The 144179-nt window shown below is 42.7% G+C and overlaps 4 protein-coding genes across 15 annotated transcripts in view; 1 reads left to right on the top strand and 3 right to left on the bottom strand.

Annotated features, from left to right (window-relative positions):
* Window positions 1–9715, bottom strand: part of SMAD9 (SMAD family member 9) — a 64634-nt gene extending 54919 nt beyond the window's left edge. The window contains exon 1 of the mRNA XM_037800623.1: window positions 9540–9715. The gene's annotated coding sequence lies outside the window, so the exon portion shown is untranslated. The remainder of the gene's footprint in view (window positions 1–9539) is intronic.
* Window positions 9716–28085: 18370 nt separating this feature from the next.
* Window positions 28086–74021, bottom strand: ALG5 (ALG5 dolichyl-phosphate beta-glucosyltransferase). Of its 3 annotated transcripts, XM_037800268.1 has the most exons (10): window positions 73897–74021; window positions 70435–70606; window positions 70006–70052; window positions 68756–68824; window positions 62086–62178; window positions 58976–59089; window positions 48851–48910; window positions 44274–44425; window positions 29951–30036; window positions 28086–28346 (listed from the first exon to the last, which is right to left on the bottom strand). In XM_037800268.1, exons 1-10 carry the CDS (start codon window positions 73960–73962, stop codon window positions 28231–28233), a joined length of 975 nt encoding a protein of 324 aa, XP_037656196.1. In that variant the 5' UTR covers window positions 73963–74021; the 3' UTR covers window positions 28086–28230. The 3 variants fall into 3 exon arrangements, with proteins under 3 accessions (XP_037656196.1, XP_037656197.1, XP_037656198.1); XM_037800269.1 differs by lacking the exon at window positions 62086–62178; XM_037800270.1 differs by lacking the exon at window positions 73897–74021 and having other exon boundaries at window positions 70437–70557.
* Window positions 74022–74551: 530 nt separating this feature from the next.
* On the top strand, window positions 74552–81874 carry EXOSC8 (exosome component 8). 3 transcript variants are annotated; one of them, XM_037799796.1, is made up of 11 exons: window positions 74552–74592; window positions 75486–75522; window positions 75688–75751; window positions 76383–76456; window positions 77579–77624; window positions 78555–78672; window positions 78758–78803; window positions 79605–79701; window positions 80572–80692; window positions 81174–81280; window positions 81663–81874. In XM_037799796.1, exons 1-11 carry the CDS (start codon window positions 74558–74560, stop codon window positions 81776–81778), a joined length of 861 nt encoding a protein of 286 aa, XP_037655724.1. In that variant the 5' UTR covers window positions 74552–74557; the 3' UTR covers window positions 81779–81874. The 3 variants fall into 3 exon arrangements, with proteins under 3 accessions (XP_037655724.1, XP_037655725.1, XP_037655726.1); XM_037799797.1 differs by having other exon boundaries at window positions 74553–74592; window positions 78567–78672; XM_037799798.1 differs by having other exon boundaries at window positions 74573–75016.
* Window positions 81785–119155, bottom strand: SUPT20H (SPT20 homolog, SAGA complex component). 8 transcript variants are annotated; one of them, XM_037799791.1, is made up of 26 exons: window positions 118944–119155; window positions 118231–118327; window positions 111660–111695; window positions 110940–110998; window positions 110584–110650; window positions 108725–108854; window positions 107622–107725; window positions 104655–104771; window positions 104481–104534; window positions 102541–102680; window positions 101267–101423; window positions 101114–101170; window positions 99726–99797; window positions 98763–98920; window positions 97916–97942; window positions 97333–97365; window positions 96532–96649; window positions 95906–96008; window positions 95597–95755; window positions 93565–93634; window positions 92941–93095; window positions 90884–90939; window positions 89132–89254; window positions 84631–84721; window positions 83052–83155; window positions 81785–82275 (listed from the first exon to the last, which is right to left on the bottom strand). In XM_037799791.1, the coding sequence occupies exons 2-26, from the start codon at window positions 118231–118233 to the stop codon at window positions 82138–82140; spliced, it is 2331 nt and encodes a 776-aa protein (XP_037655719.1). In that variant the 5' UTR covers window positions 118234–118327; window positions 118944–119155; the 3' UTR covers window positions 81785–82137. The 8 variants fall into 8 exon arrangements, with proteins under 8 accessions (XP_037655719.1, XP_037655714.1, XP_037655716.1 ...); XM_037799786.1 differs by having other exon boundaries at window positions 93565–93871; window positions 118944–119154; XM_037799788.1 differs by having other exon boundaries at window positions 93565–93871; window positions 108725–108851; window positions 118944–119154.
* Window positions 119156–144179: the final 25024 nt, after the last annotated feature.

The raw sequence follows: 144179 nt of genomic DNA, 5'->3' as shown, positions 1-144179 counted from the left end.
CACTCGTAGATTCAACATTTTGGCTGGAGTGTCCATGTTGACCCGACATCCTCTCTTAAGCCTCAGAGGAAATTTAAAATTACTATTTTAAAATGAAGAATCGAGATATATTTTTTGTTGTGGTTGGCTTCCACTTCTTTTGGAGACAACTATTATTCCATTGCCTGCTTGGTGTTTTCTTTATGATAATATGCAAGGAAAGGAAAGTGGGGTAGTCATTGTGGCGGCAAAAAGGAACTCTAAAAGGCAAGCCTAATAATCTGGGTCACTTTTAAGGTAGATTTAGAGTGTTTTATATTTTTTCCAGGACGTGTTCTGGATATTAAGTGCATAATGGAACATTTTCATGGGAAGCCACTGGGGACAGCGTCACAAGAGAATGCCCACACTGTCTATACATATATGGAGAAAGAGATATAAATATGGTGCATATACACACTCACACGCACATCTACCTCTATTCTCACAGTCAGCCTGTGCTTGGAAACCACACGCTGCCCTGCACTGTGCTGTTTTATTCTGCAAGGTTGGAAATGCCCAAAATTCAGCTAGCGCCTCCGCAAACAAGAGGCGACGAGAGGTTACGGACACAACACAGGATTTGGAGGAAGAAGACCCAGGTCGGGGTTGGGGGGTGAGCCCCCTGCCAACTGTGCGTGAGCGCCGGGTCCGCCTCCGAGAAATGAACAGCCGCGGCCTTCCGCAGGGGGACCGAGGGGACGTGCGCAAGAGCGGGCGGCAAACGGTAAACCAAGGCGGTGCTGTCGGCTTTGTTAACAGGTAGCCGAACCTGTGAACAAGTAAACAGACTCGTGTCCATTCCTTCTGCATGCCTCCGTGCTTCATCACAGAATTACAAAAGTGCCTCAAAAAAAAGAAAAAGAGAAGGAAAGGAAGAGGGGGAGAGAGGGAGGGGAGAGAGGTGTTAGTAAGTCTGTAGGAAAAGAGCCAAGCTCGCCCCTTCCGTGCAGTCACCTCCACGCCGTTTGTCCAGGCGCTGTTTGTCCGCCGTCCAGGCTCACAGCAAACCCGGAGAGGAAGACGAGGCGCTAGCCGGAGGCCGAGGACAGCGAAGGGAGGGCAAGGCTGGCAGCTGGACCCCGGGATGGAGGCCAAACACAAGTAAAGCCAAACACCCCTGAAGGAAGGGCCCAGGACGCACACCCCGGCAGGGCGGAGGCCGCGCACCAGCCGCGCACCGGGCCCCGCACCAGCCCCGCACCGGGCCCCGCAGGCTCCCCCGAGGCTCAGGCCCAGGCCCGGGCGCCCTGCTGGGCCTGGGGGCTCCGGAGATGCGGGGCCCGGTGCGGGGCGCAGGGCGAGGGCGCAGCGGGGACCTCCGCTACCTGCCGAGGCCGCCCCAGCAGCCCTGCGCCCCTGCTCCCCTGAGGAGGCGCCTCTCGGGGAAGAGCCCCGACGGCTTAAAACACAACTTTTCTCTGAAAAGGGCAGCGTGACTGCTCCGCCTTCACCCCCCAGGACCCCGGCGCAGCGCCGCTGCCGCGGAACAGCCGCTTTCCCCTCGGCCACCAGCGGCCACCAGGGTCATCCGAGGCAGGAAATCCTGGGGACCCCGCCTGCCCTCCCCGTCCTCAGCCCCCTCGCCAGGCCCCCGAGGCCTGCGCCGGCCGCCCCGCGCCCAAGGCATCCCGCGCCCCGCGCGCACGGTTCCTAATCGAGTCCCCTCCCTGGGGCGGCCCCGGCACAGGCCGCCGAGACGGGGACTTCAGGTCGCGCCCTGAGCCGGGGGGCCGAAGCCGCCCTACCTGGGGTCTCTCTCTGCCCCCCGAAGGCAGAGGACGGGCCACCGGTGGGGCAGGGCACACCCAGGGCCCCAGGGACGGCGGCGGCCCCGGGCGCTGCAGCTCGGGAGGAAGCGGGCCTGGCTCGGGGCTGGCGGAGCCCACGGACCCTCGGAGCCCGAGCCGGGACCAGCAGCCGGCCCCACCTCCCCACCTCCCCACCTTCCCCAAGGCTGGGATTAGAAGGGGGTTATTCGTGCTTTAAAATGCTTTCCCCTAATTTCTACTACATGTATTTATAAGTTTTATATGGAAAAAATCCCAGTAAATATCACAATATCACGGCGGGGGGGGGGGATGTGATTTGATCTTGCAACAGACTTCAAACCAGGCTCCTCACAGCGCACACCCCCCCCCCCCAGGGCCAACTCCTGCCCCGCCCCCCTCCCCAGCACCTCCTGTCACCTGTAGAACAGCGCACTTGTCGCACCTGTCGCTGCCCAGCCTCCGAGTGTCTGAAAGCCACAGCCCCACCCGTCCTGGCCCATGGAGGGCCGTCGGCAGAAGCAGGAGGAGAGAAGGCAACATCCTGCTTTACCCGGAGCATGAGCTCCCGCTGCTGGCCGTGTGGGAAGTCCAGCTTCCAACCCAGAGCCCGGTGCTTTGCGGATGGGGTACGAGTGATCCTTTTGGAGGCAGAACTCTAGACACGTCCCTTCCTGCTGCACTTAGCATCTGCCCGCCTGAGATGAGGCACCCAGAGCACCCGTCTGTGCCTGAGGACCTGCAGAGTGTTACGTGCCTGTGAATATCATTCTAAATGGCTTTTTCCTAACCGTACACGAGTAATTTTTTAAGTTTTACAGATGTTTGTGCTGTGGGAGGTTGAGTTTCCCGGCCGATGGCTGCCTGAGGGATGGGGTCTATAAATTGATGGAGAAAATCCTCTGTTGTGTTAGGGACTACAGTTTGTGTAACTCGGATTTTCCTTGCCAAAGACGCCGGTGAAGAGTGGGGACACGACGTCAGCCTCCGTCTCAGGGGCTCCGTGGGCACAGGCACCAGCTGTCTTCACTCTCCCACATGCCTCTGTGAGCCTCTGATGCTCCTGTTCGAAACATTCCACAGTTCTCTTCAGCCCACAGTTAACATTTAATAGTTGTCCTCTGCCTACAGGTTAAAATCCAAATTCCTTCTACTTCTTTCTGCCTAACCCTACAAAACTCCTCCCAACCTGACAGAATAAAGAGGAGGGTTGAAGGACAAAACTAAATTCATCGAGAATCAAACGTGGGCCAGAGCATATGCTGGGTGCTGTGGGGGGAGTTGAGAGCAGATGCGGATCCTGCCCTCCAGGGGGCCAGACAGAAGTGGAGCCGTACCAGACAGGGAGTGCTGAACCCCAAGAGTGCGGGAGCCCCCCAGCCAGCAGAAAGGGTCGGGGAGGCTAGCCGGAGGAGGGGCCAGGCAAACACACTCGTGGACAGCAGGGACAACTGGAAGAATCAGAGGAGCAAGGTTTCAGAAGCATCCTCTTCCCCAGACAGACACGGTCGCCAGGCCTCAGGCTGGGGACCTCCCGGCACCCTGAGGTTCCCACAAGGACACACAAGGATCTCTATTCTAGTTTTGCCTCTCTCTCTATGCCGGAACCCCATTTAGGACCGTATTTTAATTATCCTTGTCCAAAGTGACTCAGAGTTCTAAAAGTGGAATTCCAACTGGGAAAAATACTGAGAAATAAACCTAAAGAGACTCCTTTTTCTTGGTAAGGAAACTTACCACCAGGGAAGCATTCTGAGCACTGCTTTCCTGACCTCTCGCTAACGAGGCTGTGCAGTCCCGGAGACCAGGGACCCCGATGTGAAGCCCTGGCCTGGGTGGGCTCCAGAGGTAGTAGAAGCTGTAGGAAAAGAAGGCCCTTTAGATTTACAAGTCCCACCTTCCAAAAAATTGCTACATCCACCAAGCTCTAACATTTAAAACCTCGAACCATAATCAACACAGTATTTTGGAAAAAAATAGAATAAAAAATGTGGATTTAGATGATCTTGCAGTAAATGAAGATACAATGACAACAGGAAGCCAGTGTCCCTTCTCTGAAGTAACTCGGAGGCACCAGCCTGTCACTGTTTGCAAACCCAGACAACACCTAGTGATCACTTTGTGTAAAATTTGTGTAAAAACATAATGAACCCATAAGCCATAAGAGAAGCATTTATGTGAGCAGAGGGTTGTCTGTGACAAACATTTGCTCCAAATTCTGTTCCTAAAAATGAAATTCTCCCACCATGGGGAAACAGAGAGAATGAGTCCAGGGCATCAGCAGGAGGAAACCAGGAGACCTAAATCGTTTGGGTTTCACCTTTGCCATCTTCACCCCCACTGCTGCCCTTTCGGCTTCAGTCATCACGAGCATCGGTGGTGCCCGCGAGCGCTGAGCTCCGTGTGGTGGCCGTGCCTGCGCTCATTTCTGCGGCGTCTTTTGGAAGCCGGAGCTGATTTTCCCACAGAAACGCTGTCCCGAGAATTGATGTCCTCCCCGGCCAGTCCCCGGGGCCGTCCTCAGGCAGGTGGCTGCCACACCGCCAGCGCTGGCCCCGGTGCATGCTGTCTGCCTCTGCACCTGCCAACCTGCTTTCCACAGCCCCCCGGCCCACCACATCCGCTGTCCCGGTCCCCACCGCTGTCCCATGCCCAGGCGTCCTCTCCGCCTTCCCAGCCCGACTCTGACTCTCTCACAGGTGATTCTCAGCAAACAAAAAAAGACTAGATGAATAAATGGGTTTATAATTTGGGGTGAATAATAGAAGTCAAATAAAATATTCTACCATGAGATGGAAAACTGATGGGATTGGTGAACCCCTTTCTGGGCCACCATCAGTTTCTGAAATTTGACGCTACTAAATGAGTTAACTTTGGTCTGAGAATTCAGAAAGCCGTCCCTGGCACGTCAGCAAAACTACCATCCATCCCATGCCTTAAAAACTACCTGCAGATCCGCTCTACCTCCTCCTCAGCCCCCACACCTTGGTGCCCGGCTCAAGGACACCGTCTACAGTTGCAGGTAATCATTTAAGGTCTCCTACCCTAACGAACCAAAATACACACACACATCAACTTTTTTACATTATATTAGCTCTATCATCACTGAGTCATTTGGCACACGTGTGTGTGCACAGATGCACACACTAAGAGTAAATGTGTATCTGGCAGGCTTCCAGGCAGGTTCACACAGTAAAAGTGGAAACCACTCGGCGTGGGGATGGGATCCCACGGACGGCGCCGGTGGGGAGGGGATGAGCTCCTGGGCCGGGGGCTTCCACATGCGACGGCCACACCCGGCTGCCCTGAGTGGTCGCAGCCAGAGCCCCAAGTCGCCGTACACCTGGGGCCGGCAGCGCACCTGGGCCCGGCAGCGCACCTGGGGCAGGCAGTACACCTGGGGCCGGCAGCACCTGGGCCCGGCAGCGCACCTGGGCCCGGCAGCGCATGCGCACTGCCCAGAGTTCCTCTCCGCTGGTAGAAAACTGGCAGCTGGACCTACAGCATGAACGCCCCCCGCCCCCCCCACCGGGGGTTTGTAAACCAAAGGCCGCTTTTCACAAAAAAGCACTAAAGCCAGTTCATGACAGAGAACTACATGCTTCCTGTTACCAAGCCCCTCAAAATTAAACGTGACAAAAGAGAAGAGGAAATGATTAGGTGTTAAATGTTACATTTCCCCAAAGGGCAGCTCACGTAGGAAAACAATACCACCAGGGATGACGAAGTTTGATCACGGATGGTGGTGACGGTAGCACAACGTCGCAAAATTCGTTAATGCCACGGAGTTGTAGACTTAAAAACAGTTAAGATGGCAAATTTCATGTTATATATACACTAGCACAATAAAATTTAAAAAAGCAAAACTAAAACAATACCCACCAGTGACGTCAGCTAATCAGAATACCAAAAAACATGAGAATAAGAGTTTTGAAACATTTTGGTATTTATTATTTTCCTCCAAATGAAATCAAAATAGTCATCATAGGAAAAATATCACAACTATGTAGGTCTCCTTTACATTTATTTTATGGGTTAACTTCTTTACTTTGAGTTACATATGGGTTGGGAGTGGGGAGGAAGCAACAAGCTTTTCAGTGCTCATGACTTCTAAAATACTACATTCATTTATCATCGGTTTCTATTTAAGCCTTTCACTTTGTCTTGAATTTACACTTCATATCAGACTCTTCTTGATTCCTGGAAAGTTGTTTTTGAGTTGATTAGAGCTTTCCCATTAAAATTGCATAATTAAATAATGAAATCATACAGGCATGACTTCTATACTCCAATTACATTTTTACATTATATTCATTCTACTATAATACTGAATCATTTAACGGAATGCAGTGTGCTCAGATGGGTTTGGCACCCTTGGGTACAGCAACAAGCAGGGAAGGGAGTTTCAGCTCTAACAAGGCTGGAAACAAGACCCGTGCTGGCTCCCACCGACCATCTCATCTCAGCGGCAGTCTGTTGTTTTCTTTGGGGAGCATAGTTTGAAACAGACACACCAAAAACAGTATCAATTTTTATGTGACTACTGGGGGCAGGGTGGGGTGAGCATTATCATGTTAGCAATATTCTGTGGAATCACATTAGAGCTTCATTGTGGTAGCGATATCGCATTAAAATCTGTTTTTTTTTTTGTTGTTTTTTTTTTTTGCTAAATGGCTTCCATTGTGTATTTAGTGAATCTGAGATGGAAAATTGCTGATGCCGTAAGAGAATCACATCAGCTTTCCGAGGCTGTAATGCCCAGCCGCGGGGCTAGGGAGAAGGCAGCTCAGCCGCATGGGGGTTTTAGGGCTTTCTCCCTCCCCAGCCACTTGACTATTCCCCAGCTCAACAGCGGCCTCCTGACAGATGGACCTTTAAGACTTAGGGCCTGGGAGAACCTGTGTGCAGATGTTATTTCAGAAGGGCCCTGGGTTCAGTGAAAACGTGTCATTGAATTAATACTCACTGATGGGTGCTGGGCCGGCCACTGGGGCTGGGATTCAAAGGCCCTGCCTCCCTGGGTCTAGAGTCCAAGGGGAAGAAAGACGATGAGTGGACGAGTCGCTGTACACAAGATGTGATGGGATTAGGAAGCACAAAGGGCCCTGGGACCCCAGAGGGCGACCCTCCGGGGACCAGAAATGTCCGTGAAGGCAGCTCCTGAGCAGGACCCCGAAAGGGGGAGAAGATGCTGACCAGCCCGCAGGCTGCAGGGAGGTGGGGGCCCGGGCAGGCGTCAGGCCTCCGCATGAACAAAGGCAGAGAGGAGAGACAGGCCGCACACGGCCCCGCGGCTGATGTGTGACAGGTGGGGAAGACGCGCCTGGAAGTGGCCGGGGTCGCCCTGCGCTCAGAGGCCCGGGGCTGGGACGCCCAGGGTGCAGCCCACCGTGCACATCGGCCTCCGGGCTTTCAGGGACACGACGGCCTCCAGCGCTCACACACCTCGTGAAATGTTAATGGCTTTAGCTGGCACACATTTCTAGACATGATTTACAGGAATGTTTATTTTTAAAGGTTTACTTATCGTAGGGGGATATTTGTTTATTTTTTATATCTGTACTTATGGATATTCACTAGGTCAGCAGGAAAATATCTCTAAAGCACTCAGACTGTTGCAAAAGCTATTTATGAATGTACTGTTGGGCTTTTTTTTTTTTTTTTGCTTTAGAATAACTTTTCAACTCACTAGCAACAGTAACCAAGGAAATATAATCTATCAGCCTAGAATTACAACAATTTGAGGCAACTCATACTTTCAGTGCAGTGCTATATTTACTGTTTTATTTGGACCCTTCTCTGTTTCTGAATTCCTCTCTAAATATCTGAAACAATAAACAGAAAGCCTACACTAAGTTCCATTAAAGCTTTTCAATGTAAAGTAGTATGTTTCGCTAATTTAAAAAGAAAACAAACTTCTTTATTTGCTGTAACCTTTACCTTCTCTTAAATCAGATTACATCATGTGTGTAAGTATTATTTCCAATATGTTAAGGCAGAATATGATGAAATTGCTGTATTATTTATTAGAGGGGATGTCAGACATAAACTAGTTAGTTACCTTAGTGCTATAGTAACCACTTGCTAAACACCATCTCTCCCACCTGACAAGGGAAATTGCAATCTCATTAATCAGAATTAAACTGTCCCCCAAACTGCCACTGAATATGTTAAACTTTATTAAATAGTTTATTTGCAGAGTTTTGTCTCCTTCGGCTGACCACATGATAACGTGAAACGAATTTACCAGTTATTACTTATAGATATCCCTAATAACGTTTCATTAAAAAACAAATGACCGAAAACCCCACCTTTCTCATGCCATGCCTTGAAATGCACTAGATACATTTGGGAATGTTTTCTGGATATTCATTAGTTGGAGAAACATCAAGTAAAAGAAAAAGATTTTCAAAGGCTGACTTTAAAAGACTGGTGACAAAGATTGAGAATTATAAAGCACTTAGGGTTTTAACCTAAAATTTGTTTATTCCTTTGATTCTTAGTAAACACGGCACAGTAAAAATGGGTTTGCTTGGATCAAGAATATGTTGGCTTCTCTCAAACACAGCTTCAAGCCACAGAGGCCAAGCCTAAGGCCACTATGACAAAGAGCCAGTCCAGCATAAAAACAGGAGTTGGTTGTGTCAGAACAGATTTGGGGACAGAGGCAGCCTATAAAGACCTGCCTCATGGTCAGTGAGAGCGTGGATCACCATGAAGTTAATTTTCTGATATTTTATTTGAAACTTCAGTCTCTGATATTGAAAATGCTCCTTATTTATAAACAATCACATTGTTTTCTTATCTGCAGCATCCTTCTTGGATAACCACAAACTTGAAAATGGTCCAAAATCTTGCTCTCCTTTCCTACAAGCACAGGGGATCTCCTTTGTGGAGCTGGTCTATTTGGCGTTGAGAATGTGTTTGGGTTTTATTTTTACTTTCCTTTTTCAATATAGACCGCTGTTTTTAAAATGCAAACCTCCAGAGCCCTTCCCTCACTGAGATGGGACCCCTCATCTGCGGGGCTGGGGCGCAAGGCCTCCTGCACTGACGCCTTCCCCATCACTCCTGGTGGCGCCCGTCCCGGGCCCCCGAGAACCCCCGCAGGTCATGAGCGGGACGTGGAAGCCAACCCCTTACCGGCCCCCCGCGGCGTCCTGCGGGCTTGTCTCCACCTGCCATCTGCTCGCAACGTTATGCCCAGACTCGATCTCCTGCGTTTGTGGGTCATTTCTCAGGGGCGCCCGTTCCCGCCCAGGGAGAAGTGCTTCCCCACCGCCGTTTCCAGCTTCCCCTGGGGAGGGTGGGCGGAGGGCGCGCCTGGGACACCCGCGGACACTGAGCCTGCGGCCCGAGCTGGCGTCGCCCGACCTCCCGCGCCGGCCGGGGGCACCGGGGACCGCACTGGGGGCTGGCGGCCCCAAAGCCGCTTCCCAGGGCCCGGCGCGGCCACGGCGCTGCAGGGCGCCCGGGAGCGCCCCCCGCCTGATTTCTCCCCGCGCCCCTACCCGGCCCCGGCCAGGGGTCCCTCGGCCTCGAGTCCGGTCTCCGCGCGGGGTCCCGGGCAGCTGCCGACGGCGGGGCGCGCCCGGTCCCCTCCCGCCCGCGTTCCCGGCTCGGGGCGCACGTCCTGGGACAGGTCCCCGGAGCCCCCGGGAGCTCGCCCCGACCGAGCCCCGCGCCCCCACCACGGACGGGCTCCGCCGAGAGACCCGGGGGACGGCGCCGCGCCCCGGGGGCGTCTCCTACCTGTCCCCGCGGGGGCCCCGGCTCCGCGCACTCACCCACCGCCCGGCTGGGGACCGGCGGCCGCGGGCGCAGCGCGGACCGAGACAGCGGCGGCCCCGCCGGCGTCAGTCAGACTGGAGCCGCCGCGCCGCCCCGGAGAGCGCCCGCCTGGAGCGCAGCCAGCGCGCCCCGGCCGGGGAGGGAGGGGAGAGGCGCGCCCCGGCCGGGGAGGGGAGCGCGGCCCGAAGCGGGGGGCGCGGCCCGGGCGGGGTTCAGCGCGGCCGCCCCCCTCCCCCGGCTCCCGCGCCCCTCCCACCCCGGCCGAGACCCCGGGCGCGCTCCTGCCGGCGGCGACACTGTTCCGGGGGCCCCCGGGGAGGGCTCCCCGCCATCCCTGCGACCCTCGTCCCCACCCGGAGCCTGCGGCGGGAGGCGGGCTCTTAGCACCCCGGAGCCGCTTTTTTGGACGCGTTTCTGGCCCGGCTTGGGGTTCCTGCTCTGCCTCTCGGAGAGGAGTTTCCTGGCGGGTAGACAAGGCCCCGGCACCTGGTCCCGCCCGCGCGGGCCGAGGCAGCACCACCCGGGCCCGGTCGCAGTGAGGCGGCTGGTGGGCGCCCGCGTGGAGGGAGCCCCGCGGCCCGGCCTCCTGGGGTCCTCCAGATCCCACTCAGTGTGCCCCGGAGCCGCGCACCGACGAAGGCCCGTTCCCCGGTCCGGAAGGCCACGGTTCCTCGTGGAAAGGGCATTTGCTGCCGCGCGGACTCAGAGCACAGCCACGCAGGGCCGGGCGGCTCGCGCCTTCTGCAGAGCACCGGCCTGGAGAGGCTGCACCCCTGGAGCGCGCAGGGCCTTGCACTGAACTCCTTTGTCTAGCTCTCGAGGCCCTGGATATGCTGCTGCACTTTTCTCCTTGGCAGATGCCATGTTTGTGACCCCATATGCTGCTGCAGCTGAGCAACTACCTTGTTTAAAACAGCGAATGCGGTAGGACCCCAAATGCCGGCTTTAAACTAAACTTTCGGCCAGCTCCCTACACCAGGCCCCTACACCCAGCCCCAGGCCTGGCGGCGGGTCTGAGCTTGCCCAGGCGTGGGGCACAGGGGACATCTGAGGATTGTGCTCCACAGGCCGTTATTGCAAGGAAACTGAGAGTTCCTCAGAACTGATACTGGCAGAGCACAACTGTGGTTTCGTGGGGTGGCTTGGAGCTGTGTGCACCCCAGAAAAACAAGTTCTTAAATTTAATCCACTCCTGTGCGTGTGGACACACTGTGAGTGGGAACTTTTGAAGAGGTGACTTCAGTTAAGGTGGGGCCCAGCCCAATCAGGATGGGTCTTAATCCTATTACTGGAGTCCTTTCCAAGCAGAGTGAAATTCAGGCACACTGAGAGAGAGAGAGAGGGAGAGAGAGAGAGAGAGAGAGAGAGAGAGAGAGAGAGAGAGAAGGAGGGAGGGAGGGAGGGAGAGAGAAAGCCACCGGAAGCAAGAGGCTGGTCACTGAGGGAACCTGGAGGAGAAGGGGGAGGCCGGGAGAGGCAGCCATGGGGGTTGCTGTGTGGCAGAGGAGCCCGGGACCTGGGGTCACCGGCGGCCGGCCCAGAGCGCCCGTCTTGGGGAGAAAGCATCACCTCGATGACGCCTTGATTTTGACCGTGAGCGAATAAATTCCTGTTGTTTGACCTGCCCCATTGCATGGTGTTTGCTTGAGCAGCTCAGGAAACGGAAACACCTGGTTTGTTTTTGTTTTTGTTTTTTTTAATTTTTGATGGTATTAAGAAAGTAAATGGCCCCATCACTGTGTCACCCTTCCTTTCCTTTCATGTGACAAGGCAGAGGCCACGAGGTGGAGCAGGACTGGTGAGCTCTGCAGCGCTGGCTCCTGCTTCCGGCGCCAAGGCCCGGGGCCGCGGGTCCTGCCGGCTCCTGGCAGCGCGAGGATGGGCAGACGCCTTGCGGGTCTCGAGCGGCTTTGTCTGCACATTCTCACTTACACACCTGGAAATTTTTGCTCTCTGACTTTTTTCCCATCTAAAAGTTAGCCCGTTCCTAATGCACTTCCTGTCATTTCCCCCTCAAACCTGGTATAGAAAGTTCATACAAGAGTGCTAAGATCCGGTGCGTTCCAGGAAGGAGAAACTGTGCACCTGGGAAGGGGGCTTTGGGTTGATGCCCCTTCTTCAGAAACTGACTGTCCTGGTGACAGGAGATCCAGGCTCTGCTTTGTCTTCCCCTTGCTTTTTAGTGCTTGTTAGAACTTCCAGCAAAAACAAAACAAACAAAAACTACATGATGGGAATCGCCTGAGAGGCGAGACTCAGTCATGGCTTCCCGTTGGGTGGACCGTCCAGTGAAGTTTGGTTCTGGAACCTGGTGGAGCAGGAGCTCCTTGAGTCCGCAAAGCGGCCCCTTCCCCACCAGCGGCTCCGGGCCCAACGCCCAGCAAACCAGGATGGCGACAGTCTGCGGCGACCCACGGACGGGGCTCCCGTCCTAGGTTTGGTCCAGCGTTGAGGTGCCCGCTCCACCCCGGCGCTGGGCGTTTCAGCCCCCCCCCTTCCTGAGCTGCATCTGTAACCGCCTCCGTGGGCTGCCTGCAAGGGCCGTCCTTCATTCCATCAGAGCTGTTGAGCCAGTTACCTGGACTATCGGGAGGCCCACCTGGCCGGGAGGGGCCTCACGCCCTGTGGTCAGGACACAGCTCTGCGGGCGTCACTGTGGGTGGGGCCCGGGAGGAGCCGGGGTGGGGGGGCGGAAATCCAGCTCGGGTTGAGCGGTGGTGTGAGCACCTGTCACCCACTGGCCAAGCCACCGGAGTAGGAAGGGCACCCGCGGTGGGGCGGCTGCGTGGGGGTGGCCTCGGGGCCAGGTGCGGGCGGAGCTGGGCCCGCTGAGCCCCCCCAGGGCTGCGATGCTGCACCGGGACACCCCGCTGGGCAGACCTCCCTGAGGTTGTGAGTAGGGAAACCTCAGCTTCCCAAGAATAAGGAAAATGTCGTTGGCTGGTGGCCCGTCACCGGGTGGAGGCGAGGGAGATGCAGAATCGGGGCACCTGCGGCCCACTCTGCCAGGGCCCGGGCTGGGGCTGCACACACGTGGAGGGGCGAGGGGTCGTCTGAAGAGGGCGGGGGGCGCCGCCGGGGAAGCCCACCTCTGGACGGGAGATGGGGCGCGGCCGGTGCCTGGGGTTCTGGGAAAGGGGCCCCCTGAAGGGAAAGTCAACAGGACTTGGCAGAAGACAGACAGGGGGACGCCAGGAGCAGCGGGGATGGGGGATAACGTCGCCTTAGGAGCAGCGGCACTGTGGGGCCGGGAGCCGCTCGGGAACCCACGGGGTGGCCTCACCCTCTTCCCCTGTAACTGTTCCCCCAAATCTCTATTATTTCCACCCCCCTCCCAGCATCACTAAATGAAATCACGTAAACCATTCGCTCCCTCTGTCGCCCCGGGAAGGCCCGCTTGGTCCCCGGGTGTCCCCGCAGCTCACGCGGCACCTGCTCAGCTGACTTACGCTGAACGAGTGGAACGTTTACTGCAGTGGAGACTATCGGTCCGGGGACCCGAGGGGAGATGTGGATTTGGGGTTTACCGGTGGAGATGACAGCAGAAGCCACAAGAGTAACAGATCCCTGATCAAGAGATTCTGGTGGAAACAGGGAAGAGAAGGGGCTGCGGGAGCCGGAGGAGACCACGGAGCCCAGAGCGACACCTCCCAGTTCCGAGGCTGAGCCTTCCTCTCCCCCCACCCCGTGCCCCCCGCCCCGGGGACTGCAGACAGAGGCACCTGCGCAGGGCAGGGGGTGTGAAGGGGTGACGGCTGCCAGGTGAGGGGGGTAAGGAAGGGCAGGGACTGGGGGGCATGTGCCCTTTCACTTATTTTATTTTATTACTATTTTGATCTTTTTTTATTAGAACAGATGTAGGTTTACAGAAATATTGTGTGGGAAGTACAGATTTCCACGGGTCCTTTCTAAAAGGAGCTGCTGCTCGCAGTTCAGCCCACTGTTGCCACGTGGACGGCCAAGAAATCACATCTAACATACATTTCCTATAAGAAATACAAAGAAAATTCTGTTTTCATTGGGAGTATTTTTTATCAAATGATCATAAAAATTAAAAAGTGAACATGATGTGGTGGCAGCTAAAAATCAGCCGTTATGCACCTATTATGTAGCTATCAGAAAAAATGAATGTGCAAGTATTAGAGCGGGTCAAAATATTTTATGGGACTTGATTAAATTGCAAGTTTTAAGTTTTGGAATCTCAATTCACTTTTTCTCTTTTCATAACTGGCCAGGGGGAAGAGAAAAGTAATCACAGTTGAAAACATTAGGGGCCAAAATTGTGCCCTACCTACTTCTGAGGTAGAATGAGAATCTGTCCCTTTTTGATTAGGACGGGGATTGGCACATTCCACCAACACTTCTTTTATTTTCAGAAGGACAAATTGGGCGCTAGTTGCACATTAGCTTTCTCCAGCGGTGGCCCCAGCTCCCAGGCTGTGTCAACAGATCAGCTGCAACATCACAGGGCCTGTTCAAATGCTCAGGGCTCAGCTGTACCATAAACTGACGAGCCTTTTATGTCTTGAATAAGAGAATCCTGGACATGAAAAACATCACGAGACAAAACCAGGAGTTGCTGCATTGGTCGCTGGTGGTAGTGGTGGCAATGGCAGACATGGAAAAAGAAGAGAAAGACAAGCTCCCACTTTACCTTTTTTAAATTAAACTTTTAATTTTGAGATGATTGTAGATTCACATGCAGTCGTGAGAAATAATACAGGGACCCCATGTACCTGTCCAGCTCCCCCGTGCAGCAGCATCTTGCAACCCCGTGGTCAGCATCGTAGCCGGGATGCTGACGTTCATAGGCCGAGACGCGGGGCATTTCCAGCACCACCTGTGTCGGCCTTTGAGAGCCGGGCCCAGCCCCACCTGCCCCGGCCCCTCCTAACTGCCAACACTAATCTCTTCCTCCACATCCCAAGACCATGACGGACATGCAGTCGTGTTGTCTGTGGCCTTCGGGGACTGGCTTTCCTCACTCGCCTCATTCTCCAAGTTGGTGCGTGAACCGTGGTCTGCTCCTCCCGTTGCTGGGGGTGCTCCATTCCCCGGAACGCCCGTGGAAGGGGTCTGGGTCATTACGTGTAAAGCTGCTGGGAACATCTGTGCACACTCTTCCATGTGAGCACGTGTCTTCATGTCCCTGAGACAAATGCCCAGCTGAGCTGCATGTTTTCTAAGAAGCTGCCAAAATGTGTTCCAGGGCGGCTGCACCATTTTACATTCCCACCAGCAATGGATGAGACTCCGTGTCCTCGCCAGCATTTGGGGATGTCACTGTCCTTTGTTTTAAACATTCTTGTGGGTGGATATCTTACCGTGGTTTAATTTGCATTTACCCAGTGGCTCATGATGTTGGACTTTGTAGGTGCTTATTTGCCATCAGTACATCTTCTTCAGTGAAATGTCTCTTCATGTCTTCTTTCCATTTCCAGACTTCTTTTTTAACTGTTGAGTTTTAAGACATCTTTGTATACTCTAGCTACTGGTCATTTGTCAGATACGTGGTCTGCGAGTATTTTCTCCCACTCTGTATCGTGTCTTTCCTCCTTTCAATAGGATCTTTTGCAGAGCAAAAGATTTTAATTTTGATGAAGTCCAGCTACCAGTTTTTCCCATTGCTGTGTTGTGCTTTTGTTGGAAAGTCTAAGAACTCTTTGCCTAGCCCAGAAGCCAAAGATTTCCCTCTCCTTTGGGGGACATCTCGCTACCTGGTCTTCTCTGACCCACCCAGGGTGGAAACAAGGCCCCGGACTCAGCCTTTGCTAATTAGGGTAGAGTCACAGATTTTTCTGTAGTGTTTGGCTGGACTGGACCAGTTATTGTCCAACAGTTTTCTGTCTTGCCAGCCTGCCCCTTTCCTGCCCCTTTGGCTTGAGACAGGAGCTTCTGCTGGGACTTCCTGGGCTGTCAGCTTCTCTAGCTCCAAGTCTGGGATATATGAGGCACAAAGGAAACCCAAGGAGCTCAGTCCCATCTTGTGCTTTGGGTCCTGAAGTCCATGGTAGGTCTGCTCTGTCTACACCTTGGAGTCTGCTGATGTTTTATGCATAATGCTCAGAGTTTTCAGTTCTCCTTAGCAGGAAGAAAATGGTAAGCCACGTCTACTCCATCTTCTCAGAAGTGGAAATCTTTACTTTGTTTTCTTGTGGTAGAATTATCCTGATTCAGGTAGCCCTTCCTCCAGAATTCCTGAGAAAATATTTCTTAAGATCTCAAGGAATACAGTGCAAAATGTAACTGAGTGGGATTGCTGTTCTAAGTTTATTTCAGAAGCATGGCAAGGACTGAAGGGAGCAGAGGATATAAACAGCCTTCCCAAGTGAAGGTGACTCCGCTTCCATTGAAGTGTAACTCTGCGTGGAGACCCATAGTAGTACAAGAATCCAGGGAAAATGTTCTCAACTTGGGACTGCAAAGAGTTATCCTTTCTCAGAATATATTTGGCTCCTCACCCTCATATTAATTGAATTTCTATTTAAATGTTTCACGCTTCCTTTTCTAGGTAGACTGCTTGAGGGTGGAGCCCTTTTCAGTGGAGCAGTGCTCGGGACCTGCCACATTTGTGTAGTGAACCCTCCAGCAGTGCTCGGAACCTGGGCGTTCAATGAGTACTTGACAGCCAGGATGGAACGAATGAAGGATTTATACAATAGATTTCCTTCCAAAGAGTTGGCAAGGCGTAGATTGTTACAGCAAAGGCTTTTTCTCTCTCGACGTAATTATTTTAGAGGGCTTAAATTTAAATTCACAGTGCTGGAGGGCTGGGGCATCACTGTGGTCAGTAAGGCCCCTGCGGCCTCGGTTTCCTGCCCTTGCTGTGACGGGAATGAGCCGTGTGACCTCACCTCTATGTCACACACACACTCACACCCGCTCACTGTGGACAGACATGAGTGTGTAGACAGCCCTTCACTTTCTGAGGTATCTGATGACAGCTCTCAGGTATATGGGATAGAGGAAGTCTGGGGTAGCTCGTTCTGATCTGTAGGAACACAAAAATCCATCCATTTGATTCTCAGGCTGAAAGGACACAGGAACACAATGGATGACATCCGTGAGGAGCTCCTGTGGCAGCCCGTCGGCCTCCTGGACCAACCCAGCCTCCGGGCAGCCGTCCAGCACCCTCTCACCGTGCTCCTTGCAGAGGCTCGCCCTGGACACCTTTCTCTGACAGTGAGCCCACAAGCCCCCTGCGGCCACCCTGGTCTCCTGGCCCTGAGTCCCTCCCTTCTCCTCTGCAGAACACCATACTTGCTGCCGTTTGTGGCCAGAGCCCTTGTCTTACCCCTGGGAACCCTGGTGGGAGAAGTTGGGGCCATCTGCAGAGGCAGCAGTGAGGTTTTGACCCCCTGCGGACAAGCATGGGCTCCCCCTGGGATTCCTGGAGGCTATGGGTAGGGATTTTCCAGGCGTTCCCACTTGGAACTAGGAAAATAATTTCTCCACAGAAATAGTGCTGTAAAGTGAGGTGTAGCTCAGGAGATCGTAGGCATAAGGTGCACGTTTCTCAGTCGGCTCTAAGGACTTCCCCGGCCATCCCAATGTCATTTTCATGGGAAAATACCTTCTGGGTTCCAAACAGCTGATTTAAAAATGGGATCGGATGAACCCCATTTGTAAGTTGAAGACTGGCTGAATGGTTCTGGGTACATTCTAGGTGGTTCTACAGGGGCGACTTGCAGGCATCGTGCCCCTAAACAGGGTGTTTTGCACACTCAGAGCACCACCAATTGACCTGGGCGAGTGTCAAGCACCTGCAGACCCCATCCAGCCCCTCACGTGGAGAGAGTACAGCACCCGGAAGGCAGAGCCAGGCAGGACGGGCATCAGGTGGCCTCACCGTCTCTGACCATCTGAAGACTGGCTGGAATCACTTCAGAATCAGAGTGAACAGTTCAGGAATCTCTTCTTAGAGTCCTCTATTGTATTAACATATAAAACCACCACTCATTTGTGGATTTGGTTTCTTTGAGATTGCATAAAAAATAAAGCAAACCACTTTAAGATTGCTTCTTAAGGGGATTTAACTGCCAATCAAATGGAAAACCTCATTCTATAATTTTTTTGACTGCTGAATTGAAATGGCAGCATTATCTATTTGAGTAATTTTTATTGAAAAATCACAGTTGAGGATGCTGTGGAGACTCACAAAGAAAATAAAAGGCAAGGTTTCAGCTCTTAAGGAAATTGTAATTGAATAAAGAAAATGAGATAAACACATGGAATTTAGAAGTGAAGAATTAATTATGAATGGTGGAAGTACATAACTATATGGAGACAGAGAATATAGGTTATCAAGACATGTGATAATCTAGATGTGATCTCAGCAGTGAGTTAGAGCCCCACAAGCTCCCAGGCACAGGTACCCAAGTCCCCCGAGACTCAGGGAGGAACTCAGGCTGCTGAGGAGGGCCGTGTACAAAAGGGCCCTGTGGGGAGGGGAGGCTGTGGGAGAACAGTTGGCAAGAGGTGCACATGCAATCTAGTTTCTGTTGACTGGACACCTAAGTGCACAATGGATTTTTCTAGAATGACCAACCTTTCTGGATTGACTTCAGCTGGGCCCCCAGGATGAGATATCAACAGGGAAGAAACTATAGGCAGAAAAGCCTCCCCCAAAAGGGGTGGGGGTAAACTGAACTACTGTAGAAAGGATGGGTCCCAGAATTGAAAAGTGTAAGGAAAAGGGGCACTGAGTAAGGGAAAGAATTTAAACAAATCACAGGAGCTGGGGAGAAAAGTCTGTACAAAACAAGAGAACAGATCAAGATTCCCAGAGAAGGAACAGAGAAAAGGAAGCTATCTCCTGGAGATGAAACAATTGCACAAAAAGTGTAATCTTAAAAATTGTACTGCATATCCAGGGCAAGAATCAGATGAAGAACTGAGAAAATCTGAAGAGTTAAACATGGGCTATTCTAAAGGTCTAGAATAAGTTGGACCAAGTGTCAAAGAAGAGCTTTAACACAAAGTCAATCAATAATAAAACTCTAGACAAGAGGGAGAAACACACCTTCAGAGTTAACCCATCAAGAGAATCAGATGCCTAGATGTTAGAAAAAAATCATAAGTCATACTAAGAAACAGAAAGCTCGGTCCCTTGGCTCAGTCAAGGGAACAAATTAAAACTTCAGAGGAGACTCAGAAGTTGGAACAACTAACCAAAGATGTTCAGAAACATCTCCTAAATCAATTCAAGGAGATGAAGGAAAATACGCATAGAGATAAAGGATATTAAGAAGACAATGTATGAGCATAAAGAAGAATTTGAAAGTATAAAAAGAAACATAAAAGAAATTATGGGGATGAAAGGCAAAATAATGGACTTAAAAATACACTAGAGGCATTCAACAGCAGATTTGAACAGGCAGAATAAAGAATCAGCAAGCTAAAAGGCAAACTAAAGGCAGAAGAACAGATAGAGAAAAAAAAAATTAAGCAGTCTCAGGAATTTGTGTGACAGCATGAAGCGCACAAATATACATGTCATGGATGTTTCAGAAGGAAAAGAGAAAGGAAAAGAGGCAGAACTAATATTTGAGGAAATAGTGGCCCCAAATTTCCCAACTTTTATGAAAGACACAAATATACGTGTTGAAGAAGCCAACCTACTCCAAACAGAATAAGTCTTAATAGACCTCCTATGAGACACATACTAATCAGAATGTCAAATACCAAAGATAAAGAGAATTCTGAAAGCAGCTAGAGAAAAGCAATTTATCATATACAAGGGATCCTCGATAAGACTAAATACTGATTTCTCATCAGAAACCATGGAGGTGAGAAGGCAGTGGTATGATGTATTTAAGAAACTGAAAGAGAAAAACTGCCAGCCAAAAATTCTTTTTCTGGCAAAAGTGTCCTTCAAAATTGGAGAGCTTAAAATATTCACAAACAGAAACTGAGTTTGTCAACAAAAGACCTGCCTTATAAAGGGAGTTCTGAGGTTGAAAGGAAAAGACAGGAGAGAACGGCTTGGAGTAGTGAGAAGAAGTGAAGATCTTCAGTAAAGGTAACTAAAAGGATAAATGCAAGAGCCCAGTAGTACTGTATCCTCAATATATAATTGTGCCAGTTTGAAACTGTTATGTACCCAAGGAAAGGTCATGTTCTTTTTTTTTTTTTTTTTTTTAAATTCAATTTTATTGAGATTGTTCAAATACCATACAATCATCCAAAGTGTACAATCAGTTGTTCATGGTACCATTACATAGTTGTGCATTCATCACAATTATTTTTTTCAATTTTTAGAACATTTTCATTACTCTAGAAAACAAATAAAAATAAAAAAGAAAACTCAAATTTTCCCATACCCCTACCCCCCCCCACCATTATTGACTGGTAATATTGGTAAAGTACATTTGTTACTTTTGATGAAAGAATGTTAAGATACTACTAACTGTAGTATGTAGTTTGCAATAGGTATATTTTTTCCCTATATACCCCTCTATTATTAATTTTATAGTTTCATACATTTGTTCTAGTTCATGAAAGAGATTTCTAATATTTGTACAGTTAATCATGGACATTGCCCACTACAAGATTCACTGTTTTATACATTTCCATATTTTAACCTCCAACTTCCCTTCTGGTGACATATGTGACTGTAAGCTTCCCCATTCCACCACATTCACACACCATTCAGCACTGTTAGTTATTCTTACAATAACATGCTACTGTCACCTCTTTCCATCTCCAAACACTGAAGTTCAACCTAGTCAAACATTCTGCTCATAATAAGCAACCACTCCCCATTCTTTAGCCTCCTTCATATACTGGGAACTTATATTTTATACAATATTTGCCCTTTTGTGTCTGACATTTCACTTCTTTCACTCAATATAATGCCCTCAAGGTTTCTTCATCAACCTGTTTTTTTTTTTGTTGTTTGTTTGTTTTGTTTTTTTTTGTTTTTTCATTTTTATTGAGATTGTTCAGATACCATACAATTATCCAAAGTTCCAAAGTGTACAATCACTTGCCCCTGGGTACCCTCATACAGCTGTGCATCCATCACACTTAATTTTTGTTCAATTTTTAGAAACTTTTCATTACTCCAGACAAGAAATAAAGTGAAAGATGAAAAAAGAAAAAAAGAAAAGGAAACTCTAAACCTCCCCTATCCCTAACCAACCCCCCTCAATTGTTGACTCCTAGTATTGATATAGTATGTTTGTTACTGTTTATGAAAAAATGTTGAAATACTACTAACTGTAGTATATAGTTTGTAATAGGTATATAGTTCTTCCCTATATGCCCCTCTATTATTAACTTCTAATTGTATTGTCATACATTTGTTCTGGTTCATGAAGTGATTTCTAGTATTTGTACAGTTGATCATGGACATTGCCCACCATAGTATTCAGTTTTATATATTTCCATCTTTTGACCTCCAACTTTCCTTCTGGTGACATATATGACTCTGAGCTTCCCCTTTCCACCTCATTCACACACCATTCGGCGCTGTTAGTTATTCTCACATCTTGCTACCAACACACCTGTTCATTTCCAAACATTTAAGTTCATCCTAATTGAACATTCTGCTCATACTAAGCAAAAGCATCTACATTTCTTCCACAAGGCAGGAGGAAGAGTCAAAGAAGGTAGAGAGGCAAAAGAAAGAGGAAACAAAAAAATGACAGCTAGGAAGCAGCAAAAGGAAAAATAACCTTAAATCAAAGTAGAATAAAGAATCAGACAATACCACTAATGTCAAGTGTCTAACATGCCTCCCCTATCCCCCCCTCTTATCTGCATTCACCTTGGTATATCACCTTTGTTACATTAAAGGAAGCATAATACAATGATTCTATTAGTTACAGTCTCTAGTTTATGCTGATTGCATCCCTCCCCCAATGCCTCCCCATTTTTAACACCTTGCAAGGTTGACATTTGCTTGCTCTCCCTCGTAAAAGAACATATTTGTACATTTTATCACAATTGTTGAATACTCTAGATTTCACCAAGTTACACAGTCCCAGTCGTTATCTTTCCTCCTTTCTTGTGGTGTCTCACATGCTCCCCATCTTCCTCTCTCAACCATATTCATAGTTACCTTTGTTCAGTGTACTTACATTGTTGTGCTACCATCTCCCAAAATTGTGTTCCAAACCACACACTCCTGTCTTCTATCACCCTGTAGTGCTCCCTTTAGTATTTCCTGTAGGGCAGGTGTCTTGTTCACAAAGTCTCTCATTGTCTGTCTGTCAGAAAATATTTTGAGCTCTCCCTCATATTTGAAGGACAGCTTTGCTGGATACAGGATTCTTGGTTGGTGGTTTTTCTCTTTCAGTATCTTAAATATATCACACCACTTCCTTCTTGCCTCCATGGTTTCTGCTGAGAGATCCGCACATAGTCTTGTTAAGCTTCCTTTGTATGTAATGGATTGCTTTTCTCTCGCTGCTTTCAGGATTCTCTCTTTGTCTTTGACATTTGATAATCTGATTATTAAGTGTCTTGGCGTAGGCCTCTTCATATCTCTTCTGTTTGGAGTACGCTGCGCTTCTTGGATCTGTAATTTTATGTCTTTCATAAGAGATGGGAAATTTTCATTAATTATTTCCTCTTTTATTGCTTCTGCCCCCTTTCCCTTCTCTTCTCCTTCTGGGACACCAATGATACGTACATTATTGTACTTTGTTTCATCCTTGAGTTCCCGGAGACGTTGCTCATATTTTTTCATTCTTTTCTCCATCTGCTCCTTTGCGTGTAGGCTTTCAGGTGTTTTGTTCTCCAGTTTCTGAGTGTTTTCTTCTGCCTCTTGAGATCTGCTGTTGTATGTTTCCATTGTGTCTTTCATCTCTTGTGTTGTGCCTTTCATTTCCATAGATTCTGCTAGTAGGTTTTTTGAACTTTTGATTTCTGCCGTATACATGTCCAGTGCTTCCTTTACAGCCTCTATCTCTTTTGCAATATCTTCTCTGAACTTTTTGAATTGATTTAGCATTAGTTGTTTAAATTCCTGTATCTCAGTTGAAGTGTACGTTTGTTCCTTTGACTGGGCCATAACTTTGTTTTTCTTAGTGTAGGTTGTAATTTTCTGTTGTCTAGGCATGGTTTCCTTGGTTATCCAAATCAGGTTTTCCCAGACCAGAACAGGCTCAGGTCCCAGAGGGAAGAAATATTCAGTATCTGGTTTCCCTGCGGGTGTGTCTTAGAAAATTGCTCCACCCTTTGATGCCTCGGGTCACTGTGCTTTTGTGCCCAGCAGGTGAGGCCTGTTAGCCTATAATTCTTGACTGGTGTGAGGAGGTGTGGCCGTGTTCCCCCAGGCTCTGGGGTGTGGTTCTGAATGGAAAGGGCCCCACCCCTTTCCTCCTAGAGAAGACAGACCCCTTAGGTGGAGGTCATTAGCATTTCAATGGTCTCACTCTCTGCTTGTGCTGTCTCCACCCTTCCCAGAGTCACAGCCCTGGAAACTGAAAATGACTGGGGCTTTCTCCACTGAGCCAAAAAAAGAAACAGATAGTCCCCTTCAGACCCAGTCCAAGGTGACCCTCCGGCTCTCCCAGGTCAGTCGTCACCCAAAGCCTCTGTCTGTTTTTTGGGGCTGCGTACCTGTAGTGAGCAGTTCACACTCGCTACTTAAAACCCCAGTTGGAGCTCAGCTGAGCTGTATTCGCTTGCTGGGAGAGAGCTTCTCTCTGGCACCACAGGGCTCTGCAGCTCAGGCTATGGGGGAGGGGGTCTCCCGACCTGGTTCCGCAGGTTTTACTTACAGATTTTATGCTGTGTTCTCGGGCATTCCTCCCAATTCAGGTTGGTGTATGATGAATGGATGGTCTCGTTTGTCCCCCCGCAGTTATTCTGCATTATTTACTAGTTGTTTCTGGTTTTCTGTAGTTGTTCCAGGGGGACTGCTTAGCTTCCACTCCTCTCTATGCCGCCATCTTGCCCGAGACTCCGGTCATGTTCTTTTAATCAAGTCTTGTGGATGCAGACTTATTGTAGGTGGGAACTCTGATTATATTATTTCCATGGAGATGTGAATCCACCCAATCAGGGTGGGTCTTGATTAGATCACTAGAGTCCTTTAAGAGAACTAATGGAAACAAGGAGCATGAAGCTGAGAGAGGCATTTTGGAGAGAAGCTAAGATATGTAATCCAGGGTTTGCCCCTGGGAGAAGCTAAGAGCCAACACAGACCCAGATGCTTGGACATGCTTGAAGATGCAGAAAGACATTTGGAGGTGCTAAGCTAAAATATGAGCCCAGAGTTTTCCCTGGAGAAGCTAAGAGAAGACCCCCAGATGCTTAGAGAGAAACGCCCTAGCAGAATAAGCAAAGATGCACAGGAGCTGAGAGAGAGAAGCTGAGAGAGACAGAAGTCCAGGGACATTTTGGGAAAAGCCATTAGGAAACCAGAACCCAAGAACAAAGGACCAGCAGACACCAGCCATGTGCCTTCCCAGCAGATAGTGTTCCAGGCACCACCGGCCTTTCTTCAATGAAGGTATCCTCTTGTTCATGCCTTAGTTTGGACACTTTTATGGCCTTAGAACTATAAATCTGTAACCTAATAACTCCCCTTTATAAAAGCCAATCCATTTCTGGCAGTTTGCATAATGGCAGCTTTAGCAAACCAGAACAACTCTACTCTTTAATTCCTGTAAGAGTAAGAAAACAATTGATCTAGGAAAAGGCATATTTCCTGTTAATAGGACATGCAAAATATAGTTAGTAATGTGGGGCAAAAACAAAGAGGTGGAACAGAGGGATGAGGGAGCAGAGAAGATATACGCTCTTGAAGGGAAGTTGGTGTCTTTCAGATTGGTAGCTTATAAATGTAGGTTGTGTAATACAAACTCCAGGATAACCACAAAGAAAGTATTTAAAAATATACGGAAACAGATATGAGAAAGGGATCAATTAGATACATTGCAAAAGATCACCTATACAGAAAAGGAGGTTGAAATAAAGGAAAAGACAGACACAAAAGAAGATATGACATATAAAAACCAAAGGACAAGATGACTGAAGTAAATCTTGCCTTTACAGTAATAACACTGAATGTTAATGGATTAAACTCCAAAATAAAAAACACAGGTTAGCAGAATAGATTTGAAAAAGCTTTATCCAACTATATGTTGTTTACAAGACTCTTCTTAGACCCAAAGAAACAAAGAGGTGCAAATATAAAAAAAAAAGAGCTGGGGTAGCTATACTAATATTGAACAAAATAGACTTTTAGTCAAAAGCTGTTATAAGAGACAAAGGATACCATATGTAAATAATCAGGGTGGGTCCTGATAGTCCACTGTAAGTGACTATAAGTGAGCTCACAGAAACAAGAAACTCAGAGAAGCTGAGAGAAACATTTTGGAGAGAAGCTAAGAAGAAATTTTAAAGAATAACAATTATAAATATTTATGCACCTAACCATGGTGCCACAAAATACATGACACAAATCCTGGCAAAACAGAAGGGAGAAATAAACACTTTTACCACAATAGTTGGAAGCATCAATAAACCACTCTCATCAATAGTAAGAAGTTCAGTAAGGAAACAGAGAACTTGGATAAGATGATAAATTAACTAGACCTAACAGACATATACAGAACAGTGCACCCCCAAACAGCAGGATATACATTCTTCTCAAGTGCACAGGGATCATTCTCCAGGATAGACCATATGCTGGGTCACAAAACAAGTCACAATACATTTTAAAAGACTGAAATTATACAAAGCATCTTCTCTGTCCACAGTGGAATAAATCTGGAAATCAATAACAGGTGGAGAACTGGAAAATCCCCAAATACACGGAAGTTAAACAACACTCTCTTAAAAAATCAGTGGATCAAAGAAGAAAGTGCAAGGGAAATCAGTAAGTATCTTGAGACAAATGAAAATGAGAACGCAACATATTAAAACACATAGGATGCAGTGAAAGTAGTGCTGAGAGGGAAATTTATAGCCCAATGCCTTCATTAAAAAAGAAAGAGCTACAATCAAAGACCTAAACACATACTTGGAGGAACTATAAAGGGAACAGCAAAATAATCCCAAAGCAATCAGAAGGAAAGAAATAGCAAAGATAGAGCAGAAATAAATGAAATTGAGAATTAAAAAAAAACAACAGAGAACATTAACAAAACCAAAAGTTGGTTCTTTGAAAAGATCAATAAAATTGACAAACTCTCAGCTAGACTGACAAAGACTAAAAGAGAGAAGATGCAAATAAATAAAATCAGAAACAAGAGGGGGGTCATTACCATGGAAGCCAAAGAAATAAAAAAGAGCATAAGAGGACACTATGAACAACTGTATGCCAACAAATGAGACAACTGAGATGAAATGGGTAAATTCCTAGAAACACACGAACAACCTGCACTAACTCAAGAAGAGGTACAAGACCTCAACAGACCAAATGCAAGTAAAGAGATTGAGAGCACAGTCATCAAAAACCTCCCAACAGAACAGCTTAGGACCAGATAGCTTAATGGGAGAATTCTACCAATCACTCCAAGAAGAATTAATACCAATCCTGCTCAAACTCTTCCAAAAAATTGGCCAGTAGGACAAACCACCTAACTCATGCTATGAGGCCAACATCATTATTCTGGTTTGCTAATGCTGTCATTATGCAAAATACCAGAAATGGATTGGCTTAGATAAAGGGGATTTATTTGGTTACAAATTTACAGTCTGAAGGCCATGAAAATGTCCAAATTAAGGCATTAACACAAGTATACCTTCACCGAAGGAAGGCCAATGGCATCCAGAAAATCTGTTAGCTGGGAAGTCACATGGCTGGCGTCTGCTGATCCCGGGTTGTGTTTCACTCCTCTCTCAGCTCCTGTGCTTTCTTCAAAATGTTGCTCTTGGGACATTTTGTCCTCTCTTAGCTTCTCTGGAGCAAACACTGGGCTAGCATCTCCAAAGTACCAGCAAAAGTCTGCTTTCAGCGGCTATCTCCAAAATGTCTCTCTTAGCTGCTCTCCAAAATGTCACTCTCAGCTGCTCTGAGGTCCTTCTATTTGTGAGCTCTTTTATAGGACTCCAGTGATAAATCAAGACCCACCCTAATCAAAAAAATTAATCACTCTGTCCCCACAAGATGCATAAAAAATGTATTTTTCTGCGGGACATAATATATATACAAAGCAGTACAATCACCCTAATACCAAAGCCACTTAAAGATACCACAAGAACAGAGAATTACAGACCAATTTGTCTTACTAATATAGCTGCAAAAATCCTCAACAAAATACTTGCAGATTGAATGCAGCAGCACATTAAAAGAATTATACACCATGATCAAGTGGGTTTTATCCCAGATATGCAAGGGTGGTTCTACACAAGAAAATCAATCAATCTAATACACTACATTAAAAAATTGAAGGGGAAACACCACATGATCATCTCAATTGATGCAGAAAGGCATTTAACAGAATCCAGCATCCTTTCTTGGTAAAAACTCTTCAAAAAATAGGAGTAGAAACTTCCTCAACATGATAAAGGGTATATATGAAAACCCACAGCTAACCTAGTACTCAATGATGAGAGACTGAAAGCTTTCCTTCTAAGATCAGGAACAAGACAGGGATACCCACTGTCACCACTGTTATTCAACATTGTACTAGAAGTTCTAGCCAGAGCAGTTATGTGAGAAAAAGAAAAGGCATCCAAACTGGAATGAAAGAAGCAAAACTTTCACTATTTGCAGATGACATGATCCTATATACAGAAAGTCCTCAAACACTGGCAATAAAGTTAGTAGAGTTAATACAGAAGTTCAGCAAAGCAGTGGGATACAAGACCAACATGCAAAAATCAGTAGTGTTTCTATACACTAGTAATGAACAATCTGAGGAGGAAATCAGAAAAAAATTCCATGTACATTACCAACTGTGCCAGTTTCGATAAATTATGTCCCCCACAAAGCCATGATCTTTTAATCCAATCTTGTGGGATATTTGGATTAGGTTGTTTCCATGGAGATGTGATTCACCCAACTGTAGGTGATAATTTGATTACATTATTTCCATGGCGGTGTGGCCCCCCCATTCATCATGAGTCCTGATCAGTTTACTGGAGTCCACACAGGCCCACACTGTCGCTGTTGCTGACACTTAGAGAAGCTTGGAAAATGCCATTTTGAAATGCAACCTGGGAGCAAGCACATGCCAGCCATGTGCCTTTCCAGCTGACTACAGGTGGTTATGTAAGTGAATATCCTTTTTCTTAGGAAATGTACATGGAGGTAGTAAGTATCCAAGGAACATGATACAACTTACTCTTAAATGTTTAGAAAATAGATAAATCAATAGTTAAGCAGACAGACAGATAAGATGAATGGATTGACAGATGGATAGATAGAATGATATGGTAAATGTGGCAAAATGTTAAAAGTTGGTGGATCCAGGCATGTGGGTGGGGATATGATGGCGTTTTCTGTGTGGGTTTTGTATTATTTTGCAACTGTCCTGTATGTTTGAAATTATTTCTAACTAAAGGGTTAAAAAACAACAGAACTATTTTTGTCCAAAAAAGGTATACAATTTTTTTACTTATGGCAGTTTATTCTTTAAAATTGTCAAAAGGCAGACATTGGCAATAGGTTTATTTCAGCTTTATTTAAAATTTTGATTTCAAATGAAATGTGACGATGATGCGTAAGAATACAAAAGCTGCACATGGCCTATTTCCTCTTCCTGGTTTGTTCAAGCCTCCAGGCACCCATCAAGTATCGAAGTCGGATAAAGAGGAGGTCCCTGCCCATTTGCAGCCAGCTCCAAAATGGAACTAATTTAGAACCTGCAATTTAGAAATAATAAAAAATATATTAAATTAAATTAACTCGGGGAAAATATGACACTTTAAAGTTATATTTTAGAAGTCGGTCTACATGACCTTTGTGAACCTCTTTAGTCATTTGAATTTTATTTAAATCATGGATACAGGAATTAAAATTTTTCAAGGCTGAAAAGCAGAGACCAAAACCAAGCATCCTGTACTGAACTGACACTCGCAGGATCTAAACTGTGAACATCTCGAATGGCCCGAATCTAAGGGACGCCTACCACAAAAGCTTCTCCCCGAGCGCAGCTCACTGCAGGCCGGAGAAACCAGACTCCAAATAACTCGGCGCCCAGACCTAAGAGATTCCATCCAGGCCCCTGCGCCAGGCCACACGGGTACCGGACTAACTCTGACCCGCACACCAGAGCGGATCCTTACAAACTCTGCCTGCCCCACACGTCCTGTCAGGAGGAAGGCGTACGCCGCCATTGCCACTTCAGTTATACCTCATTCTACGGAAAAGACCTTTCTCACGGCTCTGAACGTACCATGCAGCTTTCTTCTGAAAACACTGCCACCACCGTGCTTGGGAGACGTCAGCCTTATTCTCTACTATTAATTAGGGGACACCCATTATCTTCATCACAAATGAGGACACTGATGTCCTACCGTTCGCACTGCGACACGACTGTCTTGGTTGTGGACAGGAGCGGGTGACATAAATGTGGACAGCTGCCTCCTTTCCCCCAAGGTCTGCCCGGGGCACAGGTCCACGAGGGGTCAGCGCTCCACGAGTAGCCCCCTCCCCTTCCTCCCAGTCCACTCTGACTCAGGCAGCCACTGTGGACATCAGTTCAGTTTCTGCAATCAATTTGGACTCAGCAAGGCTCAAGAGGTTCAAATTATTCTAGCTTACATGGCTTGTATATTCTCCAAACTGGCTTCTGAGGTTTTGGAGCAACAGGGGCTCTGAGAGGGAGGGGAGATGTCGCTTGAGAGCCCAGCTGGTGGTGATGAGCAAAGGAGAAAACTAGACTGTATTTTAAATTCTATCCAACCAGATCTGTCTAAGGCCTTGTGAACAGGAATCATTAAGAATTACAAGATTTTTAATTATCATTGCTCTTAGAGATGTATAAAATTTTGGGTGTATGTACAGATGCATATAACAGTTAAAAACTGGTCTTGAATGGACTGTGGACATTTAGAGTAGAAGCAACTTTAGCTCCTTGGTGAGCTTTGCACAGTGGTTTGTAGGCACTCAACTAATATCCACTGAGTGGTGAAACAACACAATGCTAATAAATGGGGAGAAAAGCATCAGAATTGATATAGAAGACCACCAACCTCTCTCCTCACTTGGAAGTCTCTTGGCCAGGACCACAGGCCAACAGAAGACCCCAGAAAAAGAACGACAAAATTCAGAGGGCAGCAGGCCAGAGTGGAAGGAGAGCAGCAGGCAGTGCTCTCCAGGGAACCCGCCTCGGCAGAAGACAGCTGGACGCCAGCGGGCAGGAGGGGCGGGAGAGAGACTGCAGCCAGCTGACCCCACTGGACACCTGCACGGTCCGGCCTCTCGGCTGATTTAAGATCAGCTGTGACATGAACAATATACTCACCTTCAATTTCAGTCCAGTTGACAGCAATTTCTGCTATTGGAATTTTTAAGAACTGTGCTATGTAAAGCAGTTCTACATCAAATGCCCTGAAATAGAAAATATATTGATATTTATTTTTTAAAAGACAGTAGAATGTCATTAAACCTCTACCTTGGCATGATTTAAAGAAGCTCACATGGCAGATATGAAGCTTACACTGTAAAACTGAAGGTCAGAGGTACCTAAGTTCAAATGATTAAAAGCTGACAGTTCATAAGCGTCAAGAAAAATACAATAATTTATCTCTATCCCAAGCCAGAAACTCTCAGAAGGGAAAACAGCCTCTTGGGCTCCAGGAGAAAATTTAACCTTGAAAACTTGCAAGACTGATGGTTTTCAATCCTAGCCTTAGCTTGCTCAAGGTACAGAAAATGAGCATTTTCAACAGATTCAGAGAGCTGACAAAACAGAACTCTGAAAAGCCTTAGGAGAGGATGCTCATGGTCACTTGAGAGTTGCTTGATTACTTTCTTCTGCCTCCAAAAGACCAAGGTTTCTTTTGTGAAAACAGCCTCCCTCTGCTGGGGCTACGTGTGGAGGTTAGGAGCTGGATGTACCCCAGAAAAACGTGTTCTTAAACTGAATCCATTCCTGGGGTGTGGACCCTCTGTAATTACAGTAGGCCCCTTTGATGGTTCCACCAGCTAAGGTGTGACCCAGCTCAATCAGGATGGGTCTTACCCTATCACTGGAGTACTTTATTAGTGGAATGAAATCAGAGAGAGAGAGGAAGCAATGGGGAGCAAGAAACTGCAGGTCAAAGGAACCCAAAAGAGAAGGGAGGCCGCCATGTGCACTGCATGTGACAGAGAAATCAAGCACCAAGGACCACCGGCAGCCAGCCCCAGAGGGCCAGTTTTCGGAAAGAAAACACTGCCTCGATGATGCCTTGATTTGGACTGCTCCTAGCCTCCAAAACATGAGCCAGTAAATTCCTGTTTATGCCAACCCATTGCATGGCATTTGCTTTAGCAATGAAGAAACGAAAATACTCAGGCTTGTCCTGTCCCTTCCCGTGCTGTTCTGGGCAGTGCAGCACCCAGCAGCTACTTAAAGCTAACCCTGGAGGCTGCTGGCGACGCTGGGCTCCTCTGCACCCGGCAAGGCACACAGCGGTATCTGCTGGTCCCTCCCTTTTCTTCTGGGTTCGTTGATTTCAGGTTCTTGTTTCCGTGGCCCTCTCTCTCTGTCAGAATTTCATTCCACTAATAAAGACTCCAGTAAGAGGACTAAGACCCATCCTGAGGTGGGCCACACCTTAACTGAAGTAGCCTCATCATGGGTCCTAGTTACAATGGGTTCACTCCCACAGGAGTGGATTAAATTTAAGAACATGTTTTTTTTGGTGTAGATACAATTTGAAACCACGACTCTATTACAGAGAAGCAGTATAAGGATTCTTTTCCAACTAAGATGGGCTCACCTGGTTTTGAAAATGGGGGTGGGCAAAGCCACCATGTTTTCTTTTGTTACTGAATTTCTGGTTCAGCTGTTACCTCACTAAGAGGCACATTCATTAAGAACAAAGAGTATGTTAAACACGGCAACATGGCAGGTACACATGTACTCTACTGCTCCCTCCCGAATTCCCGCTAGAGCCCCAGAAGGGCTCACTGAAAATCCGTGTAAGAAATGGACCCAGTGATTCTCTCCCACCCGATGAGCTCCTCTCAGAAGATGAGGTCGCACCTGAGAGGCTCTGGACGGAGGAGCTCCAGACGTGGTTAAGGGGGAGGGCACCCTGCTGAGCACACAGGGTGAAGTGAAGGTCTCACTGACCAGGGAGCCCCCCCTCCTTTCCCCTTGGGGTCCCCCCAGGCGGCTTTGTGACTGTGGGCTGCCAGGCTCACTCCTTGCGGGCAGGGGATGGCAGAACCCCACTCTAGTGACAATGACCAGCCTAAGGGAAAGAGACGGCAGCTGGGAGTTTCCCAAGAAAATGGCCCAGACAGAATAACCTGTGATGAGGTCTGTTAGGCCCCCAGAGGCTCTGCCCATGCACAAAGCTTCCAAAGACATCTGAGGAAAAAGCTTTAATGCAAAACCAAACAAAAAGAAAAACAAAAATTGGAGGAAACAGGAACAGTGCAGGAAAGGAGAAAATACCAAAGTTTAAATGAGACATTGAAAGAGCCAGTGGGAGACACCGCAGTCATGAAACCGTAATAGGCGATATTTTAAAAACAGAATACTGGAAAATAAAAAAAGACTTCTTGGAAATTAAAATTTTGATGGCTGAAATAAAAATTCAAAAGGGTTTGAAGACAAAATGGAAGAAATCTCCTCAAAAGAACCAAACCAGAAGAGTGAAGATAAAATTATTATCAGTAAGGAGGTCCCACAGCTGTTTAAGAAAGAGAGAGAACAGAGGAAATAGAGAGGAGCTGGTCACAAAGATGATCCAAGACCATTTCTCAGAACTGAAGGACAGGTTTCCAGAGCTAGAGGCCTACCGTGTACTCCACAAATGGGAAAAGCCTTTCAAGGCAGGATCGTGATGTTTCAAAACACCGAGGAGAAAAAATCTTCCAGAGGGTGGTGGAAACAACGAGCCTCAAGATTCTGATTCCTGACCTTGAAAACACATTGTGTTGAATGAAATAAGGCTGACACAAAGGGACAAAAACTTATGATTTCACTGATATGAAATAATTAGAATAAGCAAATGTGTAGAGTCAGAAACTAGAATACAGGTTATCAGGAGCTGGGGTGGGGAGTGGGGAGTTAATGCTTAAATTCAGAGTTTCTCTTTGGAGTGACAGAAAAGTTTTGGTAATGGATGGTGGTGATGGTAGCAAAACATTGTGATTGTAACTAACCCGTCTGAATTACATATTTGAATGGTTAAAAGGGGAAATTTTAGGGGACTTCGGGAAGATGGCAGAGTAGACTTCTCCTCCGTGAAAGGGACTAGAGGAGGGGAGAAGGCATCCAGAGCAGCTGGAGAGGGAGCCCTACAACACACAGTAGAGACGTGCACCATGGGGACTGGAGGCTGAGCCGGATGCCAGGCACAGGATGCAGCAGCCATCCCCATGCACCCATTTCAGTAGTTGCCTGGGGAGATAACCCTTCACTGCCACGTGGCTGGGAGCGCCCGTGAGGGAACCTGGGATTCAGTGGACTTCTGGTAACCACACTTACTCTTCCTCCATGAAGCCCGCTCTGTGCACAGGCGAGAGGAGGGGAGAGGCAAGGGCACCACACGGAAATGCCAGGAGCCCCCCTGCAACCCCAGAGGCTCATGGGGGCGTGGCGGACAGGGACTGTGGTGCATCTGAGCTAGGGGTTGAGACACACGGCCCCGCAGCTCGAGAGTGGTCCACTTGGAGGCCCAGGAATCACCAGACCCACAGTGCCCTTAAATGGATTCCCTGCCAAACTGCACAGGGCCACACTGCACCCGCTGGGCTGGCAGCCCCCAGTGCACATGGAGAACTGGTGAGCTGATTGGATTTCCACCGGGTTTGGGCCCTACACAGCACAGAGACGAAGTTGGGGGAGAGCTGGCTTGAGGGTAAGAGGAGGCTCAAGAGTGTCATCTGCTGGTAGGTCAGGGAAGTCCACTCCACCAAGCTGTAGCTCTGCCAAATTATAGGTAAGTGCTCAAATAGTCCTGTGTATCTAAAAATAACATTATCAAGATAAGCAAATGCCCTGAAGCTAACAGAAAATCATGAAGCATGTGAAGACCCAAGTAGATACAGACAACCAAAATGACCAAATTAAAAAGCCAGAAGAGACACAGAATCTGGAGCAATTAATCAAAGGAGTTTATATAAATCTCCAAAACAATTTCAATGGGTTGGCCAAAGACATCAAGAATACTTCAGAAGAACATAGAGAAGAATTTGAAAAAGTAAATAAAAAAAAATAGCAGATCTTATGGAAATAAAAGGCACTGTAGATCAAATAAAAAATGCACTAGAGACACACAACAGCAGATTTGAAGAGGCAGAAGAAAGAATAAATGAATCAGTGGATATGTCTCTAATTGAATGTGAACACCCAAAACAACAAATGGTGAAAAAAATAAAAAAAAATTTGAAATGGATCTCAGGGAAATGAAGGACAAAATGAAGTGCACCAATATAAGAATCACTGGTGTCCCAGAAGGAAAAGAGACGAGTAAAGGGCTAGGAAGAGTATTTGAGGACACAGTTGGGGAAAACTTCCCAACCCTTATAAATAACATAAATATGCAAATCAAAGAAGTCCAACAAACACCAAATAGAATAAATCCAAATACACACTCTGAGACATACACTGATCACTGTCAAATGCTGAAGAGAAGGAGAAAGTCCTGAAACCAGCAAGAGAGAAGCCATTCACCACATACAAGGGAAATCACATAAGGCTGAGTACTGACTACTTATGGGACACCATGGAGGTGAGAAGGCAAAGGCATGACATGTTTAAGATTCTGAAAGAGAAAAACTGCCAGCCAAGAATTCTTTATCCAGCAAAGCTCTCCGTCAAAGTTGAGGGAGAGCTCAAAATTTTCACAAACAAATGCTGACAGAACTTGTTAATAAGAAACCTGCCCTGCAAGAAATACTAAAGGGAGCTGTATCAGCTGAGAAAAAAAGTAAGGGCAACTTACAGGAAAATAAGAGCAGGTGGGTGGGTAATAGATCTGAGAATTGAAAACCAAAGGATAAGATGGCTGGTTCAAGAACTCGCTTCACAGGAATAACTTAGAACGTGAATGAATTAAACTCTCCAATTACAAGATACAGACTGGTAGAATGGATTCAAAAGTATAACCCATTGACATGCTGTTTATAAGAGACTCATCTTGGACCCTGTGATACAAAGAGACTGAAAGTGAAAGGGCGGAAAAAAATTTTCTACACAAGCTGCAACCAAAAGAAAGCAGGGGTAGCTATGCTAATATCAGACAAAATAGACTTTAAATGCAAAGGTGTCATAAGAGACAAAGAAGGACACTATATATTCATAAAAGGGACAATTCACCAAGAAGAAATAACAATCATAAATGCTTATGCACCCAATCAATGAGCTCTAAAGTATGTGAGACAAAACATTGGCTAAACTGAAGCAACAGACATTTCTACAACAATAGTGGGAAACTTCAATACACCACTCTCTTCCATGGATAGAACACCTAGACAAAGGACCAATAAGGAAATTGAGCACCTAAACAATGTGATAAATGAATTAGACTTAACAGACATATATAGATCATTACATCACAAAGTACCAGGATACACATTCTTCTCTAGTGCCCATAGAACGTTCCGCAGGATAGATCACATGCTGGGGCACAGATGTGTCTCAATAAATTTAAAAAGACTGAAATTATTGAAAGAACATTCTCTGACCATAATGGAATGCAATTAGAAATGAATAACCACCAAAGTACCAGATCTTTCACAGATCTATGGAGGTTAAACAATACACTCCTGAAAAACCAGTGGGGCAGAAGAAATTGCAAGAGAAACAGGTAAATATTTAGAGAATGAAACGAGAACACAACATATGAAAACCTATGGGATGCAGCGAAGGCAGTGCTGAGAGGGAAATTTATAGCTCTAAATGCATACATCAGAAAGGAAGATAAGAGCTAAAACCAAACACCTAACTAAACAACTGAAGAGGCTAGAGAATGATCAGCAAACTACCACTAAAGCAAGCAGACGAAAAGAAATAAAGATTAAAGCAGAAATAAATGAGCTGGAGAACAAAAAAAAATAATAGACTAAATAAAACCAAAAGTGGGTTCTGACAAACTGTTAGCTAGACTGACAAAGTCAAAAAGAGAGAAGACCCAAATAAACAAAATCAGAAATGAGAGCGGGGTCATTACTATGGATCCCACAGAAATTAAAAAAATCATACGAGGATACTATGAACAACTGTATGCCAACAAACTAGACAAACTAGAGGAAATGGACGATTTCCTGGAAACATCAACAACCTAGAGAAGAAACAGATCCAAGAAGAAATAGAAGACCTCAACAAACCAATCACAAGCAAAGAGAGCCAGCCAATCAGTCATCAAAAATCTACCTACAAATAAAAGCCCAGGGCCAGATGGTTTCATAGGGGAATTTTACCAAACTTTCCAAAAACAATTGACACCATTCCTGCTCAACCTCATTCAAAAAAAATGAAGAACATGGAAAACTACTTAACTCATTTTATGAAGCTAATATCACTCTAATACTAAAACCAGATAAAGACACTACAAGAAAGGAAAACTACAGGCCAATCTCCCTAATGAATATAGATGCAAAAATTCTCAACAAAATACTTGCAAACTGAATCCAAAGACACATTAAAAGAATCATACACCACGACCAAGTGGGGTTCATTCTTGGCATGCAAGAGTGGTTCAACATATGAAAATCAATCAATGTAATAGAACATATTAACAAATCAAAAGGGAAAAATCAAATGATCATCTTGATAGTCCCTGAAAAAGCATTTGACGAAATTCAGCATCCTTTTTTTGATAAAAACACTTCAAAAGGTAGGAATTGAAGGAAACTTCCTCAATATAACAAGCATACATGAGAAACCCACAACCAGCATAGTACTCAATGGTGAGAGACTGAAAGCCTTCCCTCTAAGATCAGGAACAAGACAAGGATGCCCGCTGTCACCACTGTTATTCAACATTGTGCTACAAGTTCTAGCCAGAGCAATCTGGCAAGACAAAGAAGTAAGTATCCAAACTGAAAGGAAGAAGTACAACTGACATCATTTGCAGATGATATGATCTTATACTTGGAAAATCCTGATAAATCGATGACAAAGCTACGTGAGCTAAGAAACAAATTCAGCAGTGGCAGGATAGAAGATGAATGTGCATATGTCAGTAATGTTCCTATACACTAGTAATGACCTAAGTGAAGAGGCAATCAAGAAAAAAGTTCCATTAACAACAGCAACTGAAAAAATCAAGTACCTAGGAAAAAACTTAACCAAGGATGTAAAGACCTCTACATAGGAAATTACAATACGTTACTAAAAGAATTAAAGGGGCCCTAATTAGGTGAAAAGATATTCTGTGTTCATGCACAGGAAGGCTAAACATTGTTAAGATATCAATTCTACCCAAACTGATCCAAAGATTCAATGCAATTCCAATCAAAATTCCAACAATCAACTCTGCAGACTTGGAAAAGCTAGTTATCAAATTTATTTGGAAGGGAAAGTGGCCTCAAATTGCCAAAAAACATTCTAAAAAAGAAGAATGAAGTGAGAGGACTTACATTTCCTGACTTTAAAGTCTACTATAAAGCCACAGTGTTCAAAACAACATGGTATTGGCACAAAGATAGACATATTGATCAACAAACTTGAATTGAGAGTTTGGAAATGGACCCCCAGATCTATGGTAAAATGATTTTTGACAAGGCCCCCAAATCCACTGAACTGGGACAGAACAGTCTCTTCAACAAATGGGACTGGGAGAACTGGATATCCATATGCAAAAGAATGAAAGAGGACCCCTACCTCACACCCCATACAAAAATTAACTCAAAGTGGATCAAAGACCTCAATATAAGAGCCAGTACCATAAAACTCTTAGAAGATAATACAGGTAAACGCCTTCAAGTCCTAGTAATAGGAGGTAGCTTCTTCGACCTTACACCTAAAGCACAAGCAACAAAAGAAAAAATAAATGGAGAATTCCTCAAAATCAAAAGCTTCTGTGCTTCAAAAGACTGTTAAAAAAGTGAAGAGACAGCCAACTCAATGGGAGAAAATATTTGGAAACTGTATATTTGATGAGACTGGTATCATGCATATATAAGGAAATCCTACAACTCAATGATAATAATACAAACAGTCCAATTATAAAAGGGGCAAAAGACATGGAAGGACATTTTTCCAAAGAGGAAAAAGAGGAAACACATGAAAAAAAAGTTCATCTTCATTAGCTATTAGGGAAATACAAATCAAAATCACAACGAGATACCATCTCACACCTATAAGAATGGCTGCCATTAAACAGGAAACAACAAGTGCTGGAGAGGATGTGGAGAAATTAGAACTCTTACTCATCGCGAGTGGGAATGTATAATGATACAGCCGCTGTGGAAAACAGTTTGGCGGTTCCTCAGAAAACTAGGTATCGAGTTACCCTATGATCCAACAATTCTACTACTTGGTATATACCCTGAAGATCTGAAAGCAGTGACACGAACAGATATTTGCACACCGAAAGCAGTGGCATGAACAGACATTTGCACACCTATGTTCATAGCATTGTTCATAACTGCCAAGAGACAGAAACAATCCAAGTGTCCTTCAACAGACGAGTGGATAAACAAAATGCGGTATATACATACAATGGAATACTATGCAGCAGTGAGAAGGAACACGGTCCTGAAACATATGGCATGAAACTTGAAGATATAATGCTGAGTGAAATAAGACAGACCCAAAAGGAGCGATATTGTATGTTACCACTACTATAAATTCCCTGAACAATGTAAAATCAGTGTCTTATAATATAGAGTATGGGGGACCTAGAGATGGATGGAAGCTGGTGAAGGGGGAACGATAACCTAATGTGTTTAGATGTGTTAATGAGGGTGAGTTTAAAGTACGGCGATAGATAGGGATGATGTTTGTTTGTTGACGGGATTATAAGTATCAGAGCTGCACTGAAAGTGGACATAAATGAAAGGGGTTGTTTAAAGGTATGAATCCCACAGATTAGCAGTACAAATATAAATAAGAGCTTGCATGATGTACTTGTAAGGTACGACACCAGTATAAAGAGTTAAGAACAGAGTGGTATATGGGAAAAACCACCTATTGCATACTGGGGACTATAATTAATAGGTATACCTTACTAGCACTACACAAATACTAGGGACAAATAATTTAGGGCTGAAGAGAGCTTCTGGGTGTTTTGGGTCTTGAGAATTGTTTAGAATGGAGAGTGATGATGATTGTACAATTGGGTGAAGATAGTGTGAGATACTGATTGTTTATCTCGGACAGAATATATGCTATGTGAAATTAGGAACCTCCTACTTAATAAGTCAAGCCCTCAATCTTGAGCCTTGCTGTAAAGGGGAGGCTAAGCCTACCTATAATTATGCCTGGGAGTCACCTCCAGAGAACCTCTTTTGTTGCTCAAATGTGGACTTTCTCTCTCTAAGCCCAACTCTGCAAATAAATTCATCACCCACCCCCTGAAGTGGGACAGGACTCCCAGGCAAATGAGTCTCCTTGGCAATGTGGGAACTGGATCCCAGGAATGAGCCTGGCCCTAGCATCAAGGGATTGAGAATGTCTTTCTGACCAAAAGGGAGAAAAGAAAGGTAATAAGGTTTCAGTGGCTAAGAGGTTTCAAATAGAGTCAAGAGGCTGTCCTGGAGGTTACTCCTATGCAAGCTTCACCTAGATATGCCAAATGGCCACAGTAGGACAAGCCCCAAATCAACAGTAGTCCTGAAAACCCTAAAGAATACCCTTGTACATATCTGAGACTCTATAATAAAGTTTCATGCACTAAGTTTGTATTTCAGAAACTTAAATCCTCCAGAGTGTTCCTAAGCCAGATAAGTCCCCAAACCCAGAGGCAACAGCCTCTTCAAGAACATCAACCAGATGCGCTCCCCCTTATCCATAACGTTGATACCCCTTTTCAACATGAACGAGTTAGGGTGATCACTGCCTAGACATCCCTGAATATCAGGAAGGTGATTAAACTAGAGGAAGGGGTAGCAACAGACAAGATAGAATTTAAGAAAGGATTATGAATACTGAACCTTTAGGTAATTTTTTTTCCTTAATTGCTAGGGTATTAGAATAGCTAGAAGAAAAGAACTGAAATGGTGGAACTGTAACCCATAACATTCTTTGCAATTGCTCTGTAGCTACCTGTTAAATCGTACTTTGAAAGTTATCACATTTCTGCATATATGTTATATTTCACAATAAGGAAAGAACTGAAGTGGTGGAACTGTGATCTGTAATATTCTTTGATATTCACTCTATAACTACTCGTTAAATTATACATTGAAAGTTATCACCTTTCTGTATATATGTTATATTTCACCATAAGGAAATAACTGAAACTGTAAAACTGTAACATTCTTTGAGACTGGCTATCTACTTGTTAAATTGCACTTTGAAAGTTATCTCTTTTATATCTATATGTTATATTCCACAATAAAAAAAGAAAAAAAAATAGGGGAAATTTTAGGTTGTACATATATTACTAGATTAAAAATTATATATTAAAAAAAGCCATCAGACTGTACAACACAAACAGGGAATCCTATTATGGAACATGGACTAGTTAATAGTACAATTATAATAATATTCTTTCATCAATTGTAACAAATGTTCCACAGTAATGCAAGGTGTTAATAACATGGGAGTACAGGAGACGTCTGCATTTTCTACATGATTTTTCTGTAAACCTACAACTTCTCTCTCTCTAAAAAAAAAATTCTGATTCCTCAGAGAAGCATCAAATGCCAAAGACAATACAGCAAAGTTTTCAAAATCCTGAGGAAAAATGACCCTAAGCTATAAACTTTGGTCTTCCAGTAATGATTAAACAAGTGTGAGGGTACAAGAGAGGGTTTTTGACATGCAAGGTCTCAACAAGTTTCTCTCTTTTTATATTTTAGGACGTTAATGGAGGATTTGCTCTTTTAAACAAGGTGTGTAACCAAGCAAAAGGAGACTGAGAAGAGGAGCTGTGCAGGCCAGAGGACGACCAGAAGGACAGGCAGCTGGGAGGGCTCCGGGAAAGAGACGGATAAACCTCACGCGTCTCAACACGGGGTGAGAGCACACACCCTGCTGCCAGGGCGCCGGAGCACGACTGCCCGACGGGGCGGGGGACACAGCGCTAACCAAACCCCGGGAGAGGCAGCCGCGCACAAGAGAGGTTCAGCGCTGACCGCTGACTGAAGCAAAAGGGGGAGAAGTGCAGGGTATGAGGGAATTCAAGAGAATTAAACATCCATTGTTTAATTACTTCCACCACTTTGGACGTTAATATCTAAAACTGAAAAACTGAGAAATAGCTACATGGATACATTATTTCAAATATGAAGGCAAACACCACAAAGAAACAGCAAAGCAGAGGTGAAGGTGGCTGGAGCAGGAGCTGGGATGGGGAGAGTTGGGGCAAGAGCTACTGCTTTTGTTATAAGCCTGATGAAATTACCTGACTTTAAATTATAAACATGAATAACACTAATTAAAAATAAGAAGTGTTTATTGGAAGAAAGTACATTTCAAAGAATCCATTTTTAAAATGTCTCTGAACTGGGTCAAATTTTACCTTGATAGAAAATGTAAAGAATGGGGGTAAGGCACAGCTCTGGGAATAGACATTTACCATTACCCATACCTGATGCCCTAATTTTAATATCCAAAGAGATCCCAATAGTCTTTTAATTTCAGCTATACTCCTTGCTGTTTTCTAATACCTAGAAACTCTATTTGATTTGAATTTCTTCAAAGTTAGGAGAAAAGTTTCAATGAACCTTTAGAACATCTTAAAAAAAATAGTTTAAAGTGACACTCGTCTGGAAATAAGGAATAGATGCACAAGCTGCTTTCTGCAACTTCTGTCACATAAGGAAAAAAACACACGGTTCTTCGGTCTTTCTGGATGTGAAGTGCAGGTCCGAAGGCATGTAAGTGAAAACCATCCGGGGACCATTCCTTGTTACCATGGCAACCATACACTGCTCTGCCTGGTGACATGCAGGGATGGGTGTTTCTCCTTTACAGGCACAAAATAGATATAAATGGACCCTGAAGTGAGATGTGAGAGGCTGAAAAGCCCAAAATAAGTAATTTTCAGAAAAGCTTGCACACCAACACAAGTTTTTAAAAAGAAAAAAAATCCAGTAATATTCTTTAACTTAAAAAAAAAACAAACCAAACCCTAAAAGTGTGCTGACCGTTATGGTGGCTGCAAGTGAGAGAAATGAATTACAGAGGATCCGAGCTGAGATGTGCTCTAGGTTTGAAGACGTTCCAAAGACAGGAATGTAAATAGCTCACTAATATTTTCATACTGGTTTGATGTTGAAATGATAATATACTGGACATACTATGTTAAAGTATGTTAGTAAAATGAATTTCATCTGTTTCTTTTTTGATGAGGCAGCTAGAAAATTTAAAATTACATATATGGCTCATCTTTGTAGCTCTTACTATATTTATATTGGACATTGCTGCTGTAGAACAGTCCTGACGGGGAAACTCCATGATTTTTTGTTTATCAATTCTAATCTTTTATATTTCAAGGAGAAAAAAGACCCTCAACAATGAAAAATGGTGTTCTCCATTTCTAAATCCTTCCTTCCAAACTACTAAGAACCTAGTTCTGTGACCCTATTTCTGGAACAATACCCAGTTGAAAAATTTAAAATCCAGAGGGAGGGCTTTGTTTGTAGGGTGGCCTTCTTAAATTAGGGTCTCTCATTTTGGATTCCATTAGTTATCAGTTTACTTTATTCTTTGACATAACAGAAACATGTATCTGAACTTCAAGACAAACTTTCTGCTACTTAAAAATTTTCAATTTAGGAAAAAAAGATTAAAAAATTACCCCAATGATAATTTTACTTTTGAAACAATAGTTTCTTTAAAGTAATGGGGGTGGGGTGGGGTAATAGGACATGTTTCCAGGGAGCCAACTGAACAAAAGTCGTAGAGACTACAAAAGTAGACCCATCTCAGACACAGAAGTGCTGGGATAGAAAACGCTACTGACTTGGAAGTTATTGAAGATGTTAACCTTCCAAGAGGTTCCCAACTGCTGAGGACCACAGAGGCCAGCACACAGTGAGTCAAAAGGAAAACGTTCAGTGGTGAGGATGGAACTGGGGATCACTAACATCTCCAATACTAGGATCAATGCCCTACTGCATATATACCTATTTAAAAGATATGTCCATGTACTGTTTTCATTGGCCCTCACTGTACCTGAGGCAAAGTTCCATTTCCAAAGCAATTTATTTTTATTGTTAACATGTTAATCCATGTTAATCCAGTTGATACTGTTAGTAACACCTGCACTGAACTGAGTTGATAAAGCACTTTACTTACTTCATCTGAAGCCTACACAGTACAAAATAACTGATTTGTTGCTATAATGATAGGTGTGCATCACCTGAGGCCCCGCTGACTGACAGTTCCTGGCACACAGCAGGGCAGGTGGCCCGGCCCTAAGACGAGGGAAGAGGAGGAGTTGAGAGGCTGGAGGCTGGGGGCAAGGGGAGTGAGGGGCCGCGTGTGCAGGCACAGCTCCCAGGGCCAGACTGCACGCACCGCCGGGCCCAGGGCAGGGGCCTGCGAGCGCCGTGAAGCTCTGATGGAGTTTAAGCACCAGAGGGAAATATGACTGGACACTCCCGAGTTTTGGAAAGACTCCTCAGGCTGCAGCATGGCCGGCTATGCTCGATGGCGGTAGTGGGGATGGAGAGGCCTTGTTGCAGGCTGCACCTGTGCAGGGGCTCTGGGGGCCTCAGTGCCGGCTCCCAGGCTTCTGGCTTCCGTGTGCTGAGAGCTCCGAGGCGGGGCCTGGAGTGGAGGGTGCCCAGGGAACAGTGCATTTCAAGGAGGCCGAGCTCAGCGGTGCTGAGTCTGCTGATGGGTTAGGCTGGAGCGTTCACCAGATGCTAGCTGAAGGGCTGGGGTAAAGTCTGTGTTGAGGTGGGGTGGGGTGTGAGCAGGAGGTGAGGAAATGGAGATGGAGCACAGACCAGGCCTTCCAGAAAGGAAACAGACAGGGGCTGGAGCTGACCGAGTGCAAGGGGTTCAAGGGAAAGTTTCTTTTAATGACGAGACAAGCAGACTTGTTTTAAAGTCTGACGGAAAGATGCGGCTGAGAGAACAGTGATGGGCAGGAACAGGTCCTGAGGAGGAGGGTCCCGCAGAAGGCAAGGACCGGGAGAGGAGAGCGCAGGGAAGGACAAGAGACTGGAACCCCATTCTGCGTCACTATCTTTCTTAGCTTGTTCTTTCTTTCTTCAAAGGGAGAAAAAAGGAAGCTTAAGGAAACGAGATGTTCTTAGGCCTCTCAATTTATACTGCCTGCAGTTAAGATGAATATACACAACTTGATGCCGTATGTTGCGTTTGGGCATTTGCAAAATAAGACCCAACGCAGTGACAGTATAAAGGCACAGGTTGAGTTTCCACGCACACATGCCGGCTGTTCAAACCTGGCATTCCTTACGAGAATACAGGGATGACTCCACCCCCGGGAGTAACCGCTGTGTGACAAGACACACCAGACGCAGTCCAATTAGGAACCTACCATCGTTCGATGTGCAGTGATGAAAACGTCCGTGAAGCAGCTTCTCGAGTCAGTAATTTGAACCCACACTGTGTGTCCCTGATTCCTCTGACACAAAGGAACCACACCAGGAAGTGGAACCCATACATGAGGAGGGTACGGAAGTAAGAACGCTGAAAACAAAGACAAAATGAAAGTGACTCTGCCATTTACCCATACAGGAGACAAGGAGCACAAATGGCTGTGCACAGCTGCATCTTCACGTGAAGCATCTGAGCAGACCTTGCACCTGAAGGCCGCAGTCCTCTCAGCCCCACTGGCAGAGGGCACTGAAGACACACTGGGAATGTCCCCTGCCCGCCTGCAGGGCAGAGGCGCCCGACTCACAGGCACTGACCTCCTGAGGTGCTCGTGACAGGACAGGGGACACAGGCTGCGCGCTGCCAGGGGCCAGGAGAGTGTCTCATTTATCCCATTTTTTATGCCTCCCTGTCCCACAAACATTGCAGTTTCAACAAAAGTGACAGTGATCAGAATATAATGGAACCACAAAATCTTAAGATTTGAACCTGAAATTCAATACTACCTAACGGGGGTATTGATAGAAGAGGTGCAGCAGAATGTCACAGACTTGCAGGCTAGAAACGTCACCCTCCAAGGGGTGTGCAACAAAGAACCAGGCTCTCCAGTGAGGCATATCAGATATCTGATTAAATATATCTCAGTGATGGAGTTCTTAAATATTTTGGACATTAGACTGAATCAATCTTCCATTTAATCTCACCTGAGTCATTGTTATTAGTGATTAAATTTATTGGTAGTAGTAACACAGTAAGTAATGATATTCCATTATTCCCTAAACATCGAAAACTCTTAAAACATAAAAACAGTAGGTTATTAATATCATACATTCAAGACTTTCATATTGAGATTATGGAACCTATTATGAGTCTATCCAGAACACCCCATCCCGTACTGCATAATGAAGGGCCCTTCTTCCTTTTGGTTCTTGATTTTTATAATTATAGCCTTTGGTATCTTTCTTTATTCACATGGCTTTTTCTATCACCTCTGGATGGAACCACCCCACACAACACGGCAGGAAAAGCAGGACCGAGCAGGCCTGTGCTTGTACACCTGAACCGCGAATTAGCAGGGTGACCCTGGGCAAGCCAAGGTTAACTGTCCCTGTCTCAGGGTCCACCTATAAAATAGGAATAACAATGTCTACCTCACATGGTTACTATGGAGATTCAAGGAGCCTTTAGCAACCCTAAAGTAGGAAGTCAGTAAGTGTTTCTGGATAAAGGAAGAAAGCTTGAAAGCTCACTTTACCCCTTGACCACAATTATTATTCCACTTGCGTATTAAATAGGGCAGGCAGGGAAGGAAGAATAAAATACTTGTCAGGTATGGAAAACAAACTTGTTTCTAAATGCTCTAACACTTCTCATTTATCACCTAGGATCATTAGTTGTATTTTCATGTAAATATGTCTTACCTCTCTAAGCAGATAGGGCAGAAACCTCAGCTTAAAATACTTTGAGACTCTCACAACAGCTTGCTCAGTGCCTTCCATATAAAATACTTCCAATAAATACTGGTTGACTGATTAAACCTCCAAAAGAGCATTTATGCTTAGGAAACAAACAAACAGAAATTGAAAGATAGAAAAATAAAAATTAAAAGGTAGAAAAATAATATCTATAAACTATTCTCCCTGAATACTTTTTAGTGTGAGTTTGGTGGGTTACCAAATTAAAGTATTTGTAACTGTTTGCTTGGATGTTAACAGAAGATTTCTGTTTGTTTATTTTAGGATAATGGCTATTTAAAAAAAAAAAAACAAATAATTTATTTTAGGATAATGGCTATTTTTTTTAAAAAACAAAGTTGACCTGAAGACTTAACTTATTTGATTTCAACATATTTGAAAGCAAAACAAGGTAAACCACAAATCAGAGGAACTATTTAGAAGATATCCAAAACTATATTATAGGACAGTTATTTAAATTAAGCTAATAATGTCATAAGGAGCATCACAGGAATTTTTGAAACTGTTAAAAACATGAAGGAAAAAGACATTCACTGCTTCAATAGTAACAATAATCTAATGCTTATGAAATATGAAAAAGCAAAATTAAAGCTGAGTGGTGATTCCATTATCTTACTTAAAATAATAAGTTCAAAGACAGTAGCAAGACTTGAGCAGACCAAAGACTCCTCAAAGAAAACTGCAGACCCCAATTGAACGCTAAAGGATTCTCTTTCTTAATTCTTTTTAAGTGACAAGTTCGAGAACACCCAGACAAAGTAACATTCCTGGAATCCAGAACGCATGGAACACGAGCACATTTGGGAACGCCCATGGCCCCCGTCGGGGCGGAATCACATTTTGTCTTGCAAGAGGGCAGCGAGGCAGACGGAGCGTCAGCTGGGGTTGGGGGTAGATGCATTTAGGAAAGAGGACTTGGGCATCGTCCCAATCAGCTACTGCAGCAGCTGCATACGGCCCCGATCACCCAGTTCCTCTGTAATTTCCTCACCATCCACAGATAGATCCCCATGCCCAGCTTATGTCCCTGCAGCAGAGCAGGCTCCGAGGGAGGGGAAGGTGCCGACTGTGCCCCTTCGAGGACTGACCAGGCGTGAACAATAACGGGGCAGCAGCTACACGTGGCACCAGGGCAGGGATGTGCTGACCTGTAGGCAGTGAGTCAGTTCACTCCTTTTACAGAGCGGAGGCCAGTTCTGGGGGACTTGGAGCACAAAACCAATCTCTAGGTTTTAGAGATGGAGGGAGGGAGAGGTGGATGACAAGATAAATCACAAATACACAGGCCTGATGCCTAGGTAAAAGATCTAGACCATGGCATGGCCTCATTTAAATACCAATTCTGGGAAAAATTCAGTTTTCAACTAAGGGAGGTTCTAAGTGAAAAGAATTTTTTGCACTATTAAAAAAACAAACAAAAAAAAACATGGTTCCCTTCTACTGTCACCTATAGTACAGGACCCAGCTACTCACGTCAAGTGGACTTCAACAGCTTCCTACCTGGCTGCTTGCTTCCCAGTTCTTCAATCTATCTGCTTTCTTCATCACATAGATTACCCTTTCCCCCATTAATATATTTTTTAAAAAGGAACACATTTACTCATAAAAACATCATATTAACATTGGTCTCTTTTCATTAAGTGTTTTTGTTTTCAGTTATTTTTACACAGATAATTATACCATATTCACAATATTATTCTCTTCTTTTTTTTAATACAACCTGATATCTTAGATGCTTCCCCATGTTATTATAAGGTCTTCATTATCATCAGTATTACTGGCCGCATAGTATTTCATCTAGGGGATATACCTGTATTTCTTATTGTTGGGCACTTAGCATATTATAATGATAAATAACGTTGTGCTCAACATCCCTTTTTTACCCCCTGTGCCTTGGCAGAGTGACGAGATTGGACCAGCTAGTCTCGAAGGTCTCCTTCAATTTTAAATTTCTAGGAGCGTGATATTTTCTATAGATAAGAGATCAACGTTTTTCAAGTAACACTGAGAGTCCATAGCATATATAAGCCACTGGGATAGATGCTGAGGATGTTAAAATAATTTTTTTCTACAAGGAGGAGTTGTCTAGGTTTCACACATGAACACAATACTTAAGAAGTTTTGTGACTGCTATCAGAATACTTTGGGGAAAAAAATTACAATTTCTTCGTTTGCTACTTCAGAATCCTTGTAGGAAGGTCCAGCATTTTATTCTACAGGTTCTCAAGCTTTAGAGCACACAAGGGTGGCCTGGGAAATTGTTAAAATGCCCATTCTTGGTCCCACCCCTGGGCCTGATTCAGTGTGTCTGGGATGGGCTGGGGAATACGCATTTAAAAAAAGACTCCCCAGATAATTTTGACCACATCTTGAAAAATACTGTTTTATTCTTTCAGCTCTCTGACCACTCTAGTAGACAAACCGTTGAGAATCTAATGGGGAATTACTAGTCTTGCTACACTAGACCTACATTTTAAAGTGAAAAAGTGGTTTTAAAAATTGCAGAGAATAATTCCTTAATAAGATGTTTCCCCTCCAAGTTACTCCAGCTTTTCCAGCATAGTCTATAAATTACAAAATGAGGAATCTAACATCTTCAGAGATGTTTTATACCCTAAAATAGGCAGTCAAAAACTACTTTCAAATTTTAAGATATAGTGCTTTTCCAAAAGGAACAAAGTTTAAAAAAAAAAAAAAGTGAATTTAAGCGAAACTCAAAATATATCACTTAAGTGTGCCAAAACGAAAAAAACTAAAGGTAAGATGACTGGTTTAAAAAGGAATCATTTATAGAAGTATGCCTTATAGCGTCTTAAAATAAAATTAAAAAAAGAAATCCACATTCTGTTTGTACCCTCTTAAAAAAAATTCTTAAATGTGCCAATTCTTCATCAACTTCTGAAATAAAAAAATACTATTTTCTTTTCTTTTGAAAGGAAACTCATTTTTAACAGACTAAACATGGAAATCTATTTCTTGTCAATGTACTGTAAAAGTGAAAAAGGAAAAACTGATGGTCCATGACAGTTAATAAAAGTCTCACCTGGGCAACTGATTCTTTTTCCAAGTGAGCTCGAGATCCACATGCGATAGCCATTTGATCCTGAGGAAAAAAGCAATAAAATCATTTTTTGATAATTAAATATCATTAATAAAAATATTGATTTTCAAAGTGAACGTTTCATTTTTGGAGGCTGATAGAGAAACATTAAACGCTTTCAAAAGTTTTATTGAGGAATTTGGAATGTGTGCAGCCTCAGGAAACCTGATCAGATACTATTTAGGGCTAAACAGAAGGGGCATGTAACAGCTCAGAATTCATATCTTTAAATATTTTTCTGACTAAAAAAAGACAATATACCAATATAATTAGACCAGAACAAAATTAATGACATTACAAAGAAAAGGTTATCTGTAGATGATATGATAATTGTTCTAGTTTGCTAATGCTGCTGGAACACAAAACACCAGAAATGGATTGGCTTTTATAAAAGGGGGTTTATATGGTTACACAGTGTGCCAGTTTGAATATATTGTGTCCCCCAAATGCCATTATCTTTGACGTAATCTTGTGTAGGCAGATGTTATCAGTGTTGATTAGACTGTAATTCTTTGAGTGTTTTTGTGGAGACATGCCCCACCCAGCTATAGGTGATGACTCTGATGAGATAATTTCCATGGAGGCGTGGCCCCGCCCATTCAGGGTGGGCCTTGATCAGCGGAGCCATATAAATGAGCTGACGGGCAGAGGAAACTCAGTGCAGCTGTGAAAAACATTTTGAGGAGGAGCTACAGCCAAGAGGGACACTTTGAAGAAAGCACAGGAGCTGCAGATAACATTTTGAAAGCAGACTCTTGCTCCGGAGAAGCTAAGAGAGGACAAATACCCCAAGTGCAACTAAGAGTGATGTTTTTGAGGAACTGCAGCCTAGAGAGGAATGTCCTGGGAGAAAGCCATTTTGAAACCAGAACTTTGGAGTAGACACCAGCCATGTGCCTTCCCAGCTAACAGAGATTTTCCGGACACCATTGGCTATCCTCCAGTGAAGGTACCCGATTGCTGATGTGTTACCTTGGACACCTTATGGCTTTAAGACTGTAACTGTGTAACCATATAAACCCCTTTTATAAAAGCCAATCCATCTCTGGTGTTTTGCATTCCGGCAGCATTAGCAAACTAGAACACACAGTTACAGTCTCTGTAAGCTGCAGCTCCTCTCTCAGTTCCACTGCTTTCTTTAAAGTGTCCCTCTTGGCTGTAGCTCCTCTTCAAAACATCACTCTCAGTTGCTCTTCAAAATGTCACTGACAGCTGCACTGAGTTCCTTCTGTCTCTCAGCTCATTTATATGGCTCCAGTGATTTAATTTAGACCCACCCTGAATGGGTGGTGTAACACCTCCATGGAAATTATCCAATCAGTCTTCACCCACAGCTGGGTGGGGCACATCTCCATAGAAACACTCAAAGAATTACAATCTAATCAACACTGATACATCTGCCCACACAAGATTACATCAAAGAAAACAGTGTTTTGGGGGACATAGTACATTCAAGCCGGCACAATAATATACCTGGAAAATCCATGAAAATCAACCGAAAAGCTATACAAACAATAAGAGAATTAAAAAAAAAAAAAATGAGTGGGCAAAACATTAATACACATAAAACTTTAGCCTTCAAATGTATAAACAATAATCAGAAGATAAAATGGAAGAAAAGATGCATTTATAACACCAATTAAAAAGAAAAATCCAGAAATAAACCTTACAAGAAATGTGGCAAGACATAAATAAAACATTTAGATGCTACTGAGAGAAAAAAAGGAATACAACACACAGAGGTTATTCGGATGGATGAGAAGATGCAAGGATGGCACAAAAAAGCCAATGCTCCCTAATTAATCTGTAAATTTAAGGCCATAGTAATAAAAAAAACAAAAGAATTTTTAATTGAACTGGACAAGCTGATTTTAGAGCTAATATGGAAAAATAAAGGACCAAGAAGAGCCAGGAGAATTCTAAGACTGAGGAAGGACTAACCCCAAAGGATATAAAACTCCATTTGAAAGCTACAATAATGACAAATCCACAGACAACAGTTGAGAAGATCGGAAACACATTCCAAAACAAATGGGTACTCAGACCAGCACAGAGAGGACATTTTATGCCCACAGGAAAAGGCGAACAGTTGGAAAAAGGTGTGGGACAGCCTGACAGCCACTTGGAAAACAAAATAAATTAGACTTGAGCCTCATCTTGAGTACTGGGATATATCCACAATACATCAAAGATTTAAACATAAAATATTAGGAAACATTTTTAAAATGATCTCAAAGTAAGAAGGGTTCAAGTATACAAAATCCAGAAGAAAAGAGGTCAATTTGACCATAAAATTAAAAATATAGATATTGTGTGCCAAAATAACAGCAACAAAAACTCAACTATTTTCAAAGTTAAAAGACAAACTGGGGGGAGGGGGATATTTCCAATTCATATTATAGACAAAAGCTGAATTTCCAAAACGCATTAAGTGGCCCTGAAATCATAAAGAAAAATACAAAGAACCCAGCTGAAAAAGAGACAATGGATATGAGCAGAGAGGCTACAGAGAGGAAACGACAACAGCTCTGAGACAAACGAAAAGAGCCTGGATCTTCCCCATACCAAGAGAAACACAAATCAAACCCTATCATCTCACGCTCTGAGGATGGCAATTTTAAAGTTACCAAAATCACAAATACACTTGTAATCTGATCCATCAACTCCACAAGTTTTCATTTAAAATCTCATTTTTCCCAGCCTAAGTCCCTAAGAGCTTTTAAGAGTTTCACGCACCTGAGGCGTTGGGACGTCAGAACCGGAGCCCTGAGCCTTACCTCGGGACCAGAGGGAAGTGACCTAAAGAACTCCCACGTCGGCTGTTCTCCAGGAATGAAGGATATTCTTGTTTTAAAAACTGCTCATGTTAGAAACCGTTACGTAGAAATAGTCTGATTCTTTTTTTAAAAAACGCTCCTTCTGGCCACTGTGCTGTCTATCAAATGGATGACAAACTAGAGGCCAAGGCATCTGTGCTCCAGCTTCGATTTTACGAAAAGGTGCTCACCTCTCCACCCCGGCTCTCGAAGGCTCCATCCTGACTGCACACTCGGTTTGGCGCGCTGCATCCCAGGGAGGGCGGACTTCCCGGACGCTGGCTTTAAGGCGAGAACAAGGCACCCAGCAGCCAGCCCTCACATCAAATGCCCACCAGGCTCCTTGGGAGAATGGCAGAGAAAGCAAGCACGTCTACTGTGGACAGCACAGGAGCAAAATGAGGGAACGTGAGGAGTGTTGGAATGTGGGGGGCCGGGCAGCGGGTGCCCTGCTCGGGGTCTGCACTGTGCTGGAATATGGGGTCTGGCAGTGGCCTCCCTGCTCTCGGTCTGCAATGTGCCAGAGCCCTTTGGCTGGTATCAGGGACAAGGGTCTGGACCCCGTCACACCTGGCTGCCACACCTGAGCTTCACGAACATGGAGGCCGCTGCAAACTGGAGCCCACTCCAGCAGGCTGACCTTCGCCACACGGACTGGGAGGGCGGTGAGTCCTGGGGGACGACTGGGGCAGACAGCCCCGCTGGGGCTGCCAATGGCGGTCTCCACAGACTGTCCTTGGCTGTGCCCCGAGGTCACCTGGACGGGGTCTTCTGGCCCGTGTTACGCTGCTGCCCCAGTCTCGGTCCTCACTGCCTGCGGGTGGCCGAGTGGGTGCACCGGCTCCTCCGGGTGGACGTGGTGGCATCGCCAGCAGAGCTTGTCCACACACATGGACATCGAGGGGTACAGGGCAGCTCCTTCCCACTCAGGACTCGGACAAAGCCATCCTGCTCTTCTCCAGAAGGCACACGGCTCGGATTCCCTCTCGGCGTTGCTGTCCCTGCTCCTTACACACCCAAGGACCCTCTCACCTTGCTGCACTCTGAAAAGCTGTCCTGAGTCTTCCCTTCCACCAGCGCTACTGGAGCCCCGAGGGCAGTCCTGTCCCCCAGCTCACTTTCACATCATCACTGCCCAGCAGTCAGCTCTGCACAGGGCCACAGCGGGGGTCATGGAACACACACCTCTGGAGAGGCCCCGGGGGTGTTCCAGTTTGCTAAAGCTGCCGAAACGCAACATACCAGAAATGGGCTGGCTTTTACAAGGCCATGAAAATGTCCAAATTAAGGCACCAACAAGAGAATACCTTCTCTGAAGAGAGGCTGCTGGCATCTGGGACTCCTCTGTCACTGGGAAGGCACATGGCTGGCGTCTGCTCGTCCTTCTCTCCTGGGTTTCGTTGCTTTCAACGTCTGGCTTCAGTGGCTCCTTCGACTTCTGTGGGTCTTTCTGTCTCTCTGCTCTCATAAAGGGCTCCAGTAAAAGGATCAAGACCCACCTTGACCGGGGGGTTCACTTCTCAATTGAACCCAGAGGCCCCACCCACAACAGGTCTGACCCCACAGGGACGGATTAAAAGAACAGGGCCTTTTCTGGGGTTCATGCCAGCTCCAAACCAGCACAGGGTGTATGTTCTCTGCCTGGTTTCTGAGACCAGGTGCCACCTTCTGGAAACACAAATGCACCACTGCTGTCTCCTGGCCCAAGCACAGGTCCTGCACGAGGTGAAGCAGAGGCACTTCCGGAGCCCTTGCCTGAGTTCCCTGGGCCCAGGAAGTGCCGAGTGGGGGGATTCAGAGGCCACGTCCACCCTGTGCCACAGGCAATGGGCACAACTTCAACTTACCCAGACTGCTCACGAATGGGCAACGGGGGGCTGCAAGAACACCGAAGCCCCTCTGGCAGCTTGCCTGAGTGCATAGGGCCCAGGCTTCCATGTACTGTGGTGGAGGCCCCTGGCCCAAGCTGGGTGTTGTGGCCCCTGCTATGTCCCCAGTCAGGTGGCTTCTCGAAGATGTGCCCCTGAAAGCCACAGGTGCAGGCCAGCCCTGGTGGATGCTAGGCTTCCGGGAGCAGGGGCGGGCTGCGACTGGCCTCAGCCAGCATGCTGGCCTGAAGCTCCACATCACTGGCCTGCCACCCTTTTGCTCCAGAAATTCTAGGTCTTGAAGAATGTGATCGTTTGAGTTCTGGAGCTTGGATTTCTCACTGCTGGAGGAGGCAGGAGGGGGCAGCTGCTCCAAGCTCACTTCTTCAGGTAGCCGGTCCATGCCGTCCTCACAGCTGCCATTCAGTGGGATCACTGTGGCTGCGAGGAACAGTGTTGGCTCCTAGAGGAACCGCGAGCCTTGACACCCCACTGTGAGCCCACCTCCGGGTCCTGGGACCACCACCCTCACTGAGGTGCTGACGCAAACTCCTCCAGCCCCAGGTCTCATTCTGAATATATCTGAGCTCCTCATGGTTTTTTAAAGTGACTAAGTTACTATGACAGCTGGATTTCAGTGGTAATTGAATACACACACACACACACACACACACACACACACACACACACATTATTCTCTAGAAACAGGTGCTTGTCCAGAATCTCTTTCCTAGTACTTTTCACTTAAGTATTCTCTCATGATTCACTGGCAAGAAGGAACAGACTAGAAGAATTAGGCAGATCCAACTTACATCAATGTAAACGGTAATACTGACAACAGTTCTGATGGAGAAAACAAGGGCCAAGACTTGGTCACAGCTAGAGCACTGGTTACAAGTGCTGAAAGCTAAACACTCAACGTGCCTTTTCTTACTTCACTCTCCACCTGCCACAGAAGACGAAACTGAGGTCAACTGGTTACCCTGCCCCAGGTCAGTGGGATTCAAACCCAGGCTTTAGCCATATACTCCCTTTTGGGCACCATTTATGACTGCAATTTTTAAGGTACCATGTGGCTGTCCCCTTAGAAATTACACAGTCACATTCATCAGCTTCACAAATATCTTTGATCATCTATTTGCCTGGCACTGTCCTCAGCAGTGGGGAAGCGGTGACGAGGCCCCTCTTCCAGTGATGCTCACTCCACAGCGGGACACAGAGCAATGAGTATTTCACAGGATACTTATCCAGATTCTGTCTCATCACTAGACATGAACTGTTCCCAATGAGCCAATTTCCCACAAAATAGCTCTTTAAGAACCAAACTTTTAATCCTTCTAGACATAGGTCATTTTAAAACCTTATATATTTTCCTACCTTTAAAATAAAGAGTATTTTCTCTTCACAACCTTGGGGATATTAAGTTTCTGAGTGTTTCTGTGGTTAACCTAAGTTATGGTTAAGATCACGGTTGTCATGGTCCAGGAAAGGGGTTGGTAAACTATGGCCATATCCCACTGCTGCCGGTTTCTGAGCAGCCTGTCAACAAGGAAGCTTAGCGGCTGTGGAGGAGGAAGAGGGAGGAGAGGAGAATCCTGCGGCAGAGACCTCACACAGCTCGCAAACCCCCCAGTCCTCCCCACCCGTCCCTTGTCCCCTGCTAGAACACCACTGCCGAGCTGGACGTGCTGGCCCCGAGCGCTCGCTCAAGGGCACGCCTGTTTTGCACTGCCTTCAGCTGTCTGGGGAACGCGTGGCAGCAGCTCTGTGATCTGCGGGGACCGGTTCTGAGAGTTTTGTTATGTGCACTCTACCTCTTACTTTATTTTTAACATTTTCAAGACAGCCTTGCCTTTTGTTCTTGTATCCTCTCTTCTTTGATTTTCATGAAGATTGTAACAAAATGCATGAGTAACTGCCTGGTCTAAAAAAAACAAATGATTTTGGAAGTGAAGGGCTCTGGTTTAGAGGCCCGGTCTATTACCCACATATTGAGAGGGTGAAACATAAATGGATCTTTCCCCACGAGGTCCACAAAAAAGGACAGCAGTAACTGTCATGTTCTTCTGTTTACGGAAACAACCAAACCATGAAATGGTGTACCAAAACCTTAACTGGCCAAGGATGACTATACTGAAGGCAGAGGAACATTTTTTGATGATTCAGGGTTGTTAGTAAGAAATTGCTACAGACTGGCCTGAGCATGTCTGGTTAATACCAGCTTCCTACAATTTTTTAAAATGTAATTCTACCAACTCTCATACCTGTTGCCTCAATCATTTGTGGCTTTAAAAATCTGAAAGCTAAGCTTGCTGTTAATATGTCTGAAATGAGAATATTTAAGATCCAAGACAGAGCTTGAGGACCTGCCCCAGGAAGGGCTCTGCACACACGGCGCCCAGAGCTCCCCGAGCCGGCCACACAGCGGGGTTAGCTCGCTGCCGGGGAGTAACCCCAGCCTCTGCCCCACGTGTCCCTTCCCTCGGCTGATTTCAGTCTGCCCCCCTTCGCTGGCATAAGCCATAACCGTGAGAACAGCTTTCAGTGAGCTCTGGGAGTCCCTCTAGTAGTGAGATCTTGGGGAGTCCCAAACTTGCAACCGGCATCAGAAGTGAGGAGGTCTGGTACACAGTTCGTTTCTGAGTGTGAATTTCCAAACTAAGAGCCGTGTGACTTTACAAATTCTGTCAGTCATGAGCAGACAGGAGTCCCACTTCAAAAATATTTTTCACTGGTTTGACCCCCAGGCTATGAATTTTGGAACTTTACCTGCCTATCACTTGTTTATCTGCTTCCTTTCCACTTCCTCCAAAGCATCATATGATTTACACTGATAACCCTAACCCTAACTATAAAACCAAGGCCGTAGATTAGCAGCTTAATCATATGCTACAATTCTCTAAAGCACTTAATATTTATCGTAGCAATACAGTGAGTAGGGTTGTAAGTACAGAGGGAATTGGAGTCACAAGTTCAGATTTTTCTGTTTATTGAATGCCCCATGCACTAACTTTAGTTCAAGCATTTACATCTTCCCATGTAAATGCCTATGGTAAAGAGGCATAAAGTCAGCTGCTAACAATGTCGCCTTCCACCCTCTCTCCCACTCCTGGCTCCTGAAGCTAGAGGGATAAAGCAGGAGAAACACTGATCAAATCTCGGTAGGTCCTAAGGAGAGAACGAGGAGATCAAACTCAATTAACTGCACCAACTGGATTTTTCTTTTTACTCAGTATATCACAATTTACTAAGAGGTGGAAGGGGAAAGACACTTCCTAGTAGGGGAGAACATGTAACACAGCCAATAATTTTCTATCTTCAGGTGGAAGGGGGCACTGGCCACAGAACTTTCTGCAAGGATTGAAATGCCCGCTCTGTGCCACACAACCAAGTACCCTGTACCCACACAAAACTTTAAAGTACTTGAAATGTGGCTAGTGAGCCCCAGGAGGCAAAATTTAAATTTTATTTAATTTTAATTAATTTAAATAGCCACGTGTGGCTCGTTCTAGACAGCACAGGAATAAGGGATATTTTCACAGCTAAGTCTTTTAAGAATTGTATTAGTTAATTAACTTAGTATTTTTTAAAAAGTCACTGCTAGAAAGAAAAGGGAATGGGCAGTGTTGGGGGGAAGAAACAGACTTCACAAACCATGAAATTAAATATACAAGATATTTTATAGAATACTTATGGGAAAATATTTTTAAAACACTAGAAATTTATAGGTTATCAGGTTAAGTACTTAGTAGTGTATACGTACACACACATAATTTGGGAATAACTACTATTTATTTTTATTAAAATAATGTCTTCATTGTAACAAAAAACAAACAATAGAAGAAAGCAAAGCACATATGCAAAACCTAAACTCAAACAGCCAGAAAATTTAATAATCACCAAGAATTCACCCCCGTCATCCTACTTACCCGCTAAGGTGTGCCCCTCCTCTGTGCATACAGAGAGAAGACTGGAAAGAAGTAATTTCATAAACATGGAACTACATAAGCACAACTCTGTGATTACACTGAGAGCCACTGATTGTACATATTGGATAGCTTGTATGGTATGTGAATAAAACTACCTTAAAAAAATAAAAATAAAGGAATTATATATTTCGTTTTAAATAAGTTTCCATCCAATTGTATTTGAATTTGACAAAAGAACAAAAATAAGAGAAACTTCTTGTGCTTCTTTACAAGAGATGTCAATCAGTTCCTTAAAAAAATTCCTTATTTCTGTAATTTCCCTTCTATTGCTTCAGCACCTCTCCTTTGAACCCTTTCGTTACTGAATTCTTATTTCATTAAGTATTAACTCCTTAGCCAAAAGACATGCAATTTTTCCTTTTCCTTGGATTACATCATCTTTCAGACAGGGTTTAGGTCACTATGTATGAATCTTTTTTTTTTTTTCCAATAATCTTGGTGTAGCTGCCATTTATTTCTTTTCGTTTTGTCATGCTCAGTTAGTGTGGGCAGCTCTCCGAGGTGCAGGTGAACTCTCCGAGACCCACTTCCTTCCCCTCTGAATGAGACTTCCACGACCTGAGCAGGGTGGGCCCTGTGAGGCCGTGTGGCTTTGCTGGGCTCCCTGGACTCCTGGTGCTGCCGGACGTTGCCGAGTGCCCTGCACAGGAGGCTCTCCTCAGGCAGGGGCCACGTGCCCAGGGAACTGTGCCCCAGCTTAGCCTGGGGCCCTCTCCCCACTTCTGCTGAATTCCTCGGGTGACGGAAGGCAGCCGGGTGGTGTATTCTCCAAGGCTGCCCAAGGTGCTTCTCAGGTGATTCTTTCCAAAGCGGGAAGTAATTGGTAAAAAAGCTCAGATTTGGTAAATTCACATTCTTTCTCTCAATGGCTTTTGAAAGGTAGAAATGGCACCAAGATTTTCTTTCTTTCCTCAAACTCTACTTTTTGAATTTATGGTATAAAGCTGCATATTATCTTTTTTTGTGTGGTTGCTGCTCGTGATTTTTATTTTATTTTTTTGCAAGGGGACTGGGTTTTTGTTTAAACTATTTTTTATTTGTTTCATCAAAGTAATATTCTGTGACCCAGTTACATTTCACCATCTTTACCTGGAAGTCTCTACTCATACTTTTAAATAAAAGCCTTAACTAAAGATGTATAATAAATATTAGACTTTTGGCAGACAATAAACAATTAGAAATCAAGAGAGAGAGAACCAGAATTTAAAGTAAATAACTCTCACAGTGAATCTCAGAAGATCAGTTGAATGTTCAGAACAAAATGATTAGCTCTCATACCCACAAAACCCCCAACTTTTAACATACAGGTAAATTCTCTTTTAATTTCACTTTAGATTCACTTTAAATTCTCTGTGTTCTTGAATTTTGACGCTTTAAGTATACTCTTATACTTACAGGCCAAGGCTGTAGGTCATTCAGTCCTTTTTCTAATTTCTCAATATCTGGAAACTTTGTGGCTCCATCAGCGTCTGCCATAAGGATTTTTTCTCCTCGAGAACTGAATACACCCTGTATTAAAAAATTTCAAGTAAAAGAAATCTGCTGAAATTTAAGGTTAAATTCAATGACAGTTTTGTTTGTTTTGCTTAAATTAAAAACATCTCAGAATGAAATCTTAGGTGGGCAATGGCAGGAGGCCAAAGTTCACTGAATACAAATGACACTGATAAGATCTTTCTAAATGAATCTGCTGCCTGTTTCATTTAAAACTGTGTGAAGTCATACTACTAATACCTTGAAAAATACCAAGATAATGAAATAGATTTGGAAAAACTAAAGATATTCCGTATCTTCAAGAATAAAAAAAGGAAAATATCTAATATATACATTACACATATATCATATACGTGTCATGGTGCTTAAAAGGGACCAGGGCTACTTAGAAAAGTGAATAAAGAACGTGTGTGGACAGATGAACAAACCTAATATATACACCATTGTTGTGAAATGTGTCACAAAAAGTACCTCTTTGGTGTTTTTATGATGGGACCTAAAATATTCTAAATTAATTGTTGAGTAAAAATTTGGAATGCCACTAAAACTTAGGAAGTATGGAAACATCAAAGTATTATTTTATGTCATCTGAGAGCTTGACACTTAGCAAAATTATACCACTCAATTGTGAAACCAGTCTTCTACAGAAAATTATGGCTCTAGGGTTGTATATTTTACACAGAAATAAACTGCACATCAACTCTTAATTTTTAGGGCATATTTGAAAGAATTCATTGTTTCTTAAGAGGAAATATATTTACTGTTTGATACAGTAAAATGCAGCTTTGATAACATTTAACACAGTGTGAATATAAGTAAGAATACAAATGAAGACAGAAACTTGGTCATTTATTCTATAGAATAATAAACCCACTAATTAGTATGTGGTGTCTTTAATGATACCCCTTATCTTTTTATGATACCCATTAGATTATTTAACACCTGGACAACATTTAGGGAGTTTTAGAAAAGAGAAAACATTATGAAGACCAAAATCTGTAGACATTAGTTTGAAACAGTAAAAAACCAAACAGGAAACGTGTAACCATCTTGATGGTACGTGGTAAGGGGACCAGAGGTCATTACTTTGCCTTCATGGAAAACTGCCTTTGGCCCTCAAACTGCCCCCATCTAAAAAAAGAAAAGCTTCCCCAGAGCCTGCTCCTCTCCCACACTCCCACCTCTGCTGCCAGGTGTCTATGGAAAAGGCGGCCACCCCGCGGGCAGCTGCCACACTTCCCCACGCTGTGGCTCCAGGCTCTAGACCCTCTTCTGAGAGATGTGGGAGATTCAAGGGCCCACCCCGTAGAGTCCTAGAGTGGGGCTGGGGACACCCAGAAGCCCAGCACCGGGAGTAAGGCGAGGGCTTTGGGACTTGGAGTCTGGAACCAATCCTGTGGGCAATCAATCCACCCACCACATCTACATGGTGGCGCCCAATACAAACTCTGAAAACAGGTGCGGGCGAGTGACACTGCGGGCTGTCACACTGATGCTGAGATGTGAGCGACACACCCCAAATAATTAAATGAAGGGATGGCTCGAAGGCCCACCACTATCTCGCACCAATTCTGTTTTCTTATTTCTTGTCTCCCACCCCTGACCGAGCCAGCAGGATGCACTGCTGCTGCTCCGTATCCCTTCAATTCCTCTCTTCCCAGCTTGCTGACTGGCGCGTCCTTCTCTCAAATCATTGTCCCCATGATATCAGAGAAGTCAGGAACATGGATTCTAGACTTACCCTCATTTACCCAAATCTTCACTCCACTTTTCAATATCTGTGTGACCTTGAATAAGGTACTTTAGCTACCCACGCGTCACCTTCCTCATCTGTATAATCAGAATAACAGCACTTCACTGATGAGGGACTGGGAGAGTTGTGGGTGTGATGATTCTGTTGCAGTGGTTAATTTACAGTCCTGCTCAGAACTAGCAATCTGCCCACAGAAGCCAGCGTCGGCCATCGCTGGAAGCCTGGCTTAACTGCCTCTCCTCTGGGATGCCTCTGCTGCTTTCCTAATATGGCTGAGACTGCTACTTGCCTGCCCAATAGCTATTCTCTTTTCCTTAATAACAGAACCCTACGTTGGCTGGGAATGAAAATGTAAGAAAAAGCATTTCTCAGCCTTCCTTGGAAATAGGGGTGGCCATGAGACACTGTTCTGGCCAACAAGCTGCAAATAAAGGTTACTGAGTGGACCTTCTGGGGCAAACTAGAAGGCAGGTGGCCCCCTTTCTCTCTGCCCTTCTCCTCCCCATACGGCATGGAGATGTGTTGGCCGGCACTCCAGGAATCACATGGTGTGTATGAGGAAGAGGGAGTGACAACCGAGGAACCTGGGTTTCTGGTGACACTGTGGAATTGCAGAATACGTCTTCCTCCTTTCAGACCTCCCCTTCTGGGGAGGACGGGGAGTAGAACAAGTAAACCTCTAAGTCATAAGGCACCATTATTCAGGTTTTCTTTCACGTGCAACATATCTTAAGTTCTACCTTATATGCCTCAACTGAAAGGAACTTCTCTTTCTTGGAGTTTCTACAGCACTTTACCTGTGCTGCTGAGTACAATTACTTTCTTCTTTATTTATGAGCGTGCTTAGCCTTTCTACCAGATGGCAACTTTTATAAGGGCAGGCCCATGCCAGGCGCACCTCAGACATCCCCCTGCCCGGCACAGTGCCTTCACACGGGAAGAACCCAACACACAACGGCATTTGTAAACTGCAAGAAAATCACGCCGTCTTATTAAGATACATTTATGTAGATGGTAACATCTTAAGCATTTGATTAAGACCAACATATTCTTCTAAATCATCCAATATGTACAGATACGGCATTATACTCTCAGATTTGATAACATGTCTATATTTACAGTTATTATTAAAATTATGTTACCACTAACTTGAAATGCTGGGACTCAACTAGCCAGCTGCAGAATGTATACAGCCTGGAAAAGAGATCATTTAAAATGTCTTTCTATTTTAGATGAAAATGTCGAAAATATGTATTACCATCCTAATAGCTCCGCCTTTTCCACGATTCTTCACCAGCGTTATTACTCGTACTTTGTCACTTCCATATTTCTGGGAATATTTAAAAGCTACCTGTCAAATTACATAAAAGTCAGAATAAAATTAACTTGGATTTCAATAGTTACACAAACTGGGTTTTTTCTTTTGGTATAAAAAATGCTATCCCGGTTTCCCTCTTCGTGTGACTGTCATCACCTGTGCTTCGGGGGAGTTGGAGGACCCCTGGTGCCAAGAGATAGTGCTGCCCCATGAAGCACAGGAGCTCCAAGAGGCAGGACTAGCTCTCTCCCGGGCCCATGTACCTAAGCCACCGAGCAGCTGGACAAAGCAAAGTGCATGAAGCACATGTGCCAACCGACTGAGCTGCGCTTCTGTCTGGGCCCTGAGGCTGCCTGATGACTCGCTAACTTGTTCTGGTCACCAACCCATCTTAACTCCCCGAGAGGCTGTTCATGTACTGGCCATTTCCCCAAATCTCCTCACTCCAGTTCCACCTGTCAGCAGATAACCATGCCTTAACTCATCCTTCTCTTCTGAATCCTCAATCTCTTCCTCTCTGCTGACATCTCCACCTCAAACTTGCTCAGCCTCCAGCATCCTAAACACTTTCCTCTGACCTCACTGTTATCTTAAGCAACCGCCATTACTCTCATTTATAATCAAAGTCGTGAAGCATTAATCTATATTTGCTACCTACATTCCTTCAGTATGCATTTGTTTTTCAACCCACTATAGGATGGCTGGTGCCCTTTGTTTTCCCACAGTCCCTTCTTGATTCACCTCTCTCCATCGGTGTCATTTCTCTCTACGGCAATCGTGAAGTTATTCTCATCTGGTGTTTGCCTGCTATGTGGTTTGGAGCTATATTGTACCCCAGAAAACATGATCTTGAACTTATTCCATTTTAAGTAGGACCTTTTGATGAGGCTACTTCAGTTAAGCTGTGGCTCACTTCAGTTAGGATGGGTCTTAATCCTCCCTTGGAGTCCTTAATAAGAGAATGAAATTCAGACAGAGAGAAAGCCAAGGGAAGTAAGAAGCTGAAGGTCAACAGAACCCAGAAGACAAGGGAGAGACCAGCAGGTGCCACCATGTGCCATGTGACAGAGGAGCCCAGCACCGGGGATCACCAGCAGGCAGCCCCAGAGCACCACAGTCTTTGGAAAGAAATCATGGCCTTGATGACATTTTGATTTGGACTTTCTCTTCACCTTAAAACTGTCAACTAACAAATTCCTACTGTTTAAGCTGTTATGTGGTATTTGCTTGAGCAGCCAAGGAAACTAAAACACCCTCCTCTAACCATTCCTCCACAGTTCCCATCACTGACTCACATTCCTCAGTTTCCCCTTAAGTGCTGATATTTCCCATGAGGACCCTTTGTTCTACAACCTGCTTGTGTGGCCCTTGGCCACCTTCTCTTCTCAATAAAGATGCCACTGTGGGAGCCAATGCACGGCTTTAGTTACTGCCTGTGTTACATATTTATGAATCTCACATGTCTACCTGTAGCTTCGACTTCTCTCCTGGGCCTCCTAGATGTCTATCAGATGCAAAAATCCACAATTTCACTCATCTCCTACGCCCATCCCTGCGTATCCCACATTCCTCACTGCACTGACTGGCACCGCCACCTCCCACACTGCTCCAGCTAAACGCCTGAGAATCACCTCCCATTGTCATCACCCTTCACAAGTCCCTGGCTGCTAAAACGTTGTCAAATCCATCTCTAAACCATCTCTCCCCTCCATGCCCCGGTCACTACATCTTACTGCCCTGGTCCAGGGCCTCAGCCCCTGTAGTTTCTACAGCCCTGGCCTGGCTCCCAATCCCTTCTCTAAAATTATGAACAACCTTTCTAACAGGCAAATCCAATCACGTGACCCTTGTATTTAAATTCATTCAGTGATGGCCCAGTGCTTGTAACAAGTATGAATTCCTTACTGTGCACAGAAGATTCTTTATGACTTGGTCCTCACCTATCTTTTTGTACCTCAGCTCCTGATGTGGCCTCGTTAGTACCCGGTATATCAGCAGTTTTTGAGATTTTCATCACACATCTAGGCCTGTCCTCAGAACACTGTCTTCCAACATCCTCACCTGTCAGCCCAACTTAAGACTCGGCTCAAGCACCATTTCCTTTTTCTAGTTTCCTTGCCCATTCTCACCTTTCCACAGGAAACAGGAAAGTATAATTGTAGTAATATGTGCTCCAATGGCACCTCCCATTGAACCATTAGCTCACCCATGACATGAGACAGGAGGCTGCCCCACTGGCCTGAAAGCTACCGAAATGCAAAGACTACTATCTCTGGTGCCTGGCACATAGTCTAGGACTGACAAGTTTGCCAGTTTGAATGTATTATGTCTCCCAAAGGCCATTATCTTTGATGTAATCTTGTGTGGGCAGACGTTATCAGTGTTGATTAGACTGTAATTCTTTGAGAGTTTCTTTGGAATGTGCCCCACCCAGCTGTGGGTGATGACTCTGATTGGATAATTTCCATGGAGGTGTTGCTCCGCCCATTCCTGGTGGGTCTAAGTTGATCAGTGGAGCCATATAAATGAGCTGACGGGCAGAGGGAACTCAGTGCAGCTGAGAGTGAACTTTTGAGAGGAGCTACAGCCAAGAGGGACACTTTGAAGAATGCACAGGAACTGAGAGAGGAGCTACAGATGATGGGACAGTTTGAAGATAGCCATTGAAAGCAGACTTTTGCTCCGGAGAAGCCATGGGAAAAACACCCTAAGAGCAACTAAGAGTGACATTTTTGAGGAACTGCAGCCTAGAGAGGAACGTCCTGGGAGAAAGCCATTTTGAACCCAGAACTTTGGAGCAGATGCCAGCCATGTGCCTTCCCAGCTAACAGAGGTTTTCCAGACACCATTGGCCATCCTCCAGTGAAGGTACCCGATTGCTGATGTGTTACCTTGGACACTTTATGGCCTTAAGACTATAACTGTGTAACCAAATAAACCCCCTTTATAAAACCCAATCCATTTCTGGTGTTTTGCATTCCGGCAGCATTAGCAGACTAGAACAGATTTTGGTACCAGAGATGTGGGGTGCTTTTGCTGCTGAGTTTGCAAATACCAAATATGTTGGACCGGCTTTTTAAATAGATAAGGGGAAGATTCTGGAAGAATTCTGAGGCGCTTGATAGAAAAGGCCTAAACTGCTTTGAAGAGACTGTTTGTGGAAATATGGACTCTAAAGATACTTCTGATGCGGCCTTGAACAGAAATGATGAATATGTTGTTGCAAACTGGAAGAAAGGTGATCCTTGTTTTAAAGTGGCAGAGAATTTGGCAAAATTGAGTCCTGGTGTCAGATGGAAGGAAGAATTTGAAAGCGACAACCTGGAATACTTAGCTGAGGAGATCTCTAGACTACGTGTGGAGGATGTACCCTGGCTTCTCATTGCAGCTTATAGTAAAATGCGAGTGGAGAGAGATAAACTTAGAACTGAACTCTTGGGTTCAAAGAAACCAGAAGCTGATGGCTTGGAAAATTACAGGCTTCCAGGGGGTGGAATCCCAGAAGCTACAGCCCAACATGAGGATGTAATCAAACATGGAACCCAGCCGCCATTTCAGTACAAGCCAAGATTGGAAAAGGAGTTAAGCAGAAAGGATTTGTGGAAAGTCCTACTGTCCGATGGCTTTGACCCGTGTGCTTCATGCGAAGCCAACAGAATTTTTGCAAGATCTTTACAGACAGAGCCGTTGCCGGTCTGGACTGGAGGGGCAGACAAGGAACTAACTGAAGGAAAAATTTCTTCAAAGACAGAGCCATGGAGGTTGAGGTCTGGAGTCAAGACGTCTAGGGCTGGGAGAGTGGAGGAGCCCACACACATGGAAAGGGTGAGTTTGCCCTGGAGGTCAAGGGTGGGTCTTCCAGCTTGATGCTCAGGAAATGTTCTGCAACGCCAAGTCCCAAGAGGGTGGAGCACATTCCCAGGGAATTGGGGAGAGCCTGGCTGCCACCACACTGTTCTGAAGGGGTTGAGCATGTGCCCTGGAGATGGAAGGGAATCCGGGAGCTGCCCCGATGTTTGAGGAGGGTGGGGCCAAGAAGGTGGTCTCCCAAATGTGTGGATATGTTGGAGCACTCACCCAAGCATTTGGAGAAGAAACGGCTGCCACAAAGGCCCTTAGGAAGGGTTAGACTCCCGCTCTCTCAAGCCCCAAGGATGCAACGTCATTCTGTTAATGACTCTCAGACTTTGAAATCTAATGGAGTTTGTCCTGCAGGTTTTAGGAACTGTTTTGGTCCTGTTAACCCTGTATTCCTTACTGTTTCTCCTTATGGCAATGGGAATGTTTATCCTATGAATGTCCCTCCTTCGTATACTGGAAGCACATAACTTGTTCTAAGTTCACAGATCCACAGCTAAAGGAAAATTATGCCTTAGGACTGACCACGCCTATAATTGATTTTGATGGAATTTTGTACTTAACTATTGTTACTGAAATGATTTAAGTTTCTGTGATATTGTGGGATGAATGTATTTTGTATTTGGAAAGGTAATGTCATTTTGGGGTCCAGGGGGTGGCATGTGCCAGTTTGAATGTATTACGTCCCCCAAACGCCATTATCTTTGATGTAATCTTGTGTGGGCAGACCTATCAGTGTTAATTAGTTTGTAATTCTGAGTGTTTCCATGGAGATGTGCCCCACCCAACTGTGGATGATGACTCTGATTGGATAATTTCCATGGAGGTGTTGGCCCACCCATTCAGGGTGGGTCTAAATTAAATCACTGGAGCCATATAAATGAGCTGACAGACAGAAGGAACTCAGTACAGCTGTCAGTGACATTCTGAAGAGGAGCTAGAGCCAAGAGGGACACTTTGAAGAAAGCACAGGAGCTGCAGAGGAGAGACAGTTTGAAAACGGCTATTGAAAGCAGACTCTTGCTCCGGAGAAGCTGAGAGAGGACAAATACCCCAAGTGCAACTGAGAGTGACATTTTTGAGGAACTGCAGCCTAGAGAGGAATGTCCTGGGAGAAAGCCATAAAGAAACCAGGACTTTGGAGCAGACGCCAGCCACGTGCCTTCTCAGCTAACAGAGGTTTTCCGGACGCCATTGGCCATCCTCCAGTGAAGGTACCCGATTGCTGATGTGTTACCTTGGATGCTTTATGGCCTTAACACTGTAACTGTGTACCAAATAAACCCCCTTTTATAAAAGCCAGTCCATCTCTGGTGTTTTGCATTCCAGCAGCATTAGCAGACTAGAACACTCTTACACTGTACTTTGTATACAGATTTTGCCTTCTTTGTAAATTCCTCAGGAACAAGAACTGGGTCTAAAATTTTTCCTATACCCCTCAGATTGTGAGACACATGAGGCAGTCAAACACACAACTTCAGGGAAACTAGTTAGCCTTTTTTTTTTAAATAAAAATTGATGCTAAATATGATCTCAAGTTTTCTCTTCCTTTCAACCTTGGGAGCAGCAGGTCAACCGCCCAGCTCGCTATCACTAATCCCGCTAAGTAGAACAGAGAGCTGCCCGTTGCTCAGGGCTAAAGCATCCTCAAGGAAAACTGCTCCTTGGGAAAAGTTCCTTTTCCTCAGCCGGGCTGAGGCTGCTCTGCAGCTTTTTTTCTATGCCAATCCTTTCACAAATCAATAAACACCTGAAATATTTTGTGAAGCTCTTACCCTTCCTGAAACAAATCCGATGACGGTTTCTGGCCTTTCTGCCTTTGTTTATGTCATTTTTTCCAAATGAACATGTTTCTAGTCCTAACCACCCTTAAAGATTCAGTTTGAGTCTCTTCTCTCTCAAATTCTCTATAGCATCTCGTCTTTGCCCTGCTTGCTACCCGTGTTATAGCACCTGCAGGCACATGCCCCAACTCTACTGGAGGCTGGGCCTACAAAGGGACTGGACCACATGTCTGTACAGCCCACCCAAAAGGAGCACCTTGTGCACAGCTGGTATTTAATTAAAAAAGACACTGACCAGTAACTGACTAAACGAACATTTCCCTGCATTTATTTTAAGGTCCATTATGTTACTATTTAGCAAGAATACTAACACCACCACAAACAGCACTGAAGGTCAGAGAAGAAAAGGTGAAGCGCTCCTAATAATAGACACATTTAGGTGTTCAGAGAATAACTGACCAGGGGCCCTGGCCAGATGCAATAAAGAAACTATTATGAGGCCGAGTGTGCCTGGGCCAGCAGGGCCTCGCAGTCCTGGGTCCAAGAAAGCAGGAGTGAGCGGGGGAGACCCCACCCTGGGGGCACATCTGGATGGAGTCCAATGTCTAGTGCAGACATGGAGGCACTTCCCACCTGCATGGCTACTTCAGGAACTGCAGGGCAAGGAGGAGCATAGGAAAGGACCTGCACTTAGGGAAAAAGGGACCGTGAGCCAGGAGACCAGGCTCACCCGCTGCCTTCTCTGCTCCCTATTTGGTGACCTCCAAAGCTTCCTTGGCCTTAGGGAGCAGGGGAGGCAGTCACCCCTCGACTTGCCATAAGTGAAATAGCTCTGCTTTTTCTACTACCTACATTATAACTACACAGAGCACCAGGCACAGCATTAGGTGTCTCTGCTGACTGGAAATAAAATTTCACATTTGCTGTATCTCCTATCTACTGGCAATTCCAAAAGCAAGTTCAATTACCTTTGAAGTCTGGTCCTTGCTGCCATCATCAACTACTATCATCTCGTAAGTGAACAAAGGATCCTGTTTCTAAAAGAAGCAGAAATAAGAAGTCACAATTTGGTGTAACTGCCATTGGGAATTCTAATAAAATATGAGGGATTTAAAAACAATTATTTTAGTGTTGATGCACATAAATATGAATATAAACATAACTGTGCACCCACATGAAATAAAAAGGCAAATAACAGAAAGGAGGGGAGGTGCCAGGCAGGAGCTGAAGCGCAAACACCGACTAAATCTCTTCTTGTGCCTCCCTGCTCCTCCCCTTCTGCAAGGTCCTGGCACAGCCAGGCACAGCCAGGAGGCCACAAAGGGCAGGGGAAGGAGCTCAGGAGGTGTGACGTTGGAGGAGCTGATTCCACCCTCGCTGCACTACTGCTCAGCCTTATGAATTTGGGCAGGTGAAATTGTTGGGCTTGTTTTCTGATTTTTTAAAAAAAGAGAAATAAAACCTAGTCCACTTGTTTTCAAGACTAGCATGTTTTTTACAACCACTGAAGATGTAGACCCCAGGAAGTGACCACAATTTTGAAAGTGAAGTTTATGCCATTCAAATATGCTGGTAAATGTAAATATTCACTGAATTCTGTCATCATAAATTAAATACATGTCAGTGTAAACAGAAGAAAAAACAGAAACACAATTAAAAAATGTTCTTAAAATCTACGAAACCTAGTCCAGGTGGCCGGTGTTTAGAGTTCACGTGAGAAGAGAGGTGGGCTACCTCACCCACGGGCTCAGTCCCTTCTTCTCAATCTAATTTCTAAGTAGGTAACACAGCCCCCTCTCTTTCAGTGAATCTTCTATCTTCTATTTACACAAAAATCCCGAAGCCAAAGTATATCAAAACAAGGAATTTTCTTAAAAAAAAAGAACCAGTCATAAGCTCATTCAATTCTTAAATCCTCCAAGGAAATTCTAAAGCAACATCTGCAGGCATTCACTATCACTAGTGAATTGAATCATCCGACCAGAGAGGATGGAAGTGGTGGGAGGGCACGGAGGAGAAACTTCAGCTTCCTGGTTTGCCCTGAGGGCACCCCCCGCCCCCAGAGGTGGCGAGCCCCGTGTGTCACACACGCTCGGCACCCCCCTGCGCAGTGGTCAGCTGGCGCTGCCTCGCACCAGGGATCCAGGCTGGGACCCATGCCGGCCTGCCTGCTCTGGTTTTAAGTGGAGACATCTTATCGAAAAAGAAAATGAAATACCTGTCTCTTCTCTAGGTAGCCCAGAGCTTCATCCATCATCACAGGCACTAAAGAGAACACAAAATTGCTTTTCAAAATGATTTATCAAGCCCCAGCACACTTGGTTCACGTATGGGAAAAATCCAAATAATCTAACAAGTCCCTCCAGGACTTTCCCCAACAGTCATTCCCATCTGGAATGTCTTCCTGTCTTCTTCTGCATCCTGCTTATTACTTCTCTGGAACACACATTGCCCCCCTGCTCAGGATGCGGCTCTCTGCGCTAGAGCTCAGACTCACCTTCCTCTCTCCTGATCCACAACAACTACAGCCTGTGCCACATCACAGTGCCCACATCTATCAACTCTGGTAAGGACGGTGACGTCAAACACTTCAAATTTCCTTTTCCTTCCCCAAATACCCCTTACCAAACATTCAACTCATGCTTACACCGTTTTTCTTCATTGTACGAAGGCACAACAACAGAGAGTTGTTTGGTAGGTGAGTCCCAGATGCTGGGTAAAGTTTCCTTCTGGCCTCTGGCATTTAAGAAGAACTTCTCTTCTTCATGTAGATGAAGGTGTGGCATTTTTGTAGCAGTTATAAATGCAATAAAGGAAACCTAAATGTGAACATGTAAAAAATAAATTATGTTATGCTGAATTTTTTTACATGTGACATGTTAGAATACACTGTTTACAGGGTTTTTTTTTTGGGGGGGTGTAGAATATTTGTTTTTTGCTTTTAGTCCATTAAAAAGGGTCTGGAGCTCACTCCAAAATTAGAAGACAGTCAGTCGTATGAACCGACGACTGTCCTTTTCTCCCGGCTAGTTGCTGCGGCACTAATGCCGCAGGAGGCTCTGTCTCGTCCCACCTGCCATTCCCCAGGCCTCTCAGGCCTCTGTCATCCCAGAGCACACAGGAGACAGTCCCTGCGGGAAGTCCAGCCCCGTCTGCAGTGCACACATGGTGAAGTCAATCCCTACGCAGAGCCTGCCTGTGACAGTTCGTGGAGCGTGTTGGGTGGGGCTGTGTCCTCTCATCCAGGAGCGGACACACCCAACATATGCAGGCATCTCTCAGCCCCAAAGTAAGCACTTGTGATGCTTCAGAACACAGTCCTGGTACCTAGTCCGAGTTTGAATTCAGAATACAGTGCTTTCTGGAGTAAAGCTTTAAACGTGCCTGCTCCTTGCACTCCTAACACGACAGCTCCCTTCCACATGCACTTGGCAGTGAGCTTTGGGAAACAACCACTCTTAGTAATAGTAATAATTGCTTCTATTGGTACGTTTCTGCTTTCAACACAATCAATCTACAAATTTTTGGAATGCTACGTATTTGATGGCCGTTTATAATATTCCACTGGGTAGACTGACACTGAATCTACTTCTGATTAGTGTGAGGGTGAGGCAGCACCCACATCAGGGTGAAGAGTCCTGCTCTGCACGCCTGATCTGAGTGTGGTTTTGAGATGCACCTTCCTACCAGGTGCTCCTAAGGAGGGGGGCCTGGGGCCTGGGCAGGAAATGCAGTTTGGCAGAAGAGCCTGCCAGGCCAGAAAACAAGGAAGCTGCCGGCGGTTACGAGGGCCATGCCAGAAGTACACGGGAGCCAACTTGAAGGGGCGCTCACTGGGCTGGGATGGGAGGATTTGAATGTCAAAAAGAATAACCATAATGGATCAAAACCAGGAAAAATTATTTAAAACCATGAGTTCATGGTGATACTAAAAATAAAAATTGGTCACCTTTGTAAGACGCCAGGGAACCATATCATTATCTTGAAAATCTACCTTTTATGTATGAACTATATTTCAGATTAATTGAATAGTTGAGAAAGAAAATGTTTTGATTATAGAATTCCAGATAATAAACGAAGAAGGAATGATACAATTAAGAGAGTCTACTCTGCAACTCCTAATGAAATAATGGATTTAGGTAACAATCATCAATGACTGCTAAAACCATTAGGTCGATGACAAACTTTGTAACTGGTAGATTAGGCTGACAATCTTAACATCGATCAACCTTAACACCAGAGACAATCAGACATACCCTGCCTCCTGATGTGCTACAAGAGGAAGTATTCAGTATCACTCACACACTTTCTGGGTTAAAAAATCAAACATGCATTTGACCAAGTCTCTAGATCCTAGCTACCAATTTACAGGAAATACAGGGAACAGGAGAGGATGCTAAATGGCATCAAAAAGATGCAATGAGTAAAATTAAGATTGTGACAAATTCTACAGCGCCAATGACTACATTTATCAATAAAAATAAGAAAAGAAAAATCAAAAAGGAGAAACCTTTATCTTGAGACTGAAGACATGTCAATCAAGCAGAAGAGTGGACATCCTTTAAACGATGATTGTAACAAGCTGACTACACTAAGATACCTACAAGACAAGTGATGACATGTGAACTGACTGGTATTTGAAATTACAGAATGATGATTAATTTGTTTTTACTTGGGGTAACACTGTGCAGTTTCTTTTAGAAAAAACTACTGAGGGTTTACAGATAAAACCTTACCATGTCTAGGGTTTGTTTCAAAATAATTCAGAAGGGAGAAAGGGCAGGAAGAAAGCTTGGAAGGTGTGTGTGTGTGTAAAATTAGCTTTTAGTTGTCTTTATTTTTTTTTTTTTTAAAGATTTCCTGCTTGGAAGGTGTGTGTGTGTGTGTGTGTGTGTGTGTGTGTACAACTAGCTTTTAGTTGTCTTTATTTATTTATTTTTTTTTAAAGATTTCCTGCTAAGTTCCATTAGCTGTGTGACATTTTGACATATGACCTCAACTTTCCAACCTTGGTTTCTAACCAGTAAAATAAAGCTAACCATAACATTTATATCACAGTGTTGCTTTAAGATTAAATTAGGTAATCCCTATAAAACACTGAGTAGAATACCCAACATACTGTAAGTACTTAATAAACAGTGGCTCTTATTATCAGCCCAGGCAAAAAAGGGACCAAATATTCTCAGTACAATCTCATAATGTACACATTTAAATCTGTGAAAGAGATTCAATGTAAGACAGCTTCAACCCAGGACTGTGTCAAATTCTGTCCCACCAAAAATGTAACTTGCTCAAAAAGGTGCAAAACAAAACGGAAAACAAAAACCACCCATAAAATCTCCACTACTAAGGGAATGAGAGGACTCCTCTCTCACCCAAAGCGCTGTAGCATTGCTTTTTTCTCTTGGTTTTCACCCGGTGAGCCTTAAGTTCACAAACCCTCTAGGCAGAGAGCAGAAGGATCTCGCGAACAGTGCTGCAGAGGCTGCTCACCCCAATGTCAAGAAAGACACGACTCTTTCCGTTTGCCAACCGGATGGCAGACTCATCCCAAATTACACGGGAGAAGTTCACTGGCAACGTTTCTACCACTTATGGGTCAGCAAGGGTTTACAATACTCGTGTTTCCTGAGTTACGTCAAAGGAGATCGGAGCATGGATTCCACTGAGGGCCTCATTTCAAGGCAGCAAAGTTAGGGAGCAGAGACTTGGGTAGACGCGACACGGCCGGGGCCTGTGCATCTTGCTGACCAGATGTCCCGTGCACCTGGCAGGCCAGGCGTCCGGGGGCGCCTGGGGCCACCGACCCGCGCCAGCCCATGACAGGCGGCTTCCGCACTGCCCCGTCATCACTCGCAGCACTTGCGCTCCCGGGAACGCAGCCCTCCTGGCCAGGGCCTGAGCGCAGCGGCTGCACGCCCAGAGGGGCCCTGAGGAGGTCGCAGCTGACAGCGCGGGTGACCGGGGGTCGGGGGCTTTGGGGAGGTCACCAGAGGCTGGACGAGGGATTCCGACGCCCAGGGAGACGGAGCCCCAAGGCAGTAAAGACCCGAGGGCCCGGGAGAAGCCTGGAGAATGGGGAGGGATGCCGCGAGTGCCCGCGCCTCACCAGCATTAGCACAGCGGCTGCCAGCGCCGCGCCGACCACGGCCAGCTGCAGCAAGAGCGGCGCCATTTTCCAGGCCCCAGGGCCGCGCACGCGCGGAAGCGACGCCGCGGACCCCGCCCCCGCCGGAAGAGGAACGGCCGCGCATCCTGCCCCCGCCGGAAGAAATCGCGCGCCCCGCCCCCTCCCAGGCCCCCGCTAGAGAACAGGCCGCGCTCCCCCGCCTGCCATAGCGCCCCCGCGCGGCGAGGAGGGCCAAGCGCAAGTCTCTTTAGGGGTACTGAGGCTCTGAGGGCGTCGCTCAGCTGGCGAGAGGCGGGCTCTGCACCAGCAAGGGTAGCAGCGTTATAAAAACACGGGAGGCCCACTTAGACTCAAGCTTCAGAGCAACAGCGAATACGCTTTAAAAATATGTTTCCGTGCAGTATCTGACGCACGAGCCTACTGAACGGCCACTCGTTGCTCTGAAAAGCACTCAGCCGGGCTCCAGTTTCCACAGCAGCCGGAGCAGCTCCGCGGGATGTGGTGGGGAGACGGGGCGGGGCCCGGGGCAGCTCTTGGCAGTGGGCGGGGCCAGCGCCAGAATTTGCGCGCGTGCGGGAAGATGGCGGCCTCAGCACCTGCGCATGCGCGCGTGCGTAAGTGGTGGCGACGGCACCCGCACATGCGCGTGGGCGGGAAGATGGCGGCCGGGTTCAAGTGAGTGTCAGCGGCCGCGGGCAGGAGTTCTGTTTCCTGCCAGGCGCGGCGGCGTGCTCGGGCGGCCACCTCCCTGGCCCCCCGGCTGGGGTTCGCTGCCCTGGAGGCTGGCTCCGCCGCGGGCGCCGGGTGTCGGGTGTCAGGCGCGCCGTCCCTCTGCCGCTCCCCGAAAGGAGCCCGCGGTGCAGGAAGGCTTTTCACAGAAACCGCGTGTGCCCCTCCGGTGCGGCCTGGGGACCTCCCGGAGTGGTGGTTTAAGTAGATGAGTACGTGCGATTCCAGAGGAAACCAGTATGCTGAGCTGCAGTCACTCTGTGTGAACTCGGAAATCGTGGTCTAGCGATATATGCGTTTTCTAGTAACCACCTTAAACAACAGGATCTAGTCGACTTAAGGGACTCCTGGAACTTCAAGTAATGGCGAAGTAATTGAAGTTTGGGTGTAAACGCGCCCGTGTCTCATTTCTGAGGGCGAGCTGCTGGTGTTGGCTCTGGTCGGCTGCTGGCGGTGAGGACCGAGGCGGTGCGGCCAAGGGAGAGGGTAAAAAGGCGGGGCTGCCGGGTTACAGGAGGGAGCAGTGAGGACGTGCTCGGCAGGTGAGAGTGACGGGGGTGGGCTGCAGGAGAGAGCCATAAGAGGTGCTCCGCAGGTGAGAGAGACAGGGTTGTTTTAACACCTGGATTAACCCACTTTTAAAGATGCCAAAGGGCTTTCATTTCCAATCCTATAATTGCCTAAGTGGTTTGGCTTCATATAGCAGAATTCATGAAAGAAACTTAAAATATTGGCGATTAGGCTAGATCAGCAGACCTGTAAGACTTTTTGCCAGTTTCTGGATTTATATTAAGAGTCATTCAGTTGCCTCAGATATGTTTTTACTTTGTGTGTTTCAGAACAGTGGAACCTCTGGAATATTACAGGAGATTTTTGGTGCGTAATATTATTATAAACGTTTTATGACTTTGGATAGCAATATCATGTGCTTCTTTTAAAGACAAATTTCAAGTAATTCAAATGAATTCATTTGAACTAATGTGTTTTAATGAATTTTACCTGGTTGTGTGTAAATGTACATACAAATAAACATTTATTTAGAAAGAGAACTGCCGTCCTGATGGAAGAGAACTTGGTGAATTTAGAACCACCACTGTCAACATAGGTGAGTATATTTTGAGTTCTAAAATAGGACGTTTAAGTTGCTTTAATCAATTTTTAAAATAGTGTTTTTCTTGGACTTTGTATACCATTAAAGAATTTTTATTTTAAACTTTTCTTTTTTAATCTATCATCTTGATTGTTCATTTTAAATTTTAGAGTAACTGTGTGTTTTCAGACTTTTCTTCAAATCCACAAAGACCTGATTTTCTTATGTGTCTAACATTTAAGTTCTCTTAATGTAAATATGAAATTTTCCAGTTTCAACTCTAGGATATTACTTCTAGCCTATGAGCCACTTAGAAAGTATTTCAGTACAGTTTTATTGTGTCTAAGGAAATCTGAATGATTCATCCTGAGATTTTATCTGTTCAACAATCCTGTGACTTGAATGAAAGTGATTCATTCAAATTCAAGGACAGGAATATTATTAAAATAGTAATTTTAAGCAGTTTTACCATTTTTACATCAATGATTCCTGAGCCACAGAAAAATTTTCATAAGCAACTGAGATTACAGATGTGTATAAAGCTTAAAGTATGTGCAGAAAATTACAATGAACATTTTAATAGATAATTCTGTCATTTTTTTATTTAATGGATATTTTCATTTTGGCTAAATCCTTATCTTTTCAGGTTCAATTAGTACTGCAGATGGTTCTGCTTTAGTGAAGCTGGGAAATACTACAGTAATATGTGGAATTAAAGCGGTAGGTTTAATATGCCTCCATGAAATTTGAATTATCAAATTAGCGCTATATCTTTATTAGATTGATTACGTAGTTGTCAGTTTTTCAGTAGTTGTTTTCATTTCCAAAGAGCTTTCGACTATCAATATTAAATAATACAACCCAAGTTTAATGACTCAGTTGGAATTTATGAGCATGTATAAAATGTACTGAAACAATATTAAGGGTGATTTTGGGTGCCATCCTTCTAGCCAGTGACAGCGATCGTTCAAAAGAAAACCTTGGGGGAGCAGCAGCTGCCGTTCATTGAGGGCCTGCTGTGTTCCAGGCTCCTTGCCTTGTTCATTTTTGTCCTCTGAACAGTCATTTGAGGTTCTGTTTCTCTCTTCATCTCCTCTCTTTGACAGATGAAGTTCAGTAACCTGGCCAATGGGTGCATAAATAGAACGTAGCATAAATCTGACTCCAAAGTCTGTGCTTTTTTGGTGACAATATACTCTGGGTTCCTTACCCTAGGTTCAGATTTCTCCTCAAAATTGTGATTTCTAAAAGATTTGAGTACTTAGGCTTTCAGGTTTTGCTTGGGACTCAACTTTCATTGTTTCATTTCACTCTCATAGCAGTCCCTTGGAGTAGGGAGGGTTTTTCTCCCTGTTTTTACAGAAGGGGAAGCTGAATTTTCCAGTTTCAACTCTAGGATATTACTTCTAGCCTATGAGCCACTTAGAAAGTATTTCAGTACAGTTTTATTGTGCCTGAGGTCTCAGGCAGCGAGTGCGGGGCTGGCACTGAACTGGGTTGGTGATTCCAGGGCTTTTCCTCTTGGCACTACACTGGCAGTTCCTGAGCCGGCTCCGTCACTGCGGATTCAATTCAGATTCTTGGCCACTGGGTGGAAGCGAGGGCCGCGCCGAAGCACAGGCCATGCCTCTGATGAGCAGCCCTGAGGTGCAGTCTGCTGCGCTGTCACCTTCTTCCCAGGCAGTGCTTGTCAGCGGTGCCTGGGCCCAGTTCCCCAGGCGTGGGTTCTCCTAGGGCTGTGTTGCTTGACTGAGATGGTCCTGTAGGGCTCATAGGTGACTGCTGCACTGCCTGCACAGTTTAATAACTTCTTTCTTGGGGAACATTTGTTTGCTTTTATAGGAATTTGCAGTACCTCCAACAGATGCTCCTGATAAAGGATATGTTGGTAAGTTAAATGATTATGTAATTTGAATAAAAATACTTTAACACATTTAATAGTAATATTGTAGTAAAGTCCTAGTAGTTAAGCATTCAAGTCAAAGAAGAAAATTATTCCTAAAATTCAGGAATACACCAAGATGAAGCAGATACTTCAGAAAAGTTTCTGTGTATCAGTTAACAGAAAAGGTAGCACAATAGCAAGATACACAGTTTTGTAAGTTTAACCTTTATCAAACTTGTTACATAAGGAATAGAGAAACAAAATTTCATTGTAGGGTAGCCGTATAGGTAGTATACTTATTTCTTCCTTTTGCTTCTTATTGCTCTGGCTAGAACTTCCCACTACAATGCTGAACAGCCCTGGTGACAGTGGGCTGCCTTGTCTTGTTCTCCGTCGTGGCGAAAGCTGTGGGTCACTATTCATTTTTGTGTATAGAAGCATCATGGTTTGTTGTTCAGTGGTCAATTTTTTATACATTTAGACATCATCAACTAAAAAATACAATCTTTTCGGCAAAGAGCTATCATTGCAAACTTTTCTCTTTCCGTAGAAGATTCTTCTTTCATACTACTATGCAATTTTCTTTGTCTTGGACCATGTGTTCTTTATGGTAGGATCCAATATTTTAAGAATTCAAAAAACAGTTGGATGTGAATAGAGGCTCTTTCTGCTAAAGATTGAGATAGTTTGAGAGCTTGAGATTGAAAAGGTTTGTGAAGGTTTAAGAGGAATAAGGCCTAGTATAGGTGCTTGCCTTTTTATTTTTTTAGTATTAGTTGTTTGAAAAAATAAAAGTTGGAAAAATTTTCATTTCATTTTATCTAAGCTTAGGAGTCTTGGGAAGACCAAAAAGAATATGATTGAAATGTTACAGTGACTTCCACTTGGACACTTCAGTAAGCTGGAAGGTAGAAGTTTAGTTCATGGCCATAGTGTTTCTTTCAGTTCCCAATGTGGATCTCCCACCCCTGTGTTCTTCAAGATTTCGCTCTGGACCTCCTGGGGAAGAGGCCCAAGTGGCTAGCCAGTTCATTGCAGATGTCATTGAAAAGTAAGACCAGTATTATAAAATCTGACTGTTATTTCCAGATAGTTTTTAACCTTTCATTTACTGTGCTCTTTGTCATTAAATCAAGTTCACAGATAATTCACAAAGAGGACTTATGCATTACTCAAGGAAAGGTAAGAGGAGTAAAGAAGCAATTAGCTTTCATTAATTCTGAAGTGTTTTTCTGGGGGGGAGGAGTGAAAAAGGATATTAAATGAACAGGCCATAGTAAGCTTAAATATGGATGTCTTGTTTTTAGATGGAATTCAGTAAAAATATCACTCTTACTCTGATTATCGAAATGAACTATGTAGCTCATAAAAAAATTTCAGCTCACATTGTTTGAGGAGATACCTTTTAAACTGAGGTAATTTTTATTTTTTCATTAACTTACAGAGAACAATGAAGTCACTTTTTTTAATTCCCTATGGCAGATTAATTTCTGATTGTGCTAACATGTTTATGGTGAATCTAGAAAGTAGATTCCAAGTGTGAAAGTTTAGAACTACGTTAGAGGCTTTTCGTACTTGATTATGTATAGATTTATTAGCACTCTAAAACCTAAATGTTTCATGTATTAGGATTTCTATGGGAAAGTTCTGTATTACAATTTCTATGGGAAAGTTACATTCCGAGTTTAAGCTAGGGCTTTCAAAAACATTTCCGTTAACTGATAAACTGGCTACAGGTATAGAAATTCCTATCACCCCCCACCCAGAAAATGGTGGTCAGCTTGGTAGTCAAAAGCCAGCTTTCACACCTATTCAGTACTTCTGCTTTTGGTTTTCTATTTGTAAAGAAAGGAAAAGTTTTCTTTAAGGCTTTGGGCTTAGGTTATATTGCTTGTGTAACCAAAGGTTCTGTGGTTCACAAAGCTAATAAGCAAATAGCATGTTTTTTACCCATCAGGCTTTAATTCTTTTCATGTATTTTAGCTTGCATGGGTTCTATATTGTGATCTCATTTGCCTCGACTATGATGGAAACATTTTGGATGCCTGTACATTTGCTTTGTTAGCTGCTTTAAAAGATGGTAAGCAACCTTAATAAGAGGCTTTACTTATAGATCAGAATTTTGAGTTTATGCTTTGTGAAACTTTATATGCATTTGCTCAATAAGCTTTTACAGGTTTTTGCTGAGTTTTAGCTATCATTTATGTGTTTCTAAATGAGCATTATACTAATATGACTTTTCAAATACATTGTGTTATATTGTCTTGAGCACCTTGGAAGAGTGTTGCCTCAGTGGCTGCATCCCTTCACTTGAGGTTGGGGCTGTAGTCCTCCCCAGACCAGATTGCATGAGAAGAGTGTTTAATTAGTGAAATATTTTTTGCTTTATGTGATATTGTGAAAGGAGTGGCATGAGTTCTGTGGTTTCAACTGTGGGGCCATAGATTTCCTCTGTAATTGTAAGACCTTTCTTAGTAAGAAGTCTAGTTGGGCTGATTAGGTGTAGATTTCAGTGACTTGTACGTGCTCCCTACCAGTACAGTGCTGAGTTTGAGGAGCTAACTGGAGTTAGAGAATGTAGCTAGCATTATAGCAGGGACTCAGGTTTGACCCTGGCTCTTGCTTCTCTGTGCTGAAGCTTGCTCATCTGTAAAATGGGGGTGGCAGCACCTACTGTAGAGTATTGCTGAGTAAATGAATTAATAAAAACGTGAAATTGCTTAAGCCAGTCCTTGACATAGAATGGCTTAATGTATTATAATCTATTAATACTCATTTTAATTTCTTAAACTTTTTAAAAAATAAACCCTAAGAAGGGATGTCAGATGTTCTGATAAACAATGTTTGTATTACTATATTTTCATTGTTGTAAAGATAATTTTTAAAGAATGCTTCTGAACAAGTTAACTCACCCTGGAGTGACTGATTTCACCTATTTGTCTTTTTCTAGTACAGTTGCCTGAAGTTACTATAAATGAAGAAACTGCCTTAGCAGAAGTTAATTTAAAGAAGAAGAGTCATTTGAATATTAGAACACATCCGGTTGCAACCTCCTTTGCCATATTTGATGAGTGAGTCTCCGCCGTGTAGCAGCATCTTTTGTCTGGGGCACTAGGTGGCTTGTCAGCCTCTGTGCTGGGGCGTGGAGTCTGCTCAGACCTGCTGTCCCCACAGCAACCCGCCGACCCCTGCATTCTCAGGAGTCCTGATGTGGATAAGCCATGCAGTGCTTCCCCTGCCTCGCCTTGGTTTTGTTCCTGTGGAGTGTTAATTTTAAATTTTTAAAGATGTTAATTTTAAATTCTTAAAAGATTTACCTGAAACTACTGTTAGTATTTGCCAAGGACTTTAATATAGTCACAAATTGAAGGCAAAGATTCTTACAAATTGTAGTTTCAGGTTGCTACTACCTTTCCCAGTTTCCTGTCAGTTCTGTTCCAGCTCTCGTATCTGATATCAGATTAAGCTGCAATGCAGGTATATGTTTATTATTTTTTTTTAAATAAAATGTGTTCCATGGACTGATGAATTACACTTTTCATTGTTTCACAGCACTTTACTCATAGTTGACCCTACTGGTGAGGAGGAGCATCTGGCCACTGGAAGCTTAACAGTAGTAATGGACGAAGAGGGCAAGCTGTGCTGTCTTCACAAACCAGGCAGGTTCTGCCTCAGTCCCAGACAGGCGCAGATGGACGGGCATGTGAGCGCCACGTTAGGACCATGTGGAATGTTTCACTATTTACCTAGAGAGGCCTTTGAGTTTGTTGTTACCTCAAATTCATTCCTTTTATGTTGTTTTACATTGTTTATCAGTGGTTCTTAAATTTTTGGCATATATTGGAGTCTCTTGGATGTCCTGTTAAAACACAAGAACTTGCATTTCTAACCAGTTCCCAGGTAATTGTGATGCTGCCAGTTATTAAAACCGTGCCACTGCTCTACATTATTCTCTCTCTTTAAAAAATGACCTGATATGACATTGATCTTTTGCTTTTAACTGAGAGATTAAAAGTGTTGGTACTGTAATTAATTTTTCAGGTGGAAGTGGGCTGACAGGAGCTAAACTTCAGGACTGTATAAGCCGAGCAGTTACAAGACATAGAGAAGTTAAAAAACTGATGGATGAAGTAATTCAGAGTATGAAACCCAAATAAACCACATTTTGAAAACAGATTTGTAAAAACTGTATTTGTTACATTGTGCACAAACCTTTTACATGAAATAAATATTAAAACTACATTCTTCTCAAAGATGTTTCTAGCAGTTTCTTGGGTTGCTTCCGTACATGTTATATACAGTGAAACCATTTTTTTAAAAGCAATGATGTGGGCAAACCAACCCTAGTTCCTTAAGCCATTTCCCTGTTTTTATTTCAAAAACTAGGGTTGTGCTTCTGTATAAAGTCTGTACATCTAGCAATGTAAAATATGGAAACATTAGAAAAAAAGTAAAAACTCAGAAACCCTTTTGATTCAATGCTCTTGTGTTTTTAAAGAAGAAAAAAAGGTAAAACTCAGAATTTAGGAGTGGCTGGCGTGCCTCTCTTCACTTTACTTTTTGACTGGCTGCCTGTATGCCGATGATGATGTAGCTGAGCTGTTTGTGCTGCTGCTGCCGCCATAGCCATTTGATGCTGCAAGAATCGCAACTGCTGCCAAAGGGAGGGAAAAAAACATCAAGTTACATTACATGCAGGTAAGATGAAAAGGTGCTTTTCCTGAGAGTGATGAAAACAAAACCGAAAGGGAGAAAGCACCAAGATAAAAAGGACTCTACCACACTGAGACAATGCACAGGCAAACAGCACCAGTGGCACAGAAGCCTGCTATGGGCTTGGGAAATGATTCCTGGCAAACTTCTCAAAATTGTTTCTGTTCCTTTGCCCTGCCAGTCTACACTGCAGTAACTCAGCAACTTCAGTTACTATTTTGTTGAATAATGATTGTTTATAGCAACATAAAACGACCTAAATATCAAAAGTCAGCTATAATATGCTAATTTTACTTGCTGAAATAATGGAGTAACATTTTTCTAAATAAACAGGTATCACATTTACTAACAGGAACACTGGTTTACTTGTCTTTCTCTGCAGTACAATTATTAAAAAGTTTAACAATGAGCACTTAGAACAGTATCTTTCAAATGTAGTGGAATCTAGAAAAATATGTTTGGTTATGTGCCACCAAGCACTTCATGAAAAGATTTTAAATTCAGAGAACTACAACTCAAATGTACAAAATGTATGCAGTGCTCCAAGTTGACCAGCTAAAATACCAGATTTCTAAATAAAATTTCCGATACTATTTACGAATCACTGTTTAGTCTTAAAAGACAGTAGAATAATGCTAAAGCAAAGTATTCTGCAGTACTTTGGGGACTGAGTATTTTATCTTAGACACTGTAACCAGAGTGAAGTTGCTGGATTACTTGGATCTGCTGCTGCTGCTGCTGAAAGGCAGAGGAGAGCTGGAGTCTCTGCTGGGGGAGGCTTTGCTCAGGTCTGTTCTCGGCAGAGCCAAGCTGAGACAGCACTACAGAGAGGAGAAGGGAAAGCAGGCCAGTCACAAGGTTTGAAGGCTACCAGGGTTAGAAAAGGACAACACAGAAAATGAAATAATAGGAAAGTTATCAGTATGATTAATCTTAAGTATCAAATCACAGACATTTCAGAATAAATTTAGTACAGTCTCCTGTTAGTTGAGAAACTTCCTGGGTGGGAGAAGGAAAGGGAGCACGTGTGGCAAAACACTGCCACCGCCTCCTGCATCTTGGTGACACTTGACCCTAGTGCTGTTATGCTTAGAAGGCTTCTCTTCACCATGCAAAATACAGCACATTCTTTTTAAATATAACCAATGAAGTGGACAAAGGGATGGGAGAAATCCAAACTACCATAAGGACAGAACTACTAGACAGATGAGGTCTTCAAACAAAAGATGTTGCAATGGACATCAGATCACTATTAACAACAAAGGTTGCATCGAGAATGTGCATTGTTAGTTTCTGGGCTGAGTAGGACCACCATAATCAGGTTCAACCCCCTTGTTGTACAGATAAGGAAATTTAAGGTCCAGATGGTCTAAGTGACTGAGTCACCCAGGTAATTACTGGCAGGTCTGGAGCTAGGAACATTCTCAGTCATGAGTTCTTTGCAATAAATGACACTAAAGCTATTTTAAGCAATTTATAACATGGTAAAGAAATAGTTACAAATTTCCATTTGGAAATTCACTAGCTTTAAATTAGCACTTTATTTAAGAAGTACTTACTTCCAAAACAAACACCTGGATTATGTTATCCTAAAGGACTTCTAAAGTTAGACACTGCGAGTCATGTGGGAATCAAGGTGTTATCATTGGGCCCAGAGGGATAATTCAAAATGTTGATAATAATACTCCATCAGAGCTTTCTTTTACACATGGCTTAATGATTTTAATTAGGTGTAAAGTAAGAAATACTGCTTTTAGTTGACAAGACAATTTTCATTTAAGGTAAACCTTTGGGTCACTACTAATTGCCGGAAGTGGTGACCATTTAGTTTAATCTCATTTTTGACAAACAATAAAAGTGGTTTACAAAAGTTATGCTAATGAACCATTAAGATTTATTTCATGCAATTACAGACTAGCAGAATGAGGCAGACGAATATGGAGTCTAGAATACTAGTCTCAAAATACTGAAACACTGGAGATTTAAGATATTGAGATAACTACTGGCCAACAATGAAAACACACTTTGGTAAGTTCTAAGTAAGCTGGATAACTGTTTAAAATTTTGTCAGTAAACCCTAACACGAAGAAAGACTACAATAATTATTCAACTGCCAAAGAAATTAATGAAAAAAATCTCAGAGAACAATTAATTGTCCACAAATTAAAGACAATGTTACTTATTCCTAGTTACTCTTACATGGGGAAGGAAAAGAAATAATTAAACTGTGAGATCCCAAATAGATGAGATACTTTCCATTTATTAATTCAACATAAGAAGCCAGGAAGACACCTACCAGCTGCCTGGGACTGCATGAAACTCCCTACTCCGGTAAGGTTAATTACAGCAGCGGCCTGGTCATGGCTGGTTGAACCTTGTTCAGAACCCTGCATAGAAAATAAAAAATGACTTGTACAAGAAAAACAATTCTGAGTTGGTCAAAAGAAATTAGTATTTTTTTCTTGTATGAGAAAAGTTGGAATATCAACATTAGACTTGGAATTGTAAGGATAAATGTAACAAAAGGAAAAGATTTCAAAAGTATTTAAAATCAGCATGGAAAAATGGCATTTTGAAAGTAAGAAAATAAAAACATTTTCCAGAATTGATTCTGTATTGATATATTATTTGCTGTTTTATTAGTAATTCCTAAGGCACTTATAGATCTTCATCAACATGATTTTTTAAAAGCTCAAAACCACCCTTTTGAATTATGGTACTGGAACTTCCAGCCAACATGGTAAAGCAAGAAAAGGTTAAAAAAAATTCGGATTGTAAAGGAAAAATGAAAGCTATCCTATTTGCAAATGATGTAACTGTCTATGTAGAAAATCCTAAGAAGTCTGCAAGAAAGTCTTCTAGAACTGAGTTTAGCAAGATCGCAGGGCATAAGATCAACATGCAAAAATCAATTCTATAGGCTAGCAATAAATGTGTGGGAACTGAAATTTAAAAAAAATACCATTTAAAAAACAAAGAAAAAGTAAAGAAAAGAAAAACTTAGGTATAAACCTAATAAAACATGGACAGGATTTATATCCTGAAAACTACTAAACATTGCTGAAAGAAATAATGAATAATGGAAACACATATGTTCATGGACTGCATAGTAAAGATATAAATTCCACCCAAACTGATTTATGTAAGTCGAACTCAATTCCTTTAAAGTCTTGGCATGGTTTTGTTTTTTGTGTTTTGAGATATAGCCAAGATAATTCTAAAATTTATATGGAAAAGCAAAGGAACTGGAGCAGCTAAAATCACTTTCAAAAACAAAAATGAAATGGGAGGAATCACTCAACCTGATTTTAAGACTCACTATAAGAGAACATGGTGATCAAGACTGTGTTACTGGCAGAGAGATAGAGATATCAATCAATGCTCAGAAATAGACACAGACTGGTACAGAAAACCAAATTCTGACTAAGGTGCAAAGGTAATTCAACAGAGGAAAGATAAAAATTAACTGAAAGCAAACTGTATGGTGTGTGAATATCTCAATAAAACCAATTTAAAATAATACATACATACATACACACACATACACACACACATATACAGAGAGAGAGGAAAAAAAGTTAATCGAAAACTGATCATAAACTTAAATGTAAAACTTTTAGAAGAAAACAAAGGAGAAAATCTTTGGACTGGGTGAAGAGATGTAGCAACTGTAATGCAATCCGTAAGGAAAAAATTAACTTAGACATCTTCAAAATCACTTTGCTCTGCAAAACACATCCTGTTACTACCTAAAAGAGTGCCTTAAAATAACACTAGCAGTATAAAATTTAAGACAAACATTTCAAGAGCTGTAATACATTTAGTTTGAAGGGACTTCTATGGATATAGAAAAGAAATTTCTTTCCCTGAACCACAGTCAGCTCTCCTCTATGCCTACTGAGTTTAGTCAATGGTGGTTTAGTTAAATTGATTACTTTTTAATAGCTGGAGATGACTTAACAGTAATGTCAAAGAGGAAAAGGGTACTGCAGAAATTGATTAAACCAAAGTAATTATAATTATGTCAATCTCTTATTAGCACAACAGAAAAGAATAGGGCAGCAGTGGTGATACGCAAATCCTCTCAACCTTCTTAGAATGCAGTGTAAGCCACTAGTAATAAAAACACGCAGCTTCTCAAGTCTAGCAATAACACCCCTATGAATCCATCCACAGAAATAAAAGCACCAAATGTAAAAATACTTTATGTGTAACAGTGTTTATATTAAATACTCATGCAGGTTAAGGACTAGAAAGTGGCAGCCTAGTGGGAGCACTGTTTCTGGGGTGACTGAAACCCACAGACAATGAGGTGTTCCCATTGGAGATGTGGCAGTGAAGGGAGAGGAGAAAACGAAGGGAAAATGAAGGGTCCTACAGAAACAAAAGAAAAGCCAGACACACTAATTTCTCCCCTTGCTCATGAACACCGGTGTTCGTTCATACACATACACACAAACACACAACAAAAATGCACAGAAGAGGGTAGAACGGACAGACTGACAACAGCACCCTCAAACTGAGAACACTGTTCATGAAATGAATAGGAATAGAAAACAGCGGACCACATCACCTCCACAAGACAGTTCTGATAAACCAAACCAAAAAACAGAAAACAGAAAAAACGAAACAAAAACCAACTGCTAAAAAATCTCCTGAAACAAACAAACAAAAAACCCCCACAAAACTAAAGAAAACAGCAAGACACCACCACAAATAGAATTAAATATTCTCAAACAAACTGGGGATATAATTAACCTTGAATCAGAAATAACAAATACTAAGAAATACAAAGGCTTAGTCTAAAAGGATGGAAAAAGATATCCTACACTGACACTAATCGAAAGAAAGAAGGAATACTACCAGAGATAAAGAGGATCATTCAATAATGATAAAATAGTCAATTAATCAAGAGGACATAACAATCCTAAATTTGTATACATCTAACAATAGAGCTTCAAAATACATGAAGCAAAACCTGACAGAATTGAAAGGAGAAACAAAGTTCTACAATTTTAGCTGGAAATGTCAACACTCCTCTTACTAATTAATAGAACTTGCAAAAAGAAAATTAGTAAGCCTATAGAAGAACTGAACAAACATGATCTAACTAATATTTTAGGAACATTCCATCTAAAAGAAGAATTACAACGTTTTACAAGTGCATGCAGAACATTCACCAAAAGAGACAACATTCTGGCCATAAAACAAATTTCAACAACCTTAAAAGAACTGAAAACATACATTTTTCAGACCACAATGGAACTGAACAGAATATAGAAAGTTATCTGGAAAATTACCAAAGATTATGAAATTAACTTTCTAAAAAATCCATACATCTAAGTGGAATTCATGAGGGATAACAGAAAATACTGTGAACTGAACAAAAACAAAGGTATAACACATCAAAATTTGTGGAAGCAGTTTAAGAGCAACTTAAGAGGGACATTTATAATGAAATGTTTATTTTACAAAAGGTCTCAATTTAATCTAGGTTTTCACATTAAGAAACTAGAAACAGAAAAGCAAATTAAAATTGTAATCCTACAAAACTTTCCAGAAATAAAAACCTGACTTTGCAATTAAAGGGCCCACAAGAAATATCAATTCTAAGACATATCCTAATGAAAATATTAGACTTTAAAAGATAAAGACAAACCCTCAGGGCCTCCAGACAAAACACTTAAATAACTTACAAGAGCAAGAGAATTAGGTGGCCATCTGAACTCTCAAAAACATACAAAGCAAGACAAAACTGAGCAACATTTTCAATAAATTAAAAGAAGGTTCAAATGAAAGATTTTATACCCAGCTGAGCAATCTTTCATTTGGTAAGGATAGAAAAAGTTTCCTTTTTGTTGTTTTTTTTTCTTTTTAATTAGAAAAGTTGTGTGTTAACAGAACAATCATGCATAAAACACAGGGTTCCCATATACCATCCTATTATGAACACTTTGCACTGGAACATTTGTTACAACTGATGAAAGCATTGCTTTACAACTGTCCTATTACCTACCAACTATAGTTTAACTTAGGGGTCACTGTTCGTGTTGTACAGTTCCACGGATCTTGTTTTTTTTTAAATTTTTATTCTAGTATCATATATTAGAGACAGTTTTGAGTGTGCCCTTCCTAAAGAACCACGAGAAGATGAGCTTTATCCAACCAAGAATCGACAAGAGAAATTTTGGCAAAAGGACAGATTTCATATATTTAACTCTGAGCTAAGAGAAACTCCTGGGGCAGGCCCCAGGCATTAGTGTTTTCCAGTTTCCCAGGTGATTCCAGTAAGTAGCCATGGCTCAGTAAGACAACAGTCCCTTCTTCTACTTTAGTTTTATGGCTACAGCAGTTCTTATTTCTTTCTGCTTGGCAGTGTGTATTTGTTTTTGTCCATCTACCTCTTAACCTAAGCTTCATAATAGGGACCTATCTATTCCAATGTTTAGTACAAGACCTTGCACAAAACAAAATACTGGGAACAGATATGGATGATGGTGGGATTAAAAAGCATACGAGCTATATGGTCAGAAAGACTTGCGTTTGAATCCCTGCTCTCTCTCTCACTGCACGGTCATGAGCAAGTTATTTACCTGAATCCATTTCCTACCATGAAAGTATGGCTGTTATGAGAATTAGAAATAGTCACCCAATATCTGATAGGTATTACAGTTAATAAACAGTGTAGGAAATGTTTGTTAAACAACTTAAACAAAACCACTTTAATATGCTCAGAATATACGAAAAAGAGGCTGCAAATTCTGGTAAAAATCCTATGAACTGCAGAAGGCACACACCTGTTCCCCTAGCTGTTGAGGACTAGAAGTTGTGGGCTGCTGAGGTGGCTGCTGCGGAGGAAACTGAGAGAGCTGTTGCTGCTGCTGCTGCAAAGTGTTAAAAATGAGGGAGCCACCGGGAAGCTATTAAGGATGTAAACAAAAATAAATTTATTAGCCAATTAAATATTATTTTATATGAAATACATTTTTTATTCCAAACATATTTCTGGAACATTTACTATGTGTAAGGCACTATTCTAGACATTGAGGAAAGAGATGTGAATTTTAAATAACATAAGACAAGAACTCTGCCTTTAAAAAAAAAAAGTATTATTACTTTCAGCTTCTAAATGTTTGAATACTCTAAAACAATACCTATCTGCTTCAATTTAGATACTTAGCTATCCAAATTTACATACTTGAATCTTCCTTCATATTTTACATATTAAATCTTCTTACACAGCAACACAAAAAATAGCTAGACATAATCAGAAATGTATATAAAGAAAATCCATCCCCCCAAATTTGTTTTTTTGCCACAAAACCAAAATGAAAAGGTTCTTTTAATAACATGGTGAGGAAATCTAAGGCCTACAAGAAAATTCATTAGATGTCCTTATTTAGTTTGGAGACCATTACTTGCTCATTCAGATAACAAATTAATGAAATTCATATATATATGAAAGCAAGTAAGCATCCAGAAAACTCCAGGTTAAAAATTAAAACTGTATTTTCCCAATGTATCAGTACACTGATGGTACATCCATTCAAATCTACAAGGGTGGAGGTTTTAAGCACTCTGAGGTACTGAGGAGAAAGTCCAAGGCCAACGCCAAGTACAGAGCTCCGCTCTGCATGGAGGTCAAACTCATGCGTAGGTAGGTCTGTCTGGACACAGCACTGAATCATCCTTCCTTAATCAGTTAAATAATAAATGTAGCAAAACTTCATTAACTTAAAAAGGAATTCCATTCCTCTCAACTCTGAGAGTTGATCCCTGAGAGCCACAAACCAAATAAATCAGTGATCTTCAGTCTTGTCCACAAGGACAAGTAGACTGTTCTGCAATTAGTCTGCAAATACAAGTTGCATCTTGGGAAGAAATAAATTTTAAGTTTTGTTCTAAATTCATTTCTTGATCCATTAATCTTGAATACGAGGTCTGCATGATCTGTCATTGTTAGTTCCCCACAATCCATAGCTATGTCACTTTATAGCTCTAGATCTTTATACTCATGTCTACAATTTTACAAGTTCTTTGTAGATAACCACTTCCATTTTACTAACCATAGCCTCACACTACACTCCATACTTTAAGTTAAAGGACCCAAACTAACAAAATACCCGCAATACTGCAGGTTCACAATATATACTAATTTCTCCATCCTCTACCACTTTATGAAAATGTTGATACTAATTACATGTTTAAGAAAAGTCTCACCATATTCTCCTCAGGCAAAGACCATGTGGCTATTTTTAAAATCTCTATTCAAGCATAAAATCTGTTATAAGCAAACAGCATTACATGTATGGATGTGCATCGTGTGCTAAGAGAAGGCCCTCATGGGAGTACACAGACTACTGCTCTTGCAGGCGAGGACTCTCCCTGGGAGGCAAGAATGCTTTCTACTGGCACAGGGGAGCTGTTGTCAGTGCAGGGGCCATAATAACTGCACAGACCTCCAAGTTCCAAATGTTGATATATACACACACATTGCTAAAAAAATCAAAGTATAAGAACTTTGATCAAAAGCAGTATTTTAGGTTTACCTGGAGTAGATTTAAGGGCCTGAGACTTGAAGTATTTTTTAAACCAAATGGAACACCTGTTAAATAAAACTCATGATTATAACAGAGAATTAAAACTTTATTACAAACAGACGTAATTTACGCTTTGGTATATATAAACACATCTTAAGTATTCTCTGCATAACTGTACTTATTTTCTATACTTTTAAAATACCTTCAAAACAAAAAGTTTTTCTAAAAAACTTATCAATACTGAGATCTTATGCAAAGATCTGGAGCACGTGGGTGCCTGGGACTCCTTCATCGCACTAAGACCACAGGCTAGGCTAGAGAGAGTCATGTGACGAAGGCCGACGTCCTCTCGGCTGTGCAAGTGTGTGCGCCTCAGGCGCTGGCTTCACTCGTTCCTCAGAACTGAACGCTACATGGTAGTACGTGGCCGAGAATTGGTGGGCTCTGTGCTATTTTTATTTTTATAAAGTACAAATGCTAACAGTAATAATGCTAAGAAACTTCGAATTTTATGTGTAAAGATGAGAACTGAAAGCCAAGCAATGATGTCCTGGTGATCCTGAACTTATTCCTAACAATCTGTAAACTCAACATGGAGCACACCATAAAGGTTGGGAAACTTCTTCCGTAAAGGGCAGATTATAAATTATTTTAGCTTTTTGGGTCACATATAATCTCTGCTGTATATTGTTTTTTTTTTTACAGTCCTTTAAAAATGTGAAAAACATTCTTTGCTTAGACAGGAGGCATAGTCTAAGTCTCAAGTATGTGTTATAATTTACTTATTAAAAAAAGTAACAATTCGAGCACCAATTAAAAACAGATCTAGTTCTCTAACAGGATAATTTTAAGAAGAAAAAGATAAGAGGTGAGTAATTGACACATGATGGGATCAAAGCCTTGCATAACAGACTGATAAAGTATAATCAGACACAACATGAAAACAACGGTATCGCTTTCAGGCAAAATTTTCTTTAAAGATACATGATACCTATATGACGCTTTATTGCTTGCCAAAGGCACTTTCATATCACTTCATTTATCTCTCATAAGTACAAATTCAAGTTGGATATTCTTACTCCAGTTTTAAAGAGGATAAAGCTCAAATTTAAGGGAGGAAAATTAAGGGATTTCTCTAAGGCCCAATAGGTAGCAACTGGAGTCACAGTGTATTAACTGGTAGAGTTGGGGCCTGGATTCAAGATCTGACTCCATTTCTACAGCTCTTGCCACTAAGGCACATATATACACATTAAAATAAGAATAACAGTTAGAAATAGGAAACCACAGCAATATATTAACATGTTTAATGTTATATTCTTTGGGTTCTTTCTCATAACTCTCAAATTTTCTGATATATTTTTCTTACTATGTCAACTTTGTTAAATTTTTCCTCAGTAAGAAGAGCTTGAATTGTTCTAAGACATTACATTTGTTTAAAGAGCACTAAAAAGAACACAAGTTCTTTTATCTGTTACTCAGTATATGTAATCCTAATAAAGCTAACAATGATGGGGATGGCAACAAATATTTCTGAGTGCTCGCCATGTCCCCAGCACAGTTTTAGCACTTCATCTGTATTTACTCATTTAATGCTTACAACCACATGAGGTAAGGCATTACTCTCCCCATTTTACTAATGAGGAAAATGAGGCACAGAAGACAACTTGCTGCTGAGGTGCACTACAGTAATCCAAGCTCAGGTAGGGCCTAGGCTTTTAACTGCCATATCAAGCTGCCTCGCACGCTCAAGGTCCTTTTCTAAAATACAGTTACTCTGCCTGGAATGTTACTATACCAGCAACAATAAGGCTATGAGTTAACTTCCTTAAGTCTGAAAGGCAAAAGGTACAACTTGCAGGCTTACCAAATTTCTTCACAGAAGCTGACGACTAGATGTGAAATTCAAGTGTTTGTACTTCAAAGGCTCTCAAAATTAAATACCTGAGAACTAATCCTTCATGAAACAATGACAATAAATGTCTGTTTCTTCATGCTTTTAAAATGACATTGTTACATTCATTTGAACATTAAGATTTTTAGGTTATTATTCCCAACATTCTGACCTGCTTGAGAAGGTGCCTGCATTGCACCTGGCAGTGCATTTGGGAGCAGACCTCCTGAGGGGAGAAGGCCACTCAGATTTATTCCTGCAGGAGTTATGGCACCAGGGGGACAGCCCAGCATGGGGTTTGAACCACTCATCAAAGCCTGGGCTCCACTGCAGGAGAATAAAGACAAGGAATTAAACTTTGCACTGTGAAAATAAAAATCAGGCACATCATAATTCCCTGGATTAAACAGCAACAAAAACTACCTATCACACTTAGTTATTCTTTCCTTGTGTTAAGTATCAATTTCTAAGATCAGTTCCATTTTTATGCTAGAAAGTAACAGCAAAGTTGGCTAAAATCAAGTTCTGTGTATTTATCACATTTAACATATTATTTGGAAGAGTAGAGATTAGAAGACGGTAACAAAGAGGATAAACAAACTCCAAGCTGCTGTAGATATGAAGTAACATCTCAAGTGCAGCTAATAGATGTATCACCTGAAATTTAAAGCACACATGTTGAAGCAGCTATCCACATCTATTTTCTTTCAGTTGGAGTAAGATACACCGTTCTTGATTTCACAAGTATTTATTTAAACTGGTTAGAAAAAAAATCAACACGTTAATGCAAACTTACCAAACAGAGCCCACCACATTGATGAAGTTAAGTCCAGCAGAGTTGGCCGTGCCCTGGGTGGCCGTGGCTCCTGCAGTTATGGATGTCGCCATGGTGGAGAGAGGAATGGTCGTTACAGGCACTGCCTGGCTCAGAGACCTTTGCTGCTGAGCAAACTGAGTTAACAGAGTGGGCTGAGGGGTGGAGCCTGAATCGTGGGGAGGAGGGGTGGCAGAAGGGGCACTAGGAGTTGAGCTCTGAGCATCAGGAGGGTGTGGGGTCGATGAAGGGGTTGGTGTAGGAGTAGATGGCTTAGGAGTTCCAGATCCTGCTCATTGAGAAAAATAAAAATTGCTAGTTTGTTATAAATGGCCAGTCCTTTTAAAAATAAGGTTAATGGAATCTTACTTAGCACTGACAATTTGTTCCAGTTTTTTTTTTTTTTAAGCAGTAAACTGCAAGTGTTAAATTCTACACATGATACATGAGTGTTGTTACACTCAATTACAATTAAGGATGCAGTATATCACCTAAAAATCCCATCAGAGAGGCTATTACATTAACAGTAAAAATATACATTTGTACTCTACCATAATACCCATTTAAAAGTTAGTTTCCTGCATGCTGCCTTTGGCCTAAATGTTTAAAGAAATTTGAATCAACTTTTTTAAATTTACATTTTCACTAATTTAGGGCTTCATTTAAAAATATTGCTTATTTTCTGTAACAGTCTCAGACAAGTTCTGAACATATTTAATAAATTACATACGTTTAACAATGGCACCTAAATATATATTTAATTCCTAACACATCAAGTTTATCCTAACAAACAAATTTACAAAAAACAGTAATAAAGCAAGTATTTAATAGATAATACTGCATCTTTAACAGTAACTGTGTACTTCGGTTTAAATGTAGAATGTATAGAAAATTTGTTGTGAATGAAGTATGCACAGTTTATCAATTTTTAGAAAAACAAAAAACAAAAAAAACAAAAACCAAAAAAGTAAAACCAAAAGCTCTTGAGGTGTTTTCTTTTTTAGCTTTCATGTCCTGCAGAAAGAAAGGAAAGAAATGTGAATGTCCAGAAGCTGTCACTCAACCCTTACTTAAAGTAACAACTGTGTGCAGTAGATTTACATAATCCATACCCACAACATAAGAAGTGTGAATAAGACGTTCAGAAAATTTATAAAAGCTTTTCTTTGTGCAAAACAAGAAGGCAGAAAAATTACACCTTTTGAGCTATCAGGATGAAGATGTTTATATCTAATGCGAGACCACTCATTCTATCACTGTGTTGTGTACTAAAACTTTCAGCACAAGTTAGCTATCCATAAAAAACTAAAAAACTGGAATGCTTTTTCTTTTTACAAATTGGTACCTAAAATATCTCAGGTATTTACTAATTTGAAGAAATACTCTCAAACTAATGTGAGAACTCTTGTATAACTCTCCTTGATGTTAAAAAAAAGTATTCAGTAGTAAAAATTACATTTTAATATCTTCAGAAATAATGCTTTATGATCAGTATCACATTTTAGTAACTGACAACCATTTATAAAAGAGTGTAGGAGTGTTTTTGAAAAATCAGCTTTTAGTTTATTGTACCACCACCTTGGAACGAATTGGCTTTTTACATAAACAAAGAAAGGACTGCCGCAACAACTCATGACATTTTTTTTTCCATATCAGCTGCATAATTTATATTAAATGTAAAATGATCCTAGGGTACATTGGAATAAAAAATATTTTGGACCCTTATTGCCACATTTAATGACCAGATTATTTTTTAAGGAGATGTGCAGATTGCAAGACTATAAGAAAGATATACATAGAGTGCACACATAGATACAGAAAAACAAATACAATTACATTAAACACATTAAATACGTACAACCAACAAGAGACCTGCCTGAAGCTTCTCACAACTTATGCATTTTGGGTACACAGTACATTTAGATTTCACTATCGCACTGGTGAAAAAAACTGCTTAAGAAAATTAATGCCACAGCCCTTGAAGATTTAATGGAGAATATAAGTTGTGACTCACTTTGTGAGGAGCTGGCAGGTGACAGGGCAGCTGGAGAAAGCATGCCAACCTGACTGAGGTCCACAGATGACTTCCGAGAAAGACCTGGTGGCTTGGTAGGAGGAGGAGGAGTTGGAGATTTAAGAAAGCTGCTTGCCTGCTGTGCAGTAAAATAGTTACCTAAAGGAGGAACACACACATTATTTCCTGGATTTGTAATTCAAAATTCTGTGAATTGTGTAAATCAAAATATGAATAAAATCTTAAAATGAAACTGTAATTGTATGGTATTTCTTAATCTAGAATACAGAACTCTAGGGAACATAATACCTGAGGAACTACCTCCTGAGCCTGAGGGAAGTTTGATTGGGGGGGGTCGATGTCTCACTCCCTTCCCCAACACTGAAGACTGAACCGACACACTCTCAGGCTGCTAAAACACAGTGACATTAAACACACTTATTAAAATTCAGGTCAAATTAAAAATCGTAAGTTAAGACTATTGTAACTCCCAGATGAAAATGTACAATTTAAAACTCTTAATGGTTACAGAATGATTATATTCACAGAGAAACATAATTTCTCATGACACCCATGACACAAATTATAATTATAATGTAGTATACATAAATTACAGTATACATAAAGGATGAAGATTTTTTTGAGTAATGGGGTGGGGGAAAGAGTTTGAGGCAGGACAGAGAGGTAAGATGAAGGCAAAAAAATATTAACTGTCCAAGTCAGGTTATTAGTAACATAGGCTTTCATTAAACTTTTCTCTCTACCTCTACCTCTGCATACATTTGAAAATTTGCATTTTAAAAAGTTAAATACTAAAAACGAAAGTTAAAAGTAAAAACAAAGCTAAACAATGCCCCCCCCCACCCCACCATAAGCCTTAACACTTCTCAGATTCCTTGAAAAAGTCACAAAAAAGTAACAGTGATCAAACACACTTCAGTTTCTTTCCCTGGAGAAAGCTGATTCAGACCGGCTGAGCCACTGGAGCTGTGTGACATCTTGACTGAACATTTGGCTTCATTCTGGACCAATTCCTGGTACTGACTGACTACCCTGAAATATTAAGGGAAATATAGATAACAATTAGCTAACTTGTTTTAATCAAATTTATCTCTGTGTTAAAGGTTCTTCAGACCTTTTCAATGACAAGCTAATGCTTAAAACATCTTTTGCAAATTAACAATCCAAAAGATAAACTTTTAATATCTTGCTCCTAATATAAAAATTGCTAGGATTATTTAATAAGCAGAAAAAATTATTCATTCACTTTCACTTAGATTCTAATTAAAGTACTACCTAGAAAACATCTTCTAAGCTACAATTGATGTGTAAATTTTCTTACTAAAAACAAAACTATATTTTAATTACTCTTTTGTTTTGTTCCTAATACTATGAAAAATTCTGAATATTAAAAACATTGGAAAAATGAAATTTAGTCCCCCAAAATCTGAACCCATGATAATAACCCATCTTAATATTTTCGTGTATCATATCCATTCAAACATTTTCTGAGAATCACTGAATTTTAGAGTTGGAGAGGACCTTAAGAGACTTTCCAGTCCAATGCTCTTCTCTTTTACGGCTGTAGTCTATAAATATTAAAAGGTGTATATTTCACTAGTTAATGGCATAACTAGAAGTAAGGTTCTCTGACTACCAAGAGAATTCCCTATCCCATGAGGCTGGAGTTTGTCACATCCACGCAGACCAAAAATTCAAGATGTTAATACTTTTACCTCTCAGCATCAGTCTTTGATCCAATAATGAACCTAAAATATTTAAAACAACAACAAAGTATTACATAAGCATTGCCTTGAAGGAGCCCTGGGATTACTTTCACAAGTTTTCCTATTTTAGCGATAGTAATTTTATAAACTGATTTTAACTAACCAAGAATTTGTGAAAAAATTTTTTAAAATACATTTAAATTTATACAGCAATGACCAAGTTTTCCACACACTATGAAAGAATCATGAATAATTTGGTTGATTTGTTAAGGTAAAGGGAGATTTATTTTGGCACAAAACTCAAATATCAAAAGAAAATATAGCTTGAGAATTACCAAATGCTATACACCCTCTCACAAGTGTTTGCTATACAAGAGACTCACAACCTTGGGCTTTCCTCTCACTTTAACCTTTGACTTCAAAAGTCACTATTAATATCTACATAGCAGGACCTTAGAATATCTTTAAGACAAGAAAGATAGGTTTACTGCCAATTCAAATAAAATGTCTTTACCAGGTCTTTTAAAAGAGTCTGACATTTATGTGATTACTCAACAGATTAAAATAGTGAGTTTGTTTATTGCTTAATTACCAATTTGAATGATCATCTGTGGAGAAGCTGAAATATAAAATGTGAAAGAAAAAAAAACTGGGTTAATTCAAAGAGCAAACTTCAGTTTCAAAGTTATTAAATCAAATAGTTCATGAATATAAAAGATGGGAAGGTAATAACTCATGCAGTATTTCTGCAGTGATTACATTCCCTTCTTGTCGAACAAATCAAGTCCCATTCACTTTTACCTAGGTACTGGTGAGGATACTCTGAACAACCGCCTTTCTACTATAGATAAAATTTGTTTTTTGTTTTTTTTTTTTCATAAAGACCTTATAAACAATTTAACATAAACCTGGTCCCTACCTTTTTATGCTAGCTCCATTTTCTCTTCTTTTAAAAATTACATCAAAGTGATTTAAAAAAAAAACAAAACTAATAATAAAACCAAAAGTTAAAAAGAAACCAAAAATCAGTAACCTGTAGTAACTACCAATAGCTCATAAATTTTGGAAGCCCAGCTTGACTACATGCATTTCTAGAGCAACTCACTGCACTGTGCACTGAGACGGTTTCCACGCAGTGCTGCCTGCCAGCATCTGCCACAGCCTTCACATTTAAATGCTTCCCATTTAAACAAACTACTGCCCTGAAATACTCTATGCAACACACAAACATACCAAGAAGGATACAGATTTTTAAAATAATTATTAGAATTATTTTAAATAGTTCTTGAACATGTTAACTATGATTTAAGTTCACTTAAGTCCACTTCCAAATTTAAGTGGAATATTTAACAAACAAATAATCCCCAAAGGAAAATTTTAATTGACTAACCAGTAGGTCATCAGTAATCAATAATAAAAGCCAGAAGAGCAAAACTTACTGGGATGCAGACGCCTGGCTGTCACTCTCTTCCTCTTTTCTGCATGGCTGTATTTTACCATAGTACAGAGGGTCACCAAGTGACTGCATGATGGTCAGCTTTGTTTTCTGATACTGACTACCAGCCTCACTTTCAAATACATAATCATCCTTCACATCCTGAAAAAGAACATCCAAACTAAACCATCTTCTCAAGTAAGTGAACGATCAAAATGACAAAAACCAGGAAATAAACGGCATGCTAATGTCAGGAAAGTCCTAGAAACATGCGCAGCACTGGCCCTTAGGCGGTGGAGCTGCTGGAATGCCTCTGAGGAAAAAGTGCAGGGCTCTTTTTTTATATGGTACTCTGGAATGAGTTCCAGTGGGGTATTTAGTTAACGAAGTTTGTGAGAAATATGGAAGAACTGGACATATTGGGTACTCGAACTGAAAATATTAAATAATATCAGGAGGATAAAACTTTCTAAAGCAGTTCTGCTTCTATTTGACATGACTTTTTTTTTTTTTGCTATTACACACACCAAATATCTGTTATCATTTCATCCCTAGGGTTCGCCTAATTTAATATAGTGTGCCTACTCTCCCTTTAAGAAGTTAATACTGCAATTAGAGAAACTTACACAGAACACTTCTGTTAAGACAGAGATCCTTAGAAGAATTTACTGATTAATAATTTGAAATAGAAAACAAATCAGAACTACCAATGTGCAACCAAAACAAATAAAAATGCAGTTCTGTATTAAAATTAGCTTTTAAAACTGAAATCATTTATATTAAAAAAAACACACACATACAGAAAACATGAAAACAGCTGTTCTTATAATTCATTAAACTTCCAGAAAGCCCTTTAAACAAAACAAAACAAACTCAAGCAAAAAAAAAAGACCCAAACGAAAGGCAACTGCATTTTATGGTCAATAAGCTCAGCATGACTGAAAACAGAATGACAATGACTGCTTACGTGGGCTGGCCAGACTGTCGGCTGTGAGTCATCAGATTTGATAGACTTCTCCACTTTAGCGTATTTCTCCACCTGAACAATCAAATCCACAGACAACAGACGTAATGGAGTCAGCGTTCTGACCAAAGGGAAGAACGTAACTCTAAATGCAATATTCCATTTATCACAAGAATTCTTCTAATATCACCAACTACTTATGCTTAAGTAGTTTAAAACCTTCCTAACATATTTAATTATAACTGGCTTTAAAAATGAAACAAAATTACAAACTCCTTCGCCATTAAATTCATGTAAGAAATGTAGATGCTTTCCTGGAGAGTGGTTGCTTTTATTTTGTAAGTTGACACATCTGCCTTTGAGTCTTTCCTAGAGGAAAATTAGCATGTCAAAGGAAAGTTAAGATTAGGATTTTTCCTTTGGCTTTCAATGGAACAGGAGTTGTCACATAACACAGTGGGGACAAAACCGGAGAATGGGACAATTTAGATTCCAATTCAGCAAGTCTGGGTGGGGCCAGAGATGCTGTGATGCAGGCAGGTTCCCAGGCGAGGCCAGTGCTGAGGGTGGAGACTAGTAACTACACTGAAGTTTGGAAAGCACCGCTTTAGATACCCAACCTGTCCTCCTAACTCAATTCATATTTACATCAAACATCTATTCACAGGAGGAGCACATAAACTACCAAAAGATAATGTGACTTTCTCCCTTCAGTACAGGATACTTCTGCTACTTCTGGCTTTGTGCTTTTCACGATTTTTTAAACCACAGATAATAAAGAGAATCAGTACATGCGCTAGCCTGAGAAGGATGCAAAAGAAGAGCAAACACCTGTAGAGTAACTGACCAATAGTTAAGAGTTGAATAAAAATAAAAAGGAACTCAGCAAAGAAACAATAAAACAAAAGAACCATGGGAGCTTTCACCAAAACATCCCTCTCGTGCCTTCGATCATTTATATAGCTAGTGTGTCATCGAGAGCAGAGGGCCTTCCATGGCTCCTAAACTTGTTCACTGCCCAAGCATTACTAATTTTTAAATATAACCAGTGTGATGAAAGAAGCATTAAGAAACTAAGATAAAACATTAGGAAAAGAAAAACAAGAAGTACTTAATGTGTATTATGTATTACTTTTGTATTTTTCCAGATTTTATCATTGTTTTGCTTATCATTCTTGCTCTAAACACTATACAATATATTAAGGGATTAGGTTTACTATACAACTTAATATAAAGGACAAATACACAAGCTTCTAAAAATGAGCCACTGATTTAAAAAAAATTAAAACATTATTTTGGTTATTTAAAGATTATTTTTTTCCCCAAAATATAAGCTACCATTAAACTTAGGAACCTTATATTAAAAACAAGCAATTCATGCACTGACTTACATCCACTTCAGAAGGTGCAGCCAAATTACAGGGACTCTGTTTCCACATATCTACACACTGAAAAATTTTAAAACAGCATAAATATACTAAAAATTAAAAAAAGGCAAGCTTTTTGCAAAAAAAAAATAGCTTCATTTAAAACTATACACTTACATTTCCTGCTTTACAAATTTTGAGGTCATAATGCTGACCTGCTTTTCTTTCCTTTCTTTTTTGTAAGAAATCAAGCAATCTTAGCTGAGGAAGAGGAGGACAGTGAGACAGATCCTGCTGCCGGTTCAGAGAGGACCGAGAGTATCTCTTGAAACACCTGAAATATCAAGAGATTTGAACTGAACAAACCCCTTAAACTCATAATATACGTGGGTTTAAACTAGCAAGCACTGAATGTTTAATTAAATCACAAGTATTTATGAATAAAAACCAAGGACCTAAGGCACTGGCAGAACAAAAATGAACATGACAAAGGAAGCCCTGCTCCCTGGAGCGGACAGTCCTGACTAGAAGCCAGGCTGGTGTGAGGAGCGACAGGAGGCAACAGAGGGAAGGGAAGGGCTGAGGAGAGCACGGGAGCCGAGACTTGGGTGGTAAGGAAGTGACCTTGGGAACACCAGGGATATAGTGTGCGAAGCAGAGAGAACTTATAAAGGTGCAGAGACAATTAAAAAAGAACTAACTTGGTTGCTTTCAGGAAGATGTGGACAGACATACATACAGACTTTCCAGGACTGCTGATGAAACCTATGAGGACTTATTTCACCATTTCCAAAGCTGTGATGCCCCTTTTCCTTAGCATATACTGTTCATATTGTAAACTATGGCATTTAGAAAAGGGATAGATTTTTTCCAATCTCTTCAAATCTGAAGATCTGAAGTGTGCAACCCCAGATAATTAAAGAGTACTCAGTGATGAGCTGACCACAACTACAGGTGTATTATTCATATGCATAGTTTATTTTATTAAATAAGATAGCTAAAACATGTTTAAAACCTAATTATAAAAACACAATTATTTAGTTATAAACTGACTTCTAATACTGTGATTATGAATGGTTTTCTTAAAAGATTTCCAAAAATTAAACTGGTTACTGGATAGTAACAAGTAATGAAGAAATTATTTTTTTTGTTCATACTTGGTCTCTTCTCAGCCTTTCCATTTTGGTGAACAGACTACACACCTAAAGGAAGTTTCTTCTTTAAAAGACTGCAGAGAAGGCCTCACTTCAATTTTATAAAGCAGAGAGTATTCAAAAAAATCACAATACTAACAGCAAAAAAAAAAATAAAGTCATTGAAAAACTTACCCCCCACCCCGACTCCCCCCACCCCCACCCCCCAATCAGAGTACTGATGCTTTGGAGGGAAAAGGTACTAGAGCTGCTTGCCACAGGAGCATCTTTTGGGTCACCCCTCCACAAGGCAATCACCGTTTCATCGGGCGTGTGTTCATCTTCTGCTTGTTATAGAGCAGCCTATTTGCGGTGCAGGCCACTGACACAGAAGGGTCCAGACACAGTGGTTCAGCTGTAGCTAAGATCAGTTGGCTCTCAAGCAAAAGTTTGTCTTCCTGCATTGAATAAGAGTATACCAATATCAGATTTAAGATTTTCAAGTATGAAATCATACATAAAACTTAATCAAGAAATATTCCTTGGAACCTTGCTGTGGACAAGAGTAAAATACAGTTATTTCAAATTCCAACTTTGGTGTGTAAACTTTAGAATAAACTTGACAGCATAAACTTCTAATGAAAATTCATTAATTTGTACAATGTAATTTTTTAAAGTCAAGGGAGTCTTTATTTTTAAATAAGTGCAAAAAAAAAGAAAAAAGTGATTTTTGCAATAGCTTCATTCCACTTTTTATTACGGAAATTTTTAAACATACACAAAGTAGGAAGAAAAGTGTAATGACTATCATGTACTCATCACCCAATTTTATTTATTTTTTTGTTTGTTTCTTGTGCAGGAGTAAGTTAAAACATATCCCAGACATTTTACTACATCTAGAAATACTTCTGTACACACGAATAAACAGGACTTCCAATATCCAGCCCAGATTTAAATCCACCACCCCTGCAGTGTCCCAAGAGTGCTTTTTTAAGTTGGTTTCAAATCTGAACTCAAAAGGCCCACTTATTTGGTAGTTGTGTCTCCTGTGTTTTTATTCTGTAAGGATCACACTCCCCTCATCTTTTTTCCTATTCTCATGTCACTGACTTGCTGGATCTGGCTGGTAGCTTCCTCACGGTGGCACCCTACCCTTCTTTTATTCCCTGAATTCCCTACAAACGGTTCGTTAGATCTAAAGGCTTGATTTAATTTGGATTCTCTTTTTTAGACAAGAATTCTTCATAAGTACTATTGTGTGCTTTCTAATGCATCACACCAAGACACACAAGATCGACTGTCCCACTTATATCAGTTAGTTTAGTAAGTCTGAGCTCTGCATTATAAAATTCAAATTACTGACACAGACATATCTTTTTAAAATTCTATCATTCCTTTCACACCTATTAGCTGGAATTTTTCTAAAGAATGTTCCCTCAGTTACAATTTGATTACCTAAAATATAGTGCATACAAAAAAGGCAGAATAAATGCTCTACTCTCTCCTTTTGTTTATCAATTTTCAGAGTAAAGAACTGGTGCCCTAGCTACCTCCAATGGTGACCAACGCATTTTTGTTTGTTTGTTTTGAATATTCTTTCAGTAGCTTTTAACTTTCTTGTAGGTGAAAGAAAATAGCCAAACTGAAATAGAACAGTTGGAAAATAGTTACTGAGCAACTGAATCATACTTCAATCACATTTCAGAGAGCGTACTTTTCATTACTGAGGTCTTCTTTAGTTTCCTAGCACTCTCTTGTAGCAGGGAGGATATAAAGTGGGCACGTCATATATTGCTGAGCCAGAAGTACAGGGTTGACGGGCTCTTCTCAGGTAGAGAAGCTCCCTAAGGTCAAGGTAACCAGTATGAATGGCAAAGAGGCCAGGCCTGCTGTAGATCCTGGATGGCAGAAAAATCAATTATTTATTTGGATGCATGGTGCAAAGAAAGCACTTCTCATATTTGGAAGGGGATAAAAAACTAAGTTTCACATTGGACATATCAGAGGTCAGCTGGACCCTATGTCACCATGGTCAATTGAGACTGAACTGTTTAGTTCCTTGAGGGATTTTATTCCATGTATGAAGAGACCCTTGACTTCTAAAGCTTGTAAAGGAATCCCAGATCACTTTTCACAGAAGACGTCAAGCTTTAATCACAAACAAAAATATTAGCAGAAAGTATATTTTGCGTAACATAATGATAATTACTGTTTCATCCTACATTTTGCTTGTTTGGGATTAAAAAACAAAAACTAACCTGGGTCCATTTATGATTATCACTTGTTATTGAATGCACATCACAGATTAAAGTCTAGAAGAAATAAAAATTTAAAAACACTAATGTATAGGCACACAAACATAAGAATACATTTAATTTTAAACACTACAACAAAAATCTAAAATAACACTTCATTATTTAAACATTTCTTACCTGCATTGTTGGACGTAAAAGAATATGCCTACTTTGGTAACCAGGAGATTTCATATTACTAGATTGCCTGTAGTCACGTATTTCTGCTATGACACAGCCGCAATGAAAAATATTAACCTGTTTTAAGTAAACACATTTATATAAATGCTATTTTTTCAAAATCCTAAATAGGTTTGTATAAAATGCTTCTGCTCACATTTCTGGCCACTCATACACTCAAATACATTTACATTACATAAACCTTCTAAGAAGAAGAGTTTTATGTTTATCCCTGTGGCTCAAGTTGCTAGTTGAAGGTGCTGAATGATTTTTAGGTAGACTGACGTTGGCAACTATGAAGGTTACATCCTATTTGTGTCCACATCTCAGGACTGCTGTTCCCTCAAGCTCACTGGCCCGTGGTCATACTCAGCTAACTCTTGTCATTGTTACAAAGTTCATCGTTTTTTTTTTTTTTTTTTTTATTTTGCCAGTAATATATATTTAACGTTATTAATCAAATTTATAAATTTAACAAAGAAAGAAGAATCACTTTGATAGAAGTCAATAAATACATTGACCATATCATAATAATATTGTGAACAATCTTGAAATGTAAGAAAATATTTTTAATTTTAAAAAGGATATAATCCAAACATGTATCAAACACATGATAAAAGCACTGGCAAATTTCCCTCTAAAAACATAAGAAATAGAGGGAGGCCCAAGAGCAACACTAAGATTAAATATCATACTAGCAATATAAACAGAAAAAGAAATAAGAGGGTGTGACAATTTGAAGCTGCTATGTATTCCAGAAAAGGCCATGTTCTTTATCATTTTTATACCTTTGCCAATCACCCTTGCCAGAGTTTCAGTTTCTAAATATAAGCTCTATATTTGCTCAACTGAAATTTCCAGAACTAAAGATTGAGCTTCTATTACTAACAGGATGGAAGCTAATTATAAATTCAAATAATAAAGGTAAGAACGCTCATCACGCAAGTTTTACCAATCGCCACTTTGCATGGTCTGTCACGGCACTGTCTTCACCCATCAGGACATCTGGCAGGTACTGTGATCTCCATGTTATCATTCAATCTTATGCTCCTTCTTTTTAACAAGTATTTATTAAGCAACCACAGTGCATATTGTGTGCCAGGCACAACTACAGTGTTTCAGGGGTAAAGGAGGGAGAGCACACTTGCTCTCAAGTGTGGGAAGACAGGCAATGAACAGGCAAACAAAGAAGCAAGGCAGTTCTAGATAGTGATGAATGGAAGTAAAGCAAGGGAGGGTTAGGTTAATTTAGAATGGGCACTCAAGATAAAAACTTCTCCGAGCAGGTAACGTTCCAGCTGAGACTTGAATCACAAGAAAGGGCTGGCCAACCTGGGACAGATCTTTCCAGACAGAGGGACCAGCAGGGGACAGGCATCCCCACAGGAATAAGCTGGGTGTGTTTCAGTGTGGAGAGAGGGGCTGGCTGATGGAAGGAGGGGGAGAGGATGGGAATGAGAAGACGAGGATAGACAGGAAGGCAGGGGTACTGTGCAGTGAGAGGACACTGGAGAACTCTAAGCAGGGAACTCTGTTTTCTGGTTTTGTTTGGTAAATTTAATATAGCTGTCTGTGGAGAACCAACTTTTGGGGTTCTAGAATGAGAGCAGGGAGTTCAGCAAGGTAAAGCTGACATTTGCTGATAGCATCAACGTGGAAGGTGACAGAGAGATGACAAAAAATGACTAGTAGGTTTTAAACTCTAATAACTGAGTAGTGTCATTTCTCTAGAGCAGAGAGACTGCTAATGGAAACAGTTTGGGAGATAAAACAATAAGTTCTGTTTTTGTCACATTAAGTTTGAGGAACCCGTCATGTACCCAAGAAAACATATTTGCAGCTGGTAGAATGGTCACAGCAAGAGATACAAGCAAGGAATGAAATGACATTTTTAAACCCATGAAACTGGTTGAGATCATCAATGGAGAGAGTGTTACTACAGAAGAATAAACGGCCAGGGGCTGAACCCTGACATGTGTACATATTTATGGGTAGGAAAGAGATGAAAGAAAAGAAGACTGAAAGAATAGAGACGGAAAAGGAAAACCAGGACTGTGTAATACCTCAGAAGCCAAAAGAAGAGTGTTTCAAGGAAGAAGTGGTCATTGGCCCTGAATGTTACCGGGAAACCATTTAAGAGTGGTGCCACAGGGACTACTGGTGACCTTGACAAGAGCAGCCTCTGTAAAAGGGGGATGCTCCATTTGTGCAGGGAAGAATAGGATGGGAGGAAGGACAGGGGATGACTGGAGATAACCTGTCATCAAGAGGAGCAGAATTACAGGGCAGTAGCTGGAGAAGGATTCAAGGTCAAGGGCGGGCTCTGTTACTGTTTTTTTAAAACAATATATTTGTATTCTGTATCTAGTGAGAAGGAAAAATAGATGAGAGGAGAGAGGGAGGTTACAGTTGCAGTTCCCTGAGGAGGATGAGGACACCAACTGTAAGGGGATGCTGCAGCAACCGCTAGGAGGAAATACGAGCTCCCACTTGACTGCTTTTTGTTTTCCCCCTCAGGAAAGTACAAAGTAGGGACAGGGTTAAGCCGGGGAAGTAAGAGAGAGAGGGGAGAGCAGGGCAAGGATGGGATTACCTAGGCTGGGTACGAAGAGAAGCACGGGTACAAAGGCCAGGTTTGGGGGCCCAAGTGAAGGGCTTATGTCTTCATGCACATTCAAAGCAATTTCATAATTTCTTGGTTGTAACATCAGGAAGCCTTCCAGTTGATGAGCTAACTTAATCTACATGTTTTAGCACAACCTAAAGGCTCCTTATCCCACAACAAACCAATTTCCATATAGTTAGGTACAGTGTTTCATGTCATATTCTAAGAATGTCGACAACATTGGTAAAGACTTAATATCATTTATCACAAAACACCATATGGCTGACAAATGTAAAGATATTTTAAAGAGAAATATTTTGCACCTGCGATTTTTCCAGGAGATCAACCAAAATAGGAGGTAATTCTTCTGCATCCAAGTATTCAAGCAACTCCCCTTCTTCATAAGGCAATCGAATGGTCTCAGAATCTTCATTTAAAAACATAAGATAAAGTTTCTGAAAATGACCAAGCTCACAGAAAAGCCTAGATGCATAATTTAACTGACTCTTCATTTAAGTCTCAAGGATGAATTTATATACAGCTAAGACTCAGAAACTCTATGAAATTTTAGCCCAGAAAGGAAAAAAAAAAAAAAAAAAAAAGCCATAATACATTAAGGAAAAACATCTGGCCTGTGGTCAAAACTTAATTCAGATGTCAAAAACAAAGCCAGTACAATAATCACAACATAAAATTCTAACATTGTGGTAACTGAAAGTTCCTCGAAGACTGCTTACTCTGATCTGGAAATGAGTGCAAATTTGGTACCTCATCTGAAAACTGATGACTTGTGGAACAGATTTTTCTTGGTGTTACATTTCACAACTGATTATGAACACAAAAAATCTTTACTAGATGAGTGCCTTCTAGAACCCAGAACAGTATCTTCACCCTATCAAGATAATCTTTAGATGTGGCCTTTGAGAAATCTAAGGTTATTTCTACTGAAAAACCCTATTTTCATATTCACATTAATAGATTTTTAATATTTGAAAATTACTGAAAATAAACTGTTCAATTTTGAAGATTTCAGACTCACAGTATATGGAAAACACAGAAGGAAAACATACTTTCAAACATGTTTCGCTATCGTAAAAGAAAAGTATAATATAAATGTCATGAGCAATAAAGGAAATTTTGGCAATCACTTAAAAACTGTATCTATTATAATTTGACTTCATAGACATATCTCAGAATACTTTTCAAATTCATGTTCAGGAATGATAATCATAATTGAGATAATTTCTAATACTCAGAAGCATATCTTAAGAAGGACAAATTGGAATCAATATTCTGTTTCCATCACAAAGTCAACACTGATCTGAAGGACAATCTACTTGACAAGTTAAGAAACCACTTTAAAAAAAATAGCACACCCTGCCTGGCAGAGGTGTTTCTGTGGCAGCTGCTCTCTGGAGAGTCTTACCTGATCCATTTTTTCCCCTGAGCATCAGAGAATATCCCTCATTTCCCGGGTACAGGTTGACCACTAAACATGACAATGTCTCTTGCATAACAAGCTTCTCCAACAAGTTCACATTTCTTCTTAATTTCTGCTTTAAAAAGAGGCAGAGGTCACAAAAATAATCTGGTACAATCATAACAAAAAAAAATGCTATGATTCAACAAAATCAGGCCTGAATCAATCTTTAAGTGCTCCTTCCACATTATGATCCTGAATATATGGGTAACATTTGCAAATGCTATAGCCACCATGTACAGGACAGCTATGTGAATTTACTTTTGATTTATCACAAAGTTTTAAAAAAAGCAAGTCATCTCATAAAGAAAATCTGATGGTCTAGAAAACAATAAAAACACCCAAATATAAAACATGTAACTTTGAATATATAAGTAGAAAATATTAAAATAAAATATTTAATACCATTAAATGTAAATACATAAAACATGCATACTATATGTTTATAGTAAGTCATACAAATGAAGAATTTGGGGCATTCTTTTGGGTTCTTCTCTAACAAGTATACATTTCTTAAATACTTTATGGCATAAATGAGATCAAAGCAAGCTCAATGGCTCCAATTAGCTAAGAGGGAGCAAACAGTTTAGACAATTTTTGCACATTCATCAAAATCCATGATTTTAGAAATGCATAAAATTTAAAATGAAACCCATATAATAATTCTTTCATCAAATCTTACTGATGAAAGATATTTGAGTCAAAAGAACATTTAGTTATGTAGGACCTCAAAAAAAATCTGCTTTGAGTATCATATATATTTATGTATGTATATTATATACATAACATACTGATAAACACACACACTGCCACTGTACTATGAAAGCAGCCACAGACAGCACCTAGTGAACAGGTGTGGCTCGGAAAACGTTCATTTATAAAAGCCTGCAGTGGGTTGGATTTGGCTGGTGGACAGTGGTTTGCCAACCCAATTTTACAATCTTTATGAATCTTACTTCTGAGATGATGGCTATGTTTATTATACTAATTTTGTTGGTTTCACAGATATATGCATATGTCAAAACTTACAAATTGTATACTTAAACATATAGAGTTCACTGTAAATAATTACATACCTCGATAAAGCTGATAAAACTTAAAGAAAACATAACATGAAACTTTTTATGTATAAACATTGTCTTTTCCTAACATAATTTTGGAGGTTAGATGCTACAGGAATTCAATTACTTTTTTGTCTAAATGGTAAAATGGCATTCATTTTTGAATTAAATAAAGACAAAAGAAGCTCAAAGAGCCCATTAAGTACTTCCCAACCTCGGGGTCCATAAAATACCAAGATATTAACTTCTATTACATTCCCACTGTGCTATCTTTATGCTATATAAAAATGAATTGCATTAACCTGGCCATGAACTCACGTTTGAGACCACATTCACCTTTTATTACTGTATATTTCCCACATGTCCTGTAATAGCTTTAACTTTCCAGTGCAAATCTCCATGAAGAAATGGGTCACTTTTCTCCTAACTCTACAAACCAGTTCTCAGGGAGAAGCAGCAGCCAGGGGCAGTGTGTGCTGTGGCTCTGTTTCTTGTGATTTCTGATCAAGACCCTCCGTCACTCAGTCAACGCTGCTCTCCCTTTCCTACCTCAGCAGGTAATTCCTGCCTGGAGCCAGACTGGCCAGGACTCAGGGTCAGCTACGTAACCAACTAAGTCTGGCGGGAAAAGATACTAGTGTGCTCACAAAATATAGATCATTAACTGCTTCAAAAGTAAAGACTCCAAATTTCCCTTTCTCTATATTTCAAAAATCATAATAACTATAATCTATTTATATTTACCTTAACTTCAGGCTCTTTTTCACATTCCTCGATATATAAGTCATAAAGTTTTTGAAATATAGATTTCCTAAAAAAAATTAAATAAAGACAATATACAAAATAATGTTAATACAATAACCATGAAATAAACATTATTTTAAATTTCTCCTAAATTTTTCCTTAACTTATTCTTGTATCCCGAAAATTGGTGGTGAGTTGAGTTGGATGGGGTAGTTAACATCAACTTAGAAATTCCTGATATAAGCAAGGAATCTATAATATTACATTTCTAGCTCAGTGCCTAGAAGGAATGCAATAAATGGTGGCTATCATCATATTTCAATGAATCTAAGATGTCATCAATTAAGTATTCATACCTTCCACTAGATAAGTATTTCCTTTTGGGAGGTCTCTGTCGGGCACTTTCAATGACATACTGAAAAAGAAAAGTTTATGAAAACAGCTTGGTTTTGCTTAGTGAGTAAACCAACATATGAAGTGTGTCTAAGAAACATCCATAAGGCTGGAGAGACTATTCAGTCATTCAAGTCTCTGACCCTTGTTAAGTTATACGTTACAGGAAAAACTATGTAACTTCTAGATGTATGTTACAAATAGGTGAAATTTAAACTGCACTAAAACTTAGCACAATAGTTCATTGCTATTATATAAGCAAAATCATACAGCTTCACAACTGTGATTTCACAGGTTAAAAATATTCTCAATATATTTATGGCCATTCAGAATCTGCATAATGTATTAAATTAGTATATCAAATTGCAAGAACTCTATATTTTTTAGCTACCCCCAACTTTAACAGAGTATTTAGAAAGCTTATCAAAATAGAAAAATATTATTTTAGAAATATTATGTCCTTGTTCAAATAATCTTTATTCCACAGGATTATGATTTGAGGATTCCAAGTAACAGACGATCCAAAAACCACCCAGTAAAATTTTACATATTTACAGAACTGTTTGCACACTTGTTCTGAAATTAATGTACTCCCTTGAAAATAACATAAAAAAATCTCTTAAAACCAAGTCTTTGCAACTAAAGACAATTCTACTTCAATATGTAACGTTGTGGCACCTCACCTCTGCACGATCCAGGGCCAGCTCTAAAGCTTGTTGCTGCAAAAAGAAAATAAGGTGCTTGGTAGGATTAGTTATTTTCAAAACAAATAATTAAATACACACTGAACATTTCTAATTAAGTGTTTAAAATGTGTTCTACTTTCTAAAATAGATCTAACATATTTTTCTTTATCTCCCCTCCACTCCACTGTATACTTAAGATACGTCACAAAGGAAAAATACAGCAGCCTTAGGCACCTGATGGTGGTGATGAACTAGTAAGAGATGTTTGAAGTGTTTCTCTGGTCAGTTCTTAGGAGGCTAATAAAGGTTGGAAATGGTAAATATCACCATTTTATAAACTTCATAAATTCCTTCAACACTGTAAAATTATCATCCAGGAAAATATCCTAGCCATAAAGAATCAAAACAAAGTAAAGCAAATACTGAACTCTCTTCTCTATTAGGAGTCCTGAAAACAGAGGGTGGGTGGGTTGGTAAGTAACCTCATAGAAATTTCTAATATATGCAAAGCACCTACTATATAGCATTTCTAGCTCAGTGCTTGGTAAAAATGCAGTAAATGGTAGCTGTATTGTGTTTCAATGAATTTAAAATTTCTTCAATAATAAGTAGGTATCATTCTTTTAAGTAACATTAAGAAAAAATGCTCCCAATTGTAATTGTAAGGTGTCACTGATTCTAGACTCATTTGAAATTCAGTGAGACTAAAATATAAAATAATATATCTTAGAATTGATGAAATACAATTTATTACTACTACATTTAAGGTTTGAAATTTGCTAACAGAACCCATCCTTCATCCATTTCCTGGCAACCCTTAATTTAAGGCAAGAGGGAGAAATTTAAAGAAAGATAACTAATGTCCTCATTTGTGAAGATTTCTTTTGTAAGAACATTCAAGAATTTTCTAAACAAGACTAAGCAATTATATGAATTGTCTCTTTTTTTAGTTTGTGTTTTGGGTACTACAGAGTTATGGCATTTTTCACTCAGAAGATTAGTTACCTTTCCATTCCATGCAAATCCACAGAACTTTTAATTTGTAAGAACCTAGATACTTGTGTTTTATTTTACAGGCTCCAACGATTCAACATACCAACTTGCACTGGGGAAGAACTTGCAATTTCAACCGAAATCCCAGAAGGGTAGAGGCTAGAACAAAAATCCCCTTCCTTTAGCGATGCATGGAACTGTTTAAAGGACCTTGCCATTTTAGTCCTAAGAACAATACAATTACAAAAACAGCTGGCCTTTTTTAGATTGCAGTCAAAGATAACTCAGTCACCTAAAAGTAATCAGCAAAAAACTGGAAATCTGTTATTTCAAAAAGTTCAATTAAACTAAATTTATATCAATTTGCTTTATTAAAAAAACTGAAAATAAGTTCCCAAGATTCAAGATAAAATCCTCAAGCACAGCCCCGTTCCAGCATGAAAACATAATTCTGGATACAAATACATAAGACTCTATAGTTATTTTGCCCATAAAACCTTAAAATAAGTTCATATATTAAAAAGGATAATAAACCCAATCAAATATACAATCTAGAACAATTTACTCAAATAAATATGTGGTCTTCTAACATAAAAACTTCAAAGTCTAGTGAGATAGACCTGCATATATAAACATGAAGCATCATTCATTCATCATCTCCTCCAAATAATTAGGAGAGAAGTGACAAGGATATGCATATGCAATATATAAGTTCAGAAACATGCTCCACTTTTTTTGGTAATAGAATTGGGGGTGGGAGAAGATATGCAAGATTCGAAGACAAGAAGGAATATGTATGTTTCCCGAAATCAGTGTTTCAAGTAGGGGTTTAACTGAACAAATGGTTACTCAACCTTGTGGGCAACGTTCATTTATTCTGTCAAATGCTTCTGCAACTGAAAAGTTAAGATTTAGCAAATGATTATCATTACTGAATCAAAATATAGGTTTTTTTCTTTTTTTTTTTGCTTTCTAGTATATGAGAATAGCCAGAGGTAAAATACCTAAAATTTCTGAACTGAAATCCACCTACTTTGATCTCTGATAATGTCTAACTAGATAGCCTTTATCATGAGACTGTAAAAACCTTGTGACTGACCCTCACTTGTATCCCCTTATCCTGTTTTTCAACTTTAGAGTCTTATAATCACCAAAGAAAGCCAGTAATGTCTATTAATGAAAGGACTTGGGTCAGCACAGAACCAACCCACCCCAATTCCAAGGCTATCTTGCTAGAGGAACTGGATCAAACCAAAATTTGCCAGCCTGACATGCACAATAGCTTAAACTTTAACCTGTAAATGGCCTATACCTCATTATAATACTAAAAATCCCACTATTTTCTTACCTATGTTCTGTGACTAAGCTTATAATCATTTGGCACTTGCTCAAACAGATCATCTCTAACCTCATCATTCCCAGCCACTGTGCTCACTATTCTCAAACCTGCCCATCTTTGGATACTATAAAACTCTCAGAATTTCTGTAGTTCCAGGAGAATGATTTCTGGGCCGAAAGGATGTCTAATCTTCTGCTTCACTTAGCAATAAACTCTGTCTCTATGAAACTGCAGTGTCTCAGGAATTGGTCATTTGAGCATATCGGGCAGAGAACCCACCACTTTTGATCGTTATCAATTTGGCAATCCCAGAGGGGACAAACGATCCTAAGGAAGAGTCCAAATGCCTGAAGTTCCAGAGCCCTGGCACGATGGGTAATCATGGTAATAGAGCCTTTTGCGACCACTAGGCACTTCTAGTCTAGAGGTTCTGCAACCAGGTTATTTGTTCCACCGGCATTCCGGACCCTCAGCGCCCTAAAAAGCTTCAAAGAAAGAAACCATTACCAGATTCAAATCTGCATATCCCACTGGCTGAGTGAGTCATCAAGGTAAAAGTTGGTCAGGGAGTCAGTACGAGGTTCAGGTCCCCTACACCTGGGAGGCCCAGGTCCCGCTTCTAGAACAACCTCCTTTGCTCTGAGAACTGCACCTTTCTGCTTTCTGGGTACCACTCTGAACAGGGTTTGAGGCCCTGACCCCAATATAAGTAAACTGTCAAAATGTTATTTCTGAAAATAGATTCATTTAGAAAATATTTATAAGAAAATTAGGGCTTAGATTTTAAGCTCTTATAGCAGTCACCTTTATTCCTGAGCTTTAACTGTTATTTCTGAATTCTGAGATGCTGAGCTCTTTGTGTATAACGTAGCAGTTCCCTGGCACTTTGGGTATTTGTGTGACACCCGAGACTCAAGAGTTAGAGTTCTCCAGCCCTGAAAGTCAGCATTACTCCATACAGCAACTGCTAAAAAAGCTGAAGAGATCAGATTTTGATGAGATGTGAATGAAGCTGGTCTGGTTAAGACTAAGATAAATCAGAATACAGAGAACAGGATGATATTTTCTGTATATTAAGACTTTAACTTAACCAAAGGAGGAGATGTTGATTTTGGTCAAAATTTAAATTTTCTTTAGCACATTAATTTAACCTGTCTGGTCAGTTTATTTAAGCAATATAGTTACAGGGAACCTAGAAAAGGAAATGAGATCTTGTTATTCTGTACAGGTTAATGTAATACCCTGATGTATTTCAGTGTATTCTGGGCAGAAAATGAAAAATATTTGCAAAGTCACTTGAGGAACTGGTGGAAAAATGTGGACCCATTAAACTTCCCCACTGGGGAATTCTTACTATTCTCTTAAGCCATAGGGGCTCCTAATTTAATTAGCCAAGACCTTAATATTGAGAACTGCCCTTAATAAAATTATTTCTGTAATGGCAAAGCTAAGCCTATTCATAAATAATGCATTAATTATAACAGAGACCCTCTTTCGTTGCTCGTATGTGGTCTCTTTCTGTAAGCCAAACTTTGCAAATAAACTCATTACTTCCATACACACCCCACCCCACCCCCAACCCCGCACAGGACATGACTCCCAGGGATGAGAACAGCCCTGGCATAGTGGAACTGAGAATGCCTTCTGGACCAAAAGGGGGGAAAGCAATAAAACAATAATAAAGTTTCAGTGGTTAAGAGATTTCAAATAGAATTGAGAGATCATTTTTTAGATTACTCTTATGCAATTTTCAGCCAGATACTGCAGACTGCCACAGTATGCCAAGCCCCAACCCATAGTGTTCCTGAAAACCCTAAAGAATACCCTGGGCTCTATTTAAGACTATAAAAATTGCATTTACTAAGTTTAGTTTTCAGAGACTTACAGCCTCTGGATTGTTCCTATGCCAGATAAGCCCTGAAACCCAGATGTACTAGTCTCTCCCAAAACAACCAGTTTCATTCCTCTACCTCATAATGTTGACACCCCTTTTCAGCATGAAGAAATCAGAATGGTCCTTGCCCAGACATCACTTAAGATTGCAAGAATGACAAAAAGAGAGAAAGGAGCTGTATCTGAGAAGTTAGGATTTAACTAATGATTGTGATTACTGAATCATTTCTTTTTACTTTCTAGTATACTAGAACAGCCTGAGGTAAATACCTGAAATTTTTGAACTGGAATTCAGCTGCCTTGGTTTCTGATAATGATTGTTCTAAATAGCATTTATCTTGTGATTGTAAAAACTTGCGACTAACCCCCACATGGTACTGCTTTATCCTGTTTTTCAACTTTAGAGTCTCATGATCACTAAAGAAAGCCCATAATGTTTATAATGAAGGGACTTGGGTCAGCACAGAACTAATCCACTCCAATTCCAAGGCTATCTTGCTAGAGGAACTGGATCAAACCAAAATTAGCCAGCCTTACATGCACAACAGCTTAAACTTTAAACTGTAAGTGGCCTATACCTCACTGTGATACTAAAAATCCTGCTATTTTCTTACCTATGTTCTGTGACTAAGCCTATAATCAATCGGCACATGCTCAATAGTAAGATCATCTCTAACCTCACCATCCCCAGCTATCGTGATTATACTATAAAACTATGTTACTGCACTTTGGGGAGAGATTTTTAGGCCATTAGGCTGTCTAATCTCCTGCTTGATGCTTAGCAATAAACACTTTCTCTGAGTTGTCTCATGAATTGGTCATTTGAGCACATCGGGCAGAGAATCCACCATTTTGATTGGTATCACTTCTTCCTCTTTAAACATTAGGAAACAGTTTTTTTCCTTAGTTTTTTTTAATGCAGTTTTTTATTATGAACTTTAACATATATATATATATAAAACTTTCAAGTATGATTTAAAAAGCAGTTAGAGAGCAAATTTCAATGAATGTTATGGGTTACAGTTCCACAATTTCAGTTATCTCTATCACTGTAAAATGTAACATACATACAGAAAAGTGTTTAAGTTTCAAAATACAGCTCAACAAGCAGTCATAGAAGTAATTACAAAAATGTTATGGGTTACAGTTCCAGTTCTTTCCTTATTGTATAATACAGATATATACAGAAAGGTGCTAACTTTCAAAGCACAATTCAATGACTAGCTATAGAGCAAATTTCAAAGAACGTTACAGGTTACTGTTCCACCGCTTCAGTTATTTCCTTCTAGCTGTTCTAATACCCTAACATTTAAAAAATATATATGTTTATATAAAGTTTCAGTATTCTTAATCCTTTATTAAATCCTATCTTGTGTGTTGCTAACCCTTCCTCTGGTTTAATCACTTTCTCGATCTTTAGGAATGTCTAGGCAGTGACCACCCTAACTTGTTCATTATGGGGAAGGGGGCTGCATCTGGTGGTTGTTCTTAAAGAGGCTCTTGCCTCTGGGTTTTAGGACCTATCTGGCCTAGGAACGCTCTGGTGGATTTAAGTTTCTCTAAGAGACAAAACTTTGTGAGGGAATCTTTTACAGAATCTCAGGTAGGAACCTAGGTATTTGGTGACTACTTTTGGTAAGGGCCATGGCATGCTGAGGCCATTCTGAGTATCTAGCTGGAGCCTGCATAAGAGAAACCTCCAGGACAGCCTCTCTACTCTATTTGATATTGCCTAGCCACTGCGACCTCAGCTTGTTACCTTTCTTTCCCACTTCAGTCAAGTAGGCATTTTCAATCTCTCACTGCCAGGGCCAGACTCATTCCTGGGAGTCAGGCCCTACAACACCAGGGAGACTCATTCTCTGGAGCTTAGTTTTTTAAGGCCAAAAGTTAACACCTAGCCCTGATCATGTGTGGTGACAAAGTCAATGAACAGAAAAATGCTGAAAAAAGGCCTGCCCTAATGCTGCTTAACATGCATTCTATGTGCAGTAAAGAGGCTAGAGAATTTTAAAATGAAAAACCTGTGATCTTCAAAAATCTACTTTTATTTATATCCATACATGTATATAGAATTAAATATTTTTTAATACTTCACAAAGATTAAGAGATGGATTATCTGTGTGACTCTGATACGATAATTATGATAATGAATAGAGAGACGAGTCCCACATTTGCAGAGATTTTGCATGCGGTTGCTGGGAAATCTCCCAGTTAGAATAACTCGGGCAACTTAAAAAGGTATTTTTTATCTATAACATAAATTTTTATGGAGATGAAGAAAGAGAACATTCTAATACCCTTCTAAAACTCAAAAGTGTAAAATAAAGTGTTGTAGCTTACCATCCTAGTATAAGACAGAGGTCCGAAAAGACGAGAAAAGGTACGTGCGTTGCTGAAGTCTGGTGAAAATCACGTCTTTACTACCAATCTTACAGTGCTGTGAAAACAAAGACAACAAACCGCCCATATTAATATAAGGCTGTCAAAATAATTAAACTCGAGTATTTAGGAACTATCAAGGAAACTTACACGAGGCACATGTATTTTTAACGCACTTTTTGATAATCCGCATCAATAAAATCCACGGATCAAAGCTGAAAAGCTGTTTTGATTACCGAATAGAAAAGCAAGGTGACGAAACAGACATAGCGTAACTCTCGGAATAAAGAAGAAACGTCTCTGTGCCCTGTGCCAGCTGCAGAGAGAACTCCTGTCTCCTGTTTTGCTCAGCGCGCCCTTCGCTAAGCGCCGTCGCCTCGGGCTCCGTGACCCCCCGAGAGACAGGCCCGAGTCCCGCGGGGCAGAGCAGCCTCCGGGTCTCCCACGCCGGCCCCGATTTCAGGTTCGCCAAGCACAGCAGCTAAGACAACGCCTTCTCCCAGGAACGGCTAACTCCCCGGCGCGGCACGGCCGCCGTCGGGACGCGCCCCCACTCCGCGCCGGCCCGCCGACCCCTGACGCCTCAGGCGCGCAAAGAAAGCCGCGTTGCCCCTCCGGGAGCCGCCGTTCCCAGGAAATGCCGCTGCCGGGGACCCCGCCGCCCGCCCACCCACCTGTGCCGGGCGCCGCAGTGGAACCAAGTGCGATGTCGGACCCGCCCCTCTCCTGCGGGGCCCCAGGGCCTGTCCCGCCGCCTCTCCCGGGGCTCGTAACGCCGGCGGGTGCAACCGGAAGGGGCGGCGCGGGGAGGGCTGGGCGGCTCTCGGGCGGAAGGGGCGGAGCAGCGAGGGCGGATTCTCGCAACGCCCAGAGTCCAGGCTCGTCGGGGGGGCCGGTTCTCGCGATGCCCGGGGTCCAGGCTAGTCGGGGGGACGGTCCTCGCGAGGCCCGCGGCCCGGGCACGCAGGGGCAGGTTCTCTGGGAGTCCGGGGTACAGGCTAGGTAGAGTCCTGTTCTCGCGAGGCCCGTGGTCCATGCACGTGTGGGTCAGTTCTCGCGATTCCCAGGGTCCAGGCGTGGCGGCTGCTGGTTCTCGCGAGTCCCGTGGTCAAGACACGCGGAGGACAATTCGCGCGGTGCCCGCGGTCCCGTCACGCGGGGGCCGGTTCTCGCGAGGCCGGCGGTCTGGGCGCGGCGCGGGCCGGGGTCTAAGCTTTTGGGCTGGCGGGTGTGAAGCTGTCGTGTGGTTATCATAGGGAGCCCGTAATTGATGGAAATTCACATGAACTAAAACACACCATTAAACAGGAAGTGAATCACCTTTAGCTTTACAATTGGGGGGCGTTTAGTACATTCAGAACACCGTGTAAGCAGTGATAGCGATCAAGAGCTGTGGGTTCTCCGCGATGAATCCAAGTGACCAGTTCCCGAGACACCAGATTTCGGAGAGAAAAAGAGTATTGCTAGGTGCGAAGCAGGACGCAGGCAGCTTACGGCATAAAAGCCCGTCCCCCCCCTTGCAGTAACCCTGGCAGTGTGATAGTATGAAAAGATGGGCAGGTTTTAGGTAATGAGCACAAAGGCTGGGGATGGTGAGGGCAGAGCTGCTCTAATGATTGTGCATGCCCCACTAATACATGCTTAGTCACCGAACGGATATAACAGGAGAGCGGGACTTTTCATATTATGAGGTGTAGGCCATTTATGGGTTAAAGTTTAAGCTACTGCACGTCAGGCCGGCCAATTTTGGTTAGATCCAGCTCCTCTAGCAAGATAGCCTTGGAATTGGGGTGGATTAGTTCTGCTTTGACCCAAGTCCCTTCATTAACAAACATTAGGGGCTGTCTTTAATAATCATAAGATTCTAAAGTTGAAAACAGGTTAAGAGGGTACAAGGGAGGGTCAGTCACAAGGTTTTTACAATCACAAGATAAAGACTGTCTAGTTAGACAATCATTATCAGAGATCAAGGCAGCTGGATTACAGTTCAGACATTTCAGTTATTTCCCTCTGGCTAATCTAATATACCAGAAAACTAAAAGAAATATCTGTATAATGATTCAGTGATCATAATCATTTGTTAAATCCTAACTTCTCGGTTACCTCTTCACCTCTATGAAATTATTTTCATCACCCCCAAATAAAGCCCTCTACCCACTGTGCAGTTACCCCCGTCCGCTCTCCCTCAGTCCCTAGCACCCATCAATCTGCTTTCCATCTCTGGAGGTGCCTGTTCTGGATATTTCATACAAATGGGAGTGTACAGTAGGTGGTCGTTCTATCTGGTTTCTTTCACTTGGCATCACGTTTTCAAGGTTCACCCACGTTGTAGTTTGTATCAGAGCTTCATGGATTTTAATGGCTGAATAATATTCCATCAGATAGACCACAATTAGTTTTTCCATTCATCCCTTTTGGTTGTTGTGGATCATACTGCTGTGAACATTTGTGTGCAAGTATTTGTTTGAGCGCCAGTTTTCAGTTCTCTTGTCTACATGCCCGTGGTATAATTGCCAGGTTCAACTTTTTCAGAAATCACCAAACTGTTTTCCACCAGGGCTGAACCGTTTTACATGACACCTGCAATGTAGGAAGGTTCCAGTGTGTCTACATCCTCCCCAGCACTTGTTCTCTTCTGCCTTTTGGATTATAGCCATCCTAGTGGGTGGGAAGCGGTACCTCATTTTACAAATTGGAAACTGAGGCTAAATGGCAGAGCTGTGTTTTCAGTCCAGGCAGTTTGGCTCTAGAGATAATGTGATCAACCTCTGTAAAGAGAGTCTTTATTTATACTTTCCATTAATTAGCTGTCATTTAAGTGTTTTTCATACAACTCTAAAGATGCATGCTTACTGATTTTTCTTCTTGATATATTTTGGAAAAATTTCCATATCAACACGTGTAGATCTGTCACACTCTTTCCAACATACGCGGATAATTCTATTGACCATAGCATGATTTGTTTAAGCTGGGTTTCTGTTATGGGCAGTTAGATTGCTTCTCATGTTTTGCTATTTAAAAAATACTGTAGTGAATATCCCTATTTATTAACCCTTGCTTCTATGTGAGACACTGTCTGTAGACTAAATTGCTAGTAGAATTGTTGCATCGAAGGATATATGCATTTTAAATTTTGTTAGGTCATTTTACTGAATATTCTCCAAGAGTTTACAACAGCACCTTCGCAAGATCCCTCTTCCTCACTCTGTCAGCAGACCTGTGTGTTATTAAACTCAGATCTTGCCAGTCCGTGGACAGTACGTTTTCATTTGAGTTCACATTTCTTTAACCATGAGTGAAGGTGAACATCTTTTCTACATTTGTAACACTCCCTTCTACCCCCATTCCTTTGCCATAAGCTGGGAAGAATCATGGATCCCTCTTCCCTCTACAGTGGTTTGGAGCTCCTTACCCCAGTAAAAGATGAAAAACATGTTCTTAAACTTAATGCATTCCTGTGGGTGTGGAACCATTGTAAGTCAGTCCTTTTGATGAGATTTCTTCAGTTAAGATATGACCCACCTCAATCAGAGTGGGTCTGAATCCTACTACTGAGGTCCTTTATAAGTGAAATAAATTCAGACACAGAAAAAGCCACAGAGGGAGCAGCTGGAAGATGGAAGTCAAAGAGAAAGGAGAGGCCAGAAGAGGCCGCCATGTGCTTTGCTGAGGACCAAGGATCACCAGCAGTCAGCTCCAGAACACCAGTGTTCAGAAAGAAAGCCTCGCCTTACTTTTACCTCTATTTTAGAATTTGCCTAACTTTAATCCACGAGCCAATAAAATCCCATTGTTTAAGTCAATGCCTTGCATGGTATTTGCTTGCGCAGCCGAGGAAACAAAAACTCTCCTATGGTGGCCAGCTCCAGGGCCAAGTTCTGTGTTAGCTAGCCTTCCTCCGCCTTCTCTCAGCACCTACACTGGAGTGAAATCACCTCCCTCCTTTGCTAGTTCTTGGGCATTTAAGGTTACGACCACATTCCTTAGTTATTTGCTTCCAGCATCTAGAAGTTTTTTTTTGGCACAGAGAGGCTGCCCAACAAAAATGAAATTAATAAAAGGTTGATAAACTGTAACTTTTACCACTAACTTCCAAATTATATCATCATCACTTGTAATATTTGTTGTTTACTGTGTACTCAGCCTTTTGCAAGTCCTTTACATGAGTTAATTCTTTTCACCCTCCTAAGAACGTGACAAGGAGGCCCTGTTATCCCCAGTTCCCAGATAGGAATCTGAGGCTGATATGTGGCAGATCTGGGTTTTGAATCCAGGTGCTTAGTCTCTGGAGACAATGGCCTTGAGCAATGAGGTTAGATTGTTTCTCCAAGAAGAACGTTTATTGAGCTCTATTCTCATTGTTTTATATGCATCCTTTCACTTAATCTGCCCAGCCTTATAAGTCCTTATATAACAGCACCTAATACTTATTGAGCATGTGCCATGCATTGTTCTAGGAGCCTTATAGTTAACATTCACAACAATCCTATAGGGTAAGTACTATTTTATCCCCAAATCATAAAGTGCCCCATGTCACACAGTTGACAGATTGCAGCTGGCATTGAATCTTGGCTCACTGATGCCAAAACCTGGCTCTGTCATGTCTGCACCAACTTTGTTCCGGACTTTCATCCCTCTGTTTTACTTTCTACAAATGCTCTTTCTCTCCTTATTGTGGCCGACAGTGGTGGTGCTGGAGACCTGCCCACATCTGTCTGCATAAGATGCTTCTGAGGCAGATTATCAAGGGCCTCCACATCCTTGCCTGGTTGCTGCAGGGCTGTCTCCCGGGGCCCCCACATTGGTGTGCACTCTGGCTGCCTGGCTCTGTTCTGGGGAAAAAATTATTTTCTTGCGAGTGTTGGAATCCCAACCAAATCTTTCACCCTCCTTCCCTGCTCCTTTCAGGATGGGGAGCAGGTGAAGGCAGGAAGCGGGTGCCCCCGGCAGTGTCCAAGGAGGGCATGCCTGTTGGCCTGAGGACAGCTGTCTGGCCAGGTGCACCTTCCACAATGATGGCAATGGGAAGGCCCGACTGGCAGGGCCTGGGCTTCTGGGTGGGTTTTTCCATCCCCTGGTGGCTTTCCATACTTCCAGTACCCACGTCCTGCCATATTCCCTGCCGATTTTTTTTGTTGGGCACCAGTGACCATAAAATAGCATGGGTCCCCAATACGATATTAGGACCTTTCACGGAACAACACAACAGTGAACCCTATTGCAAACAATGGAGTACCATTAACGGTACAATTATAATTACAAATTGAAGTGAACGCACCACACTAATGAAAGGTGTTAATAATAGGGTAGTAGATGGGAGCTCTGTATTTTATGATTTTTCTGTAAACCTACAGCTTCCTTAATAAAGAAAAATCCAGACTTGGTAAGGAAAGACTTTGAAAGGATGATTGCAAGGGAGGGAGGGGCTGCAATAGGAGAAGGAGCGATTACAGTAGGGGCGGGGCTACTGCCACAGGGGAGGGGCTGTTACAGTAGGGGAGGGGCTACTGCCATAGGAGGGGCTGTTACAGTAGGGGAGGGGCTACTGCCATGGGGGAGGGCTGTTACAGTAGGGGTGGAGCTACTGCCACAGAGGAGGGGCTGTTACAGTAGGGGAGGGGCTACTGCCACCGGGGAGGGGCTGTCACAGTAGGGGTGGGGCTACTGCCACGGGGGAGGGGCTGTTACAGTAGGGGAGGGGCTACTGCCATGGGGGAGGGGCTATTACAGTAGGGGTGGGGCTACTGCCATGGGGGAGGGGCTATTACAGTAGGGGCGGGGCTACTGCCACAGGGGAGGGGCTATTACAGTAGGGACGGGGCTACCACCACAGGGGGGGCTATTACAGTAGGGGAGGGGCTACTGCCATGGGGGAGGGGCTGCTACAGTAGGGGAGGGGCTACTGCCATGGGGGAGGGCTGTTACAGTAGGGGTGGGGCTACTGCCACAGGGGAGGGGCTATTACAGTAGGGGCGGGGCTACCGCCACAGGGGAGAGGCTATTACAGTAGGGGTGGGGCTACTGCCATGGGGGAGGGGCTATTACAGTAGGGGCGGGGCTACTGCCACAGGGGAGGGGCTATTACAGTAGGGGCGGGGCTACCACCACAGGGGAGGGGCTATTACAGTAGAGGAGGGCCTACTGCTATGGGAAGACCCCTCTGTCCACAGGTCTGCCAGCATCTCAGGGCTGAGGCGAAAGCGTCTTTCTGTGACGGAGGAGTGGAGAGGAGGGAGGACGGGGGCGAGGCTCAGGGTAGGTCTGGGGGGCTGTGTCCGGCCTTGTCCGAGGCCGGCGGGACAGCGGCCCAGCGCAGGGAGCCCTTCTCCGGAACGCAGCAGGTGGGGTCTCGCTGGCCGGAGCCCCCCGGGACTCAGAGCTGTGCTGCGGCCGGACCCTCTCCCCGCCCGGGGCCTCGGCTGCCGCCCGCAGTGTAGGCGCCGGGCCTAGCTTTGGCCTCCGGAAGCTTCTCTGTGGGGTTTCAAGCTTCTTGAAGTCAGATCACGGCGTGGTCATATTTTTGTCGTCCAGAATGCATATTCAGGAGCCGTCACAAATTAGAGCCTCAAAAACTGACGGTTGAAAGAAAATTTCATTTGTTTATGGTGCACATCGGGAGTTTCCTTGTACAAACGTGACATCTTGTGGCACCAAATGGAACAGTGAGCCCTGGATTGGCATTTTCCCTGAATAAACAGAGTTCTGCTGGTTCTTTAATTATTGGTCACTCTAATAAAATCATGAAATTACAAATTTAACTCCCCTAAGCCTTTAAGCTCAATGTGCTAATCTGATTATAAACTTAGTAAACTTCGTCTCAATGAAACTGTCTTTTTCTCACCCCTCAGGGAATTCTTAAGTACTCTTAATTTGAGAACCATGACACTGTCATGTATATTAGCCATTTTTTTCAGCTTTTTTTTTTTTTTAAATAAGGGGGTTTCTAAGTTCCAATTAATGCATCTCTAACTCTTGAATTCTTGTCTTTGTGAGACTATGGAAAGGAAGTTTTATAGTTTTCATGAAATTTGCAGCAGGTGCGGTCCTTGGGGCACAGGTTAACCCCATTGCCTGGGGACAGAGAGTTGAGGTTCCTTCAGCCAGTGCTGGCTCCAGAAGAGGGTGTCTGTCTTTCCTCCAAGGATAACCCTGATAAAGACAGAAAGACAAAGGACTGTATTGGTGAAGAAGCAGCTGTCACTCATCAAGAGAGCGGGCTGCTTGGAATTTTGTGGGTTACACCTGCTTTTGTCTTGCTTTGTCATAAGCTCTGTGTGTCCTGTCTGCTGCTTATGTTCTACGTGGTTGTTTATGTCCAACAGAACATGGCCATCTGTGAGAATCAGACCGATTTCTGGGTGCCAGGGACGTTTTCTTTCTCAGTGCCAGAAGAGGAAAAATAAAGCAAGGAAAGGAAATAGGGAATGTTGGATGGAGAGAGGCAAATCTTCCCCTGCAAATTTCCCATCTCAGCAAAGAGCAAATCCATCTTTCCAATTGTTCAGGCCAGAAAACTTGGCACCATCTTTGACTTCTCCCACTGTCACAAACCCTACATCCTAACCATCAGTAAATCCCGTCAGCGCCACTTTCAGAACATAACCAGAATCCGGCCATTTCCTACCAGCCTGTCCCAGGCCACTGCTGAAGCTGCGGAACTGGTTGCCCTGCTAGCCGCCTGCTTTCCACGCAGAAGCCAGAATGATCAGTTAAACATCGAAATCAGATTATTTCTCTCCTCTGCTCAAAATCCCCAACTCATTTAGCTCAAGCCCTACACATGTTATGGAACCGTGCTTCAGCCCACACCCCACTACCTTCCCGATCTTGTCTTCACTCCACTCCAGCCACACTGGCCTCCTTCCCGTTCCTGAGAATTCGAAACATATTTCTGTCTCAGGGTCTTTGCCCCTCACTATGAAACCAGAAATTTAAAATAATCAGAATATCGATCACCTGTAAAAATGAACTGTAGTTCCATGTTATTATCTAATATCCAGTCAGTGTTCAAATTTCCCTGATTTGCACAATGAAAAGAAAAAGTGTCTCAATCAGGATCCAAACAAGGTCCACACATTGCATTTGTTCGATATGTCTCTTAAGACAGTTAAAAAATATTTTATTGAGGCATATATGTATATATATACACACAAATATATATAATAAATATATGTACATAACATATATAACTTATAATAAAATTTTCCATTTTAACTATTTTTAAGTGTATAATTCAGTGGCATTAATTCCATTTACAATGTTGTGCCACCATCACCACCCATTAAAACAACTTTTTCATCGCCCTAAACAGAAACTCCGTATCCATTAAGCCATAGCTCTCAACTCTCTCCTCCACCCTGGCCCCTATAATCCACCTTCTGTCTCCATGAATATGCTTATTCTAGTTATTTCATATAAATAAATTCATATAATATGTGTTCTTTTGTGTCTGGCTTATTTCACTCGGCACAATGTCTTCGAGGTTCGTCCATGTTGTTTCCATGGATCAGCACTTCATTCCTTTTTTACGGCTGAGTGCTACGCCATTGTACGGATAGAGCGCATTCTGTTTTTCTGTTCATCTGCTGATGGGTTGCTTCCACCTTTTGGCAATGACAATTGTGAATAATGTTGCTCTGAACACTGGTGTATAAGTATCTGTCCAAGTCCCTGCTTTCAGTTCTTCTGGGTCTACAGCTAGGAGAAGAATTGCCAGGTCATGGGGTAAGTCTATGTTTAAAATTTTTGATGAACTGCCTGTTCTAGTTTGCTAATGCTGCTGGAATGCAAAACACCAGAGATGGATTGGCTTTTATAAAAAGGGGGTTTATTTGGCTACACAGTTACAGTCTTAAGAACATAAAGTGTCCAACGTAACACATTAGCAATCGGGTACCTTCACTGGAGGATGGCCAATGACATCCAGAAAACCTCCGTTAGCTGGGAAGGCACGTGGCTGGCGTCTGCTCCAAAGTTCTGGTTTCAAAATGGCTTTCTCCCAGGACGTTCCTGTCTAGCAAGCTTGCCCCTCTTCAAAACGTCACTCAAAGCTGCACTTAGTTCCTTCTGTTTGAGTCAGCTCATTTATATGGCTCCACTGATCAAGGCCCACCCTGAATGGGCGGGGCCATGCCTTCATGGGAACATCTCATCAGAGTCATCACCCACAGCTGGGTGGGGCACATTCCAAGCAAATCTAATCAGCACCAAAACGTCTGCCCCACAAGACTACATCAAAGATAATGGCGTTTGGGGGACACAGTACATTCAAACTGGCACACTGCCAAACTATTTTCTATAGTGGCTACAACATTTTACACCCCCAGCAACAATATATGAGGGTTAAGGCACTTTTAATCTGAAGAATTCCTTCTCCCACCACTTTTTTCAGGTCCTCTGTTTCTTAAAGAAAATGGAGGATCTTTTGTGTGGAATTTTCCACATTCTAAATTGGTGTTGTTTAACCTGTTAGATTTGGAGACTAGATCAGAGTCAGGTTTGATTGCTTTTTTGGCACCAATGTTTTACAGGTGGCTCTGTTTATTTCAATACTATTGCATTACATTAGGAAGGTATGTGTGGCCCTGTCTTTGTGATGTAAGACTGTTCAGTAGATTCAGATATTGTCAGCTTGATCCATCAAGTTTCTCTGAATAATTTCAGTTTAGCCACTAGAGGTCAGGACTTGATTTAAAAAATAAGTACTGGACTGGGACTTCATGAAGGGTCTAGACTTAACTGTTTTTTTTTTTTTTTTTAAAGACTTAATTTTCACTTGTAAAGGAGTGGGGACTTCTTTATTAATGATGTGTCATTACTAGGAACTTATGGGTAAAAATTTTTGGTTCAAATGTACATGTTGGTTGGTGTAAAAATCTAACATAGTTTTTTTTATATATTTTTCTATTGTTAACCAATATCATTATGCTAAAATGAATGTTTCCCAAATCTAAACGGTCCTATATCCCTAAACTTAAGTCATTTAAAATATTGGTTTAACTGAGTGCAAGACTCTGGCTAACTCGGTGAAACGGGAAAGATAGGGCAGTAGGAACCAACTGGAGAAACGAAGTGGAAACCAGGCTCAAGCAGTGGAGGACAGCAGAGCCAGGTGGTTTGTGGCGGGGTGCGTCCCAGCGCCCCCTCCAGGACTCGGTGGGAAGTGCGCCTCGCCATCGCCTGGGAGCCTGCTGATGCAGTTTAGCCTTATTAAGGATTTGGAGCCGGGAGCGCTGACAGAGGAAGATGTGTGTTGTTTGCGTTCTTCATAGAGGGAGAGATTTAACTCAATAAAGTTACTATGATGCAAATTACTGGCCAAAAACCTAAGCCAAAACAATAGAAGAATACGATAATTGCAATAATATATACATTTTAAAAATTGCAAGAGGCAGGGGAAGATGGTGGCATAGGGAGGTGTGGAATTTAGTTAGTCCCCTAGAACAACTAGTAAATAGCTATGAAAAACTAGAAAATAGTCTGCAACAACGGATGGAGGGACATCCATGACCAGACAACATCGCACAGCAGTCAGGAGTGGGTGGAGCAGCTGAGATCGCAGCACAGATCTGTCAGTAAATCTCCCCGAACTGCAGAGCTGGTGCCCCCCCCCCCCCACCAGCACAGCAGGCTGAGCTGCAAAATGTCGCTGTGGGAGAAAGAAGCAGCCCCTGCCGGGAGCAAGGGAATGTAGCTCAACCAGGCTCCAATTGCAGTTTTAATTAACAATTTGGGCTACTGAATACAGGCTACAAGGACAGATAAACCTGGAGCAAGCAGGAAAGAAACCTGGAGGTTTATCCTAGCAGAGAGGAGGCAGGGTTGATGGAAAAAAACTACATAAATAAATAAAATCAGGGGCATTTGGAGTCTACTGAGATCAGAATACCAGAAAGGGCTGTGCCCCCAGAAAAGGGGCACACAGAACCAGGATCCAATTATGGTCCTTGCCTGGTGAACTGGAGGGCTGGGGACTGGCTCTGAAAAGGGGACTTCTTGCTTTTTTCCCTTTTTTTTTCCCTCTCATTCTAAGTAGCTCATTAGAGAACGCCTCAGGCAGCTTTGGCTTCTGACACCTCAGCCCCTGGCCAGGACAGAGTCTGCTAAGAGTTAAAGGGGCCACACCTCTTTACACCAGTGGACAGCTGCGGGCTGACAAGACCCCCCAGGAAAGTCTGACAACCTGCTGGGACTCATCCTCAGGGAAACATGATACTAAACACACCCTCCTCCTGAGACCTGGGCCTGTCTGGTCTGGGAAAATATGATTGGGGTAATCAAGGAAACCAGACGCCTAGACAGCAAAAAATTACAAATCACACTAAGGAAAGTGAATGTATGGCCCAGTCAAAGGAACAAACTTACAAGTCAACTGAGATACAGGAATTGAAACAACTAATTATTAATCAAACAAATCTCCTACATCAATTCAAATATCAAATCAATAAGCTGAGGGAAGATATGGCAAAAGAAATATCTATAAAGTGAGTCAGTATTCATAATCATTTGTCAAATCCTAATTTCTCACTTAAGAACTCCTGCCTCGCATTTGATCATTCTCTCAATCTCAGGGATATCTGGGCAATGACCATTTTAGTTTCCTCATGCTGGAAAGGGTGTTGACCTTCCAGGGTTGAGGAATGCAGCTGGTTGATGTTCTTGGAGAGACTGTTGCCTCTGGGTTTCAGGTTTATCTGGCATAGGAACAATCCAGAGGCCTCAAGTTTCTGAAAACATAAACTTACTAAGTAAAACATTTATAGAGTCTCAGATAGAGCCAAGGTATTCTTTAGGATTTTCAGGAATACTGTTGGTTGGGGCTTGGCATACTTGGCAATCTGCAATATCTGGTTGAAGCTTTTGCATAAGAGTAACCTCTAGAATGAACTCTCGAGTCTATTTGAAATCTCTCAGTCACTGAAACTTTATTTTGTTTCATTTCTTTCCCCATTTTGGTCAAGAAGTTTTTTCAACCCCATGAAGCTGGGACCAGGCTCATCCCCATGAGTCATGGCCCACATAAGGGGGAGGGCAGTGAGTTCACCTGTAGAGTTGGCTTAGAGAGGCCACATCTGATCAACAAAGGGGTTCTCTGGGGGAGACTCTTAGGCACAATGAAGTAGGCTTAGCCTCTCCTTTGCAGTAACAAGCATCATAAGGGCAAGCCCCAAGATCAAGGGCTCAGCCTTCTAAATTGGTAGTCGCCAATGCTTGCAAGAATATCAGGAATTCCCTAGGTGGGGAAGTTTAATAGTTCCACATTTTTTTCTCCAGTCCTCAAGGGGACTTTGCAAATACTTTTTTGTTATCTGCCCCAAATACTCAGGAATGTATCAGGGTATTATATTAACCTGCATAGAGTAATAAGATCTCGTTTCCTATTCTAGGTTCCATGTAATTAGGTTATTTAAATACACTGACCAGAGAGGTTAGATGAGATTGTGTGCTACAGAAAATTAAAATTTAGATTTAAAACCTTTCTTCTTTTCTAATATAGATATTTAAAGTAATAAATTTCTCTCTGAGCACTGCTTTAGCTGCATCCTACAAATTTGATTTGATATATTTAGTTCTTAATTTAAATTTTGAATAAATAGTTGAACCTCTTTTTATTGATTGAACTAAACTTACTTTTGGATTAACCAAAACTCTCTCTCTTGATAAAACTGACTTTTGCCTGTGGCACACTAAACACTCACTCTCAATTAGTATGCTAATCTCTAGTAAAGCCTTTCAAATTTGCTCTTACCAGTTAAGGGGAATCTCATTTGATCCTGTACTTGTTATTGCAATTATGTAAGTTAATTAAATATATTTAAATGCATGAATATATGAGTGGGAAAAATTATGTTTATGAAAACTAAGTTGATCTTTGGAAAGACATGATAAAGGTAAATCTTTAAAAATAAGGAGGGGAGGGGCATTGAATTAGGTGGGGATAAACAACTCTAGAAGACTTGGGGGTGGGAAACAAAAGTCCAGAAGAATTCTAAGTTGCATTGCATGACAATTGTCTTAAAATTTTTACACCACTTAAAAGACTTTGAAAGTGGAAATCATAGTGTATACATTTTGGAAGAGGTTTAAACAAGAAGAACAACAAAGAATTCCAATTAGTGGGCTCATTCTGAAAGAAAGTGCATTGTTCCTACACTTACAAATTTAAATTAATATAAAATAATTAAAGAGGTGGGAATATTTTTAAACATTTCCCTGCTTTAACTCATTTTCTTTCCTTTTCCTTTAACTGCTTGACCACTAGTCCTGAGACATGCTGGATAATAAGTGCTCTTTCATGGTTGTTTATGTAGAAAGCGAGTTCTCTGAAGTCACTGACATTTTATTCAACATTATATTTTCATGTTTATTCGTATATTTATTAAACTTTCTATCAGCTCATTGACATGCCCCGGTCCAGTGCTCATGAAGGAAAATGTCAATTCCCCTGAGTAGAGGGATTTAGAAACTTCTTACTGTATGAAAAAGAAAATGGTCCATGAGAACAATGCTCCTAAAAAAATGATCTGAGTTGGGATAGAGAAGTCAAAGAGGAGACACGGAGAGGGAGCTAACAGAGGTGGAAAGCACTATGTCTGACCCCAATAGTAGGAAGTGAAAAGGCATTAAATTAGGTTTTGAGATTAAGTAGGTACACTTTGACTCTATAGTAAATGACACTTCCTTTAAATAAAAAAAAAAATTAATGTGCTAATCATACACACAACATAGCATTTCCCATTGTAACCACTTTCAAGTGTAAGATCCCATGTTAACTTTGTTGTGCTCCCATCACCACCATCCATTACCAAAATGTGTCCTTCACCCCAAATCAAAACTTTGTACCCAGTGAGCACTAAGTCCCCAACCTCCTTTACGTGTTTGAAGGGGTGGGGAGGGAAGAGAGGACTGTACTACGTGAGCAGATACCTACAGCCACACAGCAACAAGACACAAGCGTTTACCTTTGGGTGGGGGAAAATCCACAGAAATGGCGGCCACGTGACTTGGCTGGCTGTACGGCCTTACTCTTTATCACCCTGGGACTTAACTCTGCCGCTTGTGAAAAGGAAATCATCATCATCATCGTCGCCATTGTCAGTTTCCTGGCAGGTGGGTGATGGAGCCAATGGGATGCTGGATGTGAAGGCGCTTTGCAAACAGGGAGGCACCAGGGAGCTGTGGAGGTGGCGTGGTGGGCTCTGGAGGAGTCCATTATGCGGGAGCCCCTCCTCTCGCACCTGAACTCACGTTCTGCCCCTGGAGAGTCTCAACCGGCTCAGCAGGGTCAGGAGAGGGAGTGTCTGGACCCAACTGAGGCAGTGACCCAGGAGGCAGGTGCCAGCACCCAAGCCGCCCAGTGCACCTAGTGGAGCCCGAGGCAGGGGTTCTGTTGAAGGCTGGGCAGAAGGGAACATTTCTTGAGTTGTCTTCTAGGGACAGGAGGGACGAGGCAGGACAGAAAGTGGACCCCAGGCTGCTTCAAGCATTGTGGTCCCTGTAACTGGAGGGAGCCAGGGTGCTGGTCTCTGAAGTTGGGATCTGGTACTGGGAGAGCCACTCTGCCCCTGTGCTGGTTTGAATGTATTGTGTCCCCCGAAAGGCCATTATCTTTGATGCGATCTTGTGTGGGCAGACGTATCAGTGTTGATTAGACTGTAATTCTTTGAGTGTTTCCATGGAGATGTGACCCACCCAACTGTGGGTGATAACTCTGATTGGATACTTTCCATGGAGACGTGGCCTCGCCCATTCAGCATGGACCTTGATTAAGCTCAGACAGAAGGAGTGAGCTTGCTACAGCCAAGAGGGACACTTTGAGGAACGCACAGGAGCTGAGAGTGGAGCTGCAGCTTACAGAGACATTTTGGAGTTGGCCTTTGAAAGCAGACTCTTGCTCCAGAGAAGCTAAGAGAGGACAAACGCTCCAAGAGCAACCAAGAGTGACATTTTGAAGAGGGATGTCCTGGGAGAAAGCCATTTTGAAACCAGAACTCTGGAGCAGATGCCAGCCATGTGCCTTCCCAGCTAATAGAGGTTTTCTGGACACAATTGGCCATCCTCCAGTGAAGGTCCCCTATTGCTGATGTGTTACCTTGGACACTTTATGGCCTTAAAACTGTAACTGTGTAACCAGATAAACCCCATTTAATAAAAGCCAATCCATCTCTGTTTTTTGCAAAAAGGCAGCATTAGCAAACTGGAACAGCCCCCAAATATCTTCCCCATACTCCTTGACATTTTTCACTCACTGACAGATGATCCAATAGTTAGAAATTTTGTTTAACAAGCTATTTGTTTAAAAAAATAAACAGCCCTTGGAACTTTTAAGGTAGGGAAATATTGAATCACTGCCATCTCAAATGCACAAATTTGATAAGATTTTTTTCCCCCATTCTGCCTAGTTTGTAATTCCCAAAAAGTAAAATTCAATGGATAGTTTCCTTTTCCAGCAATTTTTTCAGAAAAATGTTCAAAATTTTAGAGATTTTATTAAAGGCTACATGAAATTTATAAAAATTTGAGTTTTTATTTTAGTACTCACATAATTAATTTAAAATAGCAGGAACAATCACAAGATAAGTCAACTAATTATACTTCTATGATTCATTTAACTAACAAGTAATTATTATCTATAGCTATCTGGTACATATCATTATGTACCAGAAATTGTGTTGTAGATGTAAGGATGAAAAATGGACTTCTGTTTTCAAGGATCATCTATGATAAAATCCTGTGTATGGAGGAAAAGCTCCATGTATAATGGGTTATGTGGACAAAGGAGAAGACATCTGCCTTGGGAAGTTTGGGATGCTCCTTCCTCTGAGGACATGAAAACCCAGAATGTGAGCACCCAAAGAAAACTGGGGACTCATGGGGCATTTTTTTTATTTTAATTTTTTATATATACCAAGTCTGTTAACGAGGAGGCTAGGGAGAAAGACTGGCTTTTAGCAGCAAGATTAGCTTTAAGTTGAAAGAGATTTAGCGTGTTTGTGTTCTGCCAATGGCCAGAGAGCAGTTGCATATACAGGAAAGGGAAAATCTTTGCTATCATTTCAGAGGGCTCCTGAATATGTGAAGGAAAAGGGATTATGAAGAGTAAACTAAATTGTAAAGTAAATCACCCTGTGAGAAGTACTTGGTGATTGATGAATAAACACTTTGGTTGTGTTTATGCTTGGATTGGGGAATGTTTTAAACACCTGGATTTTAATTAATCCTGTTTCCCAAAGCAGTAATGTTCTTGAAATTTATAGAGTAACCCAAAGGAGCCCAGCAAAGGTGTGTGGCCAACATTGAGACTGAATCAGTTATCCTTTTGTGTTACAGCCACGAAGTTAAAGTCTGGTGGGGAATTAAGCAACAGATCTTTCCTCCTTAATGATCCCACCCAGAGAATGTTAAAGTGAATATAGAAAACTTAAACTGGAAGTTATAAGATTCCCCATGATGGGATTTGTAAGAAGAGTTGAACATGATGAGTTAAAAATCTTTTTGAGAGTAAAGGATGTTGAATGCTGGAATCAAAAGAGAGAATAGGATTTTCTAATCATAAGAGCTTTAAATTTATAATATAGGTCTATTTAAGATAACACTTATATTCATTTTCTGGGCTGCTGCAACACATCACCACAAACTGGGTGGCTTAAATCAATAGAAATTTGTTCTCTCTCAGTTCTGGAGGTTGGAAGGCTGTTCTAGTTTGCTAATGCTGCCAGTATATGAAACACCAGAAATGGATTGGCTTTTATAAAGGGGGTTTGTTTGGTTTCAAAGTTACAGTCTTAAGGCCATAAAGTGTCCAAGGTAAAGCATCAACAATCAGGTACCGTCACTGGAGGATGGCCAATGGCATCTGTAAAACCTCTGTTAGCTGGGAAGGCACATGGCTGGCGTCTGCTCCAGAGTTCTGGTTTCAAAATGGCTTTCTCCCAGGATGTTCCTCTCTAGGCTGCAGTTCCTCAAAAATGTCACCTTTAGTTGCTCTTGGGGCATTTGTCCTCTCTTAGCTTCTCTGGAGCAAGATTCTGCTTTCAATGGCCTTCTTGAAACTGTCTCTCATCTGCAGCTCCTCTCTCAGCTCCTGTTCGTTCTTCAAAGTGTCCCTCTGGGCTGTAGCAAGCTCGCTCCTTCTGTCTGAGCTTATATAGTGCCCCAGTGAACTAATCAAGGCCCATGCTGAATTGGCAGGGCCACAGCTCCAAGGAAATTATCCAATGAAAGATCTCACTCACCATTGAGTGATCACATCTCCATGGAAACATCCAATCAAAAGTCTCCAACCCAATCAACACCAATATGTTTCCTGCCCACACAAGACTGCATCAAAGAAAATGGCGTTTTGGGGGACATAATAAGTCCAAACCAGCACAGAGGCTGAAATCGTGGGGGTCAGTGGGGCCATGTTCCCTGTGAAGGCTCCAGGGAAGAACCTTCCTTGCCACTTCCAGCTTCTGGTGGCCCCTGGCAATCCTTGGCGTTCCTTGGTGGGGTGGTGAAGTTCAGGTGTCAACGTGGCCCAGGTGATGGTGTCCAGTAGTTTGGTCAAGTGCTGGCCTGCTTGTTACCATGAGGACATTTCCTGGATTTAAATCATTAGTCAATTGATTGCATCTGTGGCTGATGACATCTACAATCAACTGCGGAGACTGCCATCGGCAATGACAGAAGTCTCATCCAATCCACTGAAAGCCTGAGAGGGACAACTGGGGGTCTCAGCAGTCAGAAGGCAGAATTTCCATCTCTACCTCCGCCAGCCAGTTCCTCCTGGAGACTTCATCAAAAACCTCCATTGAAGTTCTCAATTTGTGACCTGCCAATCCCCATAGTCACATGAGCCAATTCCTAGAGTAAATCTCATAATGTTTCCATTCATCCATCCATGGATGTATCCTGTCTGTTCTGTTTCCCTGGAGAGCCGTGACGAGGAGGCTGCCTCCATCCTCAGGTGGCCTTCTCTATGTGTGTCTCAGTGTCCTCTCCTCTCAGGAGGACCCCAGTCATTGGTTTTGGTGCCCACCTTAATCCATTGTGACATCATCTTAACCTGGTTGCATCTGCAAAGGCCCTATAAGGCACAGTCACAGGGATGGGGGGTTGGGACTTGAACATAACTTTTTGGGGGACACAATTTGATCCATCACAACAGTTTTCAGGTCAGCCTCTGGCTGGGCTCACGTGGTTACCCCAGCATATTTTCCATGACCCAGCTCGCTCATCCCCTCCTCCAAGAAGTCTTCCTTGCTCACCACCCAGAGTTGACAGCTCTTCCTTGGCTCCCTCCCCCTTCCCTTCGTATCACACCATCACGCCACCTGTACCCTTGAGCACGGTCCCTTGTTTATGCATCTGCTCCCTTTACTACACTGTAGTCCTCTGACAGCAGGGACTGTTTTATGTCAGTTGTTTTCAAGTTTCCAGTGAAGTGCTGGCAAAAGTAGACAGTATTAAATAAATCCCCCACCTCTGCCATTCCAGCTAAATTGACCATCTCGCTGTTCCAGGAACTAGCCACAAATACTCCCACTTCTTCAGTGTTTATGCCGTTTTCCTCGCTTTGTTTGCCTAGGTCTTAGGTGCCCTTCCAGGTCCAGCACAATTTCACTTCCTTCTTACAGCCCCAGGGGATTACAGCCTCCAGTGGTCCTTCTTTCCCTGGAAATCCTAAGCATTCATTAGCAGATGTGGAGGATTTTTCCTTGCTTTTAATTCTGGCCCAAGAGGCTCCTCAATGTTTTATGAGCGTCCGGAAGGCAGGGAATGTCTTCTCCCTCTTCGCTGCCCCAACACCAAGCCCGGGGATCCATGCACAGGAGCTGGGCAACGATAACCAATAGCTGGGGATGAGGGAACTGGGGAACTGGCTGGTCTGACCACTTATGGAGCTTCCTGCTCAAGACACTAATGCTAAGCCTCATTTCTAAAATCTGCACATGATGGAGAAATTGGATGGAAATTTCCAATATTATCAAACAGTGGTACAAGTCCACAACCTCCTCCAGAACCCTCATCTTAGGGTCATCCTGCAAAAGGGAGGGGAGACAGCTGCCCAAACATGGCTCAGACGTGGAGACTGATAGCACCCTACCACGAGGGTATGGACAGGTGCTGGTTTGGAGCTGTCATGTACCCCAGAAAAGGCTGCATGCTTTTAATCCATTCCTGTGGGTGCTGGCTTATTGTGGGTGGGACCTTTAGGTTAGGTTGTTTCCATGGAAATGTGACTCATCTCATTCAAGGTGGGCTTAATCTGCTTACTGGAGCCCTTTTTTATAAGAGGATAAAAGACAGAAAGAAGCCTCAGAGAAGTTTAGAGAAAAAGCCCCCAGAAAAGCTGAGAGAGGACACACAGAAAAGAAAGAGGAAGGCACTTGTGCCGGTTTGAGTGTGTTGTGTCCCCCAAATGCCATTATCTTTGTGGTCTTGTGTGGGGCAGGCGTTTTGGTGATGGTTGGATTTGCTCGGAGTGTGCCCCACCCAGCTGTGGGCAATGATTCTGATGAGATGTTCCCATGGAGGCGTGGCCCCGCCCATTCAGGGTGGGCCTTGATCGGTGGAGCTATATAAATGAGCTGACTCAAAGAGAGGAACGGAGTGCAGCTGTGAGTGACGTTTTGAAGAGGAGCAAGCTTGCTAGAGAGGAACGTCCTGGGAGAAAGCCGTTTTGAGTCCGGAGCTTTGGAGCAGACGCCAGCTGCCTTCCTAGCTAGCAGAGGTTTTCCGGACGCCATTGGCCATCCTCCGGTGAGGGTACCCGATTGCTGAGGTGTTACCTTGGATGCTTTGTGGCCTTAAGACTGTAACTGTGTAGTGAAATAAACCCCCGTTTTATAAAAGCCTATCCATCTCTGGTGTTTTGCATTCTCCAGCATTAGCAAACTAGAACACACTGGAGCCAGAAGCTGAAGCAACGAAGCCTGGGAGAGAAGGGCCCACAGATGTGCCGGCAGCCGGCCTTTGGGGAGAAGGAATCGTCCTATTGATGCCTGAATTTGGACATTGTCACGGCCTCAGAACTGTACATTGTAAGCTAATAAATCCCCCTTGCAAAAGACAACCCGTTTCTGGTATACTGAATTCTGGAAGTTTCACCAAACCAAAAACAAAGGGTTATTAGCACAGGCCTCTCCAGCGGGTCTGGAATGGCTTGAGAGAGCGAGGGGGTGAGATGGCCTGGCCCCCATGGTGGGGCTGTCCAGCTGAGAGCTCCCACCAGGCGGGGCTGTGTGACTTGACTGTCCCACCCAGACGAGGACGCTCCAGCCTGGCTCTCTTATCAGCTTGCCCAGGGTAGGCCTGAGGGGAGAGGCAGGGGGAGGCCTGAAAGCCCTCAGCACTCGGACAGCACAACTCGGAGCCAGACCCCTCGCCTTGCCTTGGGGCCCAATGGCCGCGGGCTCAGAAGCCCCCTCCTCACTGAGGATCCCAGGTAGCACTGCCTCGACACGTCGCAGTAAGTGGGCAGGTGAGACGACAAAGACTGCATCTCGTCATGCCAGTCCAGGTCAAGTTTTGTTGTCAAATGAGTTATGGAAAACTTTCTTTTCAGAGTTGTTTGGACCTGAGGGTTGTGGGCCCATGTTCAGAAAAGGGGTTGAGGGTCTGTGTTTACTCTTCACAGTTAACTTTTTTTTTTGCGTCTAAAGCTTCTCCCAAATGTCCTAAGCTTCCTTTTGTCTCGCACCCCGTCGCGCCCCTCTCACGCCTGCTTCTGTCCCGAGCTTTTCGTCCTGCTCTTCCTCTTTCCCAGACGGTTCCCCTACAAAGCTTGCGCTCACCCACCCTTCACACCCCCTACGTTTGCATTTTGTCCGTCTATAATTGTGTTTTAACCTAAGCTCACGTTTTAATCCCAAGTTCAAGAAAATGAGCGTTTCAGCATTTGGCGTTTGCTTCACTGAGGATTACGATTCTTGGATTGCCATATTTTAGGACTGAAATTCCTTTATGTCTGAGGGTGTTTGATCCAGTAGACAGCATAACTGCAGTGTGTTTCTCAGGTGGTCTCTTTGCTTTATACAATCACTAAAAAAAAAAAATCCAGATTCCTAAGAAATCAAAATGCCATTGATATTTGCTATGAAGCATTTGGAAATGAAGCTGCTTTAAGGGATATTTATTTTAAGTTTTTGTCTTGAGAAAAATCTGCCAGATATCTGAGGTTATGATCTTCTATCTTCCACAGTTACACACACACACACACACTCACACACACACACACACACATGCACCTCCTGTCCCCAGCAAAAGACATTGCCTACAATTCTAAAGAGTTTAATATCAAATGTGAGTGCAAACATTTGGGAGACATTATGCAAGAAGGAAATTAGTTATAAAGAGAAGATAAAATCCAAAGGCAAAAGTTACAAAGTTCTTTTCCCTCTGAGTTGGGAAGCGGGGTGGGCTGGAGCAAGGAGGCCGTGAGCAGAACCCCTTGCTAAGGAAACTGGTAGAATAATTCTAGTCAATTTGCACCAAACCAGCAATAATGATTTTATGAAGATGGCCTGAGGAAAGAAGTGGCCTGCCTCGCACTCCCTCTATGAGGTACTCACGGTGGTGGCCAAGGGGAAATAAATTAAATTACACGCCACAACGGGTCAATTGTGAGTCTCATGATACGCTTGCCATTCTTCAGGCAGCGACAGAGCCTGGAAGAGAAACCTACTCTTCCCACTAAACCATCCTCTCTTCAGATGCCTGAAATACTCTTTAAATGTTTATGGATTTTTTTTTAAGCCACAATAATAAACATGTATGCATAGACACATAACGATAGCAAGCAATGCACTGCAGCATATACGTGTGTATGCATATGTCTACGTATGTGTACATGTATGTATTTACATAGGTACATATATATACATTCATGCATGCCTACATATTGTGACACATTTAATTTATTATAGCTAATAAAGTGAATGTTGGTAAGCTGATTGCATAACCTGTGAAGTCACATTATTTGCCTGGTGATCAATCTCTTGACCTTGTCAACTAGCCATAGCCCGAGACTGGCCGCTGCAGTTCATGTCGTGTTCCCTTAGTGTCTCTGAGGATTCAGGGAGATGCCACGTTAATACTGAGTGTCACAGAAGATTATAATCAGGCTCTCAGTCCTCCACAAAGAACCTCTGTGCTTGGGCTTGGCTGACCCCGCACAGACCGTCTCTCGTCGTTGATATATCCAATCTACTCTTTGGTCAGAATTCTGGCAAGAGCCTCTAAGGCTCCCTGTTCAACAGTGTGACAGCATGAGCTTAAGAGACAGTAAAGTTTTAAACACAGAAAAAGCCTTTTTGCTTCACTGACTCTTGGGAATACACTGCTGCATATATATATGTATATATATATACACACACACACATATTTCTAAGTGTTTAAAGAGGACTTAGAGATTTAGAAGTGAACGGTGTGTATGTTTGACCTGAACTGGATACACCACTTGTTATTGCCAGTGTCGACTATTCTTGGCTAGAATTTAATTATATTTTTTATTCAACATTCACAGATTCAGTTGAGCAATCTATCCTGGCATGTATTTAGGTCAGTTTATTTATTCACAAAAATGAAGTCACCATCATATGGAAGTATTTAGTGTGTTAGTTAGGAAGTAACCTGGAACAATGAAACCTAGAAAGCTTTTTTACCAAGTTAAAAAATCAAACCACATAGTTTTCTGCTCTTCATTTTATCATGAAATCACTCCTGGGAATGTTGCTGCAGTGTGAAATCTGTTTTGTTGAATAAAGATTTTCTTTAAAAACAGCTTAAAAGAGGATCCACAGAGAGAAGGGCGGGGAGGACCGGGGTGGCAGGCGAGGAGGGGTGGGAGCACGGAGAGGCGGGAGTGAGGCGGGGAACAGAGCGGATCTGTGGACACGTTTCCATCGTCAGCATCGGAGTCGCACGACGAGGAGCTGCTGAGGGTTCTCGTAACCAGAAGGGAACATTGTGTGACAGTGAGGAGAGAGAGTCAAAATCAGACCCCAGAGGCCTGGGAATGGAAGGAAGAGACCACGATAGTGGATCAGAGGTGGCAGCAGAGGAGAAATGAAGCCTTGAGGGAAGGGGGGGGATTGGGAAGGGATAGCGGGGCAGGAGGTGCGGTGTGGCCTCTTCCTCTAAGCCCAGGCCACGGGGCCACACACTCGGTGTGGTGTCCTCACCGTGAAGGGACGAGACGGGCACCGCTGCACAGGGGCCGTAGCTCCACAGTCTCCAGAAAGTACCCGAAGGCTGTTGTGTCTGAAAATACAGTGGGCCCGTTGAGTCTCGACTAGTTGGCAGTCTCATCTGAGTTATTTAGTTAGTTGAGGAAAAGAAAAAAGAGCACAGTCTCTGTACCACTCTAAAGTATACAACGGTGGTAAAATATTTTCCCTTCCTCAAAATGTTTGAGTGTTGCCCTGTGGGAGTGGAGGTAAACTGGTCCTTACAGGTGACAGAGATGTAACTTAGACCAGCTTACGTCTGTACATACAACTGAAAGGGTAAGGAATATACTGCTTCAGGCATGGCTGTCTCCAGGTGCTCAACTTATGTTGCCAGACTTCTGTTTCTATTTTTTCACCTCTTTTCTCTACTTTCCTTTCTGTTGCCTTCACTTTCTGTCAAAGGATAGTAAAAATGGTCCCAAGTACATTCAGCTCTAAATAGTCCTTATAACTCTAGAGCATTCTCTACTCTTTCTGCATCCTTATCAATCCCTCACCATGGACCAAGCAACCAACCACTGAGCTCTGAGGACTGGGAGCCTAGGGCTGTGCCTGCTCCCAGGGTGAAAGGCGGGGTCTGCAATGGACAATGTCCCCTGGAGTCTCACCGAATGGAGCAAGCACAGCTCCTTGGGTGTGAGGCTGAGATCTACCATAGGAGGGTTTAAAGTTAATGGGAGTAAAGAAACATTAAAAGCACAAATGACAAGAATGATATTGGTAATTGGGGGATGGGGAAGGAGAAGAATCTAATCAATACACACCAAGTAGGGAAGGATTTGGGGGAAACTCAGAATCATAGAGGACCAAGCCTGAGCTAAAGGACAGAAGTCTAGTTGGACCATTTCTTTGGTCATTGCTCAGGGATCTCTGGACAAATCATGGTGCAGAACAGCTGTGAAGTCACCGAATTGAGGTTGCTGACCTGTTACCCAAAGACACAGGCCCGGTGCTCTGAGGGACAAGCACCCAGGGGGGCAGGTCTGTGTTGATGGGACAGAAGTTCGACTCCACGTAAGAAACAGTCATGAAGTCAATGCTGTGCATCCAGTGGAGACAAAATTAAGTTCTAGAGGAAGAGGGAAGGACTTGCAGGGTTGCACAGGTACACGGGCCTGGAGGTCAGAGATATGGGGCTGCAGACATCCGGGCAGCTGGGTCTTTCCACACGGCCTCGGCGTCCCCACTGCGGGAGACTCTCCCACCTCAGGTGGACCCACTTCCAAATCGGGAATCTGTGTTTTTGACAGGTGCCCAGGCGAGGCCACGCTGCTTTAGGATGGGTAGTCGCAGGGAGGAGGAGGATGCTTGTGTCCCACGGCTCGAGGGACAGATGGGCTGAAAGAAGGCTCAGGTCTGCCGGGAAGGTGGAAAAGTTCCCTGAGATACTGTACGCTCTGCCATTACATTATCTCTCCCACCGCCTCCACACCACAACACCCGTCCTGTTAAAAGCAGGGGCAGGAGGGAAAACTGTGGAACTTCTCTGGCTGACACCCCCAAGTTCCCAGCACCATTCTGGGCTTTCTGATGTCCAGTTTAGCAGAGGGCTTTTGCAGATCCCTTCACACTTGAGTTTTATAGCCCTGAGGGTGGGTTCTTGCTCGACCACCATACAAAGCTACAGAACAGAAACTATGAGGGGTAGGGAGGCAAGATAAAGCATACTCTAAAGTTGCCTAGCACTCAACGAATGAGGGGCAAGCCTTTAGGTGAATTTTGGGTGGATTCAAAGCTATTCTCCTTAAGGAGAGGTAGATCCGGGCTTTCAACACAGAGGAATATTTGAAGGTGGCCCACTGGTCTACCTGGTTCTTTCCAATTCTGCTGGGACATTAGGCTTTGTAGCGTCACGGCTGAGGTCCTTGGGTTCTCCATCCCCAGTGGCCCCCTAGTTCTGCTGGGTCAACTAGGGACCATCCCGAGCCCCCGTGTCATTGGTGGGCCACGACGGCACCTGTCAGGGCGCGGAGGAGACGCAGGTGTGTCCCCAGAGGGCGAGCCACACGGTCCCCAGGGTGCGTCCATTGTCCCCCCTCCTCCCTCCTGACCACTCCATCCTTGGGTTTCCTGTGTTCTCCTCTCCAAGGACAGCACTTGGGGCAGGCCCTGACCCCATGCAGGGAGGACCTGGACTGGCCTACATATTTCACTTTGGCCAGGAAGGTAAGTTCAATTCTGGAGGAAGGGGTGGTAAACCCATTTGTCCATATGTGTGGAGATAAAAACGACAAATTTACTGATGCTTCAATTCCCCTTGTTTAAAATTAAAGGAATATAGGGGCAGAATAAACAGTGCTGACACAAGAGCTTGAAGAATTCAAAGCTACAATATTTACCATTTCTTTGAGATAAGGAAGATTAAAGAATGACAGAGTTTTATTTTTCATCTCCTAGTATTTCAGTTTGCTAAAGCTGCAGGAATCTAGTATACTAGATATGGATTGGCTTTTACAATGGGGGTTTATTAGTTCACAAGTTTACAGTTCTAAGGCCATGAAAATGTCCCAATTAAGGCATCGACAGGATGATACCTTCTCTGAAGAAAGGCCGTTGGCATACAGGGTTCCTCTGTCACATGGGAAGGTACATGGTGATGTCTGCTGGTCCTTCTCTCCTGGGTTTTACTGCTTTCAGATTCTGGTTCCTTCAGCTTTCGTGTTTCCATGCTTGTTCCTCCTGGGGCATTTCTCTCCA

Source organism: Choloepus didactylus, chromosome 12 (assembly GCF_015220235.1).
Source record: "Choloepus didactylus isolate mChoDid1 chromosome 12, mChoDid1.pri, whole genome shotgun sequence".
Lineage (NCBI taxonomy): Eukaryota > Metazoa > Chordata > Mammalia > Pilosa > Megalonychidae > Choloepus > Choloepus didactylus.
The sequence above is the reverse complement of the archived record's forward strand: the minus strand, read 5'-3'. Positions and strand labels throughout refer to the sequence as shown.

Excerpts from the sequence above, each read along its gene's own strand:
- ALG5 (XM_037800268.1), bottom strand. The coding sequence starts at position 73,962 with ATGGCGCCGCTCTTGCTGCAGCTGGCCGTGGTCGGCGCGGCGCTGGCA. Across the intron at positions 48,911-58,975 it reads ATGACCTACAGCCTTGGCCT|GATCAAATGGCTATCGCATG; the intron begins GTAAGTATAAGA and ends TTTTTTCCTCAG. Across the intron at positions 44,426-48,850 it reads AAAAAGAATCAGTTGCCCAG|CGTTCTTACTTCCGTACCCT; the intron begins GTGAGACTTTTA and ends CTTTGTTTTCAG.
- EXOSC8 (XM_037799796.1), top strand. The coding sequence starts at position 74,558 with ATGCGCGTGGGCGGGAAGATGGCGGCCGGGTTCAA. Across the intron at positions 74,593-75,485 it reads AAGATGGCGGCCGGGTTCAA|AACAGTGGAACCTCTGGAAT; the intron begins GTGAGTGTCAGC and ends TGTGTGTTTCAG. Across the intron at positions 75,523-75,687 it reads AATATTACAGGAGATTTTTG|AAAGAGAACTGCCGTCCTGA; the intron begins GTGCGTAATATT and ends ACATTTATTTAG.
- SUPT20H (XM_037799786.1), bottom strand. Across the intron at positions 108,855-110,583 it reads AAAAAGAGCCTGAAGTTAAG|CAGAAATTAAGAAGAAATGT; the intron begins GTAAATATAAAT and ends CTCTTTTTAAAG. Across the intron at positions 83,156-84,630 it reads CATGCAGTCCCAGGCAGCTG|TGCTGTCTCAGCTTGGCTCT; the intron begins GTAGGTGTCTTC and ends TCCTCTCTGTAG.